At 39.0% G+C, this 144,179-nt stretch overlaps 1 protein-coding gene across 4 annotated transcripts; it reads left to right on the plus strand.

The window, feature by feature from the left end:
- The first annotated feature begins 9,642 nt into the window (after positions 1–9,642).
- Positions 9,643–83,716, plus strand: TOX3 (TOX high mobility group box family member 3). Of its 4 annotated transcripts, none has more exons than XM_040075183.2 (8): positions 9,689–9,941; positions 58,288–58,353; positions 62,271–62,525; positions 77,212–77,481; positions 78,825–79,052; positions 80,361–80,441; positions 81,848–82,573; positions 82,849–83,710. In XM_040075183.2, exons 1-8 carry the CDS (start codon positions 9,840–9,842, stop codon positions 82,879–82,881), a joined length of 1,761 nt encoding a protein of 586 aa, XP_039931117.1. In that variant the 5' UTR covers positions 9,689–9,839; the 3' UTR covers positions 82,882–83,710. The 4 variants fall into 4 exon arrangements, with proteins under 4 accessions (XP_039931120.1, XP_039931117.1, XP_039931118.1 ...); XM_040075184.2 differs by having other exon boundaries at positions 62,274–62,525; XM_040075186.2 differs by having other exon boundaries at positions 9,643–9,941; positions 81,848–83,716.
- The last annotated feature ends 60,463 nt before the right edge of the window (positions 83,717–144,179 follow it).

A 144,179-nucleotide genomic window follows, 5' to 3' on the forward strand; every position in this document is an offset into this window, starting at 1 on the left:
ACATTCTTTTTAATGCAAATTTCCTAATCTAACTTGTAAAACATTTAATATTTAGAATATGCTCCTTTAAGATCCATCAAAAGAACCAAAGCTGCACAACAATGCCTGGTGCTGGAGCATTGTGAGCCTGCTACAAAGGAATGAGGTGATTCCTTCTTTCAGGTCAGAAGGTCAGGCTTCACTGCATTAATTTTGCTGAGTCTCTTTGTTATTTATAACAAACAAGGTCATTTATTTTCATTTCCTTGTTTCTAATTGCATGCATCTCCTTTGGAGTATGAACTCAGTAAACAGGTGGCTGAAATGCTGGGGAAAATACTTGAAGCTGTTCCAGAAAAGGGCATGTCCCACACTGGTAAAGCAATTTGATGAGTTAGAGATTTAGTCATAGCAGGATGTGCACCTGCTTGAAAGCAAACACACTTCTCTTTGGCACACACAGATACATGCAAATTAAAAGAGATTGTTTCACTCTGAATGGTGGGTTGATATTTGATCAAATTTAACACTGTATATTTTAAATAAAGCCTCGGTGTATATTAGTGAAATACAATCTCTTTTCAGCTGCTTTTGATTTTTTTTTTTTCAACTTTTCTTTGAGTATTACAAATGAATGATATTTCTTCACTAGCTGAGCCTATAAAAAGAGTATGTCTCTGGAGGAGAACTTTATCAGGAGATCTTTATGATGAGAACTACCTACATGCACTGAAAAAAAATGAGATAATGAAAAGCTAGGATGTTTGACCGACAAGGAATAACCAGATCTTAAATTTTTTATTCTAAAATGAATCCACGCAAATTAAAGGGCATTCATTGGAGTGATAGCAGTGCCTTTTTAATCCTGTAAACCCCATGTTTCCAGGCAGCCCAAATGGAACACCTAAATATATTCATGGGCAGCTTTTGCATAGGTAGTTATTGAATTTGCATTTCAAAATACAGGCACTGTATGGCTAAATCTGTGGCTGCTTTGTCCTGAAAGATGAGATTCACTGTGAATATGAGATACCCCTACCTTGATTTTAGGGGTAGTGGAGAATATAGCAGGAAGCAGTAATTCTCTGGCATGACTGAGCTTCTGTTGTTGGTGGTTGAGAACAGGTTCAGGGCAGAATCCATAAGGGAAACAGAGGGAGATTGCTTAGCAAGGTCTTCTAGTTCCCCAGAGCACAGGAGGCACCTTGCCCAGTGTCCATAGGGTCCACACTGACCTTTGGAGCTTAAAAAATGTCTCTGAGCAAGGGGAAAGTGTGGGAGGAAGGATGTGCCATCCCAAGAGACAAGTGTTTTGTCTCTTCTAAGGCTGGGCATAGAGGGGTTGTTTGGAGGGGCATGTATCCTCCTGCTTAAATTGTCCTTTTCTGCAGATTATTTCCAAAGAGTGGGGCAGGGAAGGCAATTTGGTTGTAAGGATTATGCTACAGCTTTCATTGTTTAGGATGCATACTGTAGCCTTTCTATGAGAAGATTACTGTCCTGGGCTTTTCTTTCCATGCATATGAAAATATACTTTGTGATTTCAGGGAGACAATATCATTAAATGGTATGTTGGAAGAAAGAAAATATTTTGTATCTCTAAAACTGATAAAAATCCAAACCCTTTCTTTAGCAAAATATTTGTTTCTTGAATGTAATTATAAATGTCATTGTACATTCTTCCTGACTTCAATGCTTATCTTGAGGAGTTCAGTGAAAATAAATTGTTTTCATGAAAGCAGAGAAGCCGTTTGATAAACACACTGTCTCAGAAAATTGTTCCCGAAGCAGAGGTCGTTCTCTCACTTTAAAAGAAAGAGAATATGTTTTAGAAAACAAGCCAGGCAGCAGAAAAAAGCATTTTTTTGTTTCAGACAATTCATTTTAAAAAGCAATGTGTAAATCACATGGAAAATTCTGCATTGATTATTTTGACTGCTGTAGAACCCTGGAATAAATGAAGTTGAAATAGACTTATATCAAAGAACATTGCATTTAGTAGCAAGTCGGAGTGTTATTTTACTGCTGATTTTTTTTTAGATTTGGTTTTGTGATCAGATGTTTTATTAAATATTAGCTATTCATGGTAATGGGGACTTATTCTTTAAGACCAGCTTGGCACATACTGTTCATGAGCTTCAGGAAACAGTCTTGAGAACTGGAATCTGTCTTTTCGACACTGAAAAGCTGGCCCATTGAGGCATCAAAAAACTAAACAAAAACAAAACAAAAAACCCCAAAAAACCCCCAAACAAACAACAAACAACCCCCCACCCTCAAGTCAATAAGATAAGTGAAGATAAGTCCTGAATGAAAGTATAGCAGTTCATTTTAGAGATGCTTTTGAGGTCCCTAATCCCACCTTCAGGACTCTGTTCCTTTGTTTCCAATCTGATGAATTTATGTATGTGTTTATTACTAAGTCCCAAACTATTGTACAAGTACTTAAAAAATAGTGCTTCATTTTTTTTTTAATACTCAGCTAGAATTATGCTGCTATTAATATCAGGGTTATTAATATGCTCTCAGAAGACTACATCATTAATTAGAAGAACTAAAGGATAACTAATGGGTGCTTTGGAAGACTGCTCCCAGTTATTGTATGGATGTGATCTGTCCAAATAAAGCTGTAAGTCTACAGCCCTATTATTATTATTATTATTATTATTTTAATATATATTCACGTTCCACTAATTATTCTGTGTTATAACCTGAGCTGGTAGATGGTGTGATATTAATACCATGGTAAGTCACTGTAACATTTGAAAGGGACATAATGATGGCAGCATTTTTTAAATAATTACTTTTGTTTTTAAGGCATGACTGTGACACTATACATTGCTTTTACCTTGTACCTTGGCAATGTCTCATGAAGTCCTTCACTGGCTTCCAAGAGATGACCAAAGAGCCCATTCCTTCCACAGCCACCACCAAAGGATGTGCACTGTGGTCAGTGAGGGTGACCAGAGCCACCTCCCAGCTCTGGGGACAGCCAGGGCAGTGCTGCTCACCCTCCCCCCAGGGTACCCACAGCTCTCTAGGGTGAGCGTGCCCTTGCACTGTGTATGGTGGAATTAAACTCACAAAATCGCAGAAAGACGTTTCATTGATTGTTCCAGAAACATCTCCACATCTTTCTTTACACATATTGCAATGTGTGCACCTGAAATATATCAGAGGTTGTATGTGTATATTTTGAATCATTGCCTTAAAGAACACTGGATGAAATTAAAACTGAAAAACATGCATGAGTGAATTTGTTGCAGACACAAGGATTAAATGTAAGCTTTCTCACCTGGAAAAACCCTTCACTGTATCTCACTAACACTTTTCATTAAAATACTTATTTCAGTAATTAGATTTGGTTCTACTGTAAAGTGAAAATTTCTGCCTATCACATCCCTCTAGAATAACAGAAAAATTTAAAGAATAATTTGGATTGCTCGTGGTGAGCATGTTTTTCTTTCTGTAGACATTGTCCTTGTAAATTCCCTGTAAAAAGTAGATGCCAGTAGCTTTTTTTCTGCCTCATAATAGTTCCAGCAGTATAAATTCAACAAATGTATGAATGTGGAGAGAGCTGGAGAAAGCCAGAAACATACCACACAGCTTATATCAACAGATGATATAAATTATATATATGTATATGTAATTATATATATATATCTATGTATATCTATCTATGTATTTATATAGATACAGCACCATCTCTAATCAAGTTTTCCTGTCTTGCTTTAAAATGGCATCCCTGGAAGAAAGAAATACACTGCATTAGTTTCTTAGTTTCAGATAAAACTTTAATTCTTTAATGCTGATCTAGAAGTGACACTGTTCCAGTCATTGTTCTCTCAAAGAAGTGAATTTTTATATTACTGGACAGTTCCTTTACTGTTTTCAGTGCCGCAATCAGTTTGTTTTTCAACGTGGTCTTTATCTCACAATAACTGTGTACTACTATGTGGGGATACTGTAACACTGCAGTCAATAGCAACAGGATATTCCCTCTGCCAAAAAGTAATCCTATATTGTCCATTACACACAGGTTATTTTGGAAGGTTATGGAATACTTTCTTTAAAGCAGCAGAAACCTTTTTGCTGTAACAGTTCAACAGTATTAATGGTTGTCTCTACTCTCTAAACAACTCAAATATCTGGTTTTCCGCTAGAATATTATTTGAAATATTGTGTGTGATTTGAAGTGGTAAAATACTTCAGGTAAAGTAAGAGACTTCAGCAATCCACATAAGCATCAGAGGCACACTAAATCTTTGAAAAGTTTAGCAATTTTATTTTATTCCCCATTTCACAAAGTAAAGCATTTCCTGATTTGGGCCTGAAAAACATTTAACAAACCGAAAACTTGCAGTTGTGATTTTTTTTCCCTTGCAAAACCCCATACTTGTATTTTGAAATAATGATTTGGATTTTAAAGGAATGACTATAGTTTTAAAATAATCCTTTGATCTGCAGTTCTCTAGTTGTGGCAACTAAGATAATGAGAAGGTAAGTCATCATGTGGCAGGCAAACACTAAACTCCAGATCCCCCAGTTGTTTGGCTTTTCTGATCTGCTGGCTGAAATTTCCTCCTTTACTGCAGGAAACGTAGTCAGTGACTAATAAGTGCTTATTGATCTCTGCTTGAGATACTTGCTAAGAGATGTAGATATCAATGAATATTTCATCTGACTTAACGTTAAGAACAAAAGTATTTTCTTTATGGCCTCATTTATACAGGATATTCGTCCATGATCGCTTCTAAATGCGTTCTGACTCTACCACCTGAGGAGAAGGGAACTTCAGTAAGATAAATTCTAATGAATTAATATGCTATTAATTGTACTTTTTCTTAGCCAGAAGTTAGTAGTGTAGTTAGTTGTTGCTTTGAAGGGCAAGTCAAAATATTATTGATTCTCAGCAGCTGTACTTGATAAGTAGAATATAGGTCTAATTCAAAGCCCATTGCAGTCAATTAAAGGGACTTTCTATTGATTTGAGGAGGTTTTAGACTTTTTCTAAACCAGAACTGCCTGGTGTTCTGCCTTTCTTTTCTCCTTCTGTATTCCACCTTTTTTTGTTTTGTGTCCTTCTATCCTCCACATGTGCTCTGGGGGAAAGGGGCCAAGACAGTCTCAACAGGTGACAGCAGAGATGTTGTATTCCTCCCTTTCCTCTTGTTCCTCCCAGTTCTTACAGAAGACAAAAGACACAGTGTAGGAGACTAGAAGAATAGCGGGTCCTAGGATGGTGAATACTTACCTTTCCCTTTCCCTTTTCTTTCCCTCTCTTTCTTCTACCTTTGTCTTCTTAAAGCTGGACCAAAAATTTCCAGTAAGTACCTTGTTACATCTGGATAGGTTAAAGTTTGCCGAGTTAAAGTTTGCAAAGTGCCTTACTTCATCTGGATGTTTTAAAATTTGCCAAGTACCTTATTCTACTTGAGTGTTCTAAAGTTTACTGGTAAAAGTTGTGCTTGAACCTCCTGAGAATTCGGATGTTTCTCCCACACACTGCCCAGGGTAAATCCAACTCCCCTAAGCCTGTGGAGAGGGCTGGGGCAATAGATGTGGACCCTGCATTGTAGAAGCGAATGTCAGGTCTTTTTGATGTTGACTCTACTTTGTAAAACTGGAGCAGAGAGTTTCAGTCCAGCCTTGGCTCATCCCAGTCCTTCTCCCTCATTTCCCTGCCCCTCCCATGCTTGCTGTCTTTGCCAGTGGGAGGGACTGCGTGGCCAGGGATGCTGAGGTGTGGGCTTGTGGAGGACTTGGCTGCCTACCTGAGAATTTGGGTGTTAAGAGATCTGGTCTGTTTGCTCTTACCTTTCAGGTTCTTTCCTGACCCTGTGGTTTGCTGGAGTAAACAGATCTTCCAGCGCCTTTGTTAGCGCTCCTCAGATACGCAAGCTTTGCAAAGGCTGTAAGGACACAAAGTTTGGCCTGGTATATGTGGGAATCAGCCAGGCTTGGAACATTCATGTTTACCTGTGCAAGTTGAAAGGTTTCTGGGCAGCAGTGAGAATTTGTGCAGGCACACTTTTAAGTCTATGTATGACTGATTCACTCAATACAATTTCTGTTCTTACATCAGGAAAGCAGTTTGAGTGTTCCTAATGGCTTTTAAAATTGAATTGTGATGATGAGTCAGAAGAAAGTATAGCTGAAGATGGAACAGAGTCACCATTTGTGTGTTGCTTCCTGAATCATAATTGTTGGCAGCAGTAGGCATACATTCAAACCTTTATGAAACAAGGCTTTTTTAAAAGTTTCTTTGAAATAGAGGCTGTCCTGGACCAGGGAAATTATTGGAGTACTCCACTTACTGTAGATAGACACTTGCTTTTATTAAACCAGCAGGGAAAAAAGAATACTTACTCAAAATTGCAAATACTTCATTTCATACTTCCAACTACTCTGAAAGAAAAAAAAAATAAAAGTAGAATTTCAAAGCTATAGTTATACCAGAGGACCTTTAAGAGAATGGCTCGAGAGAAGAATTTGTTGGACTCCTTTCAAGCATCATATACAGAAGGTTATAAATACTTTGGCTCATTTTCCATTTTTAAGGTACTCATGAGATAAATGCAATGTAATAAAAACCACATAATGACGTCATGTGTGTAGATTGAAAGTATAGCAGAGATTACACAAGTTTACTTATTTAATAAACTATGTTGAAGAGGTGTTGAGAAAGAAAAACACACACTTGCCTAATTCTTTAGTTTGTACAATTCTCTCTGGTACAGTATTACATAACTGTAATATTTTATTTTAAAACAAAAATAAATTAGCATATATATCCCAGTTTCTCTTGTTTTACTTTAGATCACTTATTCATTTCACTGCAGCCGTACTAGTTCTGCAAAAGACTTACTTTGGGTACTAGGTAGAGGTGACAAAGGTAGATTATAGCCAGGAATTGGAATTCTTTGTTGTTGTTGTTGAAAATATTAAAGTCCTGTTTTAGTTTCATGATAGTGTAAACAGACAGTATTTCAAAACTTTTCACCAAATAATACTTCAGGGGTGTTTTGCCTAGCTTAAACGTAATTACTTTTTTTTTTTTTTTTTAATGCTGACTAAGTCTGTTTCGATTTTACATTAACTTTCTGAGCCAGTGATATCAACAAGGAGTATTTCGAGGTATTACTGTTGTGCCTGTTCCCATACTTTCAGAAGGAACTGTCTTGGAAACAGCAGAATACTTAAACCCGTCGCTATTGCTGCTGCCATCACCGTGATTTGCCCATCTCCTGACCCCAAGCCTCAGGCAGCGGCAGCAGCAGCCGGTCCCGGTGCAGCTGCAGCGCCTCCCGCCCGCAGCCTCCCGCGCTGGCCCCGCAGCAGGGCAGGAGAGGCGAGCCGGGCAGCGCTGGCAGGCAGGAGCTGTGCCCAGGCAGGAGCTGTGCCCAGGCAGGAGCTGTGCCCAGCCAGGGCCGGCCGTGCGCTGCCCAGCGCCACGGACCGCACAGCTCCGCTGCGCCCGCAGCAACAGGGCCAAAGCCAGACTCGGAATCCTTTGCTGTTCATCCCTCACTCAGGCAGTCTTCCTCTGAATGCAGTGGAAAGATGCATTCAGATTTCATTAAAAGTACAGAGACCCGGAGCTAGGCAGCAGGAAATAGCTGTGCTCATATAGCAGAGCAGTCCAGAACTGGAGGGCAATGATCTGCTCCTATACCTGAGAATCTGCTTATCTAACATGTGCACTGGGGTAAAATTCTGCTTTTCAGCCCCAGCTGAAAGGTGTTTGCTGTGCCTGTACACTACCACTTTTCCATCACCGTGTTGGAGAAATGCTCTAATGCGATGTTGCATTCTGAAACAGTTTCATTATCTTTTTCTGAACAATTTGTTTCTCTCAGGAGCGTCAGTAATTTTTTGCTGGAGATACAGAGTGTGCCTGTGTGAACACTCTGTGCTGTATGTGCCTTAACCATTTCTTTTCTAGCAACAGAGTACATCTTCCAGTCTTTCCCCTTCGGTTAAAAACTGTTGCCACAATGAATATGAAATTTGATTAGGTATTTGACAGTGTATGCCTGTTATCTTTGCTATCGAGGCATTTACCCATTCATATACAGTTTTCTAGAAAGTTAAATTCTGAATAGTCTATGGAAATACAAATATATATCTGTGCTACGTTTAATTCTGCTCTTAGTGCAAAATACCATGCTAGAGATCTTCACTTCAAAGTGTGATATTTCAGAATCAATACCCTGAACAAGGGTGATCTGCCATGTCCTGTGCAACCAGGACCTGTGCCACCACAAACACTGAACATAAGATTTCTAGGAATGGAGTTGGGAAGATGTTCCCTTCTACATGACGTAGCTCATGACTGCTTTACAGTTGGCTCCCGATGTTTCTAGACAGTGAAGAATCATGCCTAGAGATGAAGTATGAGGCGCTAAGCTCCTGAGGCAGGCATCAGTCAGAAGTGGGACTGAGCATAGGCCCAGGATGTCTGTCCTTCAGAGAAGGTCTTGCTGCTGTTGTACAGTTAAGCCTTGTATACTTATGTTACCATTGCTACTTTGCAGCCGAATGGAGTAAACTCCATCTGGGGTGTAGGTTCAGCTGCATTAGGACTGCCCAGGAACCTGCCCTAGACCCAAAAGGAAATCCTTCCTGTCACAGAAGACTTGAGTCCTGGGCGTGTTTCCATCCTTCTTCCTTGCACCTTGTCTGCAGGGCTAAAGTGATGAGGTTTAACGGCCTTGTGCTGCTTTAGTGTTTTCTCCAAAAGTTCTGGAGCAGATTTTCGGATCAGCAAAGCTCCGTGCAAGGGAGGGGATACGGCTGGGCTGTGCCTACGACTGACAAAACAAATTTGGGTCATTAGCGGGCTGCTTTGACTCATCACCTGGAGACTTTGAGAGGGTGAGGAGGTTTCTGTAAGTGAGGCAGGCTACTGTGGTTTAAAGTCCTGCTCTTGACAGCACGTTAGAAGAATCTCTTTTCTTCTGGTACCAACCTGACGCACCAAGGCAGCGGCGTGAATCGATAAAGTGCATTACCAAAAAAAAAAAAAAAAAAAAAAAAAAAAGGCGGAAAACTGGCGGAAGCGGTGAAAGTTACTCACCTGGAACCTTTCCGGGAGCGAGGAGAGCCATGGGCAGGGCCGCTGCCGCCCGGCTCCGGCCCGGGCGGGCGCGCACCGGGCGGGGGGGGCGGCGGGAGGGGCGGGGAGGGGCGCGGGCCCGGCCGCTCCGCCCGGGAGCGCTGCCAGCGCGGCGCCGCTCGCTCGGCACTTCGCCCCGCAGCGCGCCCGCCCGGCGCAGCCCTGTTGCACCGAGCCCGGGGTAGCCGCCCCCTCCCCGGCAGCGCGGGGCGGCCGCGGCCCCGCCGTGCCCCGCTCCCCCGGCGCTGACGGTCCCCCCGCCTTTGTCGGGCGGGCAGCGGCGGCCGGTCCGTCCGTCGGTCCGTCCTCGCCGGGCGCGTGGCTCCTTTGTGTACAGCAGCTGCTCCTGAATGCGGAGGCAAAGCCTGTGGCTTGGCACCGAGCTTTTAAAAAACAACAGCCCTCCCTCCTTCCCTCCCTCCCTCCTTCCCTCTCCCTTGCCCTCCCTCCTCCCCTCCCCTCCTCCCGCCGAGGTGGACGGGCACCCACCTGGGGTCCGCTGCCCACCTCTCCTCTCATCCTCCTCTCTTCTCCTTGTTTACCTGCACTTTTCCGCCGCCTCTTCCCCCGCTGTCCCCGTCGCCTCCCGGCGCTCGCTCGTCCCCGCTCTCCGGCACGCTCGGCGCCCCGCAGCTCCGCTCCCTCGGCGGTTTGCCCGTGCCCCTAGCCCGGGGAAGGCACTTGAAGGTGGATCTATTAAACATCCCGGCGGTCTCTCCAAGCGGACCAAATCTCCAGCATGGATGTAAGATTTTACCCGGCTGCGGCGGGCAGCGCGCTCCCCGGAGACCCCTCCAACCTGGACTTTGCCCAGTGTTTGGGTTACTACAACTACAACAAGGTGATTATTCCCGCGGGTGTTAATTCCTCGTGCTGCTGCCCGGGCCGGTTGCCCGCGGACCGGAGCTGGGGCTCCGTCGGGGCTGGGAGGCTCGGGGCCGGGGGATGCGCGGAGCCCGGGGCGGGTGCGCCCGCCGCTCTCCGCGGGGCCGGGGGATGCGCGGCCCCGGAAAGTTGTGGTCGGCGGGGCCGGGCGGCTCCTCCTGCCGCGGCCGCCGCGGGGCTCGCCCCGGGGAACCTGTCCCCGGGCCGGTGCGGTTCAGAGGGGTGCGAGCGGCAAACAGCCGGGAAGAGCTCGGGGAGGCGATCCTGCTCCCCACGGCCGGCGAACAAAGGCGCGTCCCGAGCGCGCAGCCTTCGCGGGGGGGTCGGGACTTGCCGAAGTTTCCCCGGGCGGGAGCCGCGGCGGCTCCCGGCGCGTCGGGCACAGCCCGGTGGGCTCGGACGGCCCTGTGAGGAGAGGACGGAGCCTCCCTCTGCTCTGTTCTCTCAGCTCGGTCCGGCTCTGTCATGGCCAGTTCCCAACTAGAGGATTATCCAAACGGGAGGATTATCTAAAAGTGCATCAGCTGCTGGTACAGGAGGGTGACTAGCGCTCCGCTTTGGCGAGGGCTGTCAGAGAAGTTGCTGTACCACTTCTGTCTATTCACACCTCTGCGGCATGTGTGGTGCTTGAAGTAAACGATACAGTCAGAAGCAATAGTCATTTCCCAGTGTCTCACCTTCATTTACAGAAATATGTTTTAATAATACGGGGATGATTTGTTTCACAAATTACCCAAATCTGGGAAAGGCAAAGTTGAGAATGACACTGTGACTCATGCTATTTTGAAAAAGACTTGGCTGTTTGCACTGTGATGTGTCAATAGCACATTGAGCTATTAGCACTGGGCCCTCACACATGCACATAAAGATCCCTTTCACACTGTGTTTTTCCTGGTGCTATGTTTGTCCAACCTCTGGGGCCTTTTGTGAGGCACTGTATGAGATGCTGGGGAAAAGAAGGGTGCTGCATGAAGCCTGAACTTACGTTAAATCCTGCCTTTTTTTTTTTTTTTTTTTTTTTCCCCAAATCCTTTCCAAATGAAGAGATAAACTTTGCTGGAATACAAAGCTCACTCTCAGAGAGGGAAGTAAGGCGGGTTCAAATAGACTCAGTAGCTGGAGCAAACTTTCTCCTAAATTGCGTCTGTGTAGATGTCGTGGGTGGACTCCTGTGTCGCTCTGCAGGCTGATGTCCATAGAGCCACTGCTCCTGAAGTTTGGCAGGCGGGCCGCGGTGTCCGGCAGTGGTGACCGCTCCATCGCCGGTGTCCGGCCGCGTCTGTCCAGCCCATGGCGGTGTCCGGCGGTGTGTGTCCGGCCCATGGCAGTGTCCGTCCGGCCCGTGGTGGTGTCCGGCCGTGACTCTCCGGCCCGTGGCGGTGTCCAGCCGTGAGTGTCCGGCCCACGGCCGTGTCCGGCGGTGTCCAGCCGTGTGTGTGTCCGGCCCACGGCCGTGTCCGGCGGTGTCCAGCCGTGTGTGTGTCCGGCCCACGGCCGTGTCCGGCAGTGTCCGTCCGGCCCCCGCCCGTGTCCGGCCCACGGCCGTGTCCGGCGGTGTCCAGCCGTGTGTGTGTCCGGCCCACGGCCGTGTCCGGCAGTGTCCGTCCGGCCCCCGCCCGTGTCCGGCCCCCGGCCGTGTCCGGCGGTGCCCAGCCGTGTGTGTGTCCGGCCCCCGGCCGTGTCCGGCGGTGCCCAGCCGTGTGTGTCCGGCCCCCGGCCGTGTCCGGCGGTGTCCAGCCGTGTGTGTGTCCGGCCCACGGCCGTGTCCGGCGGTGTCCAGCCGTGTGTGTCCGGCCCCCGGCCGTGTCCGGCGGTGCCCAGCCGTGTGTGTCCGGCCCCCGGCCGTGTCCGGCGGTGTCCGGCAGTGTGTGTTCGGCCCACGGCCGTGTCCGGCAGTGTCCGTCCGGCCCCCGGCCGTGTCCGGCCCCCGTGCCCGGCGGTGCCGGCGGGCCGCGCTCGGCCGTTCGGCGCATGCGCTCCGCGCGGGGCGCGCGGCTTTGTTATCGCGGGTGGAGGAGCACACGGGGCATGAATTAAAAATGAAATGTCAGCCCCGGCTCTGGGTGCTGCTAAGGACTCCGGGAGCTCTGAAATGCGTAGTAAATGTCCGCCGTTGGCTCATAAGCCGGCTAATTTTGGAAACTCGCAGCGCTTACTGGCAGGCATCATGTTTACTGTAAATTTCACTTGTTCTGTGACTTTCCTGTGTTGTGCACGGCGTGCATTTAATTCAGGCTCAAGTTACTCTATAGGCTCTTTCTATTTTTTTTTTTATTTTTTTTTTTTTTTTAATACGTCCAAAATTTTCAGTATCTTCTGAATATCAGTAGTTTTTTGTGTCCATTAACTGGGTGCTAGTGCACAGTTGCATACAACCTTTTAACTGTATTTCCCATCGTTGTACAATGAGAACAGAGCGTGCATTCAGAAAAAAACTCAAAAGTAACTAACTTTTGGCCTATTCAGAAACACATTTCAGTTGCTGTACTCCTGAACATAATTTTGGCAAGTACCTCGTAGGCCAGGCTTCCAGTCTGCAGCAGAAAATATTTTAATTAACAGAGTACAGCTCATGATGCTTGTGTCTCATAATAGATATCTTTGTATGCAAACGGCCCGGTCTGGAGCAGGCTGACACACGCGGAATTGTGTTGCTGTTGCTGTGAGCTCTTCATTGGCTCAGCTGGGAAAACAGCAATATGGTGTAGAGGTGTTTCAAGGACAGAAGAAGAATTTGTGAATGAGTTCCTAGAAAGGATGGTCCTAACTGCGCTAATCTAATCTCATTTTCTGCATTATTTATAATCTGTAGTTATAGGAGTCACTGTATGTTTAGGGTTTTTAAAATTATTCTGTTAAAGACAGTACACCTGTTTTGATATCTTGCCTCTCTGCCTTGCTTTCCTTGTCTTCTGTCATTTTCCCTGTGTTTCTAAGGAAAATAAATGATTTTTCTGTTAGGTACTGAGATGACCAGAAGGCACTGAAAAAAAGGGCTGAAATATTTACTCTGCTGAAGTAAATGGGAGAACTGTTATTGATTTCACTAGGGACAGTATTTCACCTCAAGTCTTTCTGAAACTCGTTTGAGTGTCCTGTCCACTCATCCATGCCTGCTTCATTGTTAGGAGCTGTATCCACATTCTCCTTGTGACAGTGACATTGCCTGTGACAACTGCCGGCAAGCAGCGTGATGGCAAGAGTAAACAGACTACATGGTTGTATGTATGTGCAAAAGCAGAATTATTTATGTGCAGATATTTTCAAGATCATTAAGACATAGAGTTGACGGCATATGGCCTGCCTGTGGAAAATTGTATCTGGCATCATAGTGTCTAAAAATATCAACTATAAAGCCTTCTAGTGCAAATACATTGCACCCAGTGAGACAATGCTGCCTTCTACCTGTGTGCTTTAGACAGAATTTCCCAGGACTGTAGGACTATTTTTTCTTCAGTGGGTACAACACTGGCAGGAATGTGGCAGACTGACCCGTGAAACCCCAGGTAGGACTTGGGATCTCAGGGCACCCTGTGAGGAAGGGTCTGAGGTGGGAGGTGAGCTGCATCCTGAGTGCTGGGTTTGGACCCAGGCATGCTGAGGAGCTGTCCTGGTCCTGACCTGCAGGTAGCCTTCGGTTGGATTCCATCCCAACTGCTTTCTAAGTGCAACGTCCTGCCTTTGAAATTGGTGCTCAGTCCTGGATAAGAAGACCTAAGGGATGTCATCTTGGGGTATTTTGGAGGAGAGTTAGTGTAGAGTACATGACAGGTGTTTGAAAACTGACTGACGTGTGTATACATCCCTGGCATCATTGGTAGTGCAGCGGTTTCTAAGGAGATTCATTGTGACTCCTTTTGGTGAGGTGGTGCAACATGGCATGCACGTGTAGAGGGCAAAAGAGGAAACGCGGACACAGAAGTGCAGTGATTTGTCCAAGGTTACACAGTCGGTCACTGACATAATCAGGGCCACAACCAAGGTATTCTGAGATTCAGTCCAGTGGTTTATGCTGAATCTCATTTACTCTAATAGGATTACTTACATGTTTAAAGTAAAGCATGTGCTTAAGTGCTTTGCTGGATCAGGGCCATATTTGATAAGTTTTCAGTCCTGATGTGAGAGTACATAACTTGACCCTGCATGTGTCTGGCTGGTGGTGGTTCAGGGTAACTGTGATCCACCTCTGCTTCATGGAATTGCACAAGAGAAGTCATGGTTTGCTTGTTTCTAGAAGTATCCTGCTGCAGTGTACTAAAAAAAAAAAAAACCAAAAAAAAAAACAACCCACCAAAAAGAGCTATAAAAATTACAGAAAGTTGAAAGAGACCAGCTGTTGTAAAACATTCTGCTTCTGTTTTGAGCCCTTTTATGGTTCTGCAGATGGAGAATGATTTTGGACATTCAGTACAGTTGAGTAGCTTTTTCTAAACAAACTTTTTCACTTATTGAGTAAATTATACCTCTTGTACTAAAAATATTTAGGGAACTAGTATTCATCCTGGCATATATATATATATATATATATATTTTAAAGAACTGTAATTTTTATAATGCCATTTGTAAAATGTGAAAACTCCAAAACCTAAATACATACAGCTCAGTGCTTGAGTTATCATATTAAATTCCAGAATCCTTACTTCATTACTTAGCTGCCTGCATTTTATAATGTTTATCTCTACTACACAGATTGTCCTTGAAGGATACAAATTTCAAACATACATACCTTAATTTAGGCACTGCCTAAATTACTGTCCCATACATATGAGATTGTCAGAGCTTGATGTTTTCTGCTGGAATATTTTTAATTTTACAAAGGAATCTCAGGAAGTTTATCTTGCTCTTCCAGAGGTAAAGCAAAGACAGCAGTAGTTTAGTAGCAGCTAAACTGGGACTCTAAGTCATTCCTATTAGTGTGTGTTGTTAGGAAAAAGTGGATTACAGTTATGCAAATCATTTAAAACTACTCCTCTTGCAAATTTAGTGTGGCTCTATATGCATAGGTTTTCCTCTCCTGCAGCAGATGGCGAGAGACAATGGGTGAATGTATGTTGCTAAGATAGAAAGCTCCATGCTCACTCATCAGCTGCCCTGCAAATATGCTCGTTTACATCTGGGCTGTGCTCTGGTGCAGACGGGGCAGTCTCAGCTGCTCTGTGCTGTGGCTGTGTGTGTGTATCCACAGCCTGACCATGGCAGAGGTGGCCCCAGCTGATGGCAGAGGGCCACGAAGCACCAAGGGCCTCCCAAAAGGTAGAGATGTGTGGCGGAGACACGAATACAGGTCTTTTTGGAGACAGTTTAGGCAGGGGACTGGGAATTTTCTGTTGCAGTATCAATTCAGTAAATGACATTTTATCACCAGTATTTTCCACTGATCTTCTGGCACATGTGGCAAATGTGCTGAACTGCTTCTTCCCCAGAACAGACAGCCCCTGCCTTGTGTATCTAAAAACCTCAGGACTATGTAGGCAACAACTTCTAGGGAGCAAAAAAGTTCCCAAAATATTTGTCTGTCTAGTCCAGCACTAAAATCGTTGGATATATAATCCCTAGTTCCTAGAAGAGGAAGTGAGATGGTCATATGAATATGTCCCCCAGAATGGAAATTATAATTTGTATCATCTCCCCGCCTTGCACTATGCTGTTTTGCAGGCACAATCATCCCTGAGGTTTTCTGATGTAGCTGAAGAGCTGGCTGTGGAACGGGAAACCCCTGTGTGCCACAACTGTGCAGGAACCTGTGGTGCTCAGAATGAACCCTTGTAGTGGGGACACTAATTGGATTGTGCAGTGTACAGTTTTTCTGTAGCTCAGATAATGCAGCTCCTATACTGAATGTACCATTTGTTGATTGAGAGTTGCTTGTATACAAAATATACTTTGTAGAAGTCAAATTTTAGAAATATTTTTTAGATGTTTTCATTGAAGTGGATTACAACCATACCAGTAAGATTCTTGCAATAATGTACAGTAATACATGAAGAGTTTGAATTTAATGCTTAGGAGGTATTTAGAGTACTTAAGGTATGTGTGGAAATCACTAGTGGGTGGAGTTTTTAAAATAGTGATATTTTGTAGCAATCACAACTCTGGGGCATATGCACCATGGACATGGAGAGTCACTAAGCGCCTTTGGAGTGAGGAAACATCGACCAAATCCACTGGGATGACAAGAGGCTCATTCCCATGGTACCACCCATAGTGCACCATGTTGTACTTTACAGACAGGTACCCAGTCCAGCCTAACCTTCTAATGAGTTATCACAAGTTTATAACAGAATCTAGACTAGAAGCACAGGAAATGACAGCCTCTATTCTTTAGGTACTCAAGAGGAGGCTCTCAGTTGTGGGGTTCAGTTTTTGCAGTTTTGTGCAGAGTCTGACAAAGCAAGGGCGGTCAAACTGTGACCTGTGGTTTGTGCTGCAGCTTTTATTACATTTGCAGTTAATACATGCCTATATATTTGTTGAATTCTGATACTCCCTTATAAGTAATGCTATTGAATGATGATGATCAAATTTAGGAGGAGAAGAGTTTGTACAGCACTAATCCTACCTTTTTATCTGTAATCACATTTCTACTGCCGTAAAATTGAGTACTGTTATACAGACCTAATGGCAGGGTTGAATTTTCAAATGCTTCACGCTCTTATCTGATAGCTGTGGTCTGTACTGTTACCTGTCTGTGTGATGTATTTATAGAGTGCCAGTCACCATAGTATCTTTGCGATGATTGCTACCAAAATTGAGAACTCTGAGGTGAAAATCTAATCAGGACTTTAGATAACAATGTCACACAAGAGCCTTCTGGTCTTTGCCTCTGTGCTCTGCTCAGATGAAGACTTAGATGAGATCGTGCTTGCTGCCATGTTATTCATTATTTATTTTTGTAACAAGATTTCTCTTTCACGTCTTTTCCACTGCATGTTAGCATGTGTCAAAACAGTCCAAATCCTGTTTTGAATGTATTCTCTTTGTTTATACCTGACACAATGTATTGAAAATCACAGGCATTACAGGGCAGCTAAATTATTAAAACCAAAAGGGGAGACTATCATTACACAGCTGCTTCTGCCATGGGTACCTTGGATGTCCAAGCAGATGTTTTCATTAACTTCTTCATTCACTTCATGGTAACGTGTAAATTAGCTGAAAATATTATTTTCATCACATTAAAAATAACAGAGCCTTATGAGCAGAGTGCTGAGAGTATGATTAACCAGTGCTGCAGACTGAATTGTGCTGGAAAAGGTGTGCCACTGAAACTAGCTAATGTTAGTTTATAACTGAAAATGGAAACTGTTTTAAGCAAACACTTAATCTAGTTTTCAGTTTGTCTGGATAGTTCATGTTCCAGCTCTTGGCATCAGCGTTTGCAGTTTATTCCTGCACGGCTGGTTTGCCCAGCAGCCACATTTGGTTGAAAAGCTCCATATCAAGACAGAAAAGAAAAGCAATCCATTCTCAAAAGCTGCAAGTTGAAAGTATCCCTTGTATCAAAGCAGATTTTACATCCATAGAAGACCCCTCCAATGTGGGCATCTTTCACTTGCTTACATGTGCATTAGATCAGGCCTGACCTTGGCATTTCATGGGAGAAATTTTTATCAATTCCATGTTTTATTTTCACTGTTTTAAAGCAATAGCCCTTCTTACTCTCTGGGTCACTAGAACCACACATCATTCCTGGCCAAAGACTTACGAGAGCTGAGACTAACATGGAAAAGAGTGGGCTGTGGCATAGGTTAAAAACAGAGGGTGTTTTGGGATGAAATGCCAGGGCTTGGACTGGACCTCTGAAATAAGGGATCAGGTGCCTCAGCTACTGGCTGGGGTGAGAGCTGCAGAGCCAGCAGCACAGGGATCTCCTCCCTTTCCTCATCTGCTGTACCACTTATGTAAGTGATGGTTACGTTAAATCACTATGTTAAAGCAGAACATTTCTCAGACAGATGCATTTACATTTGGATTTTCCTTCTCTACAATGAATATTCTGAAGAGTTCTGATCAACGGGGCAACCTAATAAAAGGCTGGAAATACATAAATGGTAGGATTTGTAGAAAATGAAGCCTACATACAGATGGTTGAGGTCACTTGAGGTGAGGTGTCTCCATCTCTCCATTTGATTTCCTTAAGAAATTTTCTCAAGAGAAGTTGCTGTGTTTGGCATTCCAAGTGGTTATAGTTAGTATTGTAATTCTTTAAGCAGTTAATATGAGAGAAATTGAATAGGGACCTAAAATCTAAATAGTTTTAGACATCCAATTAATAGAGTCTGGGATTTTTGTTTGTTTTGGGGTTGGGCTTTGTTTGTTTGCTTTTTTTGTTGTTGTGGGGGTTTTGTGAGTTTTTTGCAAGATAACAACATGAGCTTTATGAATCCTCCTTCCTATCCCAAAGGGACAACGCCTGTATTCAAAGTCACTGAATTATATAAAGGTTTGTAGGTTCAGGACATATTTAAACACCTCAATATTGATTAACTGTCTAATTTTGATATGAAAATGGTGCTAAAACCATGCAGAAATCAATTGCTGAGCGTTGGAGTAGCTTATTTTCAGAGCAGATCATATTTATCCGCTGTTCTTTTTACACTACTCTCTTTATGGTTGCATGGTTTATACAAATAGTTGAATTTTGAATGGTTTGGGATACTCTATTTCAGTATTTTCTATTAATAAAATTTGTTCTTAATGAAATGCTTTTTTTAAACGACACTTTTATCAGTAATCTGTTTACCTGGTAGGGGATTAACAGTCCTCTATTTACATCCTTTAAATAAAGAGGAATTTTATTAGGCATGGAAAAACAATCATTTTGTTTGCTTTAGTAGGTCAATGCTGTTACTTTTGTGAGTTCCTGAAAAGCATGTGGCTGAAATGATGATGGTAATAGGTGGTGGCCATGTAAATATGGGCATATTGCGCTATTGATCTGTTGTAGCAAAAAACTCGGTAGTTGTGGTTTCCTACCAGAACCCAGCATGGCTCTTTTTTCTGCTGTTGTTTTGCTTGATAAAGTTTGAAATACACAGTATACCTAGCATTTAAAAAAGCCTATTCTATACATGTGGTAAAAGCCTCCAGAATTTTACGATGCATTCTCTGCTCATTTTCACAGCAGAACTTTAAGTAAAAACAAGACTAAAGTGGACAAACCATTGATGTAAATACACTGTGAGGTGCAAACACAAGAGCTGACTGCACTGCAAAGCAGTCATGAGAGTAAATAACATGTTTATTCCTATGCGACTTTGTTTGTGGTTTTATGAGAGTGTCCAATTGCTGTATTGCAAATGATAAGATGAAGTAATTTGTATCAATTTATTTTGTCCTGCCAAATAATTTGCAATTTCAGGATATTGTTAAATAAAAGGATTTAGCAGATGCTTCTGCTGTCCTTTCCTCCTGACGTTTTTAAAATCTACTTAGAGCTATCTTTATGCTCCCGTGGTGGTGCAGCTGAGACCCAAGGAGAGCGTGTGGAGTGGTAAATCAGATGTTATGTCACACAGGGCGGCCAGGCTTCCTAAACAGTGGCTTGCATCACTGCTTCCATGATAGAGATCTACCTGCTGTTTATGACAGAGCAGAAGTGCCTTTGTTTCACTCTCATACCTCCATCTAAGCCTCTTTTAACATAATAGCTCTGTGCTGGGGTCTCAGATGATGCCTGTAAGGTGCACTGGGTATTGCACGGCTTCTTGTAGCTGTTGTTTCGGGGCTATGACGAGCCCTCCTCGGTGTGAGCAGTCTCAGTTCTCTGGCTCTCACCTGGGTCTGCCTCCAGCGCTCAGAATCTGCCGTCCCCGCGTCGGTGGTGCACGGCAGCGGTGCGGTGCCCCTGCTCTCCCTGTCCTGCTGATGGACACAATGCCTTGTTCTGAGACCCTCCCTTTGTGGGTGCCTTTGCTGTGAGAGGCCTCTTGGAGCGTGTTCTGCCTCAGCACATTCCTTGGGAGGCTTTCTCATCTCCCCGTGGCTGGCTGCCCGCTCTGGCCTGGGCTCGCTGGCTGATGGCACGTTCCGAACCCCGACATTCCTGGAGCCACCCGCAGCCGGGACAGAATCTATGTGCAGCTCACACCGATCTAGGTGAAAGACAGGCAGTGTAATCGAGGGCTAAATATGACTCAGAGCAATTAATCAGAGATCATATGAAAGGAAAATATGTTCATTAAATACCTCCTCGTGCTGGCAGACAAACAGCACTTCAGTGTTGTGCATACACAGATGTGTGGTACGTCCAGCGTGCAGCTTAGAGATCAGTCTTGCTCTTCTACCTGTAATTCTTCACAACAAACAGCTATAGAATGTTAGTGCGAGCTTCTGTGTTTATTTTGCCTCAATCTGCAGATATAGGTTGCCCAGTTTAGGTAGCGAAGTGTTTTTTCTAAATTTAGTTGGCAAACAACTTGTGATAGGATAGCAGCCTTTTTCTGTCTTCTCTGCTAGAAAGTGTTTGAGTAGGGATGGTGAAGATTGGCTTTGACTTCTATCAGCACAAATATATTGCTGGTGATATTATATCAGAGGAGTATGCTGCCTATCTCCTGTATTCTTGTCTCTAGTAAATAGCAATTTTTCAAGGGAGGTCTCAGAATTTGCCCTTCTGTTAATAGTCTGGTGGAGAGTTTACATACCAGAAAAGAATCCCGATTCTTCACTTGATAACATATTAAAGGTGTTTTTTTGTTTGGTTTTTTTTTTGAGGTTTGTGTTGGGTTTTGTAAAGAAAATTGGTGACTATTGCTTGTAATACATGTAACTAATAAATGTGAAATTGAAAACGTGACTCTTGGACAGTCACACATTTTTAAAGCTCAGACAGTGTGTATTGGTCTGTGCCAGTTCTAGCACTGTTCCACTGCTTGGAAAATGTGGGGAGGGGCACTTTGCTCCTGCACAGAGCAGCTGCATTAGGGTACAAACTCTTCTCTGGAGATCATGGGGCTCCTTATGATGGCTTGTAACTTTTGGATTGCTAACTGAGTTCCATTATAGTGCACTCTGCATCATATTCTGTGTCACTTGTGTGTTTATGGAGAATTATTTCTAAATAGAAGCTTTTAAGGTTATTCCATCATGAGGCATAAGTGTGAGACAGTGATAGAAAGCTTGATTCATTATGACTAACTGCAGGTGAACACTGTTGTTATGCCTCATTCTGAGTGTTTCTGTGACTCAAAAAGGACTCCATTAAAATACCATGACGTCAATGGAGTGTTTTAAATGCATATGAAAGGATAGACTCTAGAAATCCTAATAACATAAGCATCTATCCATATACTGTTAGACTAAATAAAGCATTTGTAGGTATTCTGAGTTCCGTTTATTCTCTGCATGGGTGAGACCTGATATAAAGGATGCATTTTGCTTTCTGCTCCCCCAGATGTAACCCTTTTTCTTTTAAAATAAATGGGAAAGCAAAAGAAGGAACAGTATCCATGGAGGAAAGTTATTCTGGACCTTCAGACTCATTAAATCAAATTGGTACTTTGCAGCTACAGTGAGTACAACCAGTGCACCACCAATCTGATGCAGAATTTTAACAGTGAGAAATCTCTGATCTTCTTCTTTTTAATTATTTTTTTCCCAATTATTCTTATTTTGCTCATTCTTAGAGTTTTGCTTCATCTTCCACGCTTCTGTGGTAGGAAGCAGTTTTTACATTATCTGTTGCCAAAGGAAATGGCCATTTGTTGATTTAAAAGGATGGGAAAAGGGATGTGAAACACCTTGGGGAGAAAGAGGGAATAGTGTCTTGGGACCACTGCTAAATATTTACAATTTGAGGATCAGTCTTTCTGAGTTCTTAAATTTCTTTCTTTTGTTGGTGAGAAGCAGGAGTAGAAGGGGGTGAAAATACATGTCATTGCCATTTTAAAAAAATACTCTATATTTTAAAGAGATTATCTTTGCTTCTCATTTGGTCAAAAGAAAAAGGCAGGTTCATCTCTGCTTCCCTGTTCAGTTTGTTTAGTTTATGGCACCCAAGCAAAGAAGCTCCTATCTGCAGTCTTTTTTCCCCAAAACTCAAGTATCCAGGGATCTTTGCAGAAATAAGAAATAAGAAGATTTTAGATGATGAATCTCAGTATACATGCTAGAGCAAGGCCAGTTGCTTATTGATCGCAGCTACTGAAGTTTTCCCCGTGAAGCTGATTTATGTTTATCTAAAAAAATAATCAATCAGTGAGACAAGCTGAACTTCATGTAAGAACTGATTTAAAACATATTCAGCTTTTTTCTTCTCATCCTTACTTTGTGAGGAAATCTTCTGCGGATTCAAAAGGAAATGGTGCAATCCTGCTCTTGCACATAGGAATATACTCTACTTGAACAAGAGAGTTGTATCTGCTTTTGAACTGAGCTTCATAAACTTGCTGGGGAAAAATTCAGCTCAGAGGGTGTATTTTGAAATAGTAGTTTCTTGGGCACTGAACCATTCGTTTCCTAAAAGGATAAAACCAGTTCTTTGAACCTACGGACAAGACAAGGAATCAGTGCTGCTGCTGCTGTGTTTTGTCTGTAATTTTACTAAATAAATGAATAAATATTATATATGATATATAATAAATGAATGATTATTATGTTTTCTCTGGCTGAGATACCAAACAATAATGAAAGAAAATGCTACATTCAGCTGAGAAGGTGTAGATAATCTTCATATCTGAAGCATGAAAGGGCTGACACACAAAATAGCAGGTCTGGCAGAAAAGTTTAGTGGTGTTTTTTGTTTGGTTGGTTGTTTTCTTTTTTTTTTTTTAATATGTACTTTATACTGGAGAATTTCTTTTTCTTAAGAGAAGAAGACATAAGGGGCAGTATCTATGGCTTAACAGTAATAATGGAAAGAGCTGGGTGAGAAAGAAAGCGGTGTTGTTCCAAGCATGGTTGTATAAACACTGGCCATGAGCTTAGATTTGGAATGAGAGGAAAGCCTTTCTCTCCAGAGGGCTGAGCTGCTGAGGCAGCCTTCGCATAGAGGAGCAGAAGTCATAGGAGCAGAAATCATTTTAAGGCTCAGGGCTGATGCTAAATGTCATCTGGTTGGGTGAAACCCAGGCCGTGGGGCTGGCTGTAGCTTTAATCTTGTCTAATGTTGTTCTTCCAGGTTTCATCTTTACATTCCTAAATAAGTGATACTGAATTTGTGTTATGCACTGTGTGAGTCTTAGAGTCTGTGAGACTCCAGACAAGGCAACCGCAGATGTGATAGTTACTTACACACTTAATAACGACTTTGGAGTATTGCACAACAGTGTCTGAAGTCTAATTATATAGAGGAAAGCAATTAGAAATGTGATTTATAGATGGTAGGTAGTTACCTAGTATCTCTTAGTGAATGTGGAGAGACTATTCAGTTCTTCCTTCAGAAGTGGTGAGCTTTTCCGTACTGGTGATGAGGTGGGAAGGAAAGGCCTTTAAGCATCTGAGGAACAACCCACATCTGGAACCTTGGCAACCTCTAAAGTGTGGTATTTAATCATTAGATGGTTTGTCTTGATGTGGGTGCTTTGCAAGCACACATCAGGTAATCATCTGCTTCCTCACCTCCATGCTCTGCTAACTGGTAGCTGCCTCAGTTTTTGAGAACATAGCATTCCCAGGAAATATGCTTTGTACTGGATCCTGTGGTGTTCATTTGTATTATATTTTTAGTTCAGTGTAAAAAAAACCAAACAAAACCACATACTTAGTTATCTACTCTTTTAGGAAACCTTCTGCTATTAACATCATATCTTTCTAACTGATGTAATGAGTTTTTTTTCCCCCGTGCATCCTTTTCCAGGCCTGTTACATGATAGAAAAATGTGGGCAGTATGTTTTTTCATTTTAAACAAAGATTATCTGTTGGCTTCTTGAAATGGTCCTCTGGTTGGAGTAGATGAAATTGAAACTTCATCCAAGTAGTTTTCTTTGAAAAATCATATGGAACAAGGGTAAAGCTGTAGAAGTTGTACGTCAACAAAGAGTATCTTGAGAATTCTTCAACTGGAGTGGAATCAGATTAGTTACTGTTTCCAAGAGAGGGCAAAAGTGTGTGGCACAGAGACCTGGTAGATCACACAGAGATCTCTTTAAAAGCCTCTCATTCACGGCACTGGACCTGACACACTGATGTTTTTGGAAGTGACCATTTGGCTGAACTGGTTTTGAGGTTAAGACTCAAAAAATCTGTAGATTAATCTCAGAATTTCAGAAAAAAAATAACAATATCTGCTAGTTCTGAGGTTTTAGGTGGTTCCTTCTGAACACTGGTAGCCTCACGTTTAGGTATCTGATTATTTGCATTTACTGCATGATTTTGTGGGAATTACTGAGCTCTGAAATATACTGTGAAGATATGCTGCTTGGTTATAAGGCAGTTTAATTGCAAAAATCTTGTTGTCAAATTTCATTGCTTCTAGTTCTTAATATGTCCCAAGACAATTATATTAATTTTGTGCTATTAAAGTGTGATTAAATACCAGTATAGATTTTTTTTTTTCCCCAAGAAGATTTTAGCTTTGCCTTTTTTTGAAGAATAGGTTGAAATAGTTGAAAGTTAAACTTTAAAGCAGGTGATTGTAGCTGATGTAAAAGTTTCCTTCAAACCCTCAATTTTCCAAAATAATTATTCTTCCTACTTTGGCTGCTAAGTACTAACACTGGGATTTTATTTATTTATGCTTGTGCATCAGAATGTGTAATGAAGTATTTTATCTGGATGAAAGAAAGATTATTTTTCTAGTTAAATGGACTCTAGAAAAGGGAATACATGGGGCTTTTGTACCATTCCAGACCGCTGAAGCTTGATGACAATGCATTTATCCTTGGCCTGATGCATCAATTGGTTTATTGGTTTGAGAGATACGGGCTGGGCTCTGACTGCCAGGGAAGCACAACTCTTGGCAAGGACCAGAGGTCCTGGTGGACTGAAACTATAAAAACCATAAAAACCTGGAGTGAGAGCCTGCACAGGGGTCAGTGCCTGACACACTTGACCTGTGTGATCGGAGGCTCAGGGACCAGGGCTTGACTAGCCTGGAGAAGGAAAGACTTCAGGGGACTTGACAGCATCCCCTGTACTTGTGAGGAGATGAGCTGGGCTCTGCCCAAGAACTTGTGGTTGGAGGTTGAGTGGTAACAGGCACAAGCTGAAATGAGAGTTTCAGACTGGCTGTAAAGAGAAGAAAATCACTTTGAGGATAACAGAGTATTGGAAGAGGTTGCCCAAAATCCTTGATGATTCTTAAGACCTAACTGAAGAAAAGCCCCAAGCAAGAAGTTTCTTAATTTGGTGTGGCTGTACTTTGAGCAGAGGTCAGATTACTGATCTCCTGATGTTCCTTCCTAGGGCTGCACAAGGTGAACAGGCAGCAAAGATCAATTTGATCCTCCTTGCACTGTTGTAGAAAAACAGTTCTGGAAGGTTGGCATTGCCTCAGCCTTTGCCTGGCAGGCCCTGCAGTGGGAGAATGAAGCCCTTGTTTCAGCTCCAGGATAACCATCTCTGCTCTGCTGCGGAGGAGTTTGCCCTCCGGTGGGAGTGAGCTGGTCACTGTGACCTGCCAGACCATCCTGAGCTAATACAGCTGTCTGGATCCCTCTGCCTTTGCATATTAACTCAAGACATCCTAAACCAAACGATTTTTGTTTAGCTCCATGTAACCTTGCTGTGAGGGATTTCTAAAATGGAGCCCATCAGTTTTGTTTGGCAGCTGTTACAGGGTAGAAAATAAGGGTGTAAAGCCTTTATTTGAAACTCCAATCTGGAATAGGTGTCACTGGTACCCGTTAGCTTTTCATAGATGTGACTTGGCTGTTGCTTCTATAATTAAGTTTTAGAGGTTCTTCTTCCCTTCTGCAGAATTCCGTCCACATGATAATTCAGATTTTACTCTCTATAGTACTCTTTAGAGAAATTCATCCTAAAGAAGGTAGTTCAAACATCAGAATTTCCTAGAAACCCTGTTGCTTTTGATACACAGGAAAACAAGACACAGTAACAGCACAGATTGGAGATGTAAAGTAGTTTTCCTTGGAAATAAAACTTTATTGTGCACAGCATTCTCGGAAGGAGGTTTTTGAAGGCGGCTTCTAACTTTAGTAGATGTTAATTACTGCATTCCACATTTCTTCTTCCTCTGTAGTTTGATGCCAGGTGCTGGTTGCATGAACTGACAAAAGTGCCCATGTGTGAGAGGAGTGGGAAATGTGGTGAAAATTACAATTATATATTGGATAATTTTCAAAGTCCTCAATCTTTATGGTATGTAATAGTTCCCAAAATGTTCATGTATTGTAGGGTGTTTTGGACTTCACATCTAAGATACTAGAAAAGTGTGTGATTTTCAGAGGATGGATGTTATAGTTGTGACAATGAAGCCCTTTAAAATGTCACATGCCCAAACCCTTCTCCCAAGCTCCACCTGTGTTGTAATAAATTATGCCTTGACTGGGTAGTACAGTGTGAGAAAAGGAAGTGTGAGAATCATCATGGTGGTGATTCTGATCATTGCTACAAGAGAATGGCCTAATCAAATTGCTTTTTTGGGCAAGAAAGGACAGGACCTAAACACTGAAATGGAAAATAAATCGTGATTGTCTTCCAATACCCGAGATTTCACTGTCATTAACACCTGCTCCAAACATTGAAAGGAGTAGTAGGTTGAAAAGAAAGTATCACCACCTTTATATCTTAGTACATTTCAAAGAAACTTTTTTATTCTTATATCACATCAATTTATTAATCAGAAGTAATTAGCTTTTCCAGTTTTATAGCCATTAGTCACAGAAATCACATACCCTAGAGAATATGGACCAGGACTTCTTACATATGGCAAAAACATGGTACTGCCTTTGTGGCAATGGTGCTTCCCCTGTGTTCTTTTGTATTAGTTAATAGAAACCCGCCTTGAAAGAAAAAAAAAGGATACTCATCAAAGAATGTTTTATGAAACAGAAAAAGGGAACTCATAAACCCTGTTGGATTCCAAGAGTTATTACACTTTACATCATATACAGTTTATTTTTCCAGATGCCACAGTTAAAAATAATGTATTTTTAATATTACTTGAAGGATTCTACAGATTCATAATAGCACGTGACATGTTAATATCCTCTGCGACATCCTACTGGTCATATCCAACTGTGATAAACAGTTGTATATGCTATAAAAGTGACATCTATTATAAAAATAAGGATAATGCAAAAGGATACAAACAATCTCTTAAATTTGTAAAGACTGTTTCTAATCTTGAATGTTAATTTGAAGAAAAAAGTACAAGCTAATGCTAAGTTTATGCCTTCAGTTAATATTCCTTATTCCTTCAGGGAAAAAAAAAAAATGAAGCAGCTATACTTTAAATGAATTTAATGAACTGCAAAGACTGACATTTTCACTATAAAAGTCACACTTCATTTAATGAAGTAGTTAAATATTGATGCTATATTAAAATACAGGCTGAATAAAAATGACAATATGGTTTTCAAAATAAGAATTTGAGCTGTGTTTTTTCTTGTTATATTGAAAACTGCATTTTCTTGTTATATTGAAAACAGAACATCTCCATAATAAACACAAGGCCCTTTGTTGAAATAACATTAAAATTGAAAGACCCAAACCTGTAAAAGTAAGGAAATCAAGTCACCATACTCTTAACTCAGCATCTTTGTACTTAAATACTGAATGTTTAAATAAGGGGAACCAACAGTATTTTCTAAAATTTTCAAAAAACTATTGGAAACAAAAACCTGTGCTACAGGTGGTACATAGGAGTCCTAGACACGTGTTTACCTAGTATCAGCAGTTACATTGTGATACTGTTTGATCTCAGTTCAAAGTAATTGTGCTTTAAGTGCTGTGATTTTTCTGACAATATTCTGGCAAAGCTACATTTCCTGTGTTTTGGATTCCACACGTTTCTGTTGGTATAGTTGGAGTTTTCAACTCCATTTTTATACCTGCACTTTTACCATAATAACATTGATGGTGGCCAAGAAATATTGCTGACAAACGTGGCTGAGGTGTTTCTGAGCTCCAGCACCCATCTGATGGTAAGGGAAAAAGAGAACAAGGATGAATCTTACCATAGATGTGAATGGGACCAATGATTGAGTGATGGTATGATTGTCTTCACTTTGATGGATTGAATTATGTTGTAATGTACTTCATAAAGCTGTACCAATTCTGACATCAGGCTTCTGTGTATAGTAAAACACAGAGGATGACATCTTTGGCTCATTGAAGTCAATGGCAAAACTCACATTAATTTCAGCCGTCTGTAATTTCATTCTCAGTAGCTGACTTATAAAACAATGGCAAATTGATTTAGTACATTTTTTTCCCTGTGGGAAAGAGCTCTTCTCTATGTAAAATGATTTGTCTTTTGACTTTCATGCTCTTCCTGTGAAAATATGAATTTTAATTCAGCATAAATCTGATTTCCTTCCCATACCTATGAGCATGTAAATATCGAAGATGATAAAAGAAAGTGGAGCTATTTAGAAACTGGTAGGTTGTATGTAAGTTATATACACAGCTTCTAATTGAAACTGATGATGAGGAAGTCAGTTTTCCAGTGGAAGACTGTTGAATTCCTTCTGTGACCTGCAGCTCTCAGGTGTGGTCTCTACATGTGATAGTGGAAATCTTCTTTAGGTGTTTTGTTGTTGTTTTTTTTCCTCCTTGCATGCAAACAGTTTTTTCCTTAAAGCAAAGGAAACACTGGAATCTGAAGAACCGGTTATAAATGTATTTGTATTTGGAATATATATTCCACAAATACATGTATTTGTATTTATGATAGTGGTCTTCAAAATTCTTCATAAGCTGCTAGATCAGCATCCAAATGCATAGTTTTGTGTCCTGGTATTTTGGCACAGCAGGCTCTGAAACATGAACTACTTAATAGAACATAAAATTTTGTAGGCTATTACATAAAATCAGTAAATTTACCTAGAATTAATAGAGCGTTGAGAATTTCTTCCTCCTCTAGACATCCTTCCAGAAAATGGAAGGAAATGGATGTCAAATACATGTTTATGCTCTTTATTGACTTAAAGTAGTTCAGGTTCTCCCATAGCTGTGGCTTTTGGCGGCCGCTCTGCTTCCTGCCTAAGGCAGGGATAGAAGAGGGTGGAGCAGAGCCCCAAAGAGGAACCTTTGGTGCCCTGTTTAGGAATCTGTGTCCTTGTGTAGGTAAATCTTCAACAGAAGAATTGTAAAAGGTACTTGAGAAGGTTCTCAAGTTTCTACGCTGCAGAAATTCAATAGTTATGTGTTAGAACCATAACAGTAAAACTGTGGCAGTGCTGCTGTCTTTAACAGTTGTATGGGGAAAATGTTTTATTAAACACTAATTTCACTAGTTATTTAAGAAGTAGCTGGCTTTGCGCACATTAATCTCTTTTTCTTTTTAATTCAAGGTTGATGGTCTAGGTCTTACACATTGTATTTATGAATAGGGCACTCAATAACTATGCAAAATATCTATTTCTCTCATGGGAATCTGTGCTTTGATATATTCTGATCCTTATTAAATTTAAACAGGATCAAATTTATACAGCTTTGGCAGAGATTTATTAAAATACACTGAGTGGACAGCTTGTGGGAGTGCAGTGTGCTGTAATAACATATGCCTCTTACCAGAGAATAGTAATTATTGAGAATCAAATAAATCTGTAGGAGGTTAAGTATATATGGAAAAGATATCAAATTGTAGTTTTCTACAACCAGACACAAGTACTGTCTGAAGATTTGCTGCTGTATAAAGAAGTGAACCACCCTTATAAAACCCTAAATATTCAAAATGTCATTTACCAACAAAGCTAATGTTCATCCTGTCTTCAAAAAATGTTAATGACATTTGCTCAGTAGCATTAAATTCATTATTTAATGTTCTTCATCTACATAAGCAGCAATTCACATTTATACCAAAGATTTATTAAAGGTAATTGAAAACTGTTTGTTGCAAAGTTCTGTAAATTTATTTTCTTAATCAGAGTCATCATGTCCTTGGAAAGAAAAATACAGAATAATGGTTGCAGATTAAATAAAGAAAAACTAAAGTTAAAATATATAATATCATGTCTATCATTCATCCAGAGTTCAGCATTGGTTTTTTTAAGATTAGATTTAAATTATGTATGTGATAATTTCACTAGGCTGAGAATTGAAATGTTTATAGGTATGCCAGGAAAAAGAGTAACTTCTGGGGTAGCTTTGGGTTTGATGAACCTCCTGTTATTTTGTGACTCAATTATTTGGAATTTCAAAGCCTGAGACACATAGAAATGGTGATTTTTCTCACTAAACATTGAAAAGAGACAAACCAACCCTCAGTGGGTAGGTATGAGGGCAAAAACAAATATTCTATCCATCTTCCTTCAGGCTCTGGGCTTTGCTAGTGATGGTTTAAGCGAACAGAACTTCATTTGGACTATTCTACTTCCATTTCTCCCTCTGGCATGAAAGATGTGGAGTAATTTCAGCAGGAAATGTATTTCTCAGGGCTTATTGTGTGAAGAGAGTGACTTTTTAAAAGAAAATGCATTTAGATAGAGATTATATTTGATTTAAAACTGCTACCATCATAATTCCTCTGCATTTTTTAATGAACATCTAGTGAAAGCCATTTAGTTTCCTGGTAGGAAATTTAAAAGATATTATTTTTGGTCAAACTTTCTGTAAGTCTTTATGCTTGAACAATCGTATCTTTTTAAAAAAAATCACTTACGTTGATGTGGATGTGATATAAATCTAGCACACTCCTTATCAAATTTGGTGATTTTTTTATTCGTGTTATATCCTGTTCTTCTTTCATCCTCCATTTCCAAATGGAGTTCAAGATTTTTCTGAATAAACTCATGAAACCTGATTACTCCAAGCTAGGCAGTGTATTCTATTAAAAGAATATAGGATCTGTTTCTGTCCTTTACTGTAGGTGAAGAAACACTGTTTAAACAGTGAAGAAACACTGTTTGTTAAAATAAAAGGGCATTTGGGTTCCAGTTGCATTTCAGTTCTCACATGGCTGTGTGACCTTGGGCACTGTTTGCGGTGCCTGTCCCTCACTGACTTGTTCTGTGAAAGTAGAGGTGGTGGTGATGATGATGATGGATAGGGACCTCCTGGCAGTGCTCTGAAGCTCAGTTCCTGGCTGTTGTGTTGGGCTCTGCAGCAAGGCATTTCTACACTTTTATGCATATTATAAGTGTGCATATTGTATTTTGGCATGGATGAGATATGAATGCATATATGTTGTGTTGTATCAGCAGGTTTCACCACAAACCTGCATAATTATAGTTCAATGAGCCATCTTTTGACGCTACTGAGATTTTTGTTTCCATTAGTGATTATAGTAGAATAAAAGTGGAAGATGTAGGAGCAAATTCTTTTTCTTAAATCCACAGGTGCTTTGACTCTGAACGTTTATTTGTGTGAAAAATTTTCATGGTTAAGTCTATATGGAGTTAAGTGATTGTGGAAGAAAACCGGGAATCGGATGAACTGGAGCCCTAAGAAAATGTTCATCTTGTCTGTTAAATATTTATAGGTCATGCTCTTCATTGCAGAAGTCAGTTAAAGAAAACACAATGTTTTGCAACTGATTCCTGTTGTGTTTTCTTTGAAATATACTAATTTCCTTTGGTGCAGTATAGATGAAGATTTATTTGCTTATAAAAAGATTAACACAGTTTCTAGCTTAAGCACAGGAAATTTATTGTTAGCTTTATTTGTTAATAGAGAGCAGCCATGTTACGCTGGTTTGTATTTACTTTTATTAAATGTGATACGTGATGCAAAAAAATATTAAATATTCCAGAGTTTAAACTCTTTTATAAGGACACTCACCTCTTGAAATTATTTCCTCTTTTAATGTCTCAAATCAAATGAATAGAGACAAGCTATTAGGCTATGAATTTATTCATTCATCACAGTAAATCAGGTTGGCACGGTGGCTTATAAAAGATCTTCATCTATATTGGTATCTTCAGGGTCAAATAGTCATATTGCTTCTTTCTTTGAATTGTTGCTACTGGCTATATGCTCTACTACAGGCTCTGATAGAGGGGAAGATTCGTGATTGTATTGAGGGAATTATTAAGGCTTTAAAAAAATGTACTTTTGCATTTTTAACAAAGATTTATCTCGACTGCAATAGTTAGATGTTTTGTATAATGCAATAATAAAATTTGTTTGGAGATGTAAAGCAATTTATGTATGTCATAGGTTTGTGTATGTTCTACAAAGACAGTGTAAGCTAAAGGCAATAGCCCTGTGCTGTTGGAAGACAGCTAAATAATTGTTCTGAAATGTCAGTGGCTGTGACATTCTAAAAACACTGACATTCTCTTGAGTGGTGTCTGTTTCATCTCAGATTCACAGTGATTAATTAATAATGCTGAGCAAGTGAAAGTTTTAATTTGAAGATAACATATGAAGTACAAGATATTAATTGCTCCAAAGATAACATGCTAATTAAAAGGTTTATGCCCAGTCATCTAAGGTTAACTGTGCATCGAAATACTTGGAACAGAAACCTAATTATAATCTCCTATCTGAATGCTGCATTTTTTGCAAAGGTAGCATCTTTTTTGCTTTCAGATTTGCTTTTCCTGGGGAATAATTCTTTGTGCAATGTTCTTTTTGCAGTGAAGGTAGTTAAAAAATGAAATAGGCATTGTAAGCCAAGGATTTAGAGCAGTATAAATAGTTCTGAGTATTAGTTTCAAATGCAGTTGGGAAGATTGTCTCCAAACAAGTAAAGTCAGTTTTGAAGAGAGAACACCAACTTCTCACATATTAAAGAAGTTGTTTTTACCTGATAGAGTCTTCATATTTAGATAGAGGAGTCTCTCTGGAGTGTGTCTTCTGGGCCAAGCTCTGTCTCATTCTCTTAGCAAAAAAGGGAATGAGAAAAATGCAACTCCTGTGGCTCTGCTATGATTTATTCTGTTGCAGTGCAATTTTCCAGCACAGCAGTTTCTACTGTTCCTTCCTCTGTCCTCAGCAACCTTTTGGAAGTTTCAGTGTCAGCTTCCCCAGCTCACAGGAGTGAAGGGAAAGCTCCTGGCCCTGGTCAGCTTTGGCTTTCTTCTGCAGGAACGTGGCATGTTGGAGCTGCTTCTGCTCGAGGAGAGGCACTTGTGCCAGCAGTCATGAAAATGGATAACACTTGTCATGCAAGTGTCATGGCTTAACATACGTGAACCTGCATGACTTTTTATGTGTCCTCCCTGCAGGGCTGTGCAGTGGAAATGGACTTTTTGTACTTTTTGTTCTTCCTAGATTAAAATAAAGCCAGCAGCTTCGCACCAGAATAAAACTAAGTGGTAGTGAAGTGAGTTTGGAATTCTTCCCTGCATGAAGTAATGGCTCTGGACATTGACTGTGATCTCACACCAGTGTTAGCATTCATTCTTTGTTGGCTCGAAGGGAGCAGCCATTCTTAAGCTCTATAAACTATTTATAACATTCACTAACTCAAAGTGCAGAGGTAGTATCGCTTTTATTTTAAATCATCAAGTTGAATGATGGGAAAAAGTCTCTGTTCAAGAGAATTAAGCAAATATTTAAAGAACATAAATCTTCAGTCTTGGCTTTCTCCAGTGCTGCCATAGGCAGCAGCAGCATGGCTGCTCAGTGCATGCATATATATATAAAGAATATGCATATATATATATATAAAAGAAGTCTTAACTTACTTGACTCAGACAGATCAGTTACCACGATAAAATCCATCAGTTGCTTCTTATGAGTGCTGATTCTGTATGGCAAGAACTAATTAACCAAATATTTTTTCTGCCATCTAGAAACCTAAATGATTTAAAAGTTTATATCCTAGTGTGTTGGACTGAAGTCTAGGGAGAAGTTGTCTAAATCCAAAAGTATGAGCTTTAAAATTCTCTGCTTCAGTGTTCTTTTTTCTTCAGTCTGTAGGAGCCTGTAATTTTACTCGAAAGTCTTTATACTTAGAAAAAAATTCCTGTGTTCTACAGGTAGCCAGTAATCCCACCATTTATCCTTATCCTTAGAGACTTTGGTGCTGTTGGCTTATTCCCCTTGCCTCTGGAACAACAGTCCTTTACATTTTCCTACTTACATTTTAGCATTACCTAAAATGTGTACCCGGTGATGTTAGAAATATTACTGTTTTCACTAATTGCTCAGGGCCAAGAGTTACAGAGAACTTAAATAACTTGATCAAGGTCATGCAGACTCAGGTGGCAGAACCAGGAATTGTACATGTATTTCCTCAGCTGTAATTCCATCCTTCCTCTCCTGGTGACTGTGTCTTAGCAAGATGTAGAAATCTACAGGTAACTCCACTGAGACTGTTAAATGTGTATCAGTGGCTTCCAGGGAGGAAATTAAAGAGGTGCCTTGGATTGTAATCAGAAAAAGTCCCCAGGCTGGTTACAGTTCCCTGGGCTCAGGAGATTGCACTGGGGTGTTAAAACTATTTCTCCCTGTCCCTTGGCACAGGCTGGGGTTTTGCTGGGTTACCCCATTTGTGGCTCTGAAGCCTCTCTAACTCTTCAGAGAATCATGTCGAAGAAATAAATAAAAGAATCTGTCTTCCAAGAGTAGTGATTCTAAATAAGTCCTCACAGATGTGAGAGTACTTCTTGTGCCAGAAAAATTAAAAATGCACAGGAATATGTTCCTGTTGGTTATTGCTCAGCAATAGAAACACTTTTGGATATGATTTTAACTTAAATGGTACTTACCATTGTTTAAAAAAAAAGCTCAAAAGGAGCATAAATAGACATACTGATTCAAATTAGCAAAGTTATGTAGGGTATTTGTACTTTTAGTAAAGTGCATTTGCTTGGACTGGACATTTTTTAGGTGCTCTCAATATTCTTTTTTCCCTTCTGCTTTCAAGAAGAGACCTCAGCATCTAATAAGTTGCAAATTAATTTCCTTCAAAATTAAAAGAGCTGAACTACCAGCTTTTTTGTTGAAGCAGTAGAAGACAAATATATTACCCTTTGAAAATTAATCTTTAGTTTATGGGTTTTTTTCTTATGTAGACTTCAAAACACACTAAGCCCTATTAGAAATGTTCATGAATGTTTTCTTGAAAAAATATTGGAGTGTGTGTTCTACTTCACACTGCATTAAATTGATTTCTTGACATTCAAAATGCCACTTTTTTTCAAAGCAGCTTATTTCTAGCATCTGGATTTTTAAAAATAATCCATATTTCATAGTCAATGGCATCTTGGGCATTTTCAGCCTGGAAATATCTGGATAACAAAAAGTTTTATGTGGCTGGTGCTTCAGTTCACCAAATGCCTTAATTTTCCATCATGGACATTGATTTTTTTTTTTTTTTTTTTTTAATACAGAGTGGTTCCAAGTAAGAAAGGTGCTCTTCTGTAGACAGTACTTACCATCTTTGCTACAGAAATGAGTGTAATGACTTTTGGAACAGAATGCTGAAAGTGCTTATTTGAGTGGAATGGGTTGAATTGTCCTGTCCCATTGAGCAAGTGACGGTGAGCACATTGTCACTAATTGTGGTGTGACAAATTCCAGGCTTTGAAAATAGAGCCTTTAGGGCAGTTTACTTGACTGTGGTAACAGCAGAAGTTGAGACAGTTACTTAATGGCTCAGTATTTCAGTATTTCACCGAGGTTATTCTTTTGGAGTCATTATCCCAGATATCATTATTTCATTGTAGCAGAGGTTCACATTGGAAATTCTGGGAGATGATGCTTCCAGGAGTTACTGTCTTGGCAAGTCATAAACAGGTGTTTTGGTTCAGAGCTGGCAGTTGTGCTGCATTGAAGACACCAGTCCAATGCCTTGTTAACAGAATATGCAAGGGAGAAAGGACTTTTCTAGCAGCTTTTGATCAGCTCCCTCTAAAGGGAAGTGCTGTTATGAGAATTACTGAAAACAGTATGTCAGTGACAGCCCTGGAAATGATCACCAGCAACTCCTAGCACAGCATGTCGTGTCAAAAGTATTCTACAGCCAGTGTAGAAAGTGCTAGGTAGAAAAACTATCTGAGAACAGTTTAAACAAGCTGTAACAAAAGCTAAGGCAAATTAAGCTACTACAGTAAATGAGGAAGAGATGCTCAATGGGATTATATCCTGAGGATAACTTGGTTCAGATGCTAATATATTACTGCCTTTAAAGGGAAGCAGTGTGGTTTGAGATATATATATATATTTTAATAAGTATAATAAACATTTGGTTTAACTAATTGGTTTGGCGATTCAGGATTCAGGGCTGATTATTGGGGTGGAAAAAAAAAGGAACATGAATTTTTAAGTGTCATTGTTACAACTCAGCTGTGTAGGCAGAAGGTATGCACATGGAACACAACATCATTGCTCCTCTTGGGAAGTGCAGCAAAGCCTGCCTGTCAGCAGTTGAAATAGTGGACAAACAATTGTCATAATCTGGGCTTTTCTGAGCCATACCTGTGAATCAGACTGATGCAGACAGGCTGACTTCACTCTTCCTCGTAGCCCAGGTTGTTCCAAGCATACTGAGCATAACTTGGAAAGAATTCTTTCCTTTGCAGGAACTGGAAACATGCTAGGTATAGCTCTCATGAAAGTCAATTACTTTCTAGGCACAGTGCTATGAAAGTGCTTAAATTTTGAATGTGTCCATTGAAGTCTTTCCTTGCGAGCTTTTTTTATTGATGTGCATTTCATAACTGATTTGGTTCAGTGTCATAATGCAGTATCAGTGTATTTGCTAAAAGAGTCGATGTGTAAAAGGCCAATTTTGAAGAAAGGAAGGCTGTTGCTGTGCATAGGGAATGGTTTGAACGTCCAAGACTGCATCATATGTGCAATTTGTTCTGACAGAAGTTAGTATTCACTAGGTGATTAGTTTGCCTTCTCCCTCGAATGTGCTACTTTCTCTTTCTAATGTTATAGTTACTATTAAATGCTCTCCTAATGACCACTTCTGATGCCCTGCTCACATAGCAAGGGCACTGTAGTCCACTTTAGGTATAAATGAGTTTTCTGTGGTTTTTCTCCTTGATGTCAGCTCATGTATTGTAATGATAAAGGGAAGAGAAAAGCCATGACAGCTTAAGTTTTCTACTTCTTTCTGCTGAACTGTGCTTGAAACATTTTACAGAAGGGACAAGAAAATGCATTCCTTTATTTGCATTTGATTTTTCTATTGGAATAGCTGTGCTGGAAGAAGACTTTAAGGGTCTTAATTTTGATGTCTACTCCAACAGTAAGAATTTTTCTCTTTGAATTCTGTGGAATTATTGTAGTAACATTGCTCTGTCTAAAATTTCAGATTTTTGTCATTGTTATAACCTCTGCTAATGAAAATGTCCATTAAAGTATCACCCATATTTTAAATGCATATTCATGCTGTGCTTGAAATCCTGCACATTATTTTCTTAACTAAGCCATTAGCCTTGATATATACTGTTACTTTGCAAATCTTCACTTCAGCAATTTGTACATGTCAAATTTAACCACTGCACAATACCTAGGAGTAATAAAACCATCTGAGTTTAGTGCTGTCTGTACACACAGCTCTCAGTATCTCTTTTGACACTTGATAGCAATCGTGCTGCTAGATATGTTTTTCACTGTATAATGCAGAACACAGGTCACCTATTCTAATCATGGCTTTTCAGAACACAAATCCATTAACCTGTAGTGATAACCCTGCTGCAAAGACTCGACACAAACAATGCTGCACTGTGAATGATAGAGTTCATGACTGAAATGCATTTGAAGGGGCATTCTGAATTAAGAAAGTAGCTGAGAAAAAAGTCGATGGAATTTAAGATGAGTTGTCTGTGGTCAAGGCACAACTGGTTACTGAAGTTTCTTCTCAGAGAAAAACTAATTCCAACTCGAATACTGTGCTAATGTGTGCATAACCTAATACAGTATAAAATACTTCTACTTCATTTTCTAAAGGTCTTTAGCAAATACTTTTTCAGATTGCTTTAGTGTCACTTAGTCTTGAAGAATTGAAGAGCCTCTTCATCACCAAGAGCCAGGGAATAGTTCTGGCATGACAGATCGTAGTGTTGGTAAAGCTGGCATTACCATAGCACATCGTCATCACTTTGGATGAGACATTCCCCAGCACACATCAGCTAGAGATGAAAATACGCTTCACTTCTTTGACTCTCGTTCTTGGAATAGCTGTTGTTGGCTTGGGTTTTTTTCCCCTCTCAACTCCAACAGATCGGAATTCTCCCTATATATATACATATATGTGTGTGTCTTCTTGAAAACGAATTGCTTTTTTTCTGAGGTCTTCGGAGACCTAAGGATAGTTTCGCTGGCATTCCTTAGACTTTCATGTACATCGTATCTCTTGCTATACTTGGGATCCTCTTTAAAGCTGTGTTGAGATCTCTCTCGCTTTTGTTTTTGTTAGCAAGTTCTTTGCAAACTGCCTCAGGCCTTTCTTCTTCCTTGTATTGTGTTTTGATTTTTATAGCTCTCTACCTTGGCAAAACAATTTTTGCAATCTTGTCACTATCAGGCCCCCTTAAAGAACTGATTACAATAAAATATTGAAAAGTCATTGTCATCCTGTAAACAGAGACTCCATTTAGAGCAGTTTGTTTCATTATTAACTTGATATAAATCTTTTGGAGGAAGCCACCTCAGACAAAGAGAATTGGCAGATAATGGACTTGTGGGTGATTTTGAGGACTATTGGATCTACAAGCTCATCTCTCCAAGTTGCTTTGTGCTGAGAGTCAGTTTTCTGCAGCAGTCATAGACAGACCCACTTGTGAAAACCCCCTGTGAAGACCTATGTCATCACAAAGACATTTATTCATTTTTGAGAATAATCTGTTCATTCAGAGAAAATCACTGAGGCCACATCATCAGTGAGGGAAATGTGACAAACTTTGAGCTTGGAATTGATGCAGAGCAACTGAAATCTTCAGTGTCTCAGACAAGCAAGACAGAGCCCATCCCATTAGTTTCTTTCCAAAGAGAGGCTCAGTGTGTGTTGATAAAGGCATTTGCAGTCACAGATGATAAGGCAGGTAATACCAATACAATGTAGTACTGGCTGAGGTGAAACCTCATGCCTCTGATGGCTTTCTTGTGAATCGTCTGTCTCAGAAAAGCCCAGGGAAATTCCTGCCAGGGATTGTTGTGCAATTGCTCTAATGCTGATGTAGGAACATGTAATAGTGATTAAAAAGAAACTGAGATCAGCATTCCAGCTTAGACTCGAGCATTCCTTGTATTGTGCATGGAAGCACAACACCTTATCAGCAATCATGCATTACCTGTAAGGTGTTCTGTGGTCAGGAAGTTAAATGTACCTACTGCAAATACACCTATAAGAGGTCTTGATTTTAAATGGCACATCGCTCCGTAGTTTCTCTTGTCTATACTTTTGGCAGTATTTTCAGGTTTTCAGCAAAGTTTTGATACTTGCAGAACCCATTGAAATTATGACAGAGAATAAGATATTTGATTGCTTTTGAAAAGAAATGTAAAAATTGTAGTGGTGTAAATCCAGCTTAGCGTGACTGAAGTATCTGTCCATGAAAGCACTCTATTTGGTTTGTATAAAAGTCATGTCTGTTGATGTTTTGGTGATCACAGTGAAATCCATCTCAGCCCTGTATCAGGAGTACCTATCTTCTGTTTGATCTGCAGTCTTTGCTTGAATTCAGCAATGTTTTCCTGGATGAGTAAGTCCTTGGTGTACTTAGCAGCTGCATGGAACCACTCATGTAAGACCTGATCAGCATGAAAAAGGGTTGAAGAACTTACTGCCTAAAAGAAATCTGTGTGGGTATATTTTAATTGCTACATTACCATGACAGTCTACAATATTTATAATTCGAAAGACTTCTTTGAAACAAGAAAGATAAGCTGCTTGAATGCAATAGAAAAGAGTCAATACATCAGATGCTTGTCATATAAACATTGCAGAGCTACCCTAATGAAGGTATTGCAATTGCATGAATGTCTGAGATAGTTTTAATGTCAAAAGCTTAATGCCTTTTGGTGCTTTTAGCCTTTCTGATTTCCCTAAGTGATCATAAAGTTATGAAGTTTTTTGAGGAAGTTGCTAAAAATCCTGTTAGGAGCTTTTTATTGCACTGGCAAATTCATGGTGAATTGGTATTCATTTTCACTATTACAGAATAATCAAATTTGGGTCGTTACTGTTGAAAAAGGAAATAACGAGGATGTAATGTAACACTGCTAATGTGATGAAGCATTCTTACTCTGCTGGGTAAAGGATGCCCTGGCTGCCTGTCCCAGCTTTCTTCAAGCAGTGATTGAGGGTGGGAGTGGAGGGAGGAGTTCTGTTTGTGGCACGAGGCTAAATACATTCTGATTTCTACATGTAATTGCGTTTTGATGGTTGAAAGGGTGATGGCTTTGCCCACTTGTGCTTCCTGCCAGGTTTGGTTCTGGGCTGTGAGGACACGACTGCCATCGTGTTCCTGCCATCACACGTCCGGCGCTGCCGTCTCCTGCTTTAGTTGTGACGAGCAGCTCGTGGGTCTCTCTCCAGAAGAAATGGCTCATGTATTCTTTTATCTTCATCTGAGGTTTTTTGCAAAAGGGAGTAAAGCTTTTAGAGTGCGTTGTTAAAAACTACAAGCAGCCCCCTAAAGGTTCAAATCTGACAGGGATGTTAGGAGGCAGGTCAAGTGACTGCCTAATGAAGATGAATGGAGAAAATTGCTGGTACAAGGATCACGTGGTGGGCGCTTAGCCCAGGTTGCTGAAAGTGTGATGGAATCTCACAGCTTCATTTATCAGTGTCATATTTGGGCTAAAAGTGAGCAGTATTGTTCTCATTTCTTCCAGATGGATAGGTCAACTTTAATATTTATTGCTCTTGTAGAACATTTGTTTGATGTATTTCCATTAGCTAGGCAATAATAGAAAAGCATTGGAGAGAAACATAAAACAGCTCCCTTCCTCAGCTGAAATATGGCATACCCTAATGTGTAAATATTTCTGAGATGGCCACAGATTTTTAATTTTTTTTTATTTGATGACATGATCATTTCTATTGAGGCATTTTTAAAAAAAAAATAGAAAAAACACATTGAGGAAATATAAAATATTTGACTTTTGGTTGTGTTTGTTAATATTTTAACTTTCTGTGAGCTTACAGAGACTTTCAAGGAAAGGCTTTTGCTTAAGAATGTCAACAGGGGGGGAGAGAGAGAGAAGGCACAATAACCGTATTTGAAGGACTATTATAGGTCTAGAAATACTGTAGCAAAATCAGCTTAAAATATTTGATTTCTAAAATGGAACATAAAGATGTTTATTTCCATCATCTTTTTTTTTTTTTCTTAATTTCTGTTGTCGCTAATTACTTTCTCTATGATGGGAAAAGACTACCTAGTCTGGGTTGGTGTAGAATTTAAAATAAATAAGGGATTTAACCATTACAATATGGTGGATTGTTGCTGATCGTGGTACCCTGTGGTTACTGTTTATGAACTGATTTTTTTTCCATTTATAGGAATTGGGTTCAAGGTGTTTGACTTATATTATTTTATACTGTGGAAGGAAACTTAGCTGTTTGTGAAGCAGGTGTTGTGTTAAGTGCAGTGCAAACATCCTAGCCATATGTTTCTATAATTTAAATTAATTTGGTACAGTCATACTGTTAATCTTTAGTGACTTGTTGATTGGCATTTTGCAGACATATTTCTGGAAGGCACCCAATACCATTTTCTGTAGCCTTTCTGGCAGTAGCAGAGAGTAACATTTCCACAAATTGGAATCTTGTACAGCTCTGGGAAAGGAGCCAAGATTTAAATTAGACAATAACCTCTGCTCTGTATATAGCTTCTATTCTTCAGCTGTAGGGAAAGTGATTTGTTTAATACAGTCAGCTCTGTAGCATATAATAGACTGATGTATGAGTCACTCCTTGGCAATGTGTGTTTCTTAAATTTATATAGAATGAACAACTAGTTGGTAATGTACTTAGTTACAGTTGTGCAAACAATAACTATTAGCAGAGCTGAAGAGACCTAGAAAAAATTGTGTTTGCGGAGGATTCTGCAGAACTGCTGGATTTTAGAACAATCCTTCTCTTCAGATGCAGAGGATGCAATTTCATAATCATGAGTATTTTTTGAGCTTTGGAAAAATCAATATTAAAGCTAATAATAAAGCTTTTATATCAGAGTTTAGTATTTCTAATAATTTGTATATGGACATGTGTTCCTTAAAAATCAGTCTGTTACAGCTACATAATTACATTGTAGCTCTTTTTGTTTTGCCCTTGTATATTTTTTTCTCTCTTCATGTAAAAATCTGTTGCTGTCAATTGATACCTGTGAATGCAAAGAATTCTTTTCTTTCCAAACAGCAAGAATCTTTTCTTGAAAGAACTCTTTGCACCATTCAGTTCATGTTTATTTAAAAGCTTAAAATCTTCAGAGCAAATCTCACTTTTTGTCCAACAGAAAATTGATTTTGCTAACAAAAATGGTGTGAGCCTGAAAGAATATTCAGAAATATGCAAATAAGTACAGATAGAAATCTGTGTGAGCAGCTGAACAAAGCAATCAAATTTTCCTCATTGAAAGTTTGTTTAGCTCCGCTGTGAACGATTTTGAGCAAAATTATAAACTACTGTTCGTGAAATACTTCTTTTTATAGGAAAAAAGGGCATTCTTTTTAAGCAGAACTATTTTTAATACTCTACAATTTTTCTGCCAGGTCTTATATTTACAAAATAAAGCACATTGTAAATATTGAACAATACACTGATATATTTCCTAACAGTTTGTAGTATGCTGTGTATTCTGGGTGGGCTCCAAGCAGTAGTTGGTATAAATGATATGCCAATCAAAATTATTTTTGCAGCTATAACCTGTTGTAATGCAGTCTCTTATCTGAAACATCAACTTGATATAAACCAGATCTCTTTTCTCAAGCTTTAACTGTTACATGGATAATTTCCCTTGTCCTGAACTAATCCTGCCTCTGTCCTGTAAGCTTCTTGCTGGTGCACGACAGCAAAGTATAATTTAGCTAGAAGTTATATAAATCTTAATAATCGCCGCTTCCATTTGGTCATGTGCATTTCTTCTTCCTTAGTCAGGGCTCAGTTGTACACAGAATTTTTGGTGTACTTCAGTAAGTCAGATTTGTATATGTCCAGCATGTCCCTTCTGAGCCATCGCTCTAATGATTCAGCCTCAGTGTAAAAGCTGACTTTTTTGAAAAAGTCCCCTGATGGCAGCGAGATGAATACTTAAAATTTTACCATCTCTATTGGTGAATAAATGTGCGGTTTCACAGTGTGCCATGTTTGTCACTGTTAGTTCAACGTGTTCCTTCATCTACTCCTCATTTCTGGCCCAGGTGAAAAACAATCTTTAATTGCATTTACCTCCCCAAATTCTGTGTTTCATTTTTTGCTGTGGGATGTGAAAAAAGTTATATCAGCATAAACATAGCTGTACTGAGTTATAGAGCAAATAACTAAATAAGCAAGTGGGTGGAGGTTTGAAGCCTGATGCATGCTGAGATATTCTCTGGGACTTGAAGTCACTTAACATCATTTCTGCTGGTGCCAGTGCTGATTTCAGGTGTTTGAGTCACTGGAATGTCTTATGCTTTGGTTCCCACTGCTGCTGATATAACCATTTTATTGTTACATGGCATGTACCCTTTTTTGGAAGCACGAAATGCGAATCTCCATCATTGTTGATGATGGCCATTCTTAAATGTTGATGATTCTGTTTAGATGACCCAGGAACTTCTGATGCGGGAAGTGTGTGAAATTGTCACTTTAAGATTTCGGTAATAAAAAAATCTATTAATGAGGTTGAAGGACTGGGATATTCCCGAGCTGAATACAATTCCATATCTTTGAAGCCAACAGGGATTACTGAGCCAGTAGCATGGGTTTGTGCTCCTGAGAGGAGGAGGAGACTGGAAATGGGCCTGAATTTCCCTAAATTTATGCTTATGAAGGAAAACATAGGAAGACTGAACACCGTAGAAAGACAATTTACAATTGAGAGTGGTGAAGGGTTTATACTCCTTAGCCCCTTTTCACACATGTATGGTGTAATAATATGCAAAAACTTTTTCCTTGTTTCATATTTATATGTTCACATGAAAATTGATAACCTTTTTATTTTTTTATAGTAGTTCTTGTAGCTACAGCTGATATTCCGTTCAGTGGAATATGGCACAAAACCAGCACCACCATCTGAATCAAATGGCACAGCCTGATTTATGCTGGCAAATAACCCTTCAGTGTTTTTCTCCCTGGTAAATACCACAGCAGGTTTCTGTTCTTCCTAGGTAATTCTTACACAAATTATTGTTTGAATTTTGATTTGATGAGAGGTGTGAGGATTTGGGGGTTTGGTGTGTAAACAGAAGCAGAGGGGTTTCTTACGATCAGTGCTTTGTCTGTAAGGTTGGACGAAGGTGAGGTTACAGCACTGAAGAGTTTCCTGTGACCTTGGAATCTGTTTTTGGTAGTCTCAGTGGTGCTAAGGAAGGTCCCATGTGGAAACACATGAAGGGTCTTCACAGCATGTTATCCAGAATTTCCCATGGGTGTATGTCAACTTAGACATGGACAACTGCTCCATGTGCTGGAGAGGGAAAGATTGTAAGATTGTGTGGGGGACAAAGGAAAGAGACCTCTTTGCTCTAGACATCTTTACTGGTGGTCTAGAATTATGAGATAATTTTAAAATTCATATTTTCTGTTAATATGAAAAAAAAGGCATTTATATAAAAGTGTGTGTAAAAATGTGTGCTTTGAATTTTTACTAGATGCTCTCAAAATCATACTTTACAAGGTATTGCAAACTATTATAAGTATTTTTTGATAAATTTTGAAAATTTTTCCTTTCCGTGTTAATCTTCAAAACTTATTTTAATCTCAGTTTAATATCCTATGTGTTTCAGTTTATATTTTCCATATCTATATGATAAGTTAATTTTTATTAATATACTCTGATAATCTTTGTCTTACTATACTTTTCTATGGGTCTTTATTTCACCCTTTCTCTGCCTCCTAGTACCCAGCACTTTTACAGCATTTCATACTAATTGTACATCTTTTTATTCCTTTTCAAGCCATACTATGTATGTTGTATTTGACAACTCACTTCTGTTAAAATACATTTATTGTTCTTCACCACTTGAGCAACTTTGTTTTGATTAGCAGAGGAAATCTCTTTTACTGGAAAACAGCTATAATTCCAGGGCAGATCAGGCAAGCAATTACAGGCAAAACCATTAGTGTGAGGATGGCTTGGTTTTGGGATCTTCTAAATCTAAAACCACTGGACAATAACATATCATCAGAAACTGTTCTAGATGCTTATACAAATGAAGAGAAAGCAATTATTTATACCTTTTAACTGACACATTAGTTGCTTTTCCCACCCTTTGTTAGTGATTTCCTCTTTTGATAGCAAAAAGTTGCCAGAACTTTTGCCCTGTTCCTGCCTTCTTTACGTTAACACTAACACTGTGCAGAGTTTCCCAGTTCAGGTAGAAAAAGTTACTGAGAAACGTTATGGTAGGGCAAAATGGCCCCAGTTTGGCAGGTGATGAAGCAACCAACTGAATGGATTTCCTGTGAATTGTTCTTGCTGTGAACAGGCAGAGCAATCTGGATGTTTTGTGCTTCCTTGCACGGTTTTGCATCATTTCACTGGCTCACTAAAACTGGACGTGGGATTTGAAGTTCTGAACCCTCACAAAGCTTTGATATCACAGAAGCACAACATGTCTGTGTTGTAAAATTTGGCTGAAGTTTTCGTGTGATCCAAAATATAATATAGTAATGAAACAGATGTAGCCCTGGGTATTTGGGAAAAAAACCCCAAAACCTGAATATGCAGGATTTTGTGAGAGCCCAGGACTCCAGAACTCCCCTCTAACGCCCAAAGATTCCTGATCTCTGGGGAATTTTGCATTCTAAAAGTGGGATGGAATGGTATGGTAAGGTTCAAGATATAAAATGTAATTGAGAGGATTCCCAGGAGTTTGCAGCTAGCTATACCAGGCCTGTGCCTGCCAGAAGCACGTGGTTATGGTGCAAAGTATTACTTGGTCCTTTCAGAGTGGTTTCTGTATCAAAAATATCTCAGAGACACACAAAGAAATGTTTTGGTAGAGCTCAGGTCATATCATCCACTGACAAGGAAAAAGAGTGCTACATGTATGTAAGCTTTTGACTTTTGTGATTTGGCCTGCAGTCATCAACCTGGCTTGGAATTAACGGTATCCCTGTTGTGTGGTTTCTATCATTTAGACAAAGAAAGTTCATGAAGAGATTACAGATTTTATACATCTACCAATTATGATTACAATTCATGCATCTGCTTTGAATTCATACTAAAGCTACATCTGAGAATTTTAAATTCAACTAAGAAGTATTCAACTTCTTTCACATCTTTGATATGAATAGCATGAGACTGAATTATCTCAGTCCACTAAAGTAGCAGAGTATATTCAGAGTGTGAGTTGTGAGCTGTGGAACAGCTTGGCAGCAGAAATGCCACTAGGATCTGGTGTCTCTCATACTTCAAGAAAAGAAACGCAAGAATTTGCATGTATCAAAGCTCATGCTTGCTTACATCAAGACATGAAGGGTAGGTAGTACTTGACTGTTCAAGTGAGCTTTTATTACCATTTTTAGTTTTATATTTAAAAACTTTGGTTTTTCTATGGCATCTCAGCATTATGAGAAGGAATTTCTGGTGTGCTTTCTAATATGCACTTAGTTATAACACTACTCATTAGTGTTTTACACACCAATGCTGAAGATCACCTGAAGACTTGAGAATCCTGGTTTTGCAGTGGTGCTGGGCATTTCCAGCCCTGCATGTGTGAGATGCTTTATAGAGAACCTTCATATTTTAACGTCAGATTTTCCTAATGTGAAGGTTTGACTGAAAATTTATTCATTTCATTTGTCATAAATGGAATTTGCTGTGTACCTTTTGTGTGTCCTCAGCTCTCAGCTGAACCTCAGGGGCTGCAGTCAATATCAGAAGTAATTTCTGTGCCCACTTTCAAGAAGAAATACAGTGACCCAATTAAGTGAAGAAAATGCTACACTGTAGTAATGGATGAAAATGCAATTAAAGTAGGTTAGTCACCTACAAAATAAAGTTTCTGCTGCCCAAAATGTTGCCTTTAGGTTGGAATGAAACAGTGGGAAGCTAAAGATAGATAAATTAAACCTGATTAGTCTCTGTGGTATAAATCAGGAATACAAACCACCATGAGGGATTATTCTACTCTTAAATTTAATCCATCTGTACTGTTATTTCAGAGCATTGTGTCCAATTCCATCTTGCATGTTTAAATAAAGTCAGGTGCCACTGAAGACTCTCCAGAGGCCCCCCTACTGTGGGACTTGTAATCATGCCCCAACTAAAAATAGCAGAGAAAGCCTCCAGGTTTCAGGTTGAAATAAAGAAACAGGAGGAAGTGATGTGCCTGTTTAGAAAATACACCTGTGATCTATGTTACATTAACACCTGTAAGTTTTCCAGACTGAAACATGTCTGAGGAACGTGAGGAACAGTTGAGGGTGACTGACACCATCTCTGGCACTGTGGTTGGGGCATTTCTGGGTGGCTTTCCTCAGTTTCTCCTTAGGGTATTTGTTTTACAAGAGCACTTACATCCCACAGGCTGTCTTTGCAATAGACTTGCTTTTTACAGCCTCACACATGGTGAAGTAGAGTTAATGGAGTCTTTAAAAAAAATGCTATTTATCTATTTGGTTATGATTAGTGCTTCTAAAGTGAAAACTATTTAATTTCATTAAAAAATACAGGAACTCATGGTATCAACATAGCTGAGAGTTGAGGTATTTAAGATTTTATGCATGTACTGATTTTAGAGTGAAAGTATCTTGACTGATCCTCCATTGTGATTCATATAAAATGTCTACATCTGCTTCACCCTTTCTCTATCAATTTTACATTTAAAACTTGATATAATTTGCTAGTGTAGTAGAGCTGATTCACAGTCTAGAATGGAATTCACAATTTTCACTGAAGTGAGTGAAATTTGATATAAGATTGTAAGAAAAGCTACTTACAGCCCCAATTGCAGTATAATCACATCACTTTAAATTCGTGTGCGAAAATGTTACAGTAATCTTGAATGTAGTGATGTAAAAGTATTTCTTGGGATCCTAAGTATAAAATGCTGTCATTATGCTAAGAAATGCTTAGGTTCAGTGCTTAGACAGTTTGTATAAAATAAAGGGGGGGTAGACATGATTAACAACTTGATTGTATGAATTTAATGCCTGGAAGAGGGAATTGAAACAGAAATGTTGATACTGCAAAACCAGTTCTGTGTTTATTTACCTCCTGAAAAAACCTGTGTGCATTTACCTCCTGAAAAAACCCAACCAAACTAAACTCCGTATTAGAATATCCCTTGCAGGAGTTGAACTGCTGGAGGTAAAGGGGTGCTCAGAGGTGTAGGGGGGGTGTTGAAGAAGGGCCCTTGATGCTGTCCTTGGTGCCTTAGGGCTGCTTCCTCTCAGGACCTCGCTGCCTGTGGTGGTGCAGAACTCAGCTTCTAGGGGTGCTGGAGGACTCTTGTCCATGAACTGGGCGTGAGGCAGTGGCTCCAGCCACATCCCCAGTGCTCCATGTTCCCAGTGCTCCACATCCCCAGTGCTCCACGTCCTCAGTGCTCCATGTTCCCAGTGCTCCACATCCCCGGTGCTCCACATCCCCGGTGCTCCTGCCACAACCTGTGTGAACCAGATAGGTGGGGCAGCCCCAGCATCAGGTCCACAGACTTGGTTTGGGCCGTTTTTTTGAATTGTTTTGTGGGTGTGTTGGAGACCCTTCTGAGAAGCTGTTGGTCTTCCATTTGGTAAATGTCATGGAGAAAAGAGACATTTCCATCTTCTCACAGGACCATGGAAAGGGCTTGATTGTGCTTTAGCCTTGCTTCATTCCTTAGAGCAGCTGGGTAAAAAGAGCATATTGTAACTGCCATATGTCCTTGGATGTCATCAGAAATGAAATCTTATGTAGAATTTCAGCTGTTTAGGGTAATGTAAAATACGTACATAAAATTGGTGACGTGAAAGCTGCATGTGTGAGAAGTCCTTTGCTTGTGTGGAATTTAAATTGCCACAAAGTTGTAGAAAAATACATACAAACAGAAGCAATATAAGTAAGTTCTTTTTGCATTTTAGCAATCTTTTCCTTCTATGACATTTATGCCTAATCTGGTTTATTGTAGCATCAAGTATGTGCTCGTGAGAGTGGTTGGGAAAATAATTTCGTAGTTCATCACTGCAAACGCATCTAGGTTAGAAAGCGAAGCAAGAAAACATGTTCTTTAAATATTCATATATTTTTAAACAAAGACTTAAACTACAGTGGCCTCTCCTTGGCATTATAACTGAATATCTTAACATCTGGTATTTTTCTGTGTTTTAAGCTTCAGGCAACAAAAGGGTGTGATGATAGGGAATGTGCTTCAGAACTATGCAAAGTAACATCTGTAGATCTTGTAAGGTTTTTTAACATGAAACTCAGTGGGTTGGTCCAAGTTTGATATTTGTATTAGCCTTGTACAGAGGATAAGTAGTATTAGCATATGTAGGACTACACGAGATATACCCAGAATCTGTGTCCGAGTGTCCATTTTATTACCTTGAAGGCACAGCTCCACAGACTGTGGACAGACATTCTTGTCTACAAAGAGTCAAAATAGTAAATTGAAACTCTTTGAACATGTAATAGCAAAATTGTTAGTATGTTTGTCTTGGAGAACAATTTCAAGATTCAGACTAATTTTAGAACATCTTAATCTTGTATACATATTAGGACCAGGATGGCTCTCTGAACCACCTTTTAATATGTATGCATTTAAATATGGAATAAGTAGCATTAAAAGTCTGGTCTATATTGAAATTGCCTTGACTGTCAGTCAGCAGAATAATACTGTGCATATTCATATAAAGTTACTTCTTGCATATAAAAACATTTATAGAATGTGTCCTTCTTAAGAGATCTGAAAATGTCTAACATGAGACCATTAAATATTCCTTTCACTACTGTTCTTAAGACTTGTTCAGTATCGCACTTGGCAAAATATCATTCGGTTACAGCTTTTGGCTGTGGAATTCACTGAAGAAGTTCATATTAAAGCATTTGGCTGGAATCACAGAGATTAAGTCAGTGCTTTTTATTGTTATTGTCAAAGTTTTTATTTGCTAGCTGAAAGCTTTTAAAGTAACTTCAAATGTTTCCATTCTAATTGCTTTCCAAAAATTTTGAATCTGTACTGTCTGCACACAGTGTGTCTGGTGAATATTGAAGCTATATGAATAAAATATAAATATCTATTTTTCTTTCGGATCTTACTCAAGTATTTTATCCCACTGAGAATTTTTTTGGCTCTAAGCAGAGTTAGAGAATGTGTATGTGTACATATATATACAGGCATAGCCTCACTTATATAAGGATATATATAACAATTAGTGTGGCAGATGTTTGAGACTCAAAAATTAGAATCTAAATGGTCCCCTGAAATAAAAGCTTTATGATTTTAGGTATCAAAAGACTGTCACATGTATGATTCTACACATATTTATGAACAGATTCAATAATTAATAAACCACTTATGAGATTATTCATTTGCCTAAAATTCAGGATCGAGAATGTGACAGCAAAGATGGGTACTTCATACTTTAAAGTTTTCTGCTCCTGTCTTCTGCCTTGTTGACCATCAGCGATGTGGTTGTAAGTAAATGCAGCTTTCTGGCATGAAATTCCCCAAAGGAACTCCTCTGGTTTTCTACAGGGCCTGCATTCCCTCCAGGTCATTGCAGGATCCTGATACGGTGTTGATAGAGAATCCTGGTGCGGAAGAAATGGCAAGAAATAACTGCTGTGTAGCAGGTTCTGGTGGCTGAAGTCACCAAGGCTGACACTTCCTGGGTGGCTTTTCACACGTCCATGAGGACATGTCCTAGCAGATTTGTAGGCAGAACCTAGCAGGAAATTAACCCTCTTCTAGAAGCCATGAACTACCAAAAATAAGAAAACACTGTAATCTGTCTCAGAAAGCAGATTGCTACTGTTACTCGTCTATAAAAATCACTAATCCTAAATTTGTTCTAAAATTATGAATAGAAAGTCTCAAGTATTAATTTGTCATACATAGTACCTAGTGGTCCAGTATTTCATGAAAGTGTTCCAAAATGTTATCTTTTGCTGACAGAAGCATTGTCTCTGCGCACGTCCCTGCCCTTGTGCACACACACAAACAGCAGTTTGCTCTTAGATGGAACTGGGATACCTTTTGTGCCGACTGTCATGTGGTCAGAGGCTGACCCAAATGTCTTCTGCCTGCATCTGGTCCAACTCTCCATCTCCTTCATACTCAGTGACTCAATACATAACCTCCTAGAGCTGCCTGTTGCCTGTGGTGAGTAATTCTTCTGGTGCTTCATACCTTCCAAAACGTTGGCATCCTGCCAGAAGAGTGAGTCCCAAAATTACTGTGGGTACTGATGTGGTCTCTAAATCAAGGTTACCATTTTGCATTCATCCTCGGGTAAAATTTCTTCTTCATTTGCAAGGTTTAAAACAATGCTTCATTCACTTACAATGATACGAATCCCTAACAGCAGTGCTGGTGTGGCACCTGCCAAACAACCATCTGCCTCATTGTTTCTAGCAGCAAAATCAAAATAGAATACTTGTATATTATAAAATAATATTGATACCATCTACTGCTTCTGTAGCATTGAAACTTCCATGAACGACTTGCTCTTCCAGAAAAGAACTCCCTGCTCCTCCTGTGAGCACACAATAATTTAGGAGTAAAGCCTCTACAGAGATTAGCTGGATATCCATCTAGAACAGAAAGGATTGGAGAATTCTTGTAGGTTTTTTGTGTTCATTGAGAAAATAAATTCTGTTTTCTGATGAGAACCACCCCAGTATTTAATTTAATACATCTGGTGAGGACACTGCTGTTTGTAGATGGTGATAGTTAATACTATTTAAAAAAAAAAAAAAAAAAAAAAAGTCCCCTATCCCAGCCCTCCTCCCACTCCTTCTACTTCTGTTGCCAGAATAATTTTAGTGTATATTGTTTTGTTTGGAATAATCAGGCTGAAGTAGCATTAGTCCAGCTTCTCATCTTTTAATTACAGACAGTTTATTGTCTATGCTGTCCCACTTTCTGCATGGTTCCCCACCAGCCAGCTAGACTTAGCAATCTCCATTAATTTAATTTGGCATTTCATTCAATCAGACAGGCTGTGAACATGATGATTTTTTTTTTTTTAAATAACACAATGCTCATTCTTAATTGATGTCCTTATCAGACATTGTATTTGCCAGAGCTGTAATTATTGGTCAGGCAGCAAAATCAAATCTGCCCAAATGCAGTGAAGATGTTCTCCGGTGAAATTATTAAGATACAGTACTTAGACCTGCAAAGTAATTTAGTTTTGGTCTGTAATTACATCTTTTGGGATTGTTATCTTTCATTTTACTCATAAGGGTAGTGTAACCTCAGAGGAATTAATTTGCCAAATATGAAGATAAAACAGAGATTCTTGCCATAATATATATTTGTGCTAGTCAATATTTTTTATATAAAAACCATAAGTATGCTTCCACCATAAAAGAGTTATTTTATTAATGGCTATATTTTTAAAAATATGGGTTCCACTTTTACTGTGGAAATACTAGAAGTGTGATCATTTGAGGGTGCCATTTTCCATAAGCAGTAAATTGGCATCAGAAGTAATAGAATTTGGATGTGTAACTACCTAAGATATGTTCACAAGTGGACATGTAGTGCTGTGACAGAACTGGTTTAGATCTTGTTCTACAGGCAGTAAGAATTCTGACTAGAAGTACTATCTCGACAAACTTTGAATGTGTATTTTGACTGAACATAAACTAATAATTATGAAAGGACTGCTAGTGTCATGATAATTAAGTCTGAATTCTGATTTCCAGCAAGGGTTGGGATAAGATTTTCTTGAGTTAAAAAAAAAAAAAAAACAAACCAAAACCACCAAAACCTAAAAAACCCCAGGGACTGGATTTTGTCATTATTATTATTATTGTTATTATTATTATTATTCTCTGATATATGATATGAAGTCTTTGAGTATGGGATTGCAGTCATTCCTTTTAAGCAAAATTTGAGTCGAAGGGTTAGCTATAAGTAGATGACAATATGTGTTTCATTCCTGTTCTGGATGTATTTTAAGTTTTCATTTGGGACATTTATTCATATTTCATGGTTTTGTTATTATCCTGTGCTGGAACAATAACATTTCCAATGGTTATTCTTCCTTGAGGTTGCACTATTAATATTGTAAAAAGAATTATTTGGCATATTTAACTAATTTTCCTGCTGAATTAAGTTTTCTTTTTGAGTGTAAAAGTATTAGTGTTTTAAACATTCATTTTTGTTCTATTCAGATGCTCAGATAAAAGTCTGTGCTCCTTTATGTCTGGTTTTAAGTAGCTTATGTATTTCTGTATTTGGCCTCTTGAGGAAATGAATAGTTGGATGTGAGTTCTAATATTTTTCAGATTAGAATTGCACCAAAAGTCAGTCAATTTAAAGACAGGTTGTAAAAAATACGAATGACAGAACATTGTAAGTAAAATGATTTCTCATTGAAATCAGTAGCAAAATTCTGTTTAACTTTTACGAGTTCAAAATGTTATTCTGTGTGTTCATAAATTTGCTTTGGTTTTGAAGCTTGTTTTTTTAAATATTATAGTTTTGTGGTGTAAAATTCTCTTTTGCCTGTTTTATCTCTTGCTACGATGAGTCAATCGCAGTTGCCAAAGAGCCCAGAGAGTGGCCACTATTCAACATTTGAGATTTTCTGAAGATTTTTTTGGTGAGAATTCAGACTCAGAGTACATTTAATCACTGATTTTTTATCCCAAGCCGCCAAGGTTATTCTGTGGCATTCATCATATCAGAATTCTGCCTTAAAACAACTGCTCATTAGTCTCAGCTTTCATAACCAACCGATTTTTAAGCTCTGATGAGTACAAAGGGTAGTTTGAAAACCCAAGTAGCATTGTGCTGTGCCAGTTCTGAGTGGTTTGTCCCTTGATTTACAAACGGATAGCCTAACATTTGGCTCCAGAGGTTTGGTGTAAGAAAACATGCGCTTTGTAGAAGGGTGGCAGTGGTACAGTTTTTACATCCCCAGTGCTGGGCAGGAGGTGATTTGGTCCTCATTAGGGCATGTGTTGAAGAAGGAGAGGGCATGAATTTCCCCTTTGCATTACAAATATACACCCTTGCTAGAGAAGCTGAGTAAGACCTGGTGTTTGGCTTCAGGTCTGGCAGTCAAAGAGAAGAGAAGAGCTTCAACCAGCTATTTTAGCATGAATGAGTTTTCTGGACATGCTTTAAACCAAGCATCCAGTCTCATTCCAGTTGTCATGTCTATCCAGAGGGATTTCAGCAGGGCCAAGATTAGGTGTGCTTTCAACATACAAGAGTAGGGGACTGAACTGAACTGTCATCGTTTTAATGCAGTGATTTGCATGAAGAATGGAAGCTGTGATTCACAGCAAGTTCAGAAGAGGCTTTGTTTGTGTAGGGTTTGTTTCCTGAAATGGGCAGATGTGTGTGGTTTACATGGGTTGGTGGTGGCAGTCAGCTGGGTACTCCCACTTAATGTGTTCATCAAAACTGAAGAGAGAATTTGAACTGGAGCAAAAGGAAAAAACTTGTTCTTCGTGATGCAATGATGTGTATTGCCAAAGGAAGCTGAAGACTTTTTATTCTTTCCTAGTTAAAGGGCAAGGGTGCTCTGAGTTCTTTAGATGAAAAACTTAATGCAAAACCTTGCTAATTGCTCTGGCAAAGTTCTTTGCAAAGCATCCCAGCACCATCCCAAAACAAAGAGAGCTGGACTAGGTGCTGCATCTTACTCTTCTTCTGTCCCAGGGAAACCCAACTGGTGGGAGCCTCTGGAGGTCTACCTGGGCAGGCCAAATTGCTGGGTCCCTCCTTTAATTTGAATCCCTGTTGTCAACTATACCAGTGCTCTGAGTTGTTTATGAGGGGTCAGAGCAAGGGATCCTTAAGGAAATGAATGGAGAAAAATATTGTGTGCAACAAAAGTCTTTTCACAAAAAATTGTTTTACTAAAATAGGCAAGAACCCGTTGTTCTATTTAGAATGATTTATCACTGTTCCCAGCTGATCACAAAGTGTTTCTAAATTAAAAGCCATTAATTATAGCCTTATATAGATACAAAGATATGCAAGAAGTGCTTTGTAATTCCAGCTCTGCACTTCAGGTGAGAGCTTTTTAAATTACTTGGACCATTGGAGCCACCTGCTTGACTAAATGCTGAGGGCCCTGTGTTTCAGTACTCATCAGTGCATTGCAGTGTTAACATTGTTACTGATTTTTCTCATTTCTCCAGGGCAAATACTAATTAATGGATACAATTCACAGCTGATTAGCTGTAGTTTCTTCAGTAATTACATTCGCAGACTAACTGTTCAGAAGAGGATTTCTAACCCAGTTCTTATTTCACTCTAAGCTTAATTTGTTTTTTGAATTGTTTAGGTCCTTAAGATAATAACCATTTTATTTTCCTTTGTTGTTATAGGTACCATTAGATAATATGGAAGTTAAATCTTAGAAATACTCACTGATAATTGTTGTGTGCCTTCAATGGATTTCTAGTTCAGAGACAAAAAATAAATGGAAAGAATATTAGTTGTGATCCATATTAACAAAAGCTGAAATATTTCAGTTTCTGACATCATTGCCTGAGTCATGCACAATGGAATCTTATAATATCATAGCCTAAGAACGGAATGACTTGAAGGATATATACCTGTAACTTTTAACTTTGACATTCCTTGTTATATCATTTTCTTCTACAGTCTTAATAAAATGGAAAATCAAATTGTCACTCTCCTTTGTTTTACTGTAATAAAACAAAAGGGAAGAAAACCACCCTGGCAATCAGAAAACAGTAGCTGGGCTGTGAGCAATACATGTACATCAAAACAATGTAGAATTTGACTCTACAAGATAAAAATCAGCCACATTTCTGTTTTGAGACACTGGAGCCCTTAGGATGCTAAGGTCATTAAAATAGGAGAGGATTTATCCCCACTTATTTAGCCAGTGTTAGACTGATGCTTGCCTAGTGTACCTTTGCCCTTAGGTATCTTTTGATAACTTGATATCTTTCCTTTTTTGTTACTGGAGAAAGAACAGCTCTATTCGAGCCATTTGAGTTTTTCATGTAAATCATTCTTAGTTTGCCACTAACTGACATGAAAAATTCTATCCTGTCGATCTCACTGTTGAGCTGAAGTAGTGTCTTTGTGCAACAAATCCACACACACATCGGTATGTGCCAAAACAGTCATTTGAATGTGCAATTTTACTTGAATTTTTTAATCTCCAAACATGGGTGACATCTGGGCTTTTAAAAAATGGATGACATTACTTGAGTATCTGCATAGCTGGGGATAACAGAGTTTTAATAGCTATGAGGCAGCCTACATATTGTGCTAAGGCCTCTGTTGCTTAACATGTGTTATAGGTTGAAAGATTCAGGATGATAAGTACACAAATGGAATTTGTTACTTCAGAATGACTGATCTCATCTTGTATTCCTTCCCTCCCCTGTGAGTGTCTCCTAATTTGGTTGATGTCCTGTTTAGTCAATCTGACAATTCATCAGGTACACAAGGCTCCAATTTTTTAAAATTTTTTAAATTTTTTTTAATATATTTTTATATCTCCTTTTAACTTTGTCTTACTGACAGAAGTGGATATTTGAGTTTTCAGGGAAAGAGCCTTTCTTGAAAGGATCACTGGTCCCCTCCAGTGAGAAACTGGAGAGTCTAAAACATTTCACTGCTAAAAACAGTCAGGCACTGAGTGCACCTGTAGCAAATTGAGCTGAAGGAAAGTGGTTTTCCTTTCAGGACAGGTTCAGCTGCTCTGAAAGCACAACAGAGTTTCGTGCTTGGAAAGAACAACCTGTGCAAGTGCATGGTCACCCATCGCCACGCAGAGCTTGCAGAGCTTATGCTGCTGTTGGGAGCGTTTGCTGTTGTGGGGCTGAAGAGGGTCCACCAAGATCTGGCAAGACAAGATAAAACAAAGCCTTCCTAAAATAATTTGTTTTATAATATTCAAAAATGGGAGTTAAGGGAGGAATGCTCAGTGTGGCTTTAGCAGCAGTGGTGTGGCAGGGACAGCATGGGGGCTGTTCCCTTGCTGAGCACTCTGCCTTGCACTGTGCTCTGTGCCTGGTTGCAGCAATGTGCACGGATGAAAGCCTCTTTTACTGTAAGTGCATGACATGCTGGTGTCTGTTCCTTGGAGCCAAGACTCTGGATGCCTCCCTCCTCTGGGAACATGTGCAGGACTCGTTACCAGCCTACATTCCTTTGGAAGTGTTGTTCAAGGGCATAAGGCACAGTATTATGCTGATACTCTCTTTCTTGTCTGTGTTCAGTCTGTAGAAGTAAAAGTACCTATCTTCCTCAACAAATGTTCATACTTGAGTATTTGGGGGAAATGACTGGCATTGAAGGAAATCGCTTGCATGTGGCATGAGAGTTGTGCCTTGGTGGGAGCAAGGGGACACTGGGCACATCTCGGGGTCTCAGTGTCTCTCTGATTTGAAAAATGTTCTGGTGTTGGTGTTCACTGGGAGAGTGGGAGCTCCACCAGAGGGAAAGATAAACAAAGGAGGATTGTTTGGCTTTTTGATTTTGTGGGAAGAATGGGACTTCAGGAAAAGCATTGCAGATTCTCGTTCTTCCCCTTATTGTCCTTCAGCTTTTGAAGCCAGGTCTACTTGGAGTAGTACAGCAGCTACTTCTGGCTGCAGCAATCCTCCGGGTCAGGATCACTGGCAGAAATATTATAATGTGCATCAGAAAAGAAGTAGGAGACTAGAAATGTCTTTCCTGGGAACATCTCCCTAACGGATTCTTAATTTCCAAAGTCACCTTTAGGTCTCTGGGGAGGCTTTGCTGCATGGGCGAAAAAAGTTGGAGAGATACACATAAATATCTTCCTTGTAAAGTCTGGGGGAGGCAGAGTATGTAATAATAATAAAAATAATGTTGAAGGCAATTGAGTTCCGACTTCAAAGAACATCTGCAAATACTTTTTATTTGTTTTTTTGTTGTTGTTGTTTTGATTTTGTTGGTTTTTTTTTTCTTCCCCCAGATTTTTCTATGCCAGCAATGGGGTAAAGAAAAGTTTATCATGGCATACATTAAATCCAAATATTTATTTTTCTTTCAGTTTGGAAACAATAACAACTACATGAACATGGCAGAGGCAAATAATGCATTTCTTGCTGCAAATGAGGTAGATGTTTTTATTTTTTATCTATGCTCATATTCTGCTGTTTGCTGTGATAATTTAACAGACTTTGAATGGATGAAGAGTGAAGTGCCGAATTTGTGTGTTTTATGGAGCACAAAATAAAGACTTTAATGAGAAAGAAAATAACCTGACAGCTCTCCGTTACTAGTCAATTTAGCTGTCCATAAGGCTGTTACTTACATAGCATGTCAATAGAAACAAATCTGCTTTATGTATGGAAAAAATTATGAACAGAAGGAAACAAATAAAAGGCACAGTAGGTGTACACTTTGAAAGCAAGCTTAGTAATAGTCATTACTAGCTAATGTTCTAATTTTTGTTATAGATACAAATGGTTTAATTTGGGTTCTTAATACTCATACGAGATAGAAAACCAAAGCCAGCTCTGTTGCCTGAAGTGAATGTGCTACATCAAGGAATCTTTTGAATTCAGGGTCCAGAACAAAGCCAGAGGCTGGGCTGATGGAGGATGGCTGGGTTGTGGAGATGATGTATTTGATCACTGCCTTTGAGAATGGAAACAGGAGAAAGTGTGGGAACTCCAGGCTCCATGTATCTGCTAGGTGGGGCCACCTTATAACCAGTTAAAAGACTACAAACACACTAATCCTGACCCCAAGTCCAGACAGAAACCGCTTTTGCTCTTCCTTGAAACCCAAGCTCTTACTCCATGCACTGTCTAGTATGTGCACAGCAATATGGAGAACAAGAACTGTTTACAGGGTGCATGTCAGAAATGATCTTCCCGACATGAGGAAAGGGTAGAAAACCAGGCAGCCCTGATTTTCGTGTTGTAAGTGGGGACTCCTGTGCACTTCTAAAACAGCGACCTCAGAGAAAATAAGCAGGAAAGTGTAACAATAAATATGAAGGTTAGAATTAAGGGTAGGATTTAATGAATCATTTATACAACGGTCACCATCTCTTTTTACCCAGCAAGACTGCTTAGATAAGGGAATATTGTTTGGCACAAGCTCCAGTGTTATTTGTGATAATGAACACAAACCCCATCTGTAATGACAACATGATGTTTCTTTCTGTAGAATTTCTTTCCTACATTTGAATCAAACATTGATGAAAGCTCTGCTGCCAGCAGCTGTTCAGAGACAATTTAATTCCAGCTGTGATAATTCACCGTGTCAGACATTGGCTGTTATATGTTGATACAACAGTTCTCCAGATTTGCATTTTTATCAAAAGGAACAAATGTTTTGAACATTTCAGTACAGATGGCATTTAAACATGCACACAGGTTTTAGTTTTTGTTGGTTTTTTTTTTTTTTTTTAATTTATGTGCAAGATATAAATATTTGAAAAGCTAATAACTTTTAAAAATGTGATTGGTAAGATAAACCCCACAAATGTTATACCATCTTTTGGTCATAACACCACCTTTCTGCAGTCCCAAATTGCACACTATTCAGACTCTTTTTACAGGCTGAATAGCTCAGTGATTTGGATTTAAGGCTGCTTCACTAAGGGGCTTGCTTTCTTCTTAGATTATATCTATTCTATTCTCAATATTATGTCTGTTTTATGTTTGTTTGTTTGTTTGTTTTTGTTTTTTTGTTTTTAAGACATATACATATTTGGATAAATTATACACTTAGAATTAAATTCAGATTGAAAAATGTTAAGGTATTAATCAATTTACTCTCCCATTTGTAGCTATAAGTATTAAGATGAATACTACTTTCCTAAGTTAAAAATTATATTATTATCTAGCTGTATTATATATTTCTGCAGCTGTCCTGGAATTACTCTGTTAGATGGGGAAAAAAAGATCCAGTTCTTATAATTACTAATATCTCATAAATACGTCAAGTAAAGAGAGGTTCAAATGTACTATAATAATACTGATTTCACTGAACCCTTTTGCTTGAACAAGGAATAAAAATATGATTAAGTGTTACTGTTCATATTAAAGCATGAACCTTACTTTGCAATTACTGCATTACAATGTATTTAATTATAGTGGTTTTACATTAACATGAATGTAGCTTTCTCAGTATTATTTTGGGCCTGAGGACTGCTGAGCTAGAATCCCATTTTATTTCTGTAAATAATGCCTTAAGAGTGTAATCCTAGATCCCATTCAGGCTTAGAAGCCACACATTTGCTTTATGTTTTCCGTCTCTATGTCATGATTACTACGACTCATTTTAAAGCACCTTAAATATTTATTGAAATAATATTTCAAGTGTTAATTACAGTGGTAATGAAAACAGCCAAATGCCACATATCAAGAATGAGTGTTTATCCGTATTGTTAATGTGATATGTTAGATTTCATTAAGCAGTAATGGGGTAGCAAATGAGTCACAAATTACAGTTGCATCTGTTACTAGACCGCATTAGTGCCAAAATAACTGCAAATGCAGCCATAGGGTTATGTTCATTAGCCAACCACTTCTCCTGCCCAATCCATCCTTTGTGTTTGTGAACCACGGGGTCCACGAGAAGAAAAATTCACACCTTTTGTAATATAGCAGTGGGGAAGTCAAACATCTCCCTAACGCAGGCCCAGCCTTCACATCCAGAATTAAGTTGCAGCCTCGCAGTTGGAGCAAGATGGGCACAGTCTCAGCAGACTCTGACGGTGCTGCAGACTGCAGCAATCTGGGACCCCATCATTTCTGGTGTGAGACCAATAATGACAGCTGACAGGTTCTATATGCAAGCAAAGGTTCTTCTTGTGTTTCAGTTTCCATCTTCTCTCAAGCGGTTATTAATTTATATCATCATTAGCAGTTTGAAGGATGACAATTTGCAGCAGTTAATGAGATCTTTCACTGAACTTATCATTTTTAAATTAACTGGCATTAAGTCACTCTTTCAAACAATGTAATTAATACATAAAACAATTCTCCCTCCCGCCCCAACCTGAATCCTGAACTAATGCAAACAAACAAATCCCAGAGCAGCCTTGCATGTCTAGAAGAAGACAAGAGTACCTATTTTAGGATTGCCAACTGCCCAATTTGAGCAAGGCAGTCTTGATTTGGGTACGTTTAAAATGGCCTAATTTCAAGCACTGAATTTCTATTATTAAGTAGCAGTGGACCTGAAATAATACATGAAAGTTCATTTAACTCTCAAAAAATTTGAATAAGCATAGCTCATTTGTTTCCCAAATAAAAGTCAGCAATGTTGAAGCCAGATACAGGCTCTGAATAAAGATTATCTTTGACAGACACATGCACACGTACCAACATGCACAAACCCTGAAGATAACTGGCAGTAAATGTTTTGCTCAAGGCATCTTAACAGGTGTTTAGTTCATAACAAACCTACTGTTCAAACAAAGCTGGCTTGCTTCAGAAGGCGCTGGAAGCTGCTGTAATCACCCTCACGCTTTCAAATGTCTCTCCTCCAAATTACAACCTGTGTTTAAAAGGCTTCACTGTATTCTGGGGATGGAAAAGAAATAAAGAGTGATAATATTTCACGTTTGTTAGTGGATAAAAGCAAACAAAAGATGTGAAATGGTCAGTGCTGAATTCCTGTTGTGTGTGTGCTACGAAATTGTCGGTGTTTTATGAAGCGTGAGAGTAATGTAAGCTGTTTGTGCTATTTTACTAACATATCAATAAAGCGGCAGTTGGTTGTACAGCCAAATCCGATGTAGCCGGTATTCGGACTAACAACAGACAGATGTTGCTAATTAAGTACACATTAAAAAACTGTTAATACTGATACTCCATTTAAGCCATATGATAATGAGACTTAAATCTTTAATCAGAAACATCCACAGATCCATTCAGCATATGAAAATTAAAAAATTTGTTGATTATAGAGTTTGCATTTTGAGAACAAACCACGGTTTGGATTGCAGGTGTGGGGGTGATTGCTGAGCCCTGTGTGCTCTAACACTGTTTGCCTTGTCCTGTCCTTTTCCAGCAGACGTTCCATACGCCGAGCCTTGGGGATGAGGAGTTTGAAATCCCACCCATTACCCCCCCGCCCGAGTCAGACCCCACACTGGGCATGGCAGATATACTGCTCCCCTTTCAGGGCCTTGGTGACCAGCTGCCTGCACAAGGAAATGAATTCACCCCTCAGTTCCCCCCCCAGAGCTTGGATCTTCCCTCCATTACAATATCCCGGAATCTCGTGGAGCAAGACGGCGTCATCCACAGCAATGGATTGCATATGGTAGGTCTGGTTCTTTTTTTGTTGCCATTGCCTAATGGTGTCTGTCACATGTAGATCTGTGCCATCTCTGTTTTCATTGACCCCTCAGAAGGTCTGTGTGGTTTTTTGGGTGCCTGACCAAGCATTTGCCGGTGTTCTGTGTCACGTTCATACATACACAGACGTGTTCTTTATGAACGATGACACACGTGTTGTTACAGGGCAAACAATGATTTGCTGTTGCTCAGTTCCCTGAGGCAGTTGCCTTAGGGTTAAGGGTTAAATATTGGTAGATTCAGCAAGATAAACATGTTTATTAATACACAGTGCTCTACACAGCTATACCGTTGGTGAACAGATCTCTTGTGAAGAAGCAGTCAGGCTTTACAAACACACAATTTTCATTCGGGAATGGACGTGGAAGCCAATATCCATTGGCATCATGTGCATCCCAAGTGCTCCTAAAGTTCAAAAAATGTGTTCTATAGTTGGCACTGGCATCGAGAATTGAAAGACCATAGTGTTGGCCAGGATGAACTACAGCATTTAGAATGAATTGCTTGTCTGTATCTGAAGTGTAGGACCCACATCTGACATCCATCAGGATAATTTTTGAGCGTGCAATACTGAGAGTAGTTCAGGAGAGCCAGGCACAGTAAAGCAGCAGGAAAAAAGCAATATTTCCCTATATCCCTATATTCCATGGGCTAAATCTTTATAAAAGAGAATTTTTTTTTTTTTAACTCATAATAGAAGTGATAGGGATATATTATCTTGACAATACTCAGAAATATAGGGCGATAAAAAGACTTTGTTGTGTCCAGTGCTCTTACTGGCCACAGAGGCTGGGGCAGGGTGTTCTTCTCTTCTTGAGGGCAGTGTCTGAGCCCTCAAGGATAGGGAGACATTATCTGGGTGTGGAAGAGCTGAGTAATGGGGACTGTGAGGCTAATTCTAGAGTTGATTAGAACAATCAAAAGCAGGGATGTGTGGAGTTTTCTCCAGAACTTATTCACAGTGTAGGGCTGCAGTCTCCAAGGGAGGTGCACGGGGCAGTTCCCATGTTGTTGCAGTGTTTCCCTTTCAGCTCAGGGGGATCTCCCAGTGTGGGTTTCTGAGAGCTTTGTGCAGCAACATCCAAACTGCCAGCCATGAGACACAGCTGTGAGCCAGTTTATCCTACTCAGCATTTTATACTCGGTGCTTACAATTAGAATATTCTATGTTGCATATTGAGGAGTGAGTGAATGTTTAGCTTGACAGATATTTTACATCAACTATATTTTTTTCTGATTAGCTCTTTTATATAGGACCTTTTGCTGAACTGGGCATAGTGAAAATACATATTTACTGCTGGACTGTAATAAAGGTTGTGTTGTTGTGATTTATTTTTTATTATTCTGGCAAGTGAAAATTAATTAAAGATTTACAAATTAACAGGCAGCAAATATTTCTCTATAATTATACAGGCTGCTGACTTCATTGGAAATTTAAATATTTCTTTTGAGGTCATGAAAAGTAGCTAGCACTAATGCAGAGTGCACCACAAGCTACTCACTACTTAGGAGGTTCAGAATTCGGTCATTCTGTGGATCCAAAACAGGCACTGTCTAAAACAGGCCTTGAAGGTTACGGTATTTGTTTTAGATCTCATTTAGCACTGTACATGTTGGGTAACTTCTGAAGGAAGATCAGATTAATAAAACCTGAGAGTTAGGAATGTTGTGCCTGAAAACAAAAGAAATGGAGTTTGTGTGCTCTGAATATGATGAAATTTGGGAATAAAATATTGTGGGCTGGATTGGTGTTATGTGTCTGAGTATTCCCTCAATGTTATCAAGTGGTTTGTAACCTGACCCAGTTTTGCCCTTTAATTTTGCAACCTTTTACTAGATGTGATTCTTCCATGAGTAAATGCTGTCACCTTAACAGTTCCTCTCGGTGATGTAATTCTTCGCTCACCTCTTCTGGTGCTGAATGGGAAGTTTCACATCTTTGCCTATCCCCTCGACTGTGCAATGTAAAAATTAATGGCACAGTTTGCACTGACTCCATTGGTAAGATTTGTTCCCATGTAAGTCAGTGAAAAGATGTAGAGAAGGCCCTGCCTTCTACCCCAGTAGTCCAGTGGCACTTTTTAGGGTGATTTCCAGTTCAAAGCTATGGATTGGGAACTTGTGTGCTACAGTTTTGCTGCAGAGAATTGACAAGGAATTGTGTGATTTGATATGGAGGAGCCACATAGGGAGGTTTGTGTGTCAGACATCCCCCACAACTGCTTGATTTGTTTCATGCTGTGAGATGAAGTGGCTCTTGCCATTGTCAGTAGTCAGTAGTCTTTTTCTCTTCTGCTCATAAATGCTAGGTGGCTTTGGGAAGTTTAAAAACATTAACAGAGGGTCCTTGCATAGCTTTCCCCTGAACTCACGTAGCTCTCTTTGGTAGTCAAATTTTCCAGCAGTTAATCTGTATTTCAAAAATAAAAAATGAAATCATCATATTTTATGTAGAAAATGTGCACTTTATTAAACTGGTAAATATTTATTAATAATATTAGAATTCATCTTTAAATTAGACATTTCATGAATTACCTTGCCTTGGAGCTATAAAAACTTTATTGCAGCAATAAAAAAATGTAAAGGAGGCATTTTGACTATGAAATTTCATTTCATGGTCAATTGAATTTACTATATCTGAAAGAACTAAAGATGGGGCTGTAAAATAATTATGATGTTCTCATACACTTACAGAACAATGTTCTTATCCAGCGATACTGGGATAGTCTTATTTAAACGCTGTATTAATGGTGTACTGCTAATCACTAAAGCTTCTTGAGCTGAATACAAACTTAAATTATTTTAATATTAACTGCATTGAGTTTATTGCTTATCTTGTGAAGAATTAGCGAGCTTTACTGTAAGCAATATTTAATTTAGGTAAATGTAGTCCTACCCTGTTGCAAAGCCTGGTAGAAGAATTTCACCTTGAAGAAATGTCATGAGATTTTAAATCACAAATGTTGAAAAAATAAAATGGGCTTGGACAGTATTATGATTAATACTGTGTGTCTTTGGCTTTTTTCTATGTACTACCTGACATGTTCACCTATAAACTTGAATGCAGAATCGCCAGAGGCATGGTTAAAAATAGGTTATGTCAAGGTTTTCCTGTGTCTCCCTTAGGGTATGGAGTTGGCTAGGTACCACATAATGCTTCTGCAAGTATCTCACATATTACTCACAGGAAGACACACACATGGAAAACAAAAAAGAAAAATAAAAAAGATTTAACATATCCTTTATGTAATATTATATTGAAAATAACATGCATGATGCAAGAAAGATATCTATATATTTATTCTCAGCATAAACATGACCTAGCAATTACAAAAGATTGTATTGGTGAGTTAACCATTGTTTATGCTATTACGGTACACATACTGTGGAAAGAGTGACAATTTGTCATCATGCTTACTAACTTCATTATTATTATTGGCAACAAACTCAACGCATTTATCTTTACAGCATTTTTTGATGTTTAAAAATAGGCAACAGCAACAAAAAGAGGAGATAAAAAGGAGGCAGTTTGATTAATTTTAATATTTTAATAACATGCAAATAAAATTCTGGTGTTCAAAAAGGAGTCACTGAAAAATGGAGTGCTGATGTACATTTGACTTCAAAGAATGTGTGGATTTACATGATGCAAATATTATCCCTATAAATACTTGAATATAAATAAGCAGAAATCAACAGCAATATCCTCTTTAGAAATCAACCCCCGATATTTTATATTAATGCTCTGTTTTCAGCTGAGCTGCCCATAAAAAATTATTTTAATCTGCAAACTGTGGCAATTCTATAAAACTACAAGTTTTGCTCCTGAGGGTTCCTTTTTTTAACACCTCTCTCTAATCTGCCCAGCCTGCTGAGTAGCATTGACATCAGTAGTACATCAATTTCAGAAAGTGGATTATTTTTACTAGACAGCTATTGTGACATATTGGGTCAGTCATAAATGAAAGATATTCATGCAAGCATGCAATACTTGTAATGAAGTCTCACTCTGACCTTCTGTATGATTGATTCTGTAATTTAGTTTTCTCAGGCAGTGCCTGAAATGAAATGAAATCATGTTGAACAAGTTTTGAATACCCACAGTGCACCAGGAGAAGAAAAATCTGCAGCCCCAGAGGCTTGAGAGAGAGCAGCTGAACGATTTATCTCCATGCTATTATAGCCTTTGCCAGCATTCAACATTTCTTTTTTTTTTCTTTTTTATTTTTTTTTTCATTTTTTTTTTGTTCTTTTTTTTTTTTTTCTTATTTGGCTTAAGTACTTAATTCTGCAGGTAGCTGTAAATGGGAAAATAAAATGCTGTTCAGATTTAAAATGACAGGACAGGAGTATGTGCAGGGGACTGATAAAATATCTTGAATAGAACTGACCTTTCATGTAGCTGAAAGTTACTGGGGGATTCATCCTCATAATTACCATATAGATTATTTTTATTTCTTTCCTGCAATGAAACATTTCAGAGAGCAGTAGTGCTGATTGAATGAAAATTGAACTTGTTAACATTCTTTTCAGCTTAGCCTGTTGTACATAACAGAAGGTTAGCTTTGATGAATTTCAAAATTCTCTTTCTGATATCTAAGAAACAGACAGTAAAATAATTGTCTTTTTTCAGTCTGATTTTTTTCTTTTATTCGAAAACATACAATTGTTAGAAAAATAGACTGATAGTTTTACATATATTGCTCACTGCATTACTTATGCTTCTAGAGAAAATGTGTTTCCTATTTGATGAAGATTTGAGCCTGTTTATATTTTATAATTGTTGCAGTGCTGCCAGCTCAGTCAGGATTCTGCACAGATAAGGTTCTTATTCTTAGTGGAATATGTTCATCTTTAATTATATTACTCCTTAGGAGTGGCACTGTGCTCAAATCAAAGACACAATGGTGACTATTGCTTTTATTTGAAGAAGAGACTTTTAAAATAAACATATCAAGAATGTGGCTTTAAAGAGATGAGGTGCAAATTTGAGCTTATTTAAAGGCTGCATACAATAGAAATATTATTAATGAGTCAGAACAGTGGTGCCTTTTACTTAACAGCTAGAAATCTTTTTTAGTAGTTTAAATTCCCAAATTACTAATGAACTTGAAGTGAATATATTAACATAAGATTGGAAGACTAAAAGCTAAAAATATCGCTTTGAAATTGGCAAAAGATAGTTATTTCACTACTCACCTGACTGGGTGTCTCTCATTTATATGTTTAATTTTCCTTTACAAGGAAACTTACTTCTACATCTCTCTTTTAATACCCAGTCAGTAATCTCCTATCTGGAGAGAATGGAGTAGGTTTTCAATTAATAAAATACTATAACAACATTGTTTAATGTTGTTGCAGATGAAACAGTTATTTCATGGGTCATTAATGTGTTTAACGCCTGAAATAGTTTATTAAAACAAGCCCTTGTTACTGTTATGTATGTGTTTATTGTCATCTTTGATACAAAATGTACAACAATTTTCCCAAGTTTCTAGGTATTAGTTTATAGAAGTAGCAATTACTCTTACTAAAAAAAGATATTCTCTTCTGTTTTTTCTTGGATTTCTGTGCTGAGTTTAAATCAGCAGTGCTAGTCTGGTTTGTATTGGCCTTTCCCAGCAGCAATGGCAGCTGTTATTGCCACTGGTTTTCACAATTTGTGGTACCAGGAGAAATTAATCTCAAACAACCCTGAATTAAAGGATGCTCGGGTGCCTCTGAGCAGTGACATTTGGCCCTGTACAGAGGAAGAGGGATGCTTGGAGAACGAGACCTTGTGGACTCGGTAGCTCTGGTGGCCGCTCCCAGCTGGGCTGGACACAGCTCGGAGCTGTGCAGATGGACTTCCAAGTCTTCACGGAGTAATTTCTTTTTGTTTGGTGTGGAATTAAATGTTCTACAGCTGATGAGGTAGTTGTGCATTGTGCAGTTACCTTTCAGAGCCTGTGGGTGCCCAGCTGAAGGGCCCTGGTGGGTGACGGGCTGAGAGCCCTGGAGGCAGCAGTGGCTCTGGCACAGGAGCTGTGGCTTGGGCTGATGGGAAGATGCTGCTGGCCTGCTAAACCAGAGTGTGAAGGTATTCATATCCTCAGTGACATTGTAATTCTCAGTTTGGATGATATAGAGTGATTTTTCTGAGACATACTCTTTTCTCATTGCTCACTGGTATAGACCAATGAATGGGTCCCCTGTTAATGAGAAAGGGAAATATCCTCTGCTGTTCTTAAAAATAGGCAACTCATAGTAACTGCTAGGAAGGACCTGGCCATAGGAAACAAAGTGACAGCAGTTGCCAAAGACATCTGCCTGAATAGCAGGCACTAAACGAAACTAAAAAATAATAAAAATTGAAAGAGGTAGGTTATAGCCTATTGAGGTCATGAGGGATTCCTGCATGAAAGAAGGGAAGCACAGTAACATTAGCAGAACAGTCTGGGAAATGAGACTGACTTATTTTATAATAATACTACCGAAATCAAGATCCATCAGTTCCAGAAAATATTGTGAGGTGCCATATGAATCTGGGGGAAAGGATACAGATCACTGGGAAAGCTGTCTGAAAGATCACTGTCAGGAATTGGAACGGAAGCTGCGTCTGATGTTCCTAAGAACTGAGCTCAGAAGGAACTCAGACATATATGAGCATATGACTGTGGACACCGACTGTACATTAAGCCTAGGCCATGGCTTTAAGCTCTTCTGCCTCCTGAGCTCAAACTCTAAAATCAGGTGCTGTTTTCATAAGCCAGCTGAAAAAGGCAGATGCTGCAGCTGGTCTGGATGTGCTGTTTGGTCCAGCCACCCTCACTCGTGGATAATTTGGAAACTTCCTTTGAAATTCCCGCTATTCTCTGCTGTTACCATTCATGTTTCCCCTTGGACAGCTTACCCAATACTCAACTTCCACTTCAAGTTTGCAAGTGTTGAAGAGATGTGAAGTCTCTTTAGAGTTTTTAATTACTCTATGTTGTCAGATAGCTGGAAGAAAAACATACCTGAGTCTGGTAATACAAAACATAATGAGACCTATTTTCTGATTTACTTTAGAAACCAATAACAAGTAAACAACGGAACCTCATAGAAAAGAAAAATCCCCCCAAAACATAAAGAAAACATGTCCCTGAACATAGCTACCACCATTTGTAGCAATTTTTAAACATGAAAATGCCATGTAACCCCTGAGTCTGTCCCTCTGCAATTCCTTGCACGGTTCTTGTTACCTTTGATAACGTTTGTTAGCTGTCATGCTCCCTCACACTCTCTCCCCACGTTCCTTTATTATCACGTTCCACTGCATAATAAGGACCTTTGAAGTCTGCCTTTGATTTGGGAGCTCGAGCACCTGAGTTGTGGAGGTTGTAACAAAACAGCTAACAGCGTTTATCTGATATTCTGGGACTTTATTTCAACTATCCAGGATTTGTTTGCAATGTGTCGTCACTGTTTGCATACAGCAGGCCTAAGCTTGTACTGCTAATTTGGAGAGCAGCTCCTCATGCCAAGAGACTCATCAGATCAGAGCCCAGATCTGTGATCTGAGTCACACGTATTGTAATCATGCTGTTGGGTGCCTTGTCCAAGAGGAGTGTGATTCAATATGCTTTAAAGTATGGTAGAAGCTTGGGAGGAAGAGTGGAGAGACTGTTTAAAATGCCTCTACAAAATGGTGTAAAAATTAAATTATGTAGAAATTGTCAATGAGGTGGTGCTAAAACAGCAGCAGAAGCAGCCACTGTGGGTGGATGGAGGGCTGTGACCATCCTGTCCTTGTCTGCAAGAGCAGGATTTGATAGCAAGTGAGGCAACCAAGAAGTGTGACCCCTTCGGCCTGGGTTGGGATCATGTGAGGGATCTGCGAGCTCACAGGAAAGTAACTGGGAAAGAACAGAGTTCCCAAAGAGAAAACACTCCAGGAAAGGGTGGTGGGGCATCTCCACTAAGAATTTGAGTAAAGAATTGTAAGCATTTCAGAGGAAAGTCTTTGTCCCTTAGTTGGGTAGTTGTGTGATTTTTGACCTTGCTGTGATCTTTGCGTATTTCTTCACCGCATAACTCAGTGTTTTGTTCGAGGTTCACACCCGAGCAGGCTGTGAATGGCTGCCTCCAGCAGAGGCCACAGCGCCGTGTTGCAGAGGTAGTGGGTCCTGGGAGCTGCAGCTGTGTTGGTCTGGCAGGTTCCTGGGTGGTTGGCCCTGGTCCTGGCTCCATCCCGTTTGGAATGTTATCCCTGAGGTGGTGCTGCTGTGCCTGGTGTCGCTGTGCTCCTACTGCCTACGTCCTGAGCGTGCTTCCACGTGTGGTTTGCTGGTCTCACGTCGCACCTCCCACCCCTGTCAGTGGTGCAAGGAAAGCATTAATGGCATTTGCAGTATGTGCATTAAACAAGTGCTCGGTGGTGAAAATCGTTGCGGAAATCATCCCGGGTGCCTGTGCACAAACCGCAAAGGGGCAGAATTTCAGGCCTGGGGTAGGCAGGAACAAAACTGATACTTTGCACTCTGCCAGGTTCCACTTTATATGCAGTATATTATGCAGTATGCTATATAACAAGTCTGTGCAAGTGCAGGATGTGGTGCCACAAAGGAGTGACTTGAGATTTTGAGAATACCCATCTTATATGGCCCCCCATAGTAGCCCCTGATGATCCCCAAAATAAGTTGCGCTGTTTTAAGGAACAAATCAGTGGGTCCTCACGTTCATTGCGGGCGTTTTTTTTGTTTTTTGTGGGTTTTTTCCCTCTCTTTTCTGTCTCTTCTGTGGTTTTTGTGTGAACAGAAGGGAGTAGAGGGACTGGACGGGCACACAGACAAAAAATGGCATGTTCTTCATGTTCTTTAGGCAGTAGAATGTGTGTGAACCTCTTGTCACCAACCTTTCTCTTAGATCCAGATGAAGATTTTTTTTTTTTTTTTTTTTTTACAAATTGACATGTACTCTTTCTTGTACACTTTTTTTGGACTTAAATTAGGTAGGGTTTACTTTTCTACAGAGACATGAAGTGGAACATGAGAGTTTTTCACTGCCAGAGAAAAGAAGCTGCTGCTTGTAGGATCTCCTGATAACTGCAGTTTGACAGCTCTATTAGTGATGATGGTGTGTGCGTGGAGGGGAGAGGAAGGACACTTCTTCAGTGGTGGCAGTACCAAGTGCAACTGTTTTGTATTCTATTAAGTAAGGATTTAATCTCTGACAGAGAAAAGCATCCTGTTAGTTTGATTTGTTTTGATTGGCAGTGAAGTCCAATCCTGTAAAAATTTAGATTAATGGATTCTTTTATCTATGCTTTACTTGTGGAGAAAAAGAATATAGAGGATTTTTTTCTAGATATATGCTGACTTGACTAAAAGTAAAAAGAGTAATTTACAGTCAGGGACATCCGAGGATTTCACTCTTTACATTGCAGTGCATTTGCTTCAACTTAAATACATCCTTTAAAATATTGCATCAGCTTATGTTACATTGACAGTGATGAATTCCTCAGGCAATAGAATATATAATAGTTTAAGTCAACTTCTGAAACCGGGGCACGGTGAACATATCCATAAATGCTGGGTTTTACTTAGTTATTCCTTAGTTATTTCTCAATTCCCTTAAACGATCTCATGCAGGGTGGGGTCAGATCCCAGCCCTACATCGTCCTGCAGGCACTTCCATGGGGCTCAGTCCTCACATGACCAGAGCCTCACTGGAGGTATTGCGTTTTTAAATGATGGAATTCTTGATTAAAATGAAGTAATTGATTTAAATCAAGACTTCAGTATTGCTCAAAAATGTTCTGAGAAAGTGATTTCCTAGTTATATTTTTCAAATGTCTTGTTGAATGATCCCAGAGATTGAAATTATATCAGGGTAGGAATTCAGGATAGGATCACTGTATGGAAATGATTCTTAAAATGCCGGGTAAGTAAATGGAAATTAGGACATCTCTCAATGTAATGGCTGGATATATTTATCTGTCAAAATAAATACTAATTTTATTACAAGCTATACTAAGTACTGGATACTATGCTAACAGAAGAACAAACTAATTTTTTTTTTTTTTTCCCTTTGTACTCCATGGTATGCTTAAAAACACCTTTGGTAAAACTGTATAAATTAAAGTGTGGGAGTTTACTCATTCCTGTTGCTACATTTTGTGAGTTTTGTGAGATGTTTACAGTTTTGCAGCTAAGTTCTTACGTTTGCACTATAAACAATTGTTGTTTCTACATTCCTTTCTGATGAGGAACACTGATTGACTTCTAGCCTGGCCAGTGGGATGGAGACGTGGTAACCTTGCTCTCCAATCCCTGGCCATTGTTCAGAATCTATTATAAGTGAGGTCTTAGTAAAAAATAAAGCTCTTTCTTCAGCCTTCTTCTTGAAATCAGATGGTGTGAGTATTCATTTTCTATTTGTGTCCTCTAGTGACACATTCCTTTCTTTTTCTTTTCTTTTTTAAAAGTCTCCTTACTCCATTATTTGCTTTCCAGTGTCTGTTGATGCACTGATATTTGAGAACTTGTTCTTTTACAAATCCATGTAAAACAAGCTATATATTTGTCATAGGCTGTGAGATGTTTAACAATAGGACTAAATATGACTTCTATAGCATGACTGTCTAAAGTGATTAGAATTGTTCAGAGTAGGATAGTTTGATGGACAGATATCTTTATGGTTCCTTTGATGAGACCTTCTATGAATCAAATGCTGAATGTCTTTTACAATGTGTGCAACAGGGTGGTGACAGCTGGGTAAGAGAGCGTGCCTACACAGTCACCATAAAGTTGTTTTGAGTAGGGGAAAACTATTTGGACTATATTCTACCTTTTTAAAATCCAGGTTTATAATTAGAATTGTAGAAGGATAAAATTATTTGGGTTGGAAAGGACCTTAAAGATCATCTCATTCCAACCCCGCTGCCGTGGGCAGGAAACCTTCCACTAGACCAGGGTGCTCAGGGCCCCATCCTGCCTGGCCTTGAGCTTCTCTGTCCGGGTCTTCATCACCCTCACATTAAAGAATTGTTCCCTAATCCCTTATCCAAGCCCCTTGCCCTCAGTTCAGAACTGCTCCCCCTCACCCTGTCACTGAAGAGCCCAAAGAGGTGGCCAATGTTCCCCTCAATAAATGTCTCTGCACCTCAGGGGTTTGTAGCACTCATGTAGGATGACAACAGATTCATCTGAGTCAAAGCCATTTCAGTCTGCAGAGCAATTAGACCAGTTATTTCTCTTTTGGTTTTGGTTTCACACCTTGTTTGATTGTCATGCTGAGTAAACCAGTGGCTGAGCTTTGCCTGACTTGTTTTAAGATCACCAGGGTTTGCCTAACTTCAGTCCAAGGCTGTAAAGCAGATCAGGTTCAATCAAAACTTGATACTGTCTGAGAAGTTCATGAATTTTTGTCAGAACTAATCTCTTGGTTTTGCTTAATGTTACAAAAATCTTGAATGCTTTTAATACTCGTGTATCACATTTACTGCAGGTTAAGTTTATGTAAAAGAACTTGTGATATTCTCTAAAATTCTCTCAGTATTCTCAGTGGATTATTTTTGGATATGTGAGCTTTTCAATTTTCAAATAGTAATGTAATTAGGATGTCATGTGGGTGCTTCAGTGCACTCATATTTCCATGTGTGCTTCTGATATAGGATGATTTTCATTGTTAAACATTTCTTTGATAAACATCTCAAGCATAATGAAATGCTACTTCTCCTTTCAATTTGGTATTGACCTTTGGTAGTATCAGGGAAGAAATAAGAGTAAAGATAATTGATGGAAATTTTGTTTTCTTGATTTAGCTCCCTTCTTAGAGGACTTTCGTTTGCTCAGGAGCTATAGGAAAATGCCATGGACTTTAATATTGCTATGAACAAACATCCCTGCCTTCTTTCCAAACCAATGTACACACACAAAAAATCCCTTATATTTCTTTGTCTGAAAGCTCTTACATAGGTATGTAGGTTGTTCAGACCCACAGCACTGTACCACAAAGCAAAAAATTAAAATCCTGTTCCTTTCTTTTATAAATTTTGATCAGCCATATAACTTAAACTGAGAGTGCAGATAATACATTGTTTGTTGTTCTCATATGCACATGTAATATGAGTAATAAGGGACTGGATATTATAGGAAGCATTTTCTTTCATATAATATGTCTTAACAGTTTAGTTCTAATGGTCAGTTACAAAATATTGTTGTTGCCAAGTCCCAGATTTTACTGAAGCTCTTAAGAGTGGGGGGGGGAAAAAAAATCAAAATCAGGAAAAGATACAGAAAAGAAAAACTGAAATTAAGTAAGTGGATGCAGAAAACCCACACAAGCATCAAATAGTATCAGAAAAAGGGACAGTTAAGAATTCATGGGCTTGTGTATAAAATTAGATTCTGGGTCAGTGCAAGTCAAGAGAATTTAGTCTCAATAAAATCATAGATGCAACTGAAATGACAAGACTTGGAGTAAATGGTTTGTAACCCATGTCATCACATTTTGTTGCCTCAATGTAAAGGCCAGAAAGGCCTGCATTGTGTAGCAATAAAGGGAGAACAAAAGCAAGGCTTTTAGGGGTAGAACACCTCCAAGTCTGCACAATAATGACAAAAGTTAGTTTTTGGAGAGAAGGTTATTTGGATTATCTTCAGCTTTGTTGAAAAAAAACCCAGCAAAGGTTTTTTTTTTTTTTTTTTTTCATGCAATAAAGTAATGTCTGTAAGCTAAAATGATTGCAGCAATAGGCAGAGAGTGATATCGTTTCACAAAAGACTTTGAATGACTTCCAGATGCCACTGCCAATACAAGTCACAATCAAAATGACCCTGTAGTTAACAACAGTAAATTTTCACAGAAAGGTGCCCTGAAGCAAATGGGTATTTCAGCCAATAAGTCTGATGGTTTGATCTTTCTGTATCAAGTGCTCCATTTTTGGCACACACGCTCATCTCTAAGGAACTACAGTCCTTTACTGAAAATATTACAAGCATTTAAGAAGTAGGAAAAGCAGCGTGGTACGGTATGGATGATGAGCCAAGCTGGCAATGGCTGGGGAAGCATGGGGAAAATGAGGGGGAGCCCTGGTGCACAGGATCTGGATCGTGAGCTTGTGAGGTTGACTTGATCCCTACCGGACCCAGCTGCACCACCACGTGTACTTTTATGCTAAAGAAGGATTCGTTTTTACTGTATGGGCTTCAGCAGAAAGAGACACGAATGTCAAATTCAGAATTAATGTGATTTACTGCTGTAGGGAAGCGGTGAGCTGCAGTGTTTGTATAAAGATACATGAGACAGGGTGTGCGTGTTCTCTAACACGTGTTGCTTTTTTGTGTGGTCACCCTTGTCCCAGCCAAGAAAAGGCTTCCAGGAGCATAAAACCACTGCCTCTGTTGAGGGCAGAGTAAGGGAAAGTCATTTGGGCTAAACTTTTACCTCCATGCTGACACTGATTTTTTTGAAAACTGGTTTGTACTTATCCATACTTAAAAAGAGAGCAACAGGAAGGTCAAACTCTGTTGTGGAAGTCCAGTGGGCTCCTACAATTGCTGTTTTGTTCTGTGTCATTTCATTAAGGATCATTGCACCTGCTACTAATTGCAATGTGGCTTATTAATAATGAAAGAGTTTTCAAAATCTAATTTATTTCTCATGTTTCTGGCTGTTCAAACAATGGCTGTAGATTAATCAGGTTGCTGAATCAATTTGTGAGCTATTTATTCTCTTATTAACTTTTTAAAAAATCTTCTTTTCTGTTTACATGTTCTTTCATTGTGTATTGATCTGTGTGTGGTCAAAAAAAAGAATTAGTTTTCATAGGCAGATTGCAGCTGACTTTACCTTCAGGGTCTTGCTTCTTTTTATTTACAAATGTGGTAAATACTGTGCAGATGTAGGAGACACAATTTGTGCCCTCAAGAAATAGTAGAAACCAAAACATGCAAGCACTTGTGTTTCTGAGACGTGGAGTACAAGAAAAATAAAGTCAGTGATTTGTACATCGATTGCTACTTCCACACATTTGATTGTTGGATTAAAGATAAAAATGTGCAGTTTTATGTGCTACTTGCCAACAGGGATCTTCAGGAGTGTTTAGGATTACTGGACTGGTTCTCCAGCCTGCTGCACTGAATGCACTCCAGCCCTGGCAGGGCAATGTTCTGTGTTTAAAACAGCTTTAAAATCCCACTCAGACAGGGCTGGTTTATACCCACTGCTGGTACTTGTAATGGCCAAGAAATATTGAAAATCACTAAAGGAAGATGCTTCTCTCTCTCTATGTGTATATCCTCTCATCCTGCCCCAATTTTGTTTACTTTCTGAGGACAGTTTGTGTCTCGTCATTTGCAATGTTTTCCTGAATCCTCAGTCATCCTGTTTCCCCATTGTTTATGTGGGTATTTCTCACTACATCAAGAGAAGAAATGTTTAAAAATAGAGAAATGCAATTCTTGGTCAAAAAACCAAAGCAACCAGTCCCAGCTGGAGGGAAAGAGAAGTCTGGGGCAATTATAATAACTGTTGCTGCACTTAATTTATTAAAAATATATTTAATTCATTAAAAAGAAAGGAAGCAAACTGCACGCTGACAGTGTTGGTTCTGTAAGCCTGTGAAAATAACTTCACCTGATAGGGCTGTATGGTAACTGCTAATATCTAATTTCCATCTCTTTTAGGATCAGAGTCACACACAAGTTTCCCAGTACCGCCAGGATCACTCTCTGATTATGAGATCTATTGTCCATATGACTGATGCTGCTCATTCGGGAATTATGCCTCCGTCTCAGCTCACCACCATTAACCAGTCTCAGCTGAGCGCGCAGCTGGGGCTAAATTTAGGAGGCACTAATTTGCCACACACTTCTCCCTCCCCTCCTGCGAGTAAATCAGCCACTCCTTCCCCATCTAGCTCTATCAATGAAGAGGATGCAGATGAATCGAACAGAGTAAGTTACTCCACGTGCTGCAGCCAGCAAGCTTCACACACCCACACGCTGTATTTTCATGGATGTGGCAGTGTCAGCCCAGCTGTAATGTGGTCATTTCAAATACAAATGTTACAGTAAAGAGGAACCTTCTTTACTTTGGAGGTTTCCATACTACCCCTATAATAATAAACCTGTGTATAGTTTTTTGGTTGGTTGGTTGGGTGTTTTTTTGGTTTTTTTTTTGGTTTTGTTGTTGTTGTTGTTTTTTGGGGAGGTTTTTTGGGTTTTTTTTTTCTTCTTCTTCTTTTGGTCTAATTTGGCTCAGATTTTCAGATCTGTTGAATCTCTTCAGGCATCAATTCTGGACAATTTTGTCATTTTGGTATTCTCTGGAGTTATAGATGTCTTCAGAGAGAAGTAAAATAAGCTTTCTTACAACTGAATGTTTAGTTATTTTCCTTTTAATAAATCTCTTATAAAAGGAAAACAAAAAAAGACCAAATTAAGTACAAATGTTTTAGCAGTATATGTAAAAGGCCTAATTTAAGACTGTTCCACAAAAGGTTTTCTCATTAAGTTGATGGAAGTTATACATGTGGAAAGCTCGTTGTACAGGATCCTCAAAATATCAAAGTAAATTACCATCACAGAGGTATATTTAGAGCCACTCAATCCCCTTGTTGCAATAATCTGCGGGTGGTTCAACAAAAGAGGGCCCAGGGCATGAGGCACACACAGGGAGCAGAGGTGCTGTGGTCCTGAGTGTGCTGCTGGGAAGAGAGGGGCTCTGGGTGCCTGCCCAGAGCACAGAGCTCCCCCAGCACAGCCCTGCCCGGGGAGCTCTGGGGGCATGGACACAAACTGCTGGGGTGCTTTTGTCTGAGGGCTGGGATTTTTAACCCTTGGCCCATGTCTAAGTTGCCAGTCTAAGCCTGGGAATTGGGAGGTGCCTCCAAGCTTTTGCCTTTTGAGTCTCAACTGCTGAGATTGTATCTTTGTGGAAAAACGTAGCTGGCCTCTTCAAAATGTGTTATGAACTTTTTTTTTTTTTTTTTTTTTTAAACACAAATTAGCATTTGGGTGTCCTTTTTCAGGTCAAGCTTGTAAGATGTGACCCTCGCAGCCGTGCTTAAAATGAATAGTAACTCCTCGTACACTTAGTTCCCGTAGATCCAATGAGATTATGCTGGGACTAAGTACTCTTTGGCAGAGAGAAGGACCTGCTCAACAGGACTCTCCCAAGTGTTCCTACATAATAGCTTTATCCATATAATGTTACAACTTACTGTCAATAATTATTTGCAATTTATCTGACTTTTTTCATGCATTTATTGACTGCTCTTGTTCTTACTGTTTCTTAGGCTACTGGAGAAAAAAGAGCTGCCCCAGATTCTGGCAAGAAGCCCAAGACTCCAAAGAAGAAGAAAAAGAAAGACCCCAATGAGCCACAAAAGCCAGTGTCAGCATATGCCCTTTTCTTCAGGGACACACAAGCTGCAATTAAAGGACAGAACCCGAATGCTACATTTGGAGATGTTTCAAAAATAGTGGCATCTATGTGGGACAGTTTAGGAGAAGAACAAAAACAGGTAAATTGGTGCAAGAATTAATATAGTAATCCTTGTAAAAAAAACCTTCTATGTCTGCTCTGAGTGGACCACACTACTTGCTGATGTAGAACTCTACCTCTGTAGAACTACACTGAATTTTGAACTTGCTGAAGAGCTGACATCTAAAAATTATCTTTTTGTAAAAGCCAACAGGCTTTGTATTTGTCTTTAAATTTTAAAGGGCAGTTTGTAGAAGAGCTCAGGTTATAGTGTCCTAGAGTCTTCTTAAAACCATCTTTTGATGATTCTTATTTCAAAGCCCTTTTTTCCTATTAATAAGTTAGAAAAGAGGACAGTACAGCATATTTACCATTTTGTTTGATCTGCCTTATGAATTTGTTACAAAGCGTGTTGATTTCTAACCTTTGAAGCCAATCCTCTGAGTCTCATCACAGTGTTGTGTGTGAAATGCTATCTCCAACTCCAACTTGGTACGGAGTGATGAGTTTTGTACTTCCTCGAGGGTTATTCTTCTTCCTATACACATGCAACTGCTGCACATGGATTGAAGGGAGTTAAAAAAATACCCTTTGTTTGTCTGTTCCCATTAACAGTTAATAGAAGCTTCTGTGGGAGAGCAGATTCCCAGATAGGAGACCTTTTGGCAAGAGATGAATGGTACTTGTTTCTGAAATATGTTTAGAAACTTTTAGTCTGATCTAACAGATGATAATGAATGTGATTTAAAGGGGACTTTTAAATTTACTGATGATTAAAAATACAGATTTAGTAATTTTTTGTCTAACTGTTCTTGTTTAACTCAATGAGATTCTTTCATGCTGGCTTTGGGGCAAGTCCAAGCTCTTTGATCCACCTTTTCTAAAGGGCTACAGATTTTTTATATGCAGTTCAAATATTTGTTTGGGGGAAAAAAAAATGCACAGGTGTATTTTGCTATTCTAGACTACTGCTGATACATTTTTGCATCTGAAATACTCGATGTTCTAATATCCCTGTTACTTGGGGTCAATAAAATACTCTTTTCTGGGGAAGGAAAGAGTGCGTATGTAGTCCCGTCAATCAGTTGACTGCCCAGACTGATGTCAAATAGCAGCCTTTTGTTATTCCTGATAATCAACATAAATTGTAGTGCAAGTAGACCTGAAAGCCTGTAATCACCTGTAAGAATATTTAGAATTTTCAAGGAAGAAAAAGCACATCTAACAGGAGAGTGTTTTCAGGGGTTTCGGTCTTCGTTTTTATGTTTCTTTGCAAGTGATTTTGAGGGCATTCTGGCAAAAACATCTAAATAGTTGAAGTTGGTGAAATTGTGGTCTCTTTTAACAGGTATATAAAAGAAAAACTGAAGCTGCCAAAAAAGAATACCTAAAGGCACTTGCTGCCTACAGAGCAAGCCTTGTTTCTAAGGTAAGCCTAATAATGCCTTCAGTGTAATGCAAATGAGCTTTTACCAATGATATTGAAATATTTGGGGCAAGGGAAGGGATGTTATGCACGGTAAAAGTAGAATCCTAGGATTTCTGTAATACAACTCTACAAGCTGTTGTGCTGCTGCTTGAACCCTGCTTAGTCTCTGCAAAAGTAATTTCATCTCTCTACTGGCATACTAATGATTACCAGAAAACATCTTTGTAATTGTACATCTTCTTTGAGCTGCGGAGGCAAAGTAATTCACTTCACCACACAAATAAAATTCAGTCATGAAAAATATACTGACCTTTTGACATTAATATTTGCAAGCTGTTTGCAGAGGTTTGTTTTTCCTCAATTGCTGCTTCTCAAAGGACAGGCTTGCTTTGCGTGGAGTTGGAGAGCAGTTGTTGTGTGACAAAGCTTAAATATTCTTGCAGGTGAGGGGAAAGAAATGTGTAGTGGCTCTGAATTTGTAGAGTACTAGAAAACCGCTAGCTGGAGAATTTTAGTGGATCCTGAGCTAAAATAAAACCTGTGAAGAAAACAAAGCTCTGCTGTCTCACTTGAGAATTTGCCTTTCTAGATGGCAACATTATGCAGGTTGTAGTTCTGTTGCATCTGAATATCATAAATGGAAATGTGGTTATAGACATTTAAAATATGGGTAAAACATTACCAAGGTAGTTATTTATCTAGTAATATTTTGTAAAGATCATCTACAGAACTATATTCAATCACAAGAAAGCAAGGGAGGGTGGTGATATCTTAACTCCTGAGAATATTTATTTGAATATACAACTGCAGAGCATTAGTAAATCATATGGAAAGTTGCTGTGTCTTTTAATTAATGATTAAAGATACAACATCAGAAATTATAGATGTGCTTTTAAAGCTGGAAGATTTTTTCTTTTTCATGTGAGGTGTTTGCTGGGGTTGGGGAGGGGACAGACACTTGTGCAGCACAATTTATTACATTCTCAGGTAAATTCTGAAGAGTGTCAGTTAATTGCTTGTTACTTGATAACTCATGGGGTGGTGAGTGTGTGTGCTGCTGACTCCCAAAGAGCAGGGGTTTTTAAACACATGTAAATATGTTGGGCCTGTTCTAGCTCTTTCAGAGATAAAAAGTATGTGACATCTGTGACTTTCTGGTGTTGATCAAGGGCACAAGTTAGTTTTTTGTCCAAGTAAGACCTGGAGGTACCATACAGAGAAGCAGATAAAGAGGTGATACAATGGGTTGGTGTGATCAGTGATTGTTTTCAGATTGCAGATTGATTTTTTCTGATAGAAAACGAAACATGGCAAAGGTCTCTGAGTAGCTGTTACTTTTATTACCATGTAAACAGTAGCAATGTTTTTTCTGTTGAAAAGACAATTAATTTCTCTTCCAAACACAGGCTGCTGCAGAATCTGCTGAGGCCCAGACAATTCGTTCTGTTCAGCAAACACTGGCATCCACAAATTTGTCTTCCTCCCTTATTCTGAATAGTTCTCTTTCTCAACACGCGACGGTGTCGGCGTCTCCCCAAACTCTTCAACAGCCCCTTTCCAGAGCAATTGCTCCCAAACCCTTGACCATGAGACTGCCAATGAATCAGATTGTAGCTTCTGTTACCGTTGCACCAAACATGCCGACAAACATTGCAGCTCCATTGATAAGCTCGATGGGCACGAACATGGTGGCAACGCCGTCTCCGTCTCAAGTCAGTCCCTCCATGCAAAGCCAGCAGCACCAGATGCAGCAGCTCCAGCAGCAACAGATGCAGCAGATGCAACAGCAGCAACTACATCAGCATCAAATGCATCAGCAAATACAACAGCAAATGCAGCAGCAGCATTTTCAGCACCACATGCAGCAACATTTGCAGCAGCAGCAGCAGCATCTTCAGCAGCAGATTAATCAACAGCAAATGCAACAGCAACTGCAGCACATACAGCTTCAGCAAATGCAGCAGCAGCAAATGCAGCATATGCAACACCAGTCACAGCCTTCTCCTCAGCAGCATTCTCCAGGAGCCCCGCAGATCACTTCTCCCATCCCTGCCATCGGGAGCCCTCAACCAGCACCTCAGCAGCACCAGTCACAAATACAATCTCAGACACAGACTCAAGTATTATCGCAGGTCAGTATTTTCTGAAGATAAATGATCTTGCAACATGGCTTTGTGTTGATGGAGGGGGTAGGGGTAAACCATATTTGGCTGAAAACTGTAAATTGTTGATGGTAGTTATGCAGGGATGCATAACAGATCAAATGATCCTCTAAAGTGTCTATTAGATAGGCAATAAAGAACTACAATGTAGCTGTGTATCATCTTTTAGCTGACTATAAATCATTTTGTTTAAAAGAAAAAATGCTGTTCTCTTTTTCATGTGATGCCTTTTTAATTTATTTAAGCTTTACCTACAATATGTGAATCAACTGGCCTAATAAATACCTGGAACTTATGACTGCAAAATGGCCTTTCAGAGTTATATGCTATAACCCTTCTTTCTCTAAACGTGAAAAAATGCACTTCAAGGCAGTATGAACTCATGAAGCCCTTAAAGCACAGTTGTAACTACCTGTAAAATTATGATTGGATTTCATACAATCATACTTGTATGACATGAGTTAGTTGATGGCATTTTTTGTCATGAATAAATAGAGTAAATCACAGATTTTTGCCAAAGCTCTTATTTTTTTTTTTTTTTAATCTCCTAAATGTCTTCGGAAAAACAAATGCAAGTAACTGGACTTAAAAGTTTGACCCAACTTTTCACTTCATTTCTCCAAATAAACCTGCCATAGTTTGTAAGAAAATATATATTGACATTTACCCTCTTACGTTAATTCCAATTACAGAACAAATGTGAATATTATATTCTGTGTCGAAGTGATGAGTTTCAGATTTAATACACTGTATTTTTAAAAGGGAAATGCACTTAAATAAAACTGTTATTACAGAAAGCTAAGATGAGAAATGCAAGTTATTAATACGCTGTAAAACCAGTAGAATATTTAAATGAAACTCCACAACTGAATAATCAATGTAAATATTTTCTTTAAAAGTTGTAAGTTTTCATATCATGTGTTGTAAAGTTTTCATAAATGAGGCTTTAATGTAAACACTGGTAACATGAATTATTAATTGCTACATTGCTTATTGTGTTTTTATGCTGTTTTATACTTTTTTATGAGTTATGATAGCAGCAATTAAGTTGTTTGTATTTTGCTTATCTAAAATAAATGCTTTTATCTTGCTATAGAATAAACACATTTCAGTAAAACTGATGAGCTGTAAGTCTTTGATAGAGAAACAAGAAATGTTTCCTTCTGCAAATGCTTTCTTGGACTTTTTTAAACTCCTTTGGATTTTTATCAAACATTCTGGGTGAACAGGTACCAGTGGGAAGAGAGCAAGCACTTGGCTCTTGTACCCTCTTGTTCCCGAGATGCTCTGATGGAGAGCGGTGGGCAGCTTCTCTGAGATGTCTGTGACCGCAGAGGAAGCAAGTGGTGGAGTCACAGAACAGTCATGGTGCCCTGTGCTGAGGATCTGCAGGAGCAGGGAAGTGAGTGAACCTGTCTTTCTGCAGTACTGTTCAGAAATGCAAAGCAGCACAAACTCCGGGTTTCTTTGTATCTGAGAGTTTCAGATGTAAATGCAGACGCTGCCTTCCCTCTGTAAGCCTCCAGCTCTTGTCTTGGGCTGGTCCTGAGTTGTCTGACTTTTGTTTTCTCGTTAAGATAGAACGTGATGGTGCAGGGAGGATGGAGGGGGCAGGTCTTTAATCTGAAGGGTTTGGAAACATTATTATCCGGTGTGTTGTCAGGTTATTAGTGCTGTTCATATATTTTTGCTCTGAACAGAAAGGAGAGAGCCTTTATTTTCTTGTTTGCCTTCTTTGCCTGCAGTATCTGTGCTGCGAATGCTGTCTGACCACTATCCCCAGTTGTCTGGCATGATTAATTACAGCATCTGTCCTGTCAGAAGCTATAATGAAGAGGTCTTGATAAAAATTGCAAATTACCACTGGCAACAATCTTAAACTGCTTATGATAAAATGAAAATTAAAAACAGCAAGTGTCAAGCCTGAGCAGAATCCTAATCCTGTTTGAGGCACGGCTTCCATGCTCAGACCACAACCCAAAAATAATGGAATAGAGATCCCAAAAAGTTACAGCCAGGCTTGAGGGAAGAGGTACTGTACCATGTGAGTTTCTTAATAATGAATTCAGCTTTCAATATTTCATCATCCTCAGGTACTCTGTTTATTATGTACAAATATTGAACAGCAAGAGATTCTAATTATAAATTTATAGATTTCTTGAAGCAGGAAAAAGCACGTGTAAATGGAAGCTTTTCATAATAGGTGTTAGTTGACAGCTACCCATGCTCCTAATAGCCATAGCATGATATCTAATAATGCCTGGGATGGAGGGTGTTTATTCCAAGTGCAAGGAAGCCTGTCTGCATTAGAAATGGCACGACAGAGGCTGGTTGGGAGAGATTTTGTGTGTGTCAGTTTTAACCAATGTTACATAACAAAGGAAACCATTTTATAGTTGGTTTTGAAACCTTTAGACAAATGTCTTCAGAAATAATTGCTAAACTGCATGTGACAGTAATTGTGTATTAGTTCTATAATTGTCATTTTGAAGACCTATGAAGTATCGTTGGAAAAATGTCACAAGTGATAAGAGTTAATTACAACTGAAGTCTGTTTTCAACTATTTGCAGCGAGAAGCAGGTGTTATTACACTCATTAAATGGTTTCATAAATCCTGGGTTTTATCACATTTGATTAAGAGCTGCTGAACTACTGATGTTCAATTCCAGGAAAAATAGTTTTAATTACTGCAGGAAAAAAAAAAAAAAAGAGTAAAAATAATCATCAAACAGGACTGTATATTTTAAATATCAAAATTTGAATCTTGAAAAACTGGAGCATCCCCCTGCTTGCCACAAAATTATATTTTGCATTACCCACAATAGCATATTGCAGAACATCTTGTGTTTCAAACTGTGCAAGTTTGTGTTCATGTTCCCTAAGTCTGAGTGAATAACTGTGCTATCATAGGTCATAAATAAAACTGTTAGTTTAAATCCCTTGATACGCAATTTATACAAGAAAAATGCAATAATCTGTATGGTTTCGGTGTCATGCATGGTTTTTAAGAATGTTTTTCTTCATAGCATTTACAAGCACTTAACTGTTCCCTTCTTTTCCCAAGGTTTCAGATGCTTTATCACCTCGGTTAACCACATTCTACTTTCACATTAACCCAGGCTGACACATGATGAAAGAACATAAGGAGGTTTAATTTTTAGCTGACACAGGGTCATTAGTTTCTAACTTGGAGAACAAAGCCTTTAAATACCTCTGTGCAACATAATCTCAATTTTATATTATCACCTGACCATTGTGGTTTGCAGGACAGATGGATTAAATATCTCAAGTTTAACCACAAGTCTTGCACTGGCTCTTTTCAATGGGGATTCCTATTTGAATGGCTCCTTTTCCATTTCTCACTTCATGGAGTATTTTGCAGCACTGGACTGCATTCTAACCTTTCCCTCCCCCCTTTGTTTGGCTTTTGTTTTGCAACAGCTGTTATTATCGTTTTTGGTCAGCTGTGATTGCTGGAGGCAAAATAGGACCAGATGGTGTTTTGCTATGCATGAATGGCGAGTTAGAGGAGTTTAGATTGAATAGGCCAAGTTTGAATGGTGTCTATGCACCACCTGCCCTCTTCAGCAGCAGCACACACATCATAGGAGCATGATCTGTCTCAGACCTACTAGAATTGGATGGGAATGGAGAGCGCCTCGTTGGATTTTCTCCATATTTATTGATCTTCCATGCACTAACAGCATAATGCAGTACACAGTCAATTTGAGTTAATTGGATATGACACAGCATGTACATGTAATCTATCACCGGAGTCTCCTGGTACACTTTAGGGTTTGCTGCCACAAGAACACGCAGTATTAGCCTGCATTAAGAGGCTAAGTGGATGGAAGTAAACCAGGATCATTGTAGGGTTTGATTTGACAAAATATACCATGGGTTTACAATTGTACCCTTGAAACTGCCAGAAATGCAGTTAACTATGAACATTTCTGATTTGGTAGACTGAGGCTAAGTATTTTGTCACAGAAAAAAAATATATGTCATTCCCATACGTTTCTGTGAGGTTTGCTAGTGAAATTTAAACAAATGTAGGGAGCAGCGTCCGTAGGCACGGGCCAGTGCCATTCAGAATAGTACCAAAGGGCTGCTTTGGTAACCCAAAACCGGTCAAAGAAGTGGAATTAAAATGTCACATAAATGTAAGAGCTGTTGTATGTGCTGTTAAGGCTGACTGAAAGACATGAGGTATGAAACACTTGTGCCTGGACCTTACAGAAGAAAATACATATGTTATGAATAATGAAAAAAAATATAAAAATAATATCTAATACATAAATTACTTGCATTGTTACAGCAATTGGATGTTTCAAAGCCTACTTAATATGTAACTGAGGGTTGTGATCATGCTCTGAGTTGGCAGGAGCTGCTCACTCGGCGTCTTTGTCTGTGGTGTCAGGTAGCCAAGTGAGCTACTTTATTATGAAAATTGCATCCAACTGAAAAAATGCTAAATATTTTCAAGTGCCTGTGGGAAAAGCTAAGTTTGTATTAAAGGATTTGGTTCTTAAAGTCACCAAGAAGTTAATGCTTCTCAGGTGCATCAGAGGGAGAGAATTTTCGATTATAATACTAAAATCTTTGAGCAGTGAATGTTTTGCTTTCAACAAGCTGCTGTGACACTTCAATAGCCTACATTGGAGATTTAGAATGCATTCTGTTTACCTCTGTTAAAAAACCAGAAATGGTATTTTAAATAGCAGGTTTTGTCTAAGTTCTTGGAGCATTAATATCTTCAGCCCCTAAACAGACCAAAGTTGTGTTTTCTTAGGTTTAATTTTTTTTTTTTTTTTGGCTTCTTGGTTAAAAAAGTTGAACAGATAATTATACTTGTCCTGCAGTTATATGGACACTTCTTCCAGGTATCATTTATTCTCTTTCCTCTCCAAGAATATGATACAGTTAGTTGCTACATCATTGTAATTCTGCTGCTCTAATTGTAAAAGAGAGGCTTTGATCCAGAAAGTAATTTAAAAAGAGCTGATAATTCATGTATAAAAGTAGTAATTTCATTGAAGTGACTACTCATAAGCCCTGTTAATACAGTTGCTCAAGCACTTTCATACATCAGGGGCCTAATTGCAAAACATTATATTTGTTTTCCAAACAGATACAATTATTTACAATAATAATCAGAACCAAAAGTATTCTTACATTTTCTTTTATTAAATTCTATTCAAAACAAATCATGTGTCACATTTTCAAGTACAGGTATCTAACCTCAGTGCTGGTTCAATGACTGAATCATCATAAATGTGTAAAGAATTACCCATCTGATGGTGAATTGTATCTGCAGTCGTTTTCAAGGGATTCTACTGCACACAGGTCTGAAAACTTCAACCTGGATCAGCAGTCACAGCTCTTGACTGAGCAGATGCCTTAACCAAATATTTTTATTTACAAACAGAGAGGTAAATGCAGGCAAACATAGTGCCAGGGTACCTGCTGGCAATATTTGTGAAACCTGAAGGGTGTAGTTACTGCAGGCTGGTTTATTTTAGTGCTATAGCCCATACTGTACTGATAACAAAAATAAAAAAAATCCCTTGTGTTACCATTTTCTTGCTGGTAGTTAAAGGTACTTTATCTTGGAATTGGTTTTGATGTTCTGGGAATCATAGGAATTGACCCTTACATTTAAAGAAATAGTAAGTAGCTGTACCATTATTTACTTTCATCTTTGGAAGTGAAGAATATTCAGTGTCTGCAAATCAGAGCTCACTTTGGAAAATTCTGCTTTATGGACTGTCGATCAGGGGTTATCCCTGCTGCCCTGATGTGTGTGTGTGTATAAAATAAAATCTTGCACCCTGCTCCTATGTGCTCACCACCTGTGGAAAGCTTGTCCTGAAGAGCTCCTCTTTCAGCCCCCCTTTCATGTTCCTCCTGTTCCTGTGGGTCACAAGGAAATTAATAGATTGTGTACATACACAATACATATTTGTTTTACTAAAAAGATGTCCAGATGGATGCATTTAATTGTATGTGGCAAGTGTCTAAAATATACATAAATCTAGCCCTGCATTTGGGTATTTTGGGGTTAACATGTTAGGTGCCTTTCCGCACGGACTGCCAAAGGATTTGGTTACTGCTTAACATGCCTTGGCACTGACAGAATATAGATGAAGCTAGTGATGATTATCATCCTTGTGTAAACACACTTTCTCCCTTATAGAGTGGTGGCAGATAAATCTATAAGAGTTTTGGTCAATTACAGCAGACAAGTGTATTACAGCAAATCTTGAGCCCATGGTGAAATACATGTAACTCTGAGTGTCAGTTTAGATGCTTATGTTTCTGTAAAGGCTGGGCAATCTCTCTTTTTACCGTCCTTTTTTCCTTTAACCCAAGGCAAATGAAGTTATCCTTCACTTCAGAAAATGATCAGAACTTGCTAGCAGGCTTAGACAATTTAAACATCCTTGAACAAAAATTGTGATACTTTCACATAACTTCTGTTGATGTTTCCTGAAGCTGTACTTGGCTTTAAACTGAAGGTGGAGTTTGTTCTGATTATGTCTTTCCATTTTCAAAGCTGCTGGTCAGCAAAAAGAAGAACTGATGCACAGTTCTGCATCCCTGCCTGTTCAGCTGCACAACAAGCAGCTCCCAGTGGGAATGGAATGGGTGCCGGTCCCGGTGCTGCCAGGATGTGGGTGAGCACGGGCTCTGTGTTTATCTCATTTCATGTCACTTCAGTGTTAAAAGTCAAAGCAAGGTATAACTGATAATTTCAAAGGGATAATTTCAAAGAACATTATGGAAAATTAAAATGAGCTCTGTACTCAGGGTTAAATAAGAGCCCATGAAGCCAGTAGAAATAATCTCAATGATTTCTCAGGATGCTTTGGACCAGGGCTTAGCTGAAAATGGACAGAGGAATGCAGCCATTATGAGCATGCTTGTAATTTTTTCCAATGACGTAGGAATATTTCTTGGAGAAAGAGAATTTGAAAGAGAGTGAGGAACAGCAATTTTCCTTCTGAATTGAGAAAATGAAAACTGTTGGGTGTGTGTTGCTATCACAGCAAAGTGTTTCTATCCAGGCTCAATGTTTCAGCATGTAAACAACTTCCACTGAAATCTGCAAAGTGCTTCTGCAGTGCATCTGGGGAAATATTTGTGCTTTAAATGCATTAAGCAAAATGATAATGTTATTTGACTTTGGTTAATCAATAACAGAGGAGAAATATAATGCTTTAATAGGCTTCTTCCATACAATACAAAGTCAATGAAATTAAAAAACCTTTTTTTTAAAATGTGCATAAATTATGGTGGAGTTTCATTTTAGGTAGTGTGGGTTTTTTATAATTATCTGTACATTTTTTCTGCAGTTTGTTGCTTTAGAACAACGTATTTGTCCCCTGTAGACAAAATATGCACTTTGTGCAATTCCTTACTTGAGGTCAAATTCTCTTGAGGAGAACAAGTGTGGGTTGTGTAGCTGTCAAAAGAGGGTTTAGTGCTTGACCCTAAGAAGCATTCAAAGCCCAGATCTTTCTTTTTTATTGCTTTTCATTTTCATTGTTTGTACTTTATACTTAAGAAGGGGCCTCTGCACAGGGGAAAGCCCCTGCTTTCGTATTCACAACCAGCAGCCTTCTGCTAAAACACCTCAAAAGCTTTTCACAGCCAGAATTTGGAAACCACTGCTCTGTGTCAACTGCTGGCGCATAATCAGGCTGCACATGGAGGGGCTGGGGCGGGATGTGAGGGTGCACGTGCCGGATGGAGCCCAGGCAGGATGGGATGGACATGCTGTAGGGATTTGGGGTACATGCATTAATGTTCTGGCAAGAAACAGGACAGGAGGTCTGTAAGCTTGGATGTAGTAAAGCAGGGGTGTGAATCCGAAAGGTAAGCTTCTGAATCAATGTAGTTTAGAAGGTACAGACGATAGTTGTTTAACTGGATGCTCACTGAAAAGCTGATGATACACTTTTATATATCTGTGCTCCAAAAGAAGTTGTCTTACATTCTCTACAGATGGTGTTTATGCACAAGCTCACAGTTAGAAATAGCCATTAAAAAGGTTGGAGATTTTGGGAAATTATTCATAATTACTATTGTATAATTGAAAAGTGTAAATTTTGCATTACATTTCATTTTATAGAACTACAGTGCAATTATACTTGTAAAAGCTATTGCCAATATGAAGTAGTTTATTTGTAAAAAATGCACAATGCTTGTAGTGTTCCTAATTGGACAGGAGTTTTGGTTGACATACAAAAGTGTTAAAGGTGATTTCAAATCCTTTCCATCCACATTGGCAAGGCTGTTGGCCTTATCTTTTTATCTTGGGTAGTAACTCAGTTCTCCAGGGCCATTCCAAGGGAGCCAGGAGCACAAGAGCACCAAACAAACAGATGGGGTGAGATACCAGAAACCTGAGCGGTGGAGGAAGGTCACCTCTTTGGAAAGTTACACAATCCTTGTGGGAGCCTGGCTCCCGAGTAGGGTGATTTCAGGTGACTCCAGGCGGGAAGTGGGCGCTGCACAAACCCTGCCCTCTGCTGCTAAAGCCATGAAACAGAATAAAAGAAAAGGAGATGACAGAATAATTGGTCAGCCAATTGAGACAAACTACTATATGCTGTGTATTCTGGGATAATTTACACCCTTAGGAAACCCTAACAAGAAGCAGTTGCTGGCTTGCTCAAACAAATAAGCATTCATGTGGGGAAGCATGGTTTTAATTACACAGATCTCCAGTCAATATCTGGGAGCCAAGGAAGTGCAAGGGTCCATGAGCACTCTGTATCGGCATCATCTGGTTCAGCCAACAAGAAGCATTTCACAGACAGCACAGGAAAATAAATAAAAGTTGAGTAAGTCAAAAAGCCTTACAATGAAGAAATTAAATAGCACTCAGGTTGAGAGTATCAGAAAAATCAGAACAAAACAAAACACAAAACCAAAAACACCCCCAAACCCAAAACCAAACAAAACACAAAACCACAAAAAAAAAGAAGACAAAACTCTCAAAATTACAAACTGTTTGAGCTTTCATGTGTAGCAAAAATTCCTCCAGAACTGTATTTGTTGCTCATAACAGGCAACTGGGAATAACATGACAAGTTTGCAGAGTCCCTGCAGGGCGCAGTGCACATGCAGGCACTGTCCAAGGCTTGTTCTTGAGGGCAAATGTTGCTTTCTGCTTGTTGCCACTGGTTCAGGCCTCTCATTTTTATGCAGACTCGAGGCCATGTCATTACTCTGCTGCTCGTTCTCAGCGGCCAGCCGGTCTCAGCCAGGCAGCCTCAGTGGTAAAGTGACTTTCAGCATCATCACAGAAAATCCCCGAGAGGAGGGAACTTTCCCTGTGATATGGGGCTCTGTGGGTTCGTGCCGGCCCTGCTGAGGAACAACGGCACTTTGACTGCTGGCCGCACCAGGCACGAGGAAATCAGAATTCTTATAAAAATCCCCCACCCATGGGAGTGTTTCAAGGCCGGGTCGGATGGGGCTTTGACCAGTGGTCTTTGTGGAAGGTGTTCCTGCCCGTGGCAGGAGGATTGGAACTAGATGAGATGATCTTTAAGGTCTCTTCCAACCCAACCCATTCTATGATGCTGTGATTCTTTTGCCTTCAAACATCTTCACTGGAAGATCCAGAGCAAAAACACATCTTCAGGCCTACTGACAGTCAGACTGTACTGATTCAGCACGTGTTCAGATGTAGAAATCTGCTTAAATTCAATGCATTTTTATTGCAGAAAAATTAAACAACAGAAAAATAAACACCAGTAAAAGCCCAGGTAAATCAAACCATTCTAAATCTCCCACAGGTGTCAATGGCCTCTGTCAACCAGAGATAAGGTAATGATACCTGCGGCCTGCCAAGAGAACATTTCTGGTTACCAGCATTCTTACACTTTGCCGCCTTCTCCTTGGATTCAATGTCTCTTAAGCTCAAAGTTAAGCTCCTTATGAAGTATATTGCAGAGTATAAAATGTAATTAAGATTTGAGAACAGTAGAAGATCCTGTAACTGCTCATAATCCATCTCTTCTTTCTCCAGACCTAGAAAATAGAAGTAACGAGGCTTCCCAAAGGATTGATGTTTTAATTTTATTTTGTGTTTTGCTTCTATTAAGTATTTCAGTCTATTAAAGTGGAATAAGAAGAAAAGATTATTACACAGGTTTTTGTTAAAACTGAAGCAGCAGGATAAACAGGTGACTTCATGAAAAACTGAACCAGGTTACTATTATTCTTAGTGATTAATTAACATCTGTGATATTTAAATGTCGATAACTGCACCTGTTTCTTCAAAACATCCTCCAGGGTTTCCTGTGTGGAAAAGCAGAGGGTGAGAGGCTGATCATTTCCAGCTCAACATAAATATGGCTGTGACTAAGATTTGCTGGTCAAGTGCTGTAAGAAACAGAGTCCTTGGACCAAAGTACATAGATGATGCCTTTGTGAATTTAATGGCACTTTAATACAAAGTAAATAACCCCTTGCAGTATCATATGTAGAATTTTCATCCTATACTTTTTGTTTAGTATCACTGATATTAGGTGATCACTGATTTTGTTTAGTATCACTGATTTTAGTCATCACCTCTTGAAATCCATTGTAAAGCTCACAGTAGCTTTGGAGCTACTGGACCAAATCTTGACAGAGCAGCTTTGGTACTTTTATAAAGTAAAAGATTTATTATACCTCTGAGCTATGCTTATATTCCTGCTGGCAGCAAGGTGAAGGCTGTTTGACACAGAGCCCCTTCACCTTTGCAGCTCTATATGAATGACTGTGAGCAGTACTGAGTCTGGGCAAAATTTGGGGGTTCACTTGATGCTGAAAGAGTCAATACTGTTTCTCCTTAGAGTGAGATGTCTTGCTTTCCACACTCAGGCATTTAAGCAGCTAGTAATTTTAAAAAAAGGTGCTGCCTTCACTGTCCCAATATTTGGTTACAAAGTAACATCAGTATTGCTGGTTTTCCCATCTTTACACAGAGGTAAAGAGGTACACTCTTTCCTACTTTTGGTACATATACAAGTCTTTTAAGCAATACAGACTTGATTTAAAAAAGCTAACCCAGCAGCATAAACCAAAACCAACTGTGTGCATTGAAGCATTTTGTACATCATAGCTGCTACTTACCATTCTTATTCATCTGGCATTTACAGAGAAAACCTGTCTTGATATCTTGAAGGCACTTTTAATGAGTACACATCATGAATTTTCCAACTGCTTTTAGATTGAAAATGATTTCCTTTCTATTTGTCAGAGAATCATGTTATTTTACATTTTAAAAGGTTCTTGAACACCTCTCCAGCACCTGGATTGTAAGTGATTATTGGCTATTGTATTTCGAAAATGAAAGTTGGTAGAATTTACTTCAAGCCTGTTCAACTAAATAAAAAAGTTAACTTCTGCTTAAAAAGAAAGAATAAAACTGCTACATAGCTACTGTACTCTCAGCTAAATACCTGCTTTGATATATTCATGCAAAAGGTTAAATCCTGCACTCCTTTTCTGTGCAGCACCTGTACCAGTCATCCCATCCCCTCTCGCAGAATATTCTACATGTCAGACTCCTCCTGTCAGGATGCTGCAAGCGTATGAGTGTTCAAAGCGTGGAAAGGTCAAAATCATCAAGGAAAATCCATTCAGGTTTCTTCAATACAGACATCATTTCTGGTTTGGGAAGCCCCCTAATAAAATTGGTCAGAGACTGGAAGGCAATCTGGGGAAAATAGCGTGCTGTGTGTGTCTTGTGCTCACCTTCATCCCAGAGCAGCTCCTTTTGGACACTGGAGACCAGGATAAGTAAACCTTTGTAACCCCTATTTTTAAGTCTTATGTTAAATGGACTAATTTTAAAAGCACTGCAAAGGTTACTCTGGCTTTGGAAAGTTTCAGAATGGGGAAGCTAAGCTTAGTTTCATGAACAAAAATCCATGAGATTTTTGGCAAAAAACTAGGCAAAATAAGCAAATCCCCGAGCATGGGAAGACAAGTGGGAAAGTTGACTATATCAGGTTCAGTTAGTCTTTTCCAACCCTAAGCCTAACTGCCAAGCACTGAGCCGTAGCTATTATTTTTCTTTCTTTCTCAAACTGTAGATGAATTAGAAGGGTTTTTTTTTTTAATTGTTCGAATACTACCAAAAATGAGTACACACAACATTGACCTACTCTGCCAAACTGGTCAAGGAACTCTCAGTTTCAGAGGGAACAGATGGAGGCTCCTGCCTGTAAGTCCACGGCTGCTGTTTGATCACCACTAATCGGGCGACTTTCCTGACTGGCGAGTTTGGTGTAAAAAAATACTGCATATTTTAGTTATAACCTTGTAAAACTTCACTTTGCATTTGAAAATATTTGGAGTGAAGAGAAATAATGAACTCTCTCTACCCACATTAAGTAGATAATTGAGAATATGAATATTAAGCAGCTCAATCTAAAGGGTTACTGATTGATTTGTTGCAAGTTACTGTGAATTAGTCTGCAAGGAGGAAAACAGGATTACAATTTAAAGATTGTAATTCAATGGCTTAGAATTTGTGCCACTTCCCATTCTCATTACATTTGCAGGAATTAAGCACTTCTGTCACACAATTTAGCATTAACTAGGATAAAAGAGATTTATCGTTTCTGTTGTTATTTTGACGACCATAGAGTCAAAGGCAGAGAGCAGCTAAAACCATCATTATTTTTAATGTTGGCTGGTGACACGCGTTACTGCCTGGGCGAACATGGCAGGGAGTGGAAAGGACCATACCCCATGGATGGTCTGAAAATAAAATCTTGCTTTGATGGTTTAGCAAAGCAAAGCCATAACTGTGCTGGCGAGCAGCCTGCTTCCCACCGTGACCCCTGGAGAGAGAACATCCTTCCAGCAGCGCAGGGGTGACGGAGTTAAAGGCTGCTGGTTCTCTCTGGTGTGGTTGCCCACACTTGGAGCACTTTTCAAGTGTTCCCACTCCGAATCCAGTGGTTGAGTTTGTGGTCAGACTATAATTAGTGGCCTTTGAGCAGATTCCTTGAAACGAGAGGCTCAGCAGAATCCTGGCAGTCCTCCGGGCTTGAGCAATTTAATGCTCATGCCTGGGATTTAGCATACAGTCTGCTCAGTGTTCATATTTAAGGACAAATTTGCAGACAGGGAACAGAAAAATGGCTTGACTTCTAACTAGCTATCACATTTGGCTGTTCAGTTCTTGTGTGAGATCTTTACAGAGAGATCTAAGACTTGTTTTCCAAAACTCACCAGCAGAGAATATGATGGCAGTTCTTATGCAGAAACAAACAAAGCTCTATTTATGCAGGAAAGCTGTTTGTTTGTTTGTTAATGATCTTGTGTAGGTAATAGCTAGTAGCAGTGATGGTAATTCGTTGCCTGGAACACATTCACCCAAAATGCTTGTATTTATTTTTGGGGAACATGACATATACTGACTTCTTCAGTGCAGATATAAAGAAATATATTGTGTTTTACAGAACAACTGCCTTTATTCTCTCTTTTCCTTGGTCCCTTGAGCTTTAGAGTATGACTATTTAATTAAAAAGATTGAATGAGAGACCAAGTTTAATTTTTTCTAAACAATAAACTCCAACATATTCAACAATGTCTCATGCCTTCCTGGCATTTTGACGTACGCCTGCAGCAGAGTCTATTGAATTTGGTATGTGACTAAAATCTAACAAAGAACACTGTCTACTGAACTTTAAATCTGCTTGGTTAAATCATTCAATGTGCTGTACAAGTTGTACAACTGAAATTGAAAATAAGCAGAGCCCTTACAAAACTCGGCCAAGAAGCAGCTTAGCTAAAATTCTCAAGATATGACTTAGGAGCTCTAGGGTAATTTTTACAGTAAAAAACTCACTGAAATGATTACTTTATATGAATCCATCTTATTTTTTTACTCTTGTTACTTATCTGTACTCCATTACGACTTAAATTAAAACTGTGAGAAATGTGTTTGGTTGGATCCTTGCAACCAGTTGCTACAATGTTTGTTATTTGGGTAAATATATTACTGCAGTAGGAACCCTGTTGGACTGGGCTGCAGAATTGTCACAGCATTGACATCCATGGAGTTAGACAATAAATCCTTCTTTTGCAGGATATTAAAACAAACAAACAAACAAATCTGGAAAAATAGAAATATTCTTTTGGATCTCCAGTATATCTGTTTGTCAGACAGTACTCTGCAGGGGAGACATTTCCATCTATTGACACATTGTAAATAATAAATTAAAAAAAAAAAAGGCACTATATTATCACATTTAAATAACAAGAAAAACATGAGGCAGCACCCACTTTGAAAGATCTACAGAGACTACATTTCATGCTAGATAAGTGCTAGAGAAATGGGCAAAAGGAGATGAGAATACTCTTTGAAATCCGGTGAAATTATATTTGTTATAAATCCTGGGCTGAGGATTCAGCTTTGGTCAAACTCTATTGAAAGTAGCTATTAGAAATAAAAAGTGAGCATATTTATGAGCTGTGTAATACAGTAATCTGAAGCCATGTTAAACTTAAATGACCTGTTCCACATGGAGATTGCACCCTGAATTATATCAGGACAGTTATAATGAAAATAGCAGGTGTCCTATTGCTTTTTGGTCAATTACCATAGTTAATGAATGAAGCAAATTTTTTATTACAATTTAATTAGCGAAGTTTGTTCAGCTCACTTGCAGCATCTGTTTTTTTTGCAAGAGCCTGCACGTTGAACCCAATTTCTTAAAAAATTAGGTCATCTAGAGCACAAAGACCTTGATCCAGCACTGTGCATGTGAACTTCCCTACCCAGAAGGATGGGAGATGAGGCCCAGTGTCAGGGACTTCATCCTGTTGCATTTCAGAGTAGAACTATTGCATTCACCTTGGTGCTGGTCTTCCCACCTTCTTACTTTTTGCTGGTGCTGTGTCTCAGCACTGTATTTCTCAGCACCAATGACCATGACCAGCAGCAGCAGAACAGTGGGATTTATATAACTATAGTCTCTGGTTTCAGGCTGGGACTTCTGCACACATCTGAAGTCAGTTGCCTTAACTCTTGAGGAAAGAATTCCTCTTATAAACTTTCCTTGGATGTCTGTCCTGGTGCTCCTTCTGATGCTGTACCCAGCCAAAATGCTCAAGTGGTACTATTAGCCTGACGCTCTCAGCCTTGTGGGCTCTTGCCCAAACAGAAGGGACTCAGCTCTTACAAATGGGATGTCTGGATGCCATGAGAGCAGTTCACTGCACTGTGTAGCCTTGGCATATTCATTGCAAAACATCCTTATGGCTCACTGGGCAGGAAGTACCTGTGGTACTGAGATGCACTCCTGCTACCAGAGGACATCAAATCAACAAATGAATTATTGAGTAAAACTCTATGGTCAGACTAAGTAATCACAGAGATCCCTTCTGCCCCTAAAATCTATTAGTTTAATTCTGTTTTACCCTAAGGCCATTTTACACCCCTCTAGCAATGTAAATGGACCTTGAGGATTGAATATTTATATCCCCTTTGTGGTATTTTTATGTTGCCAGAGTGATGCCTCAAAAACCTTTGTGTGAATGAGAATGAGGAGCTCTGAGTCCCTCAATTGCCATGCTGGAAGCTGGCTCAGGGCCTGGGATTTTGCTTGATTCTGTGGTTTTCCTTGTCTGATCAATACCTGGAGACTGTTTGGGAGTCCTTGTTTTAGTATTTTATTAACATTGATCCATGTAACTTTGTTTATGCCTTTTGTGCTGGGGATTGACTAGTTAATGACATAACCAATTAACCACCTGCCTTTGGCAGAGTGCTAAAATCAAGGTGTATATTTTTCCGACATGTGCTGTGAAATCATACCAACCTGTGGAGATGTGAAAAGAAACCAAAGAGTAAATCTAAAATGGTCTGGACTATAATCTTGGCTCCCAGCTGACAGCAGATGTGTCTGGGGTGTTGGTGAATCTCTCTGGTGAGAATCCAAGTGGCACCAGGAGCTGAATTTGAAAGTAGAACTACTTGACCTAGGGTTGTCTGTTAGTGCTGTTGTGGTTATGTGTCCAAAATTGGGGTTTCCCTATTAAAACCTACAGTAGGATGGCTTTGATATGCATTATACCTGCACACTCTAGTAGCAGCTTTATCTTTCTTGTGGCCTAAATGTAATCCCATAATAAACAAAAATTCCTGTTGGGTTCTTGGATTAGGTGAACATCTGCTCACTAATCTGTTTTTATACTGCATAGTGGCTCTTTCTTGTAAGCTTTTCACTTGGATGAAAAGATAATAGAAATAAATAAATAAATAAATAAATAAATTACTCAAAAACCAAAAGAGAAATTTAGATTCCTGCTGGATAAACCCTGGCATTCAGCACTTCCTGGAGCCCAGCGCTGCTCCCTGCACAGAGCTCTTCACTCTGCTAACAGCAGCCCAAATGCCTCCTACAGTGAGGGCTCTTTTTGTTTCACTGGGCATTGCATGCAGCGATACAAGCCATGGCACACGGCTGGAGAAAAGCAGACACCCGAGGACAGATTCCTCTGTTGCATAATTCCACGGCTGAGAAATGTGCCAGGGAATGCAGAATTATGACCAAGACTTTCAGCTTTCCTTCTCATTGTCTTCATGGCCCGGTAGAAAACTGTGACAGCTGGAAATGATGGAAAAAATGGAGCTTTATTGCTTACCAGAGGAGTCAGATGGCCTTCAGCAATTATTGTAAGAAGTGAGAAGTGCTCCTTTTTAATAGATCTATTGCAAATCTGTGGACCTGGGCTGTATATCTGTAGGGATGGTTTTTTAGTCCCAAAGTGCTCCTGGGCACTGGTAAATGTCTCCAAGATTTTACTTCTTGTAAATGCAGAAGTGCAGCTACTTCTGCAAGTGCTCAAGTCATTGTTACGCCTTCTCTGGGCAAGGAATAGCAAAGTGGTACAAGCTAAGCTTAAAACTGAAAACAGACCCCAAAATGGAAGCTGTTCAAAGGAAACAGCAGGGAATAACTTTTGCTCCTGTTGATTCTGGGTTGATTTTTTTGTTTTAATTTTTATTTTGAAATACAGGACATGTCTGCAGGGCACGTCCCCACGTACACCAGTGGCTCCCGCTGCCCACAGCTGTTGGGGGCAGCACGGTCTGGCCACTCCAGTTTGGAGAGAGCTGTGGGGCCAAAGTGAGGGGAGGACTCAGCAGACCAGGGATGTTGATCACAGCACACCCAGCCTTGTTGCACAAGTGCTTTAATGAGGCAACAGGCTCCTCAGAGCTTACTGCTTTGGATTACACCATGTCACCTTCTGTCGCACCGCGTGAAGCCCTAAGTGAGGCCGGCGTGGTGGAACTCAGGGGATCTTGATGTGGAATGTTATTACATGCTGCAGTGTGTGAGACAATCAAAGTCTGTCTCTCCTGGCTCAGGTGCTTGCTCCCCACTTCCACAGTGGCCCTGCAGTCCAAGCTTCCAGCACGTGGTCAGCAGGGGAGGTGTTTGGAAGAAATGGGATATTTTCATTAAGCAATTTCAAATCTCATTAGCAAATTTTCATAAAGTGATAATGCAGTGACAATATTAGCTGTAATAATCCAATATGAAAGTCACTCTCATGCGAGGGAAAAGTGCTAATAAAAGGCTTGCATTTTATACAGTCTAGCAGCACGTGCATCAGCGTGCTCTTAAGGAAATGTTGCAGAATTTTAATTTCCCGAAATCAGTTCAAAGCTTTGGAATACAGTGAATTAATACTGATTGAAAGTCCTAAAGTTCATCTTTACCTTCACAACAACTGCCAGCTCTTAGTAAAACCAAGATTTTTATTTTTTTTTTTGCTTAAAAACCCCTCAAAAATTAAACAAAACCACTAAAATTTTCATTTAAGCCTGACAGACAGAAGGGAATTGTGTTGTTGTAGAGCACCAGATAAAAGCAGCATCTAGAACTGTGTTTCAGTTGCCAGGACGACAAACCACTGCCACGCATTCAGCCCTGTGAGGACTGTGAGGGAGATCAAACCGTGTGTGATGGAGCAGCTCAAGCACCAGCCCCAGTGACAGACAGCAGAGCTAGGGCGTTTTCTGGGTGATGCTGCTGCTTAGCCAACACTTGATCTGAGGGACAAATACAGGGCCCTGCCTATTTCTAATTTAATCTTTAGTTGTTACAGTTTTTGTAAGGAGATGAATTCCAAGATGCATCCAAATGTTTTTACATTTTGCAGGCCACTGGCTTTCCTCTTGCTCAGCCACTCTGCTCGTGCTATGAAATCTGCTTTGTAGACTAAACCATCTACAGCCCATCTGAAATTAGAAACCACGTCTTGCTGAGTGACTGACGGCAGAGGCAGAGGGAATAGGTGCGGAGCATCTTGCCCCGCTCCCATCTCCCAGCTGGGCCCATCCTGGTGGGTCCCAGAGAAACAGACCGGTCCTGTCAGCGAATGGGTGAACCCCTCTGCCGCAGTGTTCTTGTCCATGCTGTCCCCAGTGCAGATGTCAGGCCATAAACTCGGGCTCCGATACAAGCAGACCCTCTGGGGAAGGTACAAGAGCTGTGTTTAATTCCAGGCTCAGCCCTGTGTCCTCTCCACGTGGGGAACATCAGCTGGTGCTGAGGCACAGTGCTGGGTCCGAAGTGGGGTCAGTAATTAATTCCAGCAGTGGATGCTCCTACAGATAGGACCAGTTTATGCCCAACGAATTTAATTAGGTTCGGGTTTCTCTTTACTGTTTCATCAATTAGTGTGAGCATATAGTGGTTTGTAAAAGGATCAGTAGGGTGGGGTTTTAATTACTTAGAGAACATTGTTTACATTATTTATCCCAGGGTCAGTCAGGTGCTTTGTGTTTGTAAAAGGGAGTTGGAAGCTAAAGGGCTGCTGCAGCAGCTCTGGTGAGGCTGGTTAACCTCTCATTGTGTAAGAAATGCTGCTCACGTGAGTAAGTGCTCTGTAGTTTTGTCAAGAGATGTAGATAAATGCTGCCTAGAAGTAATCAGTTTCTTTAGTTTCATTCTGCATAAAGACTTTCTAACTTTAAAGACTCTTTTCATGAATGGGAAAATATGAAATCAATTCCATTTATCTGAATGAATCTTTCAGCCAGCTGAGGGTTTAGTGTGGGGCACTGCAGGCAAAATGTAACAAATGCAGCAGTATAAAAATGATTAAAGAATGATGAGCAAGGTTATAGAGATAAAAATGAGTGAAAGAATCGGAAAAGTGCAAACAAGAAATCTGTGCGATACGAAAGGGTTTGTCTATTTTTCATGTTTACTTCTTCCATGTTCATAATTTTTTGGTCCATCATCAATCACTGTCGATTTGAAAAAGTGCTATACTTAAGGTCATTTATTCAGGGCTATTGGAGGCTAAAATTATGCAGTTTCAGTCAAATATACATGAATAAAGACTGTCATTTCTGATTAATGACATGTGACTTCAGTGTCTTACAGAATCATCTTGCCATCCAAGCTTTACAAAAAGGTTATTATGTAAAGCCTCTTCCATAATATATCTACTTTTTCTCTTAGAACATTGCAGAAGCCATTTTGCTCACATTAAAATCAGTGCAGATATCCCTCATGCCAGTGGTAATTACTCTACAGATTTGGAGCTTGCTAGAATAAGTAAATTTTTGTGGAACTCAAAATTGCATTACTGAAGATGATTACCAAGCTTGTGGGTTTTGGTACTGTTTCAGAGTTTGCTTTTTATTTTAGCTTTAAGAGAAAGCCTAGTCTTTTATTGGAAAAAATATCTATAGAAAACACTAACCTTATGCAATGTATTTAAAAACAACATCACATATGACATTTCAGCATTAATTACTGTTTTTCATGATTCACCATTTCCCTTATCTTCCAGTGCGTAATGCAGCCCGTGTGTGTGTTGTTCTGAGGGAGAACGGGTGAGTTTAGAAACTTAAGGGAAAAGTCAGAAAAGGAGAGGCACCCATGCCAGGGGCTGTAAGAACTCTCCCCCAGCCAGTCTGTGCTTGTTGGTGCTCCCAAGGAGAATCTCTGGGCTGCCTTTGAAGCAGTGTGCCGTATGTGCTGCTACAGCCACTTCTGACTCCTGCAAGTGGACTCACAGAGCACAGGCTGGCTCCTCTCTGAGCTGTGTTTTCACTCCCTGACAGATCACCCCTCTTGCAGGAAAGCTTTATTCTGAGGGAGAACAGAGGGAGTTCCTTTCTCTGCTGTTTTGCCTCCTGTTGCTTGTGGCGGGGCAGAGTTTAAGGTGATGCCAGGGGCCTTTGTGTCTCGAGGTACGCAGAGAAGGTGCTGCAGGGAAACCCTGTGCTGTTAGGGCCCTTCTCTTTAGTGCTTCATGGTACCAAGAGAAACATTAACGTTTCATCAAACCTCCAAATTTCCATTTCTCCAGCAGGTGTGATAGTGGTAAGGCTGCAGCTATATTTATTAGCCATCAGGAACTTTTACACTGGTATTGTTGTTGGTTAAAGGCACTGCTCCATGAAAATATTTAAGTCTGAAGTCTGGTTCTTGCATAGAAACCTGGAATTCTTTTCCTCTTCTTTGAAGGGCATTAGCAAGGCACACTTCTTCACTTGAGTAGCCATAAAACAGAGGGAAGTGTAACAAAGATGGGACTATCAGAGGAACTGGAGCTGCTGCTGAGAACCCAGTTGCCCATAGAGCTGAGCAGGCAGTAATTCAACTCCCACCCTGTTTCGCCCTTTAAAATCATCTTTTACTTCCCCTTGTTAGAAAAAGTGTGCAGGGAGCCAGTATTCCTGCCAAACACCCTTCCCTGGCCTTCTTTTCTCTGTGTGCCTACATGTGGGGCTCAATACCAACTAACTAGATGATCTCAGGTGCTATATGGGCTTGCATTTTCTAGGAGGAGAATGTTCTGGTCTTGCCTTAAGCCTTCAGTAGCAGTCCCCAGCTTTGCTGGGAGGAGGCTCTTGGTGCTGTTGTAGTGCTCACAAGCCTGGGACTCCAAGCTGCTGCTACTGTTTGCCAACTGTGGTGAGCCCTGTGGTACAGCTCTGTGTCTCTGCACAAAGTAATAAAAACTGACTTGGGATAATCCAGTAGAAAGGCCTAACAGCCCAGTGAATCGATATTTATCATATCATGTCAGAACAGAGCTATTGGTCCACAATCTCTCCTTGAAACTTCCTAGTTTTACTGCTTATTCCTTTTTACTATGGTTTAAAAGACTAGAATCTGTATTACCTATGCATTCCATACTATGAATGGGGGGAATGACAATATTAAGTACAAAAGCTAAGATGAGGATTTTTTTTTTTTTTAAAGATAATTATTTCTCTAAGACATAACTTTTTGTATTTCTCAAAAAGATTAGGGTAGAATTTTGTGTTGCTGTGTAGATGCACAACACATTACACCTCTGCCTTTCTATTTTGTTTGTTCTGGTTACTTTAGGTTTGTTTGGAATGTCCTTTGACTTAAATGGAAACAGATTTTTCAGAGTAATTGTTGAGAGAGACAGAATGCTCCTTGGGAACTGTATTTCCAGCCCCATGAGGCACCAGTGCTGAGTGCTTGGGAAGTGACTGATTCCTGGTCCAGGACAAACAGCTTTTGGGTGGGAGGAGTTCGAAGTGGACAGTATCTCCAGGAGGCTCTGTAAGCCAATCTCGTAGTTGCTCTTTTGTTTCTAAATGCTTATTTTGTAAAGGTCTTCTTTTGCTTTGCTTCCAGCAATGTTTGTGAGAAATTGCTGAGGTGCTGTCCTTTACTTTCGCCTCCCAACCAATTGAAGGTTCAAGCGTTATGCCTGCATGCTGCAAATTTTGATCATTAGCCAAATGGTCAAACAGAGCAGGTTCAATGGAAACTTCCCTAAAGTGAACACTACTTGTCGGAAAGAAAAATGCTGTTTTGTTCCATTTCTTTTGCATTTATGTTCATGGTGCTATTACTAGAGAGACCCACATGATTGGGTAGGAGCATTATGCAGTGTTTAGTGGTTAGGAGCTACAGACATAAAAAATGAGTTGATTCAATAACCTGTCACCTTTTGCTGAGTAAGTGATGTGTTATGGCAATGTGATTGCACAGGGCCTGATGCAGAACATCCCATCCCAAAGCCTTTTTCTGCTAGGGCGCAGTAGTGGCTGCATGGGTCGGCATGCATTTTGGAGTAGTTACTATATATAGTACCTCTATGACTTTGGATGCTGTCACTGCTTAAATTTATGACTGTGTTTCTTGTGAATTTGTCAATGAGATATACACAGAAAAAGGATTTGTTAATATAGGTATGTGTGTATTAACGTCAGTGAAATATGCATACACACACTTGTAATATCTGTTATATGCCTTAGTGTTAAATTAATAGCAGAATTAATACATAATTTTTCCTAATGCAAAAAAGAAAAAATGTAGTGCTCAAAATGTGACGGTCTTGCTAGGAAGCTAAATTACATTAAGGAAGATAAGATCAAGAGGAAAAATAAAATCTCATGTGAGCAGAAAAAGATTTTGGGAGATCAATAGACAACACCAGTTAGAAGAGTAAGAGGAATATGAAAAACCTCCTATTTGAATTGTATAGTATGATATTGTCCTATTTTATGCTGGTTTTTCTCTGCAAATCAAATGGTATCCAGAATCATGGCATGATATAGTTGAATCAGCTCTCATCAATTTTGTTTAAGGACTACAACACAGGACATCTGTAATATAGGACTGTTCATATTTCTTGTGGTTCTGATACTATTAAAGCTACTTAAGTGTCATGACGTGTTTATTTATGAGATCATCAAAGCCACTTAATAACTTTCTCTTGGTTACTTGTTTACATCTGTGTAATACAGAGCCAGATTGTGCAGCCCACAGCCACGTTGGTGAGCACTTGCTCATGCGAGTTGTGCCACTGACATAAGGGTTTCACAATCTGGCCCATGATGTATCAAAATACACGAGGCCAAGATCTTATCACTTACAATCATGTAAATCTGGCTTTAATCCATTTAAGCTCCAAGTTAGGGACCTAGATATAAATCAGTGAAATTTCATTGGCTTCTGTATTTGTTTCAGCAGAGCTGCTCTGATTTACACTGGGCAGATCAGGCCCATTAGATTTGCAATTTAGAAATGCATTTGCTCCACTGGATGTGTAAATGCTGCGATAGCCAAAATTAACATAGCCACAAAGAAAGATTATTTTCAACACCGGCTATTTAAAATATCTCTTTGCACAATATAAACAAAAAGAATTATGTCAGAGTCAGAAGCAAGAGGGTTTAGGAGTCATATATGTCTTAACCTTTACACTGGCTATGAGTACATCAGTTCCTACAAGATGAACTGCATTATAAAGTAAATAGATCTGCTTTAAAGAAAGGTCAGGACACATGTTCTGCTAAAATCTAATTTCAGTCTATTGCCCTATAACCTACTGCTCTCTTGAATACAACAGATATAATAGTAAAGAGCCTGCATTTAATTATCTGTGATATAAAGCCTCCTTATCCTCCTGAGAATATTCACAGGGATAATAGAAGGTATTCTCAAAATTCTGTATTTACCTCTGTATAGGGAATGCACTGTGTTTTAACTGTCTTTCTTGCTTTCTGGAAATGTTATTTAAGCACCTCTTATACCCTTAATCCAATTTTATATTACTTTCATGTCCTGGAAGCCTAGATTGTTTTACAGACCCAAGCAAAGCCTATTGCAGCACCGTTAGCCAGTGGTAGGTTCCTGCAAATGCACTAAGAGCAAGCTTTTGCACTGAGAGCAACTGTTTGCAGCTGCTTGTTTTTAAGATGAATTGCATTAGGATTCAACAGCTTGATAATAACGTTAATTTTCCCTGGTAAAAGCCAGAAGAGCTTTAAAGTGAAGGGTACTTGCCGCAGTGTCAGTGTTGGCCTGGCAGAGAAACATCTACAGATAATATGTAGAGTTAAGTAAAAGAGTAACTTAGGGGGGCTTAATCATATTATAACTGATGTGCCATGCAGTCCTAAATCAATCCTATGTCATTTGGAAAGGAGATTGATAGTAAATTAGCATTCATTGGTGATCATTCAAGCACTGGCCTGAAATATGTAAGCAAACTTCAGGAAACAAAAGAGAAAGCACCTGTCAACGGTTCAGAGCTACATGAGAACATTTTTGTCCCATGAGTGACACTGCAAACAGGTATGTGCAAACTATAATATAAACTGGTATTAACTGGCCTAATTACTGAATAAATCAAAGTTATTCCATCAAGATCCAAGAGTAGAGGGTCAGATCTGAACTGCCCAGAGCAATCTTTCTCACTTGCATCCCAGGAAGATGTTGCTAACTTGATTTTTGCAGGTGGTTAAAGATCCATTCCCTGTAGTTGGACTCCAGGAAGTGGCTGAGCTGACCATGTTGACAGCACACATTTCTGCCTCTGTTCCTCCATCCAGCACCAGCTCCACTGTCTCCAACTGATGGTTGTTTAATATGCAGGTGAATTAAAACATCTTATATTTATAAATATATTTCCCTGGAGTCTTTTCTATTGAAGACAGTGATAGTCATTTAAGGTAATATTCTGTCATCATTTGAAACTCATCATTCATGGTGAAGTCCAGTATTTTGGAAAAAAGAAAGAAAATTAGAAAAAGGGAAAAGAAAATGTAAGAAAAGGAAACAGGATGTCTCCTAAAGCTGTCTCAGGAAAATGAATAGCCTGAATTCCTACATCTGTCAGTAGCTTGGGAATTGGTTTGGAAATGCTGGTTAAATTGTTACACAAAACGATGTGACATTATCTTTGCTTATGAAGTGTCCTACTGTGTTATTGTCTTGTTGGAACACGCTGCTTTGGTAGAATTTATGGCAGAAGATCCTTGTAAGAAGCACATCACTTTGGGTGTCATTGCACAGTTGATGCTATACCTGTGAAGGTCCTCCCTGCTGCCAGCCCCCAGCAGCTGAAGCACAGGGAAGGTCTTGCAGGCACCAGATGATTAAATCCTTTGTCACAGGCTCTGTGTGATGGTGAGCTTAGTAGCACTATTTGAATCTTTCAAGCAAAAAACCCCCAAACTAACAAAAAGAAAAAAAAAAAATTGCAAAATGGTAAATATTTATCAGCTGTTTCAGTCTTGCTTCTTCTCAATTTCCTAGCCATACATCTCCAAAAAGACTTTGCACCAAGTGAAAAGCCACAGCACAAAATGAGTTGCTGGGACACTGGCACCGGAATATTTTTTTATATATTTATTTAGCCTGTGTCTCTTTCAGGGATCCCTGTGGGTCCAACTTTCAGTCTGGGATTGCTCTGATCCCTTTGTGGAGGAAAAGGGCTGGGGGCAGAAGAGGGCTTGGGGTGATCTTCCTCGTGTGTTAGTGGCTGTCGTGTTTGGCAAGTCCATGGAAGTGTTGCAATCTGGTGCAGCTTGGAAGAAGGAAAGATGTGAAGGCATGTGACTGTGCTGGTGGAGCTGCCTTAATCATACCCAAAGGAGAACTATAAATTCCACCTAGAAGCAAGAAAAATGCTTCTAATTCTCCTTTAGGGAGAATCTCTATAACTAACTTTCCTATTCCAGTGCAATGAGACCTAGCTGTCTCTGCAGAGACTCCTGGTTTTACCGTTTCATATTTTCTTGGAAACCTTAATACTTCCACTCAGGAGAGTTCCTTCTGGGGCATTAAAATACAGGTCCCTAGGACTTCCCTTCCATTTCTTGCAAAAATAATGGTTATTACCAAGAATGGGTAGCAGGTTCAGTGCTTATTAGTCTTACTTTTTAAAAATCTGAAACAAATGTTTTTTCTTCCACTGTAACTGATCATTTTAATTTCCCTTCTTTGTCTGTAATAAAAATTGATGTTAAAGGATGCCTGAGGCAGTGTAATGAGAAAATGAAATTAGTTTTTCAGTTGGCTGGTCAAAAGCATTTTATACATGATAATAAACAGTTTATTTTACTCTTTTGCTTATGACATAATAAATGATAAAAACATTTTCCTGAAATAGATATTGCCCACTTTTCTACAGAGAGCTCAAGCTGGGATTTTTCCATTCATGGAGTCCCATAACTCTAGGAACTGTCTGCTTACTTGATCTAGTTTTCTTAACCTTTTTTTGGGCAGTACACAACAGTGCATCTCCACACTGAGCATGGCCAAAAGCTTAAGGCTTTTTTCTTCCTTCTTGAAAACCTTTCTCAGAAGTGCTGGGTCGATTACACTGTGTAACCCAGGAGTAAATCTATGGCAAGGCATTTCTGAGGAGTCTCTCAGAATTCTGTGTAGTATCCTTAAAGCCATGCCCAGCCCTGTATTTGAACCAAATGGTGCTGGTTCTTTTGCAGATGTTGGAGCCCAGAGAGCCTGAGCAGGAGCCAAACACAGCCTGGTGGTCCCACTGCATGAGATGGACACCTTTCCTCCCCTCCTTGAACTTGGGCAAGGTGGGGAATCTGGGTGTTAATGGTTTGCATAAATTCTTGACTGCTAAACTGTCTAGTTTTCTGAGGTTGTATTCAACACTTTTGCAGATACAGAGAAGAGGAGGCTTAGTTGTTGTTCAGGGTTCAGTGGAAGCCTGTGACCACTTTGAGAGTTGTCCCATTTCAGCTTCTTCCCCCCGCATTCATCCTGTGCATGAATTGTAAAAGCTTTTTTTTCATAGAGGGTCTTTCTGAAACGAACATATGAGACTCATTGGTTTATTTAGATTGATGATAGGGGCTTCTTCAAAGCAAGAAATCAAAATAGGTGAGTAGTGAGATGAACACATAACATATTGATAAATGTAGTTACATATATGAAATGGGCAAGAAAAGAGAAAAAGCTGAGTTTCTTGCACATGATTCTTACAGTTCTTGACAGCTCGAACTCCCACGTGCTCAAATAGTTCAATACTGGATTAGTGTGATGTCTGCTTAGTGCATCCTGTGGGGCATAGGCTCAGCAAGAGCCACATCATTCAGGATTCTGGGGACAGCTTGTAAACAACTCTACCAGCAATCCCACTCCAATCAGAGTCAAACTTGAAGATGGAACAAGGGGGGGGGGGGGGGGGGGGGGGTGGGGAAGAGACGTTTTCTTATTTAGGCTCCCATAATTTATTTTCTAAACTGTCATTAGTCCATTTTTACAAATGACTTTACTTACAAAGAAGTATTTATTTGTAAAAGAATATGAACTTCATAGAGCAAGATAGAGCACGCCTTATTAGCATGAAAGAAAAGTAGAATGGACAAGTAAGCACTGAACTGAAAGCTTGATTATGTTTTTATTTTTACTGAAGCCTATGGCAAGGCTGCCCTTATGTTTAATAAAGCCATGGGGCTTCCTACTCACACCAGGAGCTGATGCTTTTCCTGTGCTCAGAAAAAAGGAATTTCTCACTGAGATACATGCACAGCTTGTTTGCAAATGGAAAGTGAGTCTGTTCCCTTTTGGTGGAAAAAAATTCTATTGTTAAAAAATATTGAAATCCTTGTAATCTTAACAACCACAGCACTAATGTTAATAATGCATTTAACATTTATTTATTGACTTTTATTATGTGTCAAGATAGTTTGCGCTAGACTAATAAAGTTTTAATAACAAAGAACCTGTTTGCAAATTCTTACTCGTGAACCTTATCCCATTGATATTACTAAGAGTCTTCATGAAAGTTGCATTTTTGATAAGACTAACTCAGGGTAAGACATGCTGCATCTGTATGATGAGTGAAAATCTTAATATGTGGGTGAAAGTATATGTTAGAGCTGATATTATAGTTCTCATGAGTCCTGCAAACCAACAAAAATCAATATTCAATACATAGAAAATGAATATGAAGGTCAAAAGTAAGCATGGCTTAAATTTATGTTGGAACTCCTCAAGTGGTCACCTGCTTGAGTTCCACAGGGCAGCCCCACTATGCCCAGGGTGGAGTTATTTCCAAATCTTTTGTGTCTGTGCTCAAAAGACTCAGCAGGGAGAGCCATTGCATTTCCCACTCCTCATGGGTTGCCCAGTGCTCCCCATTGAGACCATCACGGGATTCCTCTGTGCCAAGATCTTCCACAAACTTTTGAAGACTGTTGCTGATCTCCACCTGGTGCTCCCTCCCTCTGTTTCACTCCTCTCTGCTAATTAGCGCAAGTTTAATTTTTCTTCTTGAAGTGAGTGGAATTCGAACTCAGCCCAGGTTTCTCTTCTCAGCAGGATATTATTAGGATAATTAAATAGCAGAAATTATTAACAAGGAGTACAGTAATCTGTTCATTCTTTGATTTCCTGAAATGACAATGTATCTGCTGGTACAAATGCAGACTACTTGGATGGATTTTTTGGTGAGTGTCAGTGCCTCTGCTGACAATTACAAATCTTGGCTGGAAACATTAGTTACAGATATCTCACAGCTTTTAGGAAGCAGCTCACTGGCTATCCAGGTAGCTGTGTTCCTCTTTGTGTATGTGAGAAAGTCCAGAAACATGAGAAGAAATACAGCCCTTATAGAAGAAAGTCCTTGTCCATCATAGAAGAAAGAACATGCAAGGTCCTTTTTTTACTGAATAGTGGGTATTTGTGTGTCCAGAGCATCCCTGCTGTGCTATCTGACTACAGTTACGTTTTTCTGGCTCTAAACCCAGACCTGAGAAGGTTTTTCTTTGTTTTGGCTCTAGCACAGACTTAGAGATGGTGAAGGAATGTAAAATTCCAAATCCAGCCAATGTATTAAGACTGACTTCTTAGCTCTATCAAATGAGTTCTCTTTTGTCATTCCAAGTAACTTTCCTAAGTGTGATTTAATTTTGGGGGTGGTGAATATTCACTTGTTGCATATAGATAAAGCCTTATAAAATAAGGGTCTTGGTACCCTTGTAAAGTCATGGCTCAGGCCTGCTACTTAGGCTAAGCAAAAGTGTGGGAGAGTGACCCAGCTGGACTGGGGTAGAGAGGTGTGAGAGACGTGAGGTGTGCTGTGCAACTGCTGCGTGTCCGCATCGTGGTGCAGGGTGGTTGGCTTGGGCTTCTTGTGCCTTGAAACCAAACTGATAAGTGCCTAACTGCTTAAAAAGGCCTGGTTTTTGCAATAAAGGGCTTTCTGAAGAAAACATCATTCATGCATTACATTCCTAGCTTTTATAATAACTTAAATTCTAAATTCTTGAAGGTTTTTTTTTTGTTTTGTTTTGTTTTTCCTATGCAAGAAATGTAGCTATTTCTTAATTTTCTTGAAAATGAACAAGTTGATGGTCTAACTAAAGTAGCTGCTGCCTCTGCTTAGCATTTCTTGCCAAAGTTTTATTTTAAATATATTATTCCTCAAATATTTTAATTAATTCAAATATTTTTCATAAGTTTTATGACGAGTTACAAATTTCACCTGGCTGCTGCTTCATGGGGTGTGCAGAAGAGGTCATGATACTTTCCCCATATCTCTGACTTTCAATAATTCTCCAAGGAGGCCAAGGATGAGTAGACTGACCTCCCTTTTACTTTAAATCTCAATTAGAGAAAATAGAAATCTGGGAGGAAAAAAATCAAACTTGTTTTGGAGAGGAAGCAGCCACTTTTTTGGCACTGAACGTTGCTTCTCCCTTTCCGGCTCAGCCCCCACTCATGTGTGGTGTCCATATGGATGAGGTTTATGGGAATATACGCTCTCCTAACATATCAAAATATTTACCTTGTGCATTTCAGTGCGACATCATTAATTTTACTAAGCTCCCATTCTCAGTAAGTGCCAGCTGTCTTTGGGTTTCCGAGGCACTCGGATCTGATAAGTGAGCTCTTGTGTTAGCCCTGCGACGGTCAAAGGTCCGTGTCAGGTCAGGACCTCTGCTCTGTGGGAGAGATAAACTCATTTAAAACTACCAGAGGAGACAAGTAAAACGGAAAAATGGAATTTATAAAGCTTATGAAATGTCACGAGATGTGTTGCAGACTTTTGGACAAATGTTAAACGCGGTTAACCTGAAGGAAAAAGGGGGAGATAAAGGATCACCTGCTACTAGAAAAACATCTGGTGCTAAGGATGAGTAGAACTTAATGAAATCTTTTTAGCTGGATCAGCAATGATGTTTGGATTTTTCTTGATAGAAACTAGAAAGGTATAATTAGGAACATTTTTTTTTCCCCCTCTACAGATTCAGCTTGTGAGCTTTACTTAGTACAATGAAAAGTCCAGAGAAATAAACCTATCATATTTAATCTGAGTTCACAGTAGAACATTTGTTAATATTTGTCTTTTTTTGGTTAAGTGGGTAAATCACATAGCTATTAAATCTGCAAGATATAAATCACATTCAATTAAATGATAGCTAAGGTACCGTGGCAGGCCTGATTAAATTGGTGTGTTAGTAAATTTATACACACAACCTCCTTGGAGCAACATCTCTGATATGTGCTGTGAAATTGAAAAAGAAGTTTGTTGGAGTCTCAGCCACGCAAAAGTTGCTCCCCCATGTTGGATACAAACCCCACACCTTTGGACAGTCTGGTCTGAGCAAGTCCTGCAAGTCACCCCACCTAGGTAACAAAGCCCCTTGTGCATCTTGTATTTATTTATATCAGCTGCTGGCACAGGAGACAGCAGGAGACCTAGCTCGAAGACACTTGGGTGCAGTGATTCTCCCCTTTCCTCTTCAGAAGGCTGTGCCCCTGGGGAGGCTCTCACTGGAGTCAGGGAAAAGGCAACAGCTTTTGGAATTGGTTCTTGATGCATTTCAGAGCACTGGCATTTCAGGACTTAGCCCTGGATGTTTGGGGTACAAAAGCATGAGCATTGCTTCATCTCTTCTGTTTTCACAAATATCAAGCACTCGCCATAGAAGTTCAAATGCCACTTTTAACGTGTTTTAAAATCAAATCCTGTGGTTAAGATTCAACGGAAAAATTCATGCTGGAAATAGGATTCTTTTCTAACTGTCAAACCTGGCATAATATTAAATGTGTCATAGCAGATTTGGTATTATCTATTCTCAAATGCTTTTCCTAAACTTTCTTGAAGTGAAAAAAGTGAAGGTATTAGGGAAAGATGAAGAAGTTAAGAAAAATATAAATTTAGGATCAATTTTATTTCAAATCAGAAATAAATTTATTGTATACATTGCAGTAATAAATGTCTATCACCTTTTTCAATTTTGCATTTTAAGACATCTGTGAGCACCAGCAGGAACTGTTATAGAGCTGTGTAATAAATCATTCTTGCAGAATTTCCATCCACTCCGAAAAATGGACCAAAATAAGATCATTCTTTTTCCTTGTCTTTTCCTAATAACATTTTGCACATTTGATTAGTAGGCGACTGATTCTGCAAAATCTATACTAAATAAAATCAAAATTTTTTTTTTTTTAAATTTGAAATTGGAACTAGACTCTGTGAAGTTGATAGCTGTTCAATCTTCCACCATTTTTTGAGGTATTTTAAGATGGTGTCATAAACTTGGCAGAATTTGGTTTTGAATTAGCACAAAAGATTTTGGTATTTTCCTCTCTTGTAAGTCATTTGCACAGGAATAGAATTGCTGGTAAATGCAGCCTGAGACTTGCATAACTCCCCATTTCTAAGGCAGATACAAGAGTCTCACAGTTGCAGCCTCTCCCCAGGTACACCACGCATGGATAGCTTTTGTTTCTGCTCTGCCAGCCTTTCCAGCATATACAAAGTAAAACTGCATTATCTTGGCACTTCCTATTTTAATTTCTGCATGGCTAGATTGCTTTTCTCCTTTATTTTTGTTAAGAAGGGCTGGAATGGTGCAGAGTTTTGCTAGGCTTTTCCAGGAGATGTTTCTTGCCAATCAAGAAAATTGGGCAAAAGCCTGATCAGACAAGTGTGCACATTTGCCATCTTGCTCTGCTCTTGCGGTGCTGACTCCTCTGTCAGGGATAATAACATCAGGAAGATGACCTTGTGAGGTAAACCACACATTCATTCAGTCTCTAAGCTCTGCTAGCCTGTTGGTTGAAGTATGATCTTTGTCAAGCCCAGAGATGTAATTACCCTGAGAGTTAATGCTAATTGGTTTATTGAGTTTAATTGGATATCATTAAAAATACTGTTGTCTTATGCTGGAAATAAGACAATATTCTCTTAAAGGAAGAATGATGATTCTTACTTCATCGTTCATATATAACCTTGGTTTTACATCATTATTTCACTACAAACTTGGATGAACATGCTCCACCATTGAGGACATTTTATTTTTAGTTCTGCCTACTACTCTTAACCTTTCCCAAAGTTTTGGATGAAGAACTTGATAAAATATTTGATGATATTGCTAAGGTTAATTACAATTTCAGCTATGGCAAGAGACATGCTATAAATGATTTAAAGAATAATAAAACTATAGAGGTCAAAAGAGCTGACAAAGGAGGTTTCAGTCATCATAATGAATTGAAATAATTAGACAGTTTTAGTGATGATTATCCAAAATTGACATGTGATCTCACTAAAAAGTTTCAACTGCTCTTAGATTGGATTAGTGATAAGCTTTTACAAAAGGGGAGGTTTATAATTAATAAGGTTATTTTTTGTCATTGCTACTACTCTAACTCAGTATGGTGCATATTTCTTAAGGACACAGAAGTTTAGATGGTCCTAGATAAGACTGAAGTCTAATTTTGGCTTTGGATTTGTAGACAGTAGAAAAATGACAACATTTGGGCTCACTTATTTGTAATTAAGACAACAATTAAAAAGGCATAATCCCCTTTTTTGGGGGTCAGAGTAAAAAAAAGTTAATTTCTTAAAGGAGCAGGAGAATCTTAGCCTTATGGTCACTTAGATTATGACTGAGAAACTGAAATTTTGGGGAACTGTCCACAAAGTTCAACTCTTTTTTGCCCCTTAGAAGTAATTCAAGCCCCTTCTCCCTTCCCCTCAGCCAACCCCATTTAATTTTGTTCTGTTACTCCACTACTAAAAGGGATTGATCTGGACTTTCTTCTCTTTCCTTCCTTTCAGATGTGATAGTCTTTGACCAGAGTCCTAACCCCAGTGTTCTGCTGAGAACGTGCCTCTGGTTGTGATGAGGAGGACACCCGTACCCTCTCTTTGAATTTGGCTACATCCCAACACGATTGATGCTGATCCCAGTCACATGCAGCGGTTTGCAGGTAAAATTTTGCAGAATTGGGTACAAATGGGCTGACATGTAGAAAACGGGGTATATTAAGCTTCCTGTTTTTTCAGGACATGTGATGCTGTAGCATACTAAAGATAAGGATCACATGTGGAGTTTAAAACCTTTCTAAAACTTAATTTAAGCTTTCTATTTATTTTAAAAATGTGTTAGTATTTCATTCCACTCTAAGGCCTCTTTAGCTGATTCCCTTTAGTGTTTCTGGCTTGTGGTTACTAAGGCAACTCTGTCTTTGGAGACAGGTATACAATAAAAATATGTTATTTACTTTAAATTAAAGATGTTTCTGATGCAAAGATCTTTAAAATTAAAGTCAGCTACCGCATTGATAAATTTTATTTTAAAAAACTTTAATTACAAGAAATATAATAAATTCTAAAGATTTAAAACCAATATTTAAACTAGAATCAACATTAAACAAATTTTCTCCCAGATATGTGGGACAAAGGAAACCAATATAAGAATAAGCCAATATTTAATCGTATTTAACATGAATTTCAAAAGAATTTCTATTGGAATGTCTTCATCACTTGGCCACTTAACCAAGCCATACATAAACCTCTATCCTAGGAGAAAAGCTGCATAACAGCCTTAATCAGGGCACTGGGATCAGAGCCAGGCAAAACCCACCCTGTCCATCCCTCCTGCCATGGGCTCTTTGCAGGTGGGGCTGACAGAGTTGCTGGTGAAGTCATCTGAGTCCTATTTTGACTTTAGCTAAGTTTGGCTGACTGGAGGTTTTAAAGACATTCATTGTAAAGCAGCAGTAAGAATTTCACTGTTAAGCTTGTTTTCCTATTTTCTCACTGGAAGTTGGAAGGATTTGAAACTCATCCAGGGATTTGAAACTTCAGCAGTTTCTCTTCCTCTGAAATACTTCAACCAGGCAAAGAAAAATTTCAGGCTGCATTATGACCTTAATTCCTCCTTTTTGCCCATTATCTGCTCATTATTGAGCTATAATAAACATGGAGTCCTTCAAGGACTTTTTCCTCCCCAAATCTCTTTAAGAATGAATGCTAGCAATGTTGAACCAAGGGCATAGTGTCAAATGGAATAGTTTCAGGATAAGCAGTTTTCTTTGAATCTTGTTTAGATGGGCGCAATTAAAAAAAAAAAAAAAAAAAAAAAAAAAAAAAAAAAAAAAAAAAAAAAAAAAAAAAACAGGCAAGACTGGAGCTTATATTTGAGAGTGAGCTTTAATGGGGGTTCCCATCAGTCATTAACTCTTCTTTTTCCCCTATGTATCTTATAGCAAAGCTAACCATAACAGTATTGTATGATTTCCTGGATAATGTGTAGTGTGATAAATTGGATTGCACAAGTTAAGTGGTTGTGTATGACCAGCAGCAGCAAAGAAGTTATATAAATAAACTAAAGTTAATTAAAATATTAGAAAATATAAATAATCTGAGGTTAGTGAACATTGTTTCATTTGAAATTAATAAATATGCAAAGGTAATGTTTGTAATTAAAGCTATAATTTATCTTCATGCTCTGCCTGTTTAATAACAGTGGAAACATAATGTTACATGCAGAAATGTAGTAATAGATTTGTTTAGCACTGACATTATAAACAAATGTCTCAGTCTATTTATTCTAAGTTATGATACAGATTCACATTTCACATGCATCTGATGGCCTTTAAACCATTTAAAATGAACCACATTAATGTAATCTAATCTTGATACTGAACATAACATTTCAGTTTGAATTATCCAGAATCCATGATCCATTTTATTACTCACAAAGCACTTTATACACTTATGATAATGGCAAACCTTGCTCTGTTATTTAAATTCCATTTCAGATGGGATTTTTTTATTATTATTTTATTTTTTAAAACATTTTTGGTAGTAAAATACAAATAAAGAAAAGTCAATGCTCAGTAAGCCCTTTAACAAAGCAAACAATTCAGCTTTTTATGACATTAGCAAATAATAAAGAAAAGATCTGACATTTACACTTGGTGAAATTTTATGCTATAACAGAGATGAAGAAAATGGAATGGAAATCACACATGATAAAACCTGTCCATGAAATTCAGATGGGTCTTAAAAAAACCACTACTAAATATTTTGGGAGCTCTCTTACTGTAATGAGGTCCATATTATTTTACTGGAAAAATCTGTCTTTTAAAATCACTTCAAAACATGCAAATTCTATTTATTTGGAATTATTCTGGTCAAAGAATAATGAGGTTTTTAGTCTTATAAGTACCAGGGAAAGGTAACATAGTATAGAATAGTCGAAAAGAGGTTTGTAGGAAATAGAATTGATTTGCTATTGTAGTTACAAGAATTGAATTTTCCTGAAAACTTCTGGTAAATGCTCTTGGCATTTGCATTTAATGAACCGGATTTTGAATTCAGAATATCTTATGTTTATAGTTGGTCTGGATTTTTAACTTATGGGCCCGTGGCTGTATTTTCTGGAGTTAGAACGTGGCACAAGGAGCAGTGATGCATATTAATTTATTACAGTGAAACTTATTTATAGTTAATTCACCTTTTTCCATAGATGAGATATTTTTGTGCATTAAAGTAGCACACACAAGACCTAGACCTGAGTCGAGCAGCTCACAGCTCCCTTTAAATAATAAACTAAATTGATTTAACAGTAGGTTAATTTTACTGGACTATGAAAGCAGAGTTCAGACTGGCTTTCCTCATTTATTTTGTTAGCAACAAGATGACACAGAGCTGCAGAGTCTCATATCCAGTGCATCCTCAAAGCTATACCCTGAAGATTAAAGAAAGATGGCTCTGTAGTGTGGTATCATGAATCAACTTATCTGATAAACTCACTGGTCTAAAATTTTATATATATATATATATATATATATATTCAGTGCCTGAATACTAAAGAACAATAGAAAAGAACATTCTGGATTTTATGACCTTGCTTTACTTCTGATGTGTCGCAAAAATAAGCTCCACAGCATTTGTTTGCATCAGGTCATTATCAATAAACTGCCATTTTAAGAAAGAATTTTTAGAATTATGTCATTCAATCCTATGGGAAAGTTTATCTTTTGAAAACTTCACCTTCAGTGTCATATCCAGCAGAATTTAATCCTTTATAAAAGTGATGCCTGGATGTTTCTTTTCTTTTTGTATCTGCATGTCAGCAAGGGATTTCAATGAAGGCATAAAAGACTGAAATACAGCTGAAGTTATAGGGGGAAAAAAAGAACTCACCACAGAGCTAAGTTTACTCTAAAAGTGTTTCCCTACAGTGGAAAAGAAAGAAATGAGCAAAACATCCACTGTTGGATGGGATGTATAGGATTTACACATCTAGTTAATATACAAATAAATTATATACAGATAAATGTGATGATGTTTTAAAAACTGGTGTACAGGAAAGTAATGGAAGCAGATGTCAGAAGCTGTGTGATTTACATTGTGGCGATTGTTGAGGTTTTTGGTGTCTTGGGCAGTATCTCTGTTGGGGTTTTGAGTCATGCACGCTGTTTTTAGCTACAAACCTTCAGATTTAACCATAGAGGAGAATTAGGAATCAGGATCTCATGGGTCATAATTTTCAGTCCCAAGTCTGGCTCTCTCAGTTGTGTTGGACAGTGTTTTTTATCTGATGACCATTAAAACAGTCCTTAAAATAAGGCATGCTTTGGGGGTAACTTTTAATTGTTATTAGTAGGACATAGCAGGAGTACATTTAGCCCACTATTTTTCAGTTTCATCATGATAAGAGGAAAGCCTTATAAAAGGTTACTTTAAATACTGTCTTTAAGGACAAAAAAGAAGAGAACATTTTTACAAGGAGTTAAGCAGCAGGTTTCAGCTGTATCATTCACTTTAAATGTTCTTTTGTAACAGGAGACAAAACAAGAAAGGTACCTCAGAAGTGGTACCACACAATTTTCGTGTTGATTGCAATAAGTGCTGAGAGCAGAGTACATTCTTGGTAAAATCAATGTCTGTAAGGGGGGGAAAAAAATAAAAAAGGCTTCAGGATTTATCCTTTAAGTGCTTCTCCAGGAACAAAGCCTTAGCCAGCAAGGGCAGGAGCAGTGGCCAGGAGGAAGAAGGTGGCCAATAGAAGGGCTGTTGTGGGGTGAAGGGGTATTGCAACAGGAAGAGCGTCAGGAGAGAACATCCTCATTGATTCTTTCATGTATTTGCTTTCTTAAATCTTCTTGTGTGTTCATTCAGCCTTGATCCCATTCTGTGATATTGTTGCAAATTTATAGTAAACATCTCCCTTCAGGATAAGGAGAAAGAGATAAGCCTGAACACAAAAGAAATTAAAATAGAAACAACAAATAGCCTAAACCCCACTATAGAACAGAAGAATCCCAAAACAAAAACCAAGAATCCCAAAACAAGACAAAAACCAAGAATCCCAAAACAAAGGGTAGAAAGTCTTGGTTCAATAGCACCTGAAACTGACAGTCAGAAAACTGAGATGCAATATCACCAAATTACTCCCGTGCTCTTTCACTAGAGAAATCTGTTTTCCTTTCTTCTTCAGCAAAACCTTTCCTCAGAATAATTATTAAGGCAGGCCTAGGGAACTGTGTTCCTTTCAGAGCTTTCATTTTTAGAAGACTGTTTAATATTTATATAAAGCTCATGTTAAGTTTATGCACCTGTCAAAACACTAAATTATATGATAGTGATTGCAAAATGAGCTATTTATCAGACAGATGTCTCGACCAAAGCTGGCATAGAAAGATCTGGAGGGGCAGGTCCCCCCTACCACAGGGAGCTGACGCTTTATTTGTCAGGGGGGTGTGTTTAACCCTGCTGGCTCTGACACCTGCCTGGGCTGAAGGAGCTGTGCCCGAGGGTGCCCTCACCACCACAGGATACCAATAACTTTTTTCTTGGCTAAAGGCTTGTGAAGTACAGGTAACCCTTCTAATGCACAGCTTACCTTCGTGTTTCCTACAGCGGTTCTTCAAAAGTTGCCCTATTTTGATATTGTGTGGCTCCTTTCTCCCGCTGTTGTCTTAGGAGTGACAAAATAATGGGAGGATACGTTTTAAGTGGAAGACAGATGTTGTCATGGAATAGCTCTATAATCAACAGGATTGTGGAATAATGGCTAGAGGTGTTGAAGCCTGACCCCAGCCAGCTGTAAATTGGGGCTGAAATGTGCTGTTTGTCACTGCTGGGAATAGGTCAGAGTGTCAGGAGCCCAAGTGAAGGGGCAGAGCTCGAGGGAAAGGTCAGAGCAGGAGAGGATGGAAATGTGACAAGCTGAGTACAAAGCGCAGCAGTAACACCACAACCCACAGGAAGTTCAAGCAGTTTGCTGCAACTTTCACCGGATATCTCTGAACTTGCGCTTTGGATTTATTGGGGTTTTGTAAGATACCCATTGGCCTTGGCTGTGCCAGTGAGAGATGTATGATGTAGTGTCCCGTTTTCATCTTTAATGAACAGTCCCTGTCCCTCAGAAACCCCTGCATGTGCATTTTAAAAAGCGAGTATAGCGGTCCTGGATTTTAGAGGCTTGGATCTAGCATCTAGAAAGCAACACCTCCCTTCTAGCAAGGCTGTTCTCACAGTATCTCAGAGTAAAACACAAGGTCTCTATGTCCAAACTAATCTTCTAATCTCGTGCTGACTTTTTTTTTTTTTTTTTTTTTTAAGGTATTTATTTATGAAGAATAAGCTACATAGGCTTCACTCTGCTTTGGAGAGAAATTCTTTGTAAATATGACTAAGACTCTCTAATCCTTGCTATAATAAACTCCACTGATCTGAGCAGGTGTGTATATCACAGTTGCTGCTTTTTAGCAGCACAGCGCTTCCTGCATGATCCATGGAGCAAAATTTCTCACACTGGGAGAAGAACAAGAAAAGAGAGAAGGTGAAATAACTGAATTCCTCCCTCAAATGCAAATCCATACCAGTTTGCTACTAATCTCCCCTGAATAGCTGTGCACTCAGAAGCTGAGAGGAACCCAGCAGCCGGTATCTGGCTGACAAATCACCCCCTGTATGAACCAAACCACTTGGCAAATAACTGGTAAATGTATGCTTGAAAGTATGCAGTTGTTTTTAGTAATTCCTCAAATTCAAAAGCCATTTGGGAATTTTGCAAGAATTACGGAACTATATTAGCCTGATAGAAAAAAATGTACTGCACATCACTTGTGTGTACTGCATAGCTCTACTTATTACACTTACTTAATACAGATGTTAAATAAATTGGGGAGAGAAAGAGCTTTTTACTCAGTTTACAATTGTTTTGGTTCTGTATGGCAGATTATGAGTTACTGAGCTAGGGATACACCTATGGAAAAATAAAATGCAGTAGATGTATAATTATGACCTGAAGTGAAAATGAATTATAACTCCGTTTGATACTTCTTGTGATTTGCTGCATTATAAATAGAAGTGATTTATTATTGTTTCACCTACTGCTCTGTTAGTGATGGATCATAATAGTAGATCATCATAATTTTGAAATCAGAACAGAGCTGGTTTTTCTTCCATATAATTCAATTTTAACTCCACTACTGAGGTTGTTGAGTATCACAATCTATCTGCTTTACATTACATTTTATTAGAAAGAAGATATGTTAATCTATCTGGTAGCTGTTCATTACTAACATCTGTTTATGAGATTTTTCTATTAAACTGTCCAACATACCTTTTGATAGTCTCATTATATTTTCAGCATGACCCACATGGCAACTAGAAAGAAAATCAGATGACTAAGGACCAGGATTGAGAAGGAAAACTTGGCCTTCTGTATGTGCTGTATATTTAAAGACAAAATTCCGTATATTTTTTTTAACATTTCAGATAAATATGGTCTTAGTGCCATAGTGTTCAGTGGTTCAACAAGACCCATCTTGCATGCATTTGGTCCTTGGCAGTGCTTTATATTCAGTAATTCCACTTATTTCCCCCCTGTTAAAACAGTGGTGCTGGATCTTATCCTGTCAGTCCTCTGGCAGGGGTACAGCTGGGATGAGCACCTTCCCCTTTCCCTTCCCATTTCCACATTGTCTCTGCAGAGGGAAGCCTCTCTTGAAGGAGGAGTATCCCCACCATAAATCCAGCCTGTGGCAGGTGCACAAAGCCTGAAATAATGTTGACCTGTGAGAGTTTCTAGGTAACAGGGTCACAAAGTCTTACCCGTGGAAGAGTCTGAGTCTCCTGTTCCTCTTGCAGCCAACAGATTCCCCTCACATTGCTGTCCTCATGCTCCACTTGCTTTTTGATGCTTCAGCAACCTGTGCTCCCCTTCTTGCTAAGGGCCCTGGCATGTGGCCGTGCTCAAAAAAAAAAAAAAAATCTATGGGAAATAAAGTTCACTCCCTAGGGAGCCTTCTCCAGCTTCACTGCTGGGGAGCGGAGGAGCTGCAGGATGTTTTGGTGGTACAGGTCAATCGTCCTCAGCCATTGGTGTGTTTGCCATGCACAAACCCCTCACTGCTGATAGCATTGCATTCTTTTTCAGCAGCAACTGCCCCATCTATAAATACGAGGCTGGGTCTTTTAAAAACCTGTTTCACACATTTCTCATATGTGTGTGTGCACTATGGCTTAAAACACACCGTGGAAATATTGCTGAAAACTAGATGTCTTAGGCCTTATTTTTTAAAGGCAATGAAGGATTAATTGAACATCAGATAAATTATTTTGGTGGTTGATTGTTATCTTTCCTTTAAAAAAAATAAAAAAAAAGTTTAGTCTATCTCTAGCTTAACAGCTAAGAGTTTGGTAGCTGCCTTTTTCTCTATCCTGTGTCTGTGAATAGGCAGCCTGGGTTCACTTATTTGAAAGCAGTTGTGTGAGCATACTGCAGTTCATAGAATGTTTGGAAATTACTTTCTGGCTGTTGGCATTTGAAAACTGGGGGTGGTCAGCCTGGACATAACACCACCATCAATTTCCCTGACATCCTATGTGGAATAATTTTATATTTGACTGACTGAATATTTGTGATTTAAAGAGCATTTTTTCTGAATATTCTGCATTATCGGTTCATAATATTTTTTTTGACTGTGTCTACCATTAATGTGTAAATGTATGGGAAACAGGCACAACCACAGTAATCGTGGGTTGCATTTGCTCGGCCCGTTTTGTAACTGAGAGTTTCTGTCAGCCAACAGCTGTTGGGAGGCTCTGAGAGGCAGGAGCTGGACCCACTTCACAGGGACAAGCCACCAAGGTCCACTGACAGACTGACACCTGGCAAAAGAAGGTGAGCATGGAGTGGGACAGGGCGTCCTACCTTTACTGCAAGATGACTCCTAATTGCACCTGAATAAAGTAGGAGAGCAGCAAAGAGCTTGTATCATGGTTATCCCAATTTTGTGCTCTCTAGATAACAAAATGTCAGGCTCTGGAGCCACCTTTAGCATATCCTATAGCTGCTAATTTCATTAAATGGCCGTGAGAAGGGAGTGCGTGAACAAGTCAAAGTAGTTTCACTTTTTCTTTCCCATTATTCATTTATTTCAATGTCTTAGTCTTTGTATAAGAAAGGAAATGCATATCAAATTGTATATCCTGTTCTTATTGAAGAAGAAGAAGAAGAAGCAGCAAATTTAAGATTCTGAAAACTTTCACAAAGGTCAAACTTTAATGGACCTCAGAAATCTGGGAAGAAATTAATAAGTAAAACAAAAAGGAAGAAAGAGAAAATGCTAGAAGCACAAATGAAATGTGTATATATGTACAGTCTTAAAGCTCCTGCTTTACAACTGAATAAATAACTCCTTGAGCAATAATTTATTTTCATGCTGTTAATTAGAAGCATAATTAATTTTTGTAGATTATAAATAATGGTGCACAAAATGTCATTCCCAGCAGATCAAATGGAAATAATATAAACATTCTTAAAAAAACAAGAGTAGCTTGCAATGAAACTAATGAAACTTGTACTAATGAAAACTGTAAATTTGTGTCTGAAGTTAGTAATTTATTGGTAAAATGCGAGGGTTCATTAATCATTCTGCTTTCTCTTATACTTGGCACATATGGAAGGAAAATCTCTATGTTTATCACTGCTTCAAATAAACAGTAGCATAAGTAGATTATTCCCAACAGAAATTTTTTTTCCCACACCCTAATCTCAGAGCAATCATTCACTGATCTAAATGAGCAGTTACTTAAACCGCTAAGAAGGGATGCTAATTAGCTAAGGAAAACTAGGCAAGAGTATTTAATTTAAAAAAAAAAAAAAAATCCAACACTTTTTTTTTTTTTTCCCCCCCCCTGCTCTCTTATTTCTAACGTGTTATTTACTCCTGGCTGGCTTGGATGCTGTCTTCATGACAGTGTCATATATGGGTGTGTCTTCAGAGGAGGACTTTGGAAGTTCTTGCAAACTTCTGTCCTCCAAAGCTTTGGTTTTATGGCCTCTGCTCAGCTGTGGTTGCACCTCTTGTTTCCCAGTGGGCTTAGGTAAGTACTGGGCTGAAAATGGGAATGAGTGTGAGTCCACTTTGCTCTCTGCAAGCAGGAAGGATTCATCTGCTTCTGCCTGGACTCTAAATACTTTAAAACATGTAAATATTTTGTTTTTCTACAGTTGCCTCATGCCTCCAGCTCCAAACAGCTTCTGACAAGCTATATGCCTTAGAAAGAAATAACTTTTAACCTTTGCTACCAAACAGAATCTGCAGAATGGGATGCACAAATAATATCAGAACTCTGTTAGGCTTGTAGATAAAGTTCAGTCTCTGCATCCTGGAAGGCTCCTCTGATGCTCTCGTCAGCAGCAAGGAGAAGTGAAATTCCTGAGACATAAGGGAGGAGGTGTTTGTCACCCAGCCACCAGAATCCTTGTTCCTACTGTCTGTCCTGGGGACAGACCTGTCCCTCTTCCACACCTCCAGCAGTGCTGAGGAGAGCAGTGGTGGGATTATGGTCACTGTTGGCACAGGATTGGTGTTGATGTGTTGATGTATTAATTCTGGGTCAAGCAGCTATTGAAAGTCAAATAGCTGCAGAATGGCTTCTTTCAGTAGATTTCTGGCATTTCTGATCATTCAAAGATGTAGATTTTTGTTCTTGAGGTGCCCTGGAGATGTGAGTTGTCTTATTTTTTGCCTACTGTTGTCTTCAGTACTGTGAGCTCTGCTGGTAGTCATCATGTGAAGAGGGACAATAATCAACACAGTATTGGGGCAGCACTACATTTCCATGGATTATCTTTTAGTTGCATTTTACTCATTTTATTCTGCCTTCTGATTTGCCAGTATTGAGGGATGTAAGGAAGAGTCCTTTGGAAAAGGCATGGACATTGTCAATAAGCTACTAATAGCTGCAGGCAAGCTTTCAGGTTTTAAATTTATGTATTTATTCCATTAAAATAAAATTATTCTACAGAGGGGAGAGGCACTGTATAACAGCAGCACTCTTACTGAATGGATGGCACGTATTGGATATGGATGAAATTCTGGAACTGTCTTACATCTCACGCCATCTCATTCATTCACCCTTGCTTCTAATTCCAGCAGACAAACAATGCTGTATAGGCATGACCTCATCTAAGATATAGCTTATTTCCTCTCAATAAATTGTATTCCCTTTACATGCCCTTTTGCAAGCACAAGAATCTAATTCTCTCATACTCTATCCTGTAAAAATCCTTCCACCTCAATTTTTGCTTTAATTCTTCAAGTAGAATTTTAATGTGTTTAAAGATATTTTCAGGAGGGTTGGCAAAAACAAGCTTTTAACAGATCTTGGTGTTAGAGATTTTACTGATATTTCTAGAAGGCTGCAAAACTGTGCGTGAATGGTAGAAGCAGAGCTAAATGTTGTTGAGCCCAGGCAAATGCATCGAGTATATTCCTGCTTACAGAGATTAAAAATCAAGCCCATGTAGAGTGTGTAGATTGGTCTTTGTTTAGCCTGTGAGCTGTGATTCACCAGCTTGGCATTCTGTTGAGTAGCCAGGCATCATTGTCGACCTTTGATGTATTCTCCATTAAAATGCATGTGCTGTACTTCTGGAGGATTGATGAGAGGTGGAAAAATTGAAGACATAGTAGAAAGAAAACAGAGTAAGAAAGAATTCTCATAGGCTACATAGAAACAATTCATGTCAACATGTGAATAAATACTTCATGTACCTATGGCTATACAAAAACCACTGAAAGACTTCAGTGCTCTGCTGCATTTTGTCTACAAAATTAGTAGCATAGAAAATAGTTCTAAACAAGAACAAGACACACTCTGAACTAATGCTTTTGTGTTCATAGCAATTGAAATCTGCTCTTAACTCTGCCACAGGCTTATTTTAAGACTTTAAAAATATTGCAAAAAATGCCTATGCTTCTCCTCTACTGGTAAGAAAAATATAACTCTGATTAGGAAGTTGTTAATTATAATTTCTGAAATACTTTGAGGTCCTCAGAGAAGAGTACTAAAGACATGAAAAGAAGTATTATTTTATAGAGGTTTTACGATTGGGCCTAAATTCTCTGGCACTAAGAGTAGATTGGTTTGTAACAGATGCCTTCACCTGTTTAGTATAACTTATGAAGACTAGAAAAAAGAAAGACCTTGAATTTGAGAAAGCACACTAACAATTTGTAGTTTTGCATAAGTATTATTTTAAATTCTGACCCCCAGATGAGGTCTTCCATTGGATAGATGCATGGTTTTGTATAGTAATATACAGAAATAATAGAGAAGGGGAGGATTCAGAACTATGTGACTGAAGGCATGAAAGGCTCTGAAAGTCTTTCATGTTATCATCTTTGAATAGTGCTTTGGTCTTTTGTTCCTCTTATGATAGATGATACTTTCGTGTTGCAATGACAGAGAAACCCCTTCTCTAAGCTGAAGGGGGAAAAAGTTAACAGAGATTAAATATATTTTCACCCCAAAAATCTTTTCATAAAGCTATTCGCTACCAATAGTTTTATTTTTCTGTTTTTGATGATGTATTACTCATGCATAGCTGCTTTCCCTCATGTCATAGTTAAATGTAATGAGATGTTGCTATGGTAAAAAAAAATGCTACATTTCTTCTTTGAGTAAAAGAAGTAGGTTTTGAAAAATATTGCAAAATAGCACTATGATGAGGTTTTTAATTAAAATGCTAGATAGTGGCTTCTTACAGATTTATGTATCATCTCAGTTTGTCTTTATTCTGAATACTGTTATTTTACCATTCTCTGCCTAACTCCACAACTTTTATTTTTATCTGTTTCAGAAGCCTTAGTGAATCCATACCCTTATACAACAAGTTAAAATTTTCGGACTCTGACCTTTAGAAAGAAAGAAAGAGCCCATGTAACAATGCTGTTGTCTCCCTCCGACATCACTTTTTCTATATGAAACCTAGACACAATTTTTTGTTGTTGTTTGGTTGTGGTTGCTTTTTTTTTTTTTTTTTTTTTTTTTTAAGTAGCAGGAATTTGAAGGGGTAATTACTGGGTAATTGATATGCTGTACTACAGAGCTACTGGGTTCACACAGCTGCTCAGAGAAGCAGGATAGTCCCTTTTCCTTGTACTATTTGGTACAATGACAAGGCTGCCACAGCATCAGCTGGTCATTTTGGCAAGGTTCTGTGGGTATTTTAGACCAAAAAGCTCATGCAAATTAAAATGGATCTATTTTGGATGTGCACTTTGCCAGAGTGCTCCTGTAAGACATCTTATTTCATAACACAAGCCCTCTCTAACCCTGACATTAAATTATCATATAATTAAAGCATTTCTTTGTTAATTATTAGGTCATTAAATGTGTTCTGCCTCCCGCAAACCTAAGGAAAATGCTGTGGGAAGCGCTGGAGAAGCAGAGAAGTCCTTTAGTAGTTGTACTGTACATGTCCTCTCTTATGCAAACACTCTGGGGCCACATTTATTAAAGAGGATTAGGGCAAAATCTGCATTTGATTTGATATATTCAACTGGGGTAACCACTGAGGCTGCCCCACTCTTGCAGTAAGGCTTCTGTCACGTTGGTTCAAATATGAGCAGTTAGTAATTCTATTTTATGTGTTTTTTGCAGGCTTTCTGCTACTCTTGTCAGATGTTTTTGAGCTCTTTGGGCTTTTTTCAGTCTATTCAAGAGCTTCTGAAATGCATCCCATAGGATGGAATGAAGGAGGGAGGGGATACTGCTAAGTGCTCTCAGCTGTTGTGGGTGGGTCATGTGCCCTAATCTTACAGGACCACAAAATGAAAGTCTTTAGAAATAGGGAACTCAGCTGCAGCCTATTCCCTGGTGGCAAACTGGGATGTTCCTGTTAGTGGTTGTCACCTTTTGACCATGATGCCTAAAAATGAGAGAGAAATAGAAGAGAAGGAGGTTTAACAGGCTCATATTGGAGAAATGCTTTACAAGAATGATGAGCTTGTTTGATTTGTATGTAATGAGCACCAGGTGCCACACCATATGTGAAAGCTCTGTTACTCACCATCCCCAGTTTCAGGAAATTTGTTGTGTCTGGTCTCTTGTTTTCCTGACTCAGTTTATACTAAACTTCAGATGGGTGACAAAACAGCCTAACAATTTCAGATTCACTCGTTACCACTGCCCGGGAGAAGATGATACAGGTATACAGGTAATGATGCGTTCCAGCAAAATACCTAGTGTTTGTAGAGCTCTTTAAGTCTCCAGATGTGTATTTTGTTTGGTTTAAAGGCATTATATGAATGATACAATCTACTATACAGAATGATACAATCTTTCTATACAGAAAATTATGTTTATGGAAATGCCTGTATTTTATATATTTTAGAATATCTTTCTTGGCATCTAAATGCAGAACAACTTCATTTTTACTGAGATGACGTGATCATGAATAGGAGATATCAAGCACTAGAATAGATAATGACCCATATGTAAGAGTTGCCTTTAGATATACAGCCATGTTTACAGAAATTATGGGAAGGCTTCATGCGCTTCAGTGCAATTTACTAAATACAATGTGGGATGAAATTGCTGTTGTTGGAGCACAGGACAGCTTTAGAAATGAGTAGCTTGGGGGAGGAAAGCCTGATGTATTCACCTGAAATAGAAAGCATTAGTAAATTTAGATGACTGTTCTCTTGAAATAATTTGCAAAATTACTATACCTTTGACAGTGAATTCCAGTTAATTGCTTTACAATAAGAGAGCACTTGTTTTTCCAGGAGCAGCTCCCTTATGAGCCTTCCCTAATAAAGTCTTGCTGATTCCTGTCCAATTTCTTCATGTGCTCTATCATGTCATCAACTTCATTTCTCCTCATCACATTTTCTCCATGGCAATACCTCAGAGTCTTTTCTATGTTTTAGTCCCATTCTCTGATGAAGTTGTTCAACTTAGTGTTTTGTAATTGCTCCCCAATAACTCATAAGCTCTTGTGTAGAGGGGACAAAGCACATATTCCTGCTAGTCCAGAGTGAGCCTGTCCTCAGCATGAGTAGCCAGAAGTGATGCCGTGAGAATGTACAGGGATAAAGTCCTCCGAGCATCTCCTTAATGGGGACAGTATTTGGCTCTGGCTTTTGTGAAATCTTAAGCAACAATCTCTCTGATAATACTGCCTGTCTGTTGAGGGTAACTGGCCAGCAGAATCAAAGGAACAGGCAGAGGCACAAGCACAAAAGACTCATTTCTTTAGGAAAGCAGGCTAAAAATAATTTGGCCTTTGGATATCTGCAATATGTCACAAATGCATGCTATGTTACCACACAATTCCTATTCCTCTCTTCCATCCCCAGAAAAGTCTGTTTGTATATACACACATTTATTTATTTATTAAACATGGTGAAGTATTTGAGGGTCTCTCTGTAATGTTATCCAAAGCATCAGTGCATGCTGAATTTAAAAATAAAATGAATGTGACTTAACTGTGAAAAGCCTGTAATTAATTTATAAAATATCTGCTGAAGTGGAAGAATACATCTTCCAGGGGAAGTTGTGAACACTTAATGGAGAGAGCTAATAGGATTGGCCCAGCATAGTTGCAACTAATAGTGTGCAGTGGGATTTTCAAAAGCACTAAGGGAAAAATACTTTAATAAAACTCCCATACATAATCTTCTCATTGTTGCTATGCTTCCATGATATGAACATTCTAACTCATGTTAGGAAATATTTGCCTTGCTAGACTTGTGTTTTCATACTGTGAAACTGGACATTTAGTTTTGTAAAGCACTGTTTTCCATGATGTTTCCCACCTTCCATATGTTGCACTGTTTTATAAATCACCATGAGCCTAACTTAGGTAGACATACAGATATCTGAATATCAAATCAGAGTAATTCTTCATTGCATTGAACAATTAATTAAGCCTTTTGGGAAAGCTATTTATGAAGCCTTAACACAGTAAGTGGTATAATTTTGCTGCACAGGAAAAGCAGTGTGTTCTGGCATTTCTGCAAGGGGGAGAGTGGGCCTGTGTAGATGCGTCCAGGTCAGTCTGTACAGTGCTCGTGCTGGCTGGGAAAGAAGCAGGGTCCAGGGCTTACGTAAGTGCTCTATTTCATGACAATTTAGCTGGTTTCCATGGAGATAATTATGTTGTCACAAACTAAGGGTAAAGATTTCAAGTGCAAGATAAATAGGAGGAGCACATGGACTTCCAAGCAATAAAGATGTCCTTCTTTTGCTCTGTTGTAACAAAAGGCAACTATAATCACAGCACTGAAAGACTGAGCTGTCTTTGCGATAAACATTGTTAGCATTCAGTATATCAACACCCTGTATTTCATACTATGCCTCTCAATACCTTTTTCTTTATGATCATGCTTTCAGTAGATAATAGTTTTCACCAGTTACACTAGAGTGGGGCCAGCCCTTTTGCTGGAATAAATCAGCCCAGCTGGACTGCAGTCAATGAAACTGTGCTAAATTAAAGCTGAATTAAGCTGTGCTGAATTAAACCATTTGGGAATTTGACTTAACATTGTTCACCTACCCTGCCAAGTGATCAGGTCAATAATATAAACAACAGAAGAGAGATATCTGATGGATTTTTCTTCTGTAAGTAGTTATTCCCTTCAACCCTCTGAGTCATTCAAGACAATAACTTGGTCAAGCTTGGGGCTTACCAGTAGCCCAACTAATTCCTTGCTGTAAGGGTGTTTTGTACTCCTGTGTCTTAATCACCAATCTGGTTAATTAGTAAGATAGCACTTGGATTTCTTTTTTCTTATTCCTTTCCTTCCCCCTCCCCTTTCCAGCCATAGTCTTATATAAGTTAATGACAAATGCTTGTTAAAGAGTTGGATGTCGTGTTTCCCAAGACTATTTACAGTGCTGGTCTTGTAAAACTCTTGACTGAAATTGCTCTCAATTTTTAAACTGTTGACAGTACTGGAAGAGTCCAAATAAAGCCTGATTGCAGGCATTTATGTATACTAGAAAATAAACTGCAGGTGAGTCAAAGCGTGTTTGTCATCTGTAGAGCCATATCCATATGGTAGAGATTTGTTAGCTATTGGTTGTGCTGTTAACTTGTTGGCCTTGTAAATCACATCTAACATCAAAATAACAAGGAGTATTCCCTTTGAGTGGGCAATATGCTCAGTTTTTTAAATTTAGAAGCCACTCAACACCATTACATGCAAAATTACGTGATACGTGTTGTTGATTGTGGTTGTAAATGTTAACAGTACCATTGAGCTGTCTGAGAACAGGCCCCTGGTGTCACCTGCTGCAGGGCTGTCAGAGCTGATCATGCCGTTGGGAAGACCTTCCTATGCTAGAAGTGTAGAAAAGATAACACAGGAGATTGTAATGTAAAGACACTCTTCTCAGCAGGGTGATTATTTGTACTCACCGAGCGATCCATATTGTACTCATAGAGTTTATATTTTTCTATAGAATGTTTACTTATGCATTAAATATATTAGTTATAAGTAAATATTAGAAGGTAAGGAGAGATATATGCATTACATAGGTAGCAGACTTAGACTATAAATACAGATTGAAAAGCTATCTTTTCTTTCTTTATTCAATGGCACTGCCTCAGTTGTGTTCTTTGTTTGGCATTGACAAAAGCTTTTGTAACTTTACACTGAATCTGAGAGTTCTAGCTTTCTTTCTGTGGTTTCATGTTACTTGAGTGAGAAAGAAGCCCTGGAGAGTGGTGGTCTCTGTGGGAGCCCGGTTGTGGGGGTTGCCCCACTCCCCAGAGGTGCCGGGAGCCCAGGCTGAGAGAGCTGCGTCCACGACGTCTTTCTCCTCCAGAGCTGAAGTCCTACCCATTCACATTATTCTCTCACTCTGCCACCTGCTTTTAATCTGTGAGTGAAGCTTATTGCTCTTGTGGATCTCATCTGCTTATTTTGTCTTACTATTTGCTAAAGTATATGGTAATTAGAAGGAGAGAATAGAGACATAAAAATAAGCAGAAAATTCCTTCACATTAGTTTTTTTTCCACTCAGTTGTTTTCTTATATCCTCTTTTCACTGTGTATGTCTCCTCCTTTTTTCTTTTTTTTTTTTTCCCCAATATTATGTCTTGAATCCTTTGAGCCAGGGTGCTGTATTTTCCATCCTACAGGTTTGGGTTTTTTTATTATTTTTTTCACAAAAGAATGCATATTTAAGAAACTTTCCAATTTTCTTTACAAACTAGACTAAAACAGTTACTCAGAATGAAGCACTAAGCTCTCAGAATTATGCTTTTCAACCACTACAGCAATGGAATGTCCTACCATTTAAAGCAGTTCAGTTTTTCTGTCCATAACTTAGTTATGCTGTAAAAATGAACTTGTGAATATTCAAAACCATAAGAACGGAGTGAACTTTTAAATAACATGTTTCTAAAATGATTGTGTTTGGTTTTTTGTTGTTGTGAGATTTTAATATATTCATTTCCAAAATTACCAGTTAGTTTGCGGTAGGGGTTATTGAAACCTGGTCTTGCAGGCACTGAACATTGAGGAAACCCATGTTATGTATCTTATCCTTCTGAATTTCCAGTGGGGTTTCCAGTACTTGCCACATGAGAAAAGAACAAAGGTCTCAGCTGCATTTCTTTGCGTCTGAATTTGAACCTGTAAGTCAGGCATATCCCAGAGAGACACTTACGTTAGGGTTCCACCCACTGTTGGGTCTGTTAATGAGCTCGATGGCAGCCCTGATGGGGCAGGTTCAAGGCATTGTTTATCTGATGAAGCACCAGAATATTTTCTTCATGTAGAATCTGTGATTATATCACAGAGTGGCAAAACTCAAGGGCACCCAGAAATGCCTTGCTAAAGAAAAAGGAAACACCCTGTTAGTTGCATGGAGGTCCATTAGCAGAGCTGAGGGAAACCTGTGGTACATCAGCTCTTGGCAAGGCTTTGCATTTTAGATCATTATTTTTACTACATTTCTTCTGCAGGGAGTGCATAAAACAGAAATTGTGTGCAAAATCTATGTATCCTAAAATAAAAAAAATATTTCTCATATTGTAAAAATCTGATATTTTACTCACAGATGCTACAAATGACAAGAGGGCAGGACACACGGAGCATCCGTACGAAGATGGTGCACCTCTGCACCATCTCCAAAGTAAACACAAAAGCAATTTCAGAAGCTGTAGTTTGTCCTTTAAAAGGCACAAAAGGCAGATTTGGTCATTCACATCTGTGCCTTAGTGAGTCCCTGGCATTTAAAGATGTTGTTTCTCATCCAAGATCTGATGCTAATACCATAACATCAGGTAAATTCTTTGATGGTGGTCGCTGTTGTGTCTACTACAGTTAGGTAGGGATATCTATCAGACTTTCAGGTTATTTAATCCTATTGAACAACACTGTGAGATGTAATAATTGATTTATACAATGATCTCTGGCTTGCATTTATACTGTCTACCAAAGGACTCCTGGGTCCTAACATTTGTATTGAGAGAATTTCAAAAGGCTCTTGGGGGACGGCAATAACTCAGATGATATCAAAAGGAGATTTCAGTGCCTGGGAGTCTGGGATAGTTTGCAAAGTGCTTCAGTGTCATCAGAGGTCAAATTAACCACAACGTGTTGTATAGCTGCTGCTAGTTTGGTTGCAAATCAAATGCCCTTCCTTTGGTAGTGCTTCAGAACGGAACATTTTGTGAGAGCGTTCACGAAGCTTTCCAGTAAAGACAATGACTTAAAAAATAAATCTTTGTGATAGGGTGTAACCTTTTGTGGCAAGAATTGTTCTTCTCTTTAGAAACTTATTATAGAAAGATAGGCTTAAAAGCTGTTTTCTGGTTTTGCCACAGCTTTTTTATTCATCAATAACATTTAAAATTCCATGTACTGTGGTAAATTAGCAATGGGACTATGGAGGAGAGGAGCAGCTATAATGTCATACTTGAGTCATTAGAATTATATTTTCCCTTGTCCATTATTTTACTTACAACAACAGGAAAGTGTCAAACTGAGAAAAAGTAGGCTGCAGTGTCAAGGCTTGTTACTCTTACCAGCTGTAGCTTTCAGCTCCTGGTGGTGTTTTCTCCCTGCCTTCACCATCCACGCTGATTTCACTGGAGACAAAAGTGCACTTTTTTCCTTTTTTAATTTTGGATGCTGAGAAATTGTGCCAGGTTGAACTGGCAAAGAGCTAAGTGCCACAGCAGGGAGGAAGATTCATAAATGATGAAGACACAATCTCTTAAACTCCCTAGCTCACAGGTGTTTTGTTATTAATGAAGCTGAAAAAGATGCTCCAAATTATGTCTCCTCCTTGTCATGAGAGGTCTGGCAGCTCTTTGTGACTGAAAGATCCTGCTCTTGCAGGTGTGTGGGATAAACTTGCAAGCCAGAATGAGGAAACAAGAGAGAGAAAGAAAAACAGTCACGTACCCAAGGGATCCTAGAGATGGGAGAGAAATTATAAAATCCTCAGTCAGAGCATAGTGAAATGTATTCTGTCAATATATGGGAAAAGAGATAACTACAAACTTCATCTCTATGCATCTTATTTATCCCTCCAGCCCACATACACCTGGCAGCATAGAGAATTGTCATCTGGTCTGTAACCCTACACTGACATCCTTTCTAAATCCCTAAGCAGAGCAACCTAATGGCTAAAAAGGATTTTTAGAGTTTTGCGAGCTCTTTTCCAAAAACCAACAGTGATGACATCAAAGCCTTGGAACAAAAGCACAAGGTTTCTTTTTTCAGTTTTTTCATCTTTTGCCCCTGATGTGTTAATACTAGACTTATGGAAAATAATAATATTATGCTGGGGGTTATTGCCTGGTTATGGAAGAATGAAGTTCATTTTTGCTTTTTATTGGCACCATCTGTTTCTTTTCTGGCAAGGCACCTTCAAATGGTAGGATCCTACATATAAATGGCTGGTCCTGAGGTATGCAGGTTGTATTGATCATTAGATGTTCAAGAGTTCTCTCTTTCATTTTTTTTGCAAAGCCTGAACAACAACAAAACAACAAAAACAAACAAACAAACCAGCAAACTCAAACAACTAAATTAAAAAGCTCTCCATGCCCCAAAAGCTACGGAACACATATTCTATAGAGAGGTTTAGCAAAATGTTATCTGTTAGACAAAGTGAAAACTTTAAATAAGGTATTTGGGAAGAATATCACTAGATTTGTCCTGTATTCACATTTCTAAATGACTGGAAATGCTGATGAGCAATGCCCTCCCCTCTTCCACCCAGGAATGTGGTGCACAGCCGGGTGGTCACGGTGACCTCACAGGTCGGTGGCACAGGAGGATGTGGTCCAGTTTGGAGGCTAATTAAAATTTTGTCACTGACTTAATTTCCAGATGACACCTTAGTCTTAGATACTTGTTTTGAGTGTGCAGAATGAGTCATTATCTGCCAGTAACTACTGATTGCTGAACAGGGAGTGTAAAGAATGAAATTGGGCAGGATGTGTCCCACTTACTGTTATGTACAAAAGCAGTACCAGGTATTGATATAGCAAAGGAACACAGGCTCAATTAAACATTTATTGCAGTCAAATAAAGACAAAATATTTCTTAAAAGCTTTTATAGAAATTGTGTATTTGAGGAGGTTTTGGGAATTAAGTTTGATGTCAAAGCTGAGCCTGTAGTTATCCTTAGTGATGACTTAAATTATAAAATTAGAAGCAGATGAAAAATAAAGGTAATAGGAATTTAACCTCAGAAAACTTGTAAAGTGTATTCCTAGTGTGTTCTTTGGTTAGTGAGTCAGTGTCATGTGTCAACAATTCCTAGTTATCAGACACCTAATGCACAGTTTAGGCTGAGCAGAGCTACACCTGAGCATAAAAGAACACTGAGCCTGTATCCTGATTTTGAACAGCTGAGGAGTTTGCTTAGTCCTAATGTAATGATTGATTTATTTTTTTGGCTGGTTAGAGGTAAAAAACAATATTGTTTTAATAAATCCCCACTAAACCGGTTTGTGGGTTTTTATGAAATCTGCCAGTAGTGACAGTTTGTGCAGTACACGTGTTTACCAGGTTTTCTGTAAACAGGGTCCAAATATTGTGCAAATGCTCCATTTCATGAGAACTAGTTTCTATGGAGACAATTACGTTGTCACAAACTGAGTGTTGTGATTTCAAGTGTGAGATAAATAAGAAGAGCATGGGAACTTCTAATCAGCTAAAATGATCTATTTTTGCTTTGTATTGACAAAAAACCAAGAGCAACCCACAGGAATGAAATTAAACTCAATTCTTTCTTTAATGTTGGCAGAGAGTAACATTTTAATATTCTGAATTCATCCTGTGACTGTGTACAACTGTCTCCTCATATTACTTCTCATGGTTCTTCTGCTGAAAATTAGCGTCACTTTTTAAACTGCTTATCCTGTGGTAGTGGAAAACAAAACTAGTAAAGCACCTATCAGGATTGATATTCCTTCAAGGACCATGTGGCAGATCAGATGACAGATGTGTGCACATTCCCCATCTAATGCTTCACTTGTTTGATGTAGCTGGTTAGAACTATTTACTGGAATTTTAAATCTCTCTTACTTATGCATTAGAAAATGAAATATAGCATGTAAGCTGGATTACACACTTAGCTCTTACAAATGCTTGCTGTTCAGCCAGTGCATGTTTTAGAACTAAGAGAGGAGAAAAAGAGAAGGTTTGGTAATCACTGCTGTAATTCCAAAGAGCTTTCCCTTACACTGAGCAACACTTTGTTCTGGGGGAATGGCAAAGGGATTGTAGCCTCAGGGCGTGACACAGCCTACACCTTCATTTCATATACCCAGAGTCAGAGGATTCTTTTCTTGTATCATTATTAGGTAGCTGTTGACATGCTAAGGTCTTTTTTGTCAAAGATGCGTGAAGGGGTCATTCACCCCAGGCAGGGAGATGTCTCCCTGCTCTTTAAGTACAGCCTCTGCAGTTTGGGGATGCTGTTCAAGGAACATACACTGAGCATTAATAAGATATGAGTGTGGTAATTAGAGAACTATTTTTATTTTGAGTAATGAAACACAGAAGAGGGAAATGTACATAGGGGACAAATTTTATAGATTTACTATAGATCAACATATACCTATGTGTGAGTGTGCATGCTAACAGATATTCACACATTTTGCAGCCTGCTTTGCAGTGTAAATATGAAACTATAGTAAATTTAGAATATTTTCTCTTTAGGTACAGACATGCACGTTATATATTTATATCGAGGCTCCTTCTTTCTCTTTTATTTTGTAATTCAGTAGCACTGTCTTGGCAACACAAATGGCTGGTTTTCTTTGTTCAACGTTGACAAGAGCTTTTCCAACTAAAAAAAATCTGACACCGTTCCAGGTTTTTTTTTTTTTTTTTTCTTGCCTTTTTTTTTTTTCTTTTTTTTTTTTTTTTTTTTCTTTTCCAAGGTTTCATGTTACTTGAATGAGAAGGATATATACTGGTTGAACCTTCTGTGTTCAGCTGTTAAACTGACAGCTTTTTCTTCTGCCATGAGAAGGCTTTCAGTAATTTGGATGTGGTGCCTTTTTCCTGTCAGTGCCAAGAACAATGCTTCTGTTCAGGCTGACATCAGAGGTATAGAATTGCTCTGTGTTTGACCTCTGATAGCTGTGCATAATAGATCTGTGCATCACAAATGCTCCACAAATAGTCTATTTGGGTGCATAGCTCAAGTCAAAACAGCAGTATATATTACAAGGATGTGTAAGTCAGAGGGGTGAGAGTTTAAGGGGGAAAAAGTCATTGCTAGACTTGCCATTCTGTATCAATGTTTACAAAGGAGCTATCTTCCTTATGCAAATGGGATATCCCCCATCCCTGCTCCTGCCTCAGAATCTGCTTCGTCCTTTGCACAATAGCATTGAGCAGACAGGTTTCCCAGAAGTTTAGATTAATTCACTTATGGATACAAGAAACATTTGTAAGGCAATTTAGGTTACACTTTCCATTACTGTTGGCTGGAATTGAACTACAAAGTTTTTGCTGTGGTTTTCTGAGTCAGTATGCAGTCTAAATAAGGCAAGGTGGCATTTGCTAGTAGGCTGCAAAAATGAGAATTATTTTGAAGTGGGGGACAGGCTGGTTTGATTTACATGCTAGAGTCGTTTTGAGTTTTTTAAGTAAATTCCTTTTGATAAAGGTGTATTCTTCAGAATCCTCTCTCCTAGAATCAGTAATTCTCTAATTAGAATTTTATGGATATTGTCTTTTCCTTTTTTTAAATCACAACAGAATAGAGAAGTCCTAAAATACTGAAATGTCTATAGATATTTTGATTAGGAGTAGTGTTTCTTATATGCCTGACAGATTAAAGTTCCCTGAAGTCTATGTTCACTGCTCTGAAATAGACAAGTCAGAAAAAAAGAGGAAATCACACATCTCTTCCTTTACATGTGGAGAATGAGGTGCCAGGTGGATTATTTAAGCTGCTAAGATCACTAAAAAGTCTAGCAAGGGAGCTGCTGTATCCCTGAGCAGTATCCAAAGCGTAAGTCAAAGTGGTTTCTGGTTTTGATTTATTCCTTCAAAAAGTACAAGAATTTGAAACTGGAATTGCTAAGGAAAGCCTGTTTTGATGTGTCTCTACATCAGTAAATGCTCAGTGTGCAATGAGCTCATTCAGCCTGTGCTGAGCCTGATGCCAGTGTGGTACAAGTTGGCTGAGCTGGGGGTGCTCAGCCTGGCTGAAACCTGGGGAATACAGAGAATACAGAACACAGAGTAACTTTCTACAAACATCAAAGAATGCTGAGACTGCACCGCCTGTAAGGTGGCAATAGGTGTTGCATGAAGGCTGTCTGACTCTACCCCAGTTATAACTAAAGAAAAGAAAGCAAGATCTCTTTTAAGGGATATCCCAGAATGTTTGTGTCAAGGCATCCACCAAAATAAAACTTTGTATTACTTCTGTTTGAAAAGCTGGTGCACGCTCTTCTTTTCCTGCTGTTTTTAAAATAAATTCTTCTTAGTATTAGCCCCCACTAATGGCCATGGCATAAATTGCTTCACATTGCAGCTTTGCATAATTATGCTGGGTACTTCACAGGGTTTTACTTAGTCTTGTGGGTTTTTTTCTGACTCTCTATGCATGCAGTGTGACTGCTCATTGGATTATATATTTTTAAATATAATCACTTGTAGAAATGGAAGATTCATATTTATTAAAGCTGCTTTTTATTTTCCACAAGGCCTTCAAATACCTTTAAAATATAAAAAGTGGTATCTTCATTATTGTTCTATAGAAAATTGAAAATAATTGAGATGCAAAGCATATATAGAAGTAAGTAAAACAGCACTGTTGTTAGTTATTGGTGCAGTAAAGCCATTTATCTAGATTTAGATCAGAAACAGATTTGGCCAAGTAACTCCACTGAAATTTCAAATTTTTTTTGAGCATTTAGAATGAACTCTTAATACAAATGTACTTAGCAGGAGAAAAACATACTTAAATTTCTATTAAAGAAAAATTATAAATTGAAATTGTATGCACTATATCTTGGTCATATCTCTTGATAAAATATAGGAAACAATAACCTGAAAATGTATCTGGCAAGTGCCTGACTAACCTGTCTAGTACTCTGAGAATTTAATTTAACCTATTATTGGCCCTGCCATCTACAGAAACTAATCTTCTTACTGACAAAAGCTGCTGTACTATCTGTACTATAATTTATTTTTTTTTTTTTTATGAGATGCACAATTTTTTTTTTATTTTCTGGTAAAACAGAAAAGCAAAAGAAAGTTTATGTCTACATTTGAAATACTTGGCAGCTTAAGTATAACATTTTTTCGTGCTTCATAGTGCAATTTTATTTGACATATAGGGTTTGTAACAATTTATCAGTTGTTTATTGAGTATTTTAAATATTGCACAAACTGAAAATCAATTTGGAGCATTTTGTGCTAATGGTAAGAAATGGTCAGAGATGTTACTGTGGCGCGTGTCTCATGCATATGGCATGAATCCTCTTTGACTGGTTTACAGAATATCAAGCGTCAGGTGTGTAACACTAAGAGCTTCAAAACTTTTCAAAACTTGTGTTTTGGGCAAAAAATTTAGAAATGCTGCTTCTAGCTTAAATAACTTAAGTATTTTCTGGTAGTCATCCATCCATGGAGAAAAGATTGGTACATAGGCAGTCTAGCAATTTGTCCTGGATTTATCCATACCTCATGCTGGAGTTTTTAACTAAATGGTAGAGGGTGTAATATAATGCTGTTCCACTGAGGTTTGGAAACTGGAGCTGTTCCACAAAACCAGAGCTAGGGACAGAGGCAGTTCAGAAAGAAGGTGAGAGAAATTTCTTCCTCATTTCCTAAGCACAGATGCACTTGGTATCATTTTGTTTTTCCCCTCTGTACATATCTCATCTGGTTGACTATAAGGTTATTTATTAATTCTTGAAAATCTCTGAAACACTTTGCTACTGCAGAACTTTGGAAAATACAATATTGTGACTCTCTTTTGTTTTCTCACCTTCTGCTAATATAGCCACCTCCTCAGGAGACACATATTGGAGTCCTGTTTTTAATGTAGCTTCTGGTACAGATCAAGACAGATTATTGGACTGCATTCACATTGGAACTATTACAGAATGATCTGTATTCCTCAGAGCTGTGTAAGAGCACTGTACATGACCGTCAAACATGGCATTGTAGAAACTATTGTAAAACAGGAAACTATTTGGAAATCACAGTCTGTACACAGCTAGAGTTTGCCAATTTAATTTGATTCACATGCTTGCAATTTGGATGATAGCTTTCTAAGGAATGGTGCTTGGTTTAACTGTGATTTCTGGCAGTATCTGTGTGTGGGAAGCCAATGTAAATCAGTTGCCATCTCCACATATTGAACTTGGGTCACATCAGACCATGCCAAGCCTCCCCGACCTGTCTCTGTTTTCCTTGAAGGTACATTGCTGGGTCTCAATGGTTATCAATAAGCACATCTTAAGTCTACAATATGACAACTAGAACTTTGTCTGGTCTTTGCATCCAAATACTACACAATATTGATTAGCAAAGATATTTGCTAAAGGATGGCAATCATGAAAAAAGGCATTTATAATGCCACAAGCAAACTGATGATCACACTCGCCCCAAAGCTGCTCAGCTCAAAACTGAGCAGTAAGCACACTGCAGACAAAAGCACCTGAAGTATGACAGGGCATGTATTTGAAGAACAGCTTTTCCTTCCCATCATCCTGATTTATTCTTTGCAAAGTAATAAAAGATAAAATCAGGCAAGTTTTGTAAAAATAATGCTCCCTATTGTAACCGTGGCTCTTGCGGCATGGAAGAAAATCTAGGTAACAGAAATACTGAAGAGCTTTGTAAAGAAAAGTTAGTCAAGGGCTACTGTGGGAAGAAGAAGAGTAATGATCTTTCTTTCCATGACCATCTTACACCAAGAGCTATGCAAAGAGAGAACTGTAATGCAGATTTTTGGGATAAGAGCAGTGGTTATTTGTCAGTATGGTCCAGTTCTCCAAATTTATGTTAAGTCCACAATAGACCAAAAATGGCCATATCTTTATCTAAAGATATGAGAATAAAGGCTTTATTTCTACCTTTGTTAGCATAAAAATGATGGCTCTATTCTGTCCTTTTTTTCTGGAAAAACTTGACACTTTGAAGTCTGGATCATGCCTTTTCATTTGTAATGGAAGGCAGAATTTTGATTTGGTTTCTTTGGAAACGGACTCTATAAAAGAACTTCCCACATGTTGGTGTCTACCATTTACTTCTCATCACCTGACAGCAGGAGTGAATTGCAGTAAATTATTCATGTTCGGTGGATATACTTAAGTGAAGTTCAAAGACTACTGGTTTTCTTTCACCAAATCTGGTTTAAGGTTGTCTAACCAATCCCTTATTTACAAAGTTGTGACTATTTGACTATTCACATGCTTCATTTCTGGGCTATTCTGTAGGCAAGCTGCTTTTATTGGAAGTTGACTGCATGGTATGGTAGTTGTTTTTGCGTAGTACAATAAATTATTTTTTTGCAAAGGTACTGCAAAGTAGAAACCCACACTGATCTTTTTTATTTTGTGGTGGAACTTTCCTCCAAATTAATTTTACTGTAGAGAAAACAGATTCCTTTTAAAAGCTGTTGTTTATGAACATGCCCAACCTAGACTCCTTCTGCCAGCTGGGGCAGGCAAAAGCCCACATTAAATGCTAAAGGTTTCCCTAAAAAGTGCTCTTTTTGTTCAATTTCTTTTCATTTAAATATTCTTATACTAATGGATGGATGTAATTTCTGCTTAATTAGTGTCCATTTCCAAAGGCAATGAAATGTGTTGTTTGTGTGGATGTGTATAAAAGAAATTTGCCAACTCAAGGCTTTTGAAATAATATAGGGGTCTGGTTCTCAAACTGAAATGACTTGGTGGAAAATCCAGCAAAATTAATACTCAAAACTTTTAAGTGGGTAAAGGTCTGATTTTCAAAAAAGCTGAGCTCAAACCCTCCCATATTTGGCAGGAAGTGGACCCCTTATGCCTTATACTCCTTATACCAAGTGCTTGAAAATCAAGCCACTAGGTGTTAATCTAGAGTTCAGTGTAAATAATAAGGTAAAATGTGTTTAGAAAAACAAAGCATTTTCTCATTTTGTTATTCTTTTAACTAAAACAATAGAGGAACATGATGCACTTTGCAGAAAGCCACCGACTGAAATAGCAAATCTAACCTCTTCTGTTATTCTTAGTTTACATTATATTCATTACTGAAATATCCCAGTATCTTACACACTTGACCATACAAGTATACCAAATAATAAAAGATAGAAAATTATATGTAAAATCTACATAAAGAAAAAATATCTTCTTCTGCCTAATGTAATTTTATATTCCTTTTTAAAAAAAAAAAAAAAAAAAAAATTGTCCCTATATATGTTTATTTAAAATCACATGGAAAAGGATACATTTTACTTTATTTTTTTTTTTTCCTTTGGGACCATACATTATTGATGTTTTATGAAACTTTCAATGTATCTTCTCAATGCAAGGGCTAATACCTCATGATAACCCATACTGTCAATGGATGTCTGTTTATCTGTGAAACTCCCAACAAGACAGATTTACTCTGTCACTATATCTGATAAACATGAATAAATCAATGGTTGACACTTTACTCGTTCACATGTATTTATTAAAAGAAAATTATTGAACTTCTAATATTTTTCTGATGGCCTTTAATA

This window comes from Hirundo rustica, chromosome 11 (assembly GCF_015227805.2).
Source record: "Hirundo rustica isolate bHirRus1 chromosome 11, bHirRus1.pri.v3, whole genome shotgun sequence".
Taxonomy (NCBI): domain Eukaryota; kingdom Metazoa; phylum Chordata; class Aves; order Passeriformes; family Hirundinidae; genus Hirundo; species Hirundo rustica.

Bases quoted from the DNA above. Each gene is read 5' to 3' on its own strand.
- TOX3 (XM_040075183.2), top strand. From the start codon at position 9,840: ATGGATGTAAGATTTTACCCGGCTGCGGCGGGCAGCGCGCTCCCCGGA. The intron at 9,942-58,287 runs GTGATTATTCCC...TTTTTCTTTCAG, and splicing joins GTTACTACAACTACAACAAG to TTTGGAAACAATAACAACTA. The intron at 80,442-81,847 runs GTAAGCCTAATA...TTCCAAACACAG, and splicing joins GAGCAAGCCTTGTTTCTAAG to GCTGCTGCAGAATCTGCTGA.